Source organism: Urocitellus parryii, chromosome 8 (assembly GCF_045843805.1).
Source record: "Urocitellus parryii isolate mUroPar1 chromosome 8, mUroPar1.hap1, whole genome shotgun sequence".
Lineage (NCBI taxonomy): Eukaryota > Metazoa > Chordata > Mammalia > Rodentia > Sciuridae > Urocitellus > Urocitellus parryii.
This window is the reverse complement of record NC_135538.1, coordinates 86,921,628-87,043,523: the sequence shown is the minus strand read 5'-3', so window position 1 is coordinate 87,043,523 and position 121,896 is coordinate 86,921,628. Positions and strand designations below refer to the sequence as shown.

The 121,896-nt window shown below is 33.4% G+C and overlaps 1 protein-coding gene and 1 pseudogene across 1 annotated transcript; both read right to left on the bottom strand.

Moving 5' to 3' along the window:
• Positions 1-638: 638 nt before the first annotated feature.
• On the bottom strand, positions 639-98,725 carry Lmbrd1 (LMBR1 domain containing 1). The gene is made up of 17 exons (XM_026391346.2): positions 98,472-98,725; positions 90,218-90,394; positions 81,647-81,707; positions 61,144-61,241; positions 58,603-58,670; positions 53,124-53,212; positions 46,492-46,565; positions 39,003-39,128; positions 34,522-34,674; positions 30,703-30,767; positions 29,799-29,901; positions 29,168-29,272; positions 27,486-27,635; positions 26,056-26,134; positions 6,341-6,432; positions 6,037-6,168; positions 639-1,300 (listed from the first exon to the last, which is right to left on the bottom strand). The coding sequence occupies exons 1-16, from the start codon at positions 98,544-98,546 to the stop codon at positions 6,055-6,057; spliced, it is 1,629 nt and encodes a 542-aa protein (XP_026247131.1). The 5' UTR covers positions 98,547-98,725; the 3' UTR covers positions 639-1,300; positions 6,037-6,054.
• Positions 98,726-116,797: 18,072 nt separating this feature from the next.
• Positions 116,798-118,568, bottom strand: LOC113184607 (polyadenylate-binding protein 4 pseudogene; annotated as a pseudogene).
• Positions 118,569-121,896: the final 3,328 nt, after the last annotated feature.

Genomic DNA, 121,896 nt, shown 5'->3' with positions numbered 1-121,896 from the left:
ATATGTGAGAATCCCACTTTTACTTAGCTGAAGCAGATGAGAGTCTAGGGGACTACATAGAGAAAACACTGAATCATATTAGCTTAAGTCTCCAGAAAAATGTCATCCCTAAGTTGTGGTTTAATATTTGTTTAATGACTTTATTCTAGAAGAAAGTTTTTACATCCTCTGTGCAATCCTAGTTGAAGATTAGGGGTTGCTTCCTGACAACTTGCTAATGAGGGAAATAAGGCAACCTCCAAAATTCATTAAGGCAATGTGTGGGGGCAGGGAGGGAGAGAGAGACCTTCCTAGCAACAGGGTGTAGCTTAATCCATATGTGCAAATCTAATGAAATGTGTCAGTTGAGATTTAGTTAAATGCTGCTGGTATGCTTCTAGGTCTGTCCAGGGAAACAACTCAATATCAGGAACTTGGGCAATTTGGTAAACTTGGAGTTGATTCTTCTGATAATGGTGGATATTTATGAAGCATCACTCTAAAAAGCCAGAAATGTCCCTCCCAAGGACCTATCTTGCATCACTCTAACTCCAAACTAATTAAGAAACCTTCTGATACAGTGCGAGGAGAGGATGTGTTGTGCTTTGGAGAAGACAGCATTCCAACACTAGAAAAATTTTTATTATAACTCAAAATATGATAATTTGTTTCATGTATATTTATTCACATCAGACATACAAATCTTGGTGATATTGATAAAAGTCCAGTTACTGCCATGGGGCCACTTGCCTACACATTCTGACAGGGGCTATTTTCTTCCATCCTAGAAATTCAGTAGTCATCATCCAGTGCCTGGAATTTGCAGGAACTTGGGTATTAGTTGACTGGAATAAACGAATGATGTACATAAAAGCTAATCCATCTGGAGAGTTCTTGAGAGCCAACCAGATTTCCTCTGGAGATCCCAAATTCTCTTTGCACATGACTTTCTAGTTAAACTTTAACATAAATACATTTGCTCATTAACTTTCTTTACATAAGGAGTCAAAATGTAACTTCCAACTAAATTTCAGTGCCCAAAACATTATCTTCACACAAACTCAGTGTTTTCCTCTATCAAGTGTAAAAATGTCATCATCCATCGTCTTCCTTTTGTCTTGGCTGCCAGGATTCAAAGATATATTTACATATAATTGCAAACTATTTTATCTTCTGATGAAATTCCTCATTTTAACAATGTTTAACAACATTGCTAAACTACCATTTCAGATGGTCCACCAGTTACATTTATTTTTACAACTTTAATGAACTGTAGTGAAATAATCTTTTCTTGATCCATTTTAGGAGTCCAGCTGGGGCTCTGTAACAAAAAAAAACAGATTAATAGGAGAAATACGTGCAAAATTTAAGTTTTACATGACACAGGAGCCCTCATGAGAAAAGGAAGACTCAAAGAAGTAGAGTTGAATGCTTACATGCTGAATTAGATAAAGAGAAGTAAATTATGGAAATGGAACAAGACAAAGAATCTTGGGCTAGGAACAGTTAATGGTAGAAAAGTTACTAGGAAGACAAAAGTTAGTTTCACAAGATTTGTTGATAAAGGTATTGTGGTCCCAGTGATAAGAATGGTGCTTTACTTTTGATATAGAAAGGATATCTTCTAGCATGGTTTTATCTTCTGCTTTTAGGAAGAAAAGGGGAAGGTTAGATGTTCTTGCACCTGCTGTTTTTAAAGTAGCTTGTAAAGGAACACCTGTATGGGGAGACTTGTAGAAGAGGCACACAAAGGACAGACACAGACACACAGGGAAGGTGCAGACAGACAGAAGGATGGCAGAAAAAAGGGGGTACCTACCCCTCTGCCATCATCTTTAATAACCCAAAGTTACATATTACCCACCACCAATGACTACACTTTAGCCAGTATTTCTTTTAATCCTGAGTGCTAGCCAACTGAGATAAGGTCCAGGTTAATGCAACAAAGCCTCTCTCCTTTAAAGGATGTCATTATGTAAACCAGGGAGTGCATCTGCATAGTTAACTTCATAGCCTCAGCAGGGAATTGTTGGGGATTCCAATCCTGGGAATCAGGGCGCCAGTTACCCCCAGGAGTTTGCTCACCAGGGGAATGCTTCCCTGTCTATTTCCACGGCCAGAATATCTACAGTAGATTTATGCCAAAATGTCTACTTTGTGGCAGCAAATTCTGCCACCCTTCAATACTCCCTCTAACAGAGATAGTATCTTTTCATTTTTCTTCTCCTTACTCACTGTATAATGCGGGTATTAACACCCATTTCCCCTTAGGTCTCTTTGTACCTCTCTTGTTCAACCTTCCAATCTTCATCAACAATCTTTTTATATTGTTAGGGTTTGGATCTTAAATATCTGTTAAGCTCACATGCTATACTAGGTTGGTCTCCAGCCAATGACACTATTGGATAGTGCTGGAAACTTTTAGGAGGTGGGGTCTAATGGAAGGAAGTTAGGTCACTGGGGGGGCCTGCCCTTGGCAGAGAAGTTAAGACACCAGTCCCTTCCTCCTCCTTCTCTCCTTCCTAGCCACCATAAAGTGAGCAGCTTTGTTCTGCTACACAATCCCTGCCATGATGCTCTGCCCAAAACCTGGAGCCAGCTGACCATAGACTGAAACCTCTGAAACCAGAAGCCAAAATAAATCTTTCCTCATTTTAAATTGATTTTCTCAGGTATTTTTTTCACAGTGACAAAACTCATAAACAGTGATCAAAGTTGATACTTAAATTCAGTGCTATAATCAATGTCTACTACTGTGTTTGTCTATGGATTGATTCTAAAACAGCATATCACTGCTCAGTAGTATACTTTGAAAACATTTTTTCTTATATCTTTTGTATTGTTTTGCTTTGTTTTCCTGGAGTTCCTAATTTCTTTTCTTCACTCACACACACACACACACACACACACACACAAACAAACATATATTTTCCCACCCTCCTCACCATATCCTGGTATAGTAGCTCTGAATTGGAAGTCAGTTCCAGGTTCCTCATATTGCCAGTACCTTCTACACAACTGAAATACTCACTTTGAGATTTGCATGGAACATGAGGGTCTCAGTATTTTGGAAAGTTATTACTCTAGAAGACCTCTAATTTAGGCATTTTCAGAAGAATTTCAAAGGACATATGTTGTTCATTAGTGGTAATTCTAACACTTAAATTAGTTTCAAGAAATCATAAAGTTAAAGGCATTCCATATCACTAGGAGGGGGGAAAACACCTTAGTGTTAGAATCAAAGTAGACTTCTAAATATGTATGCAACAAAATTTGAGAAACTAATAAGAAAAATCACATTGTAAAAATATAACAAAATAAAAAGCTAAGATGTTGGTCTGACAAAAAGAAATTATTCCTTGAAATAATGATGTGTGAGTGTATGGGTTATTTAAGACATGCATGATACAATCTCTAAACTTTAAACTTCTAGGTAGCAAAATAAATCTCAAGTCTCTAAATAAAATATAAAATAGGACTGGGGATGTGGCTCCGTGGTCAAGTGCCCTTGAGTTCAATCTCTGGTACAAAAAACAAAAAACAAAAACAGACTGACTATACATTTCCACTCTAATCAAAATACAGTTTATAGGCTTAAAACTTCTAATTAGCAAATTTACATGTCAACTGAATATGTTCCAAGTACAAGGAGCTACTGCAGGCACCAGGACAAAGTTACAAAACCAGATGTTGTGTTCCAAAATCTGCAGTCAGGAGGAGGCAGACATAAAGGCAATTAGTTACAATGACACTGCAAAGGGTGCCACTGAGTACTAGAATCAGCAAGGAACCAAGCCTGAGGGACTTAAGGAAGGGGGAACCTAAAGTGCTAAGACTGACACTTGAAGAATAAGGATTTTCTTGGAAGGTTAAAAAAAAAAGGGGGGCATTACATATAGAAGGAATAGTTCACAGAGTGCAGATGTGAGGTACCCTAGCCAAGTAGATAGTTTGTCAGTCTGGCTCATATAAATGGTGTGGGGATGGCAGAGAAAGATGAAGTCAGAAAAGCCTTAAATATCACATAAGGGCCTATGGATTTTATTCTAAAATAACTGAAAGCTTTTCACAGCAAAGAAATGAAAGAAACTGATTTGTATTTTAAATGCCATGGAAAGACTGAAAAGAGTCAGGACTTGGCAGAAAACCCATTGAGGAAGTTCAAGAACCATTATGTGCATTAGTCTGCCATAACGAAATGTCACAGACTTGGGTGGCTTATGTAATAGATTCCTGCTTCCCCCAATCCCCCACAGATATGGAGTCAGGAAGTCCAAGTATAGGGTACTGGCAGGGTTAGATTCTCTTGAAATCTCTTTCTTTAGCTTGCAGACCATTGCCTTCAAAATTGTGTCCTCACATGGCCTCTTCTTTATGCACATACATTCCAGATGTCTCTTACAAGGACACCAGTCATATTGCCTTAGTGCTCTTTTTATCTTAATTATCTTTTTAAAAGACCTATCTCTAAATATAGTCATATTATAAGGTATAGGAGTTCAGGGCTTCAACATAGGAAGTTTGGAGAAACACTCACTATTCAGTCCTTAACAGAATGGCAGTAAAAGTGGAAAGGAGATAAGCTGAAGGACAGATATAAAGTAGAAATCAATATGACTTACTGTTTGATGAGTCAGTTATACCTGAGACATAAAGTCTGCCTGATATTTGGTTTAGACAATCAGGTGGGCCTAATTTGAAAAATTAGGCCATTTGTCAAAAAAAAAAATACTGAGAGAGGCTTAGTTATATTTTCAACATGATACAATTGAAACAGTAATTTCTAGTTGACAGTGAAGTAAAACTTCAGAACGTAAGAAAAAATAATATGTATGGAAACTAAGGATACAGTAAGATTATCCACAGAGAAAATGTAAAACAAGAACAGAAGAGAATGAAATCCTGATGAATAACACTAAAGATTAGATAAAGAATCTTAAGTCAAACATGAAGTCTTTAAACGTATGTCAAGAGAATTAAAGAATGAAAACAGAAAAAAGTGGTACAAAAATTAAGTGACAGAAGAATTCAGTTGAACAATTATTCAGATTTAAGAATAATTCTTAATTCTTAAATCTTTCAGAAACTAAAATTTTACTTCAAGGATCATATTGTATACTTTTTATGAATTGTAATTTGTTTGTGTTAGTAAGTTAGAATAACCGTTTGTGGTTATTTTTAACTATTCAGAATGTGTTCAAAATACTGATATGTATATATAACTTTCACTATATTCTTGTGCAAATTTCAAATCCTTAAAATGAAAACATGTTTTTAAATATGATGTCAAGATCAGTAAATTGATCTTTTTTCAGAATTATTCTAGTCAATTCCATTTATGTTGGAAGACAAATTCTAAGGTCATCTATAAAACACATGCCACCCATAGGGATAGATAGATGGATAGATTGATTGATCCATATATATCTGTATATATATATATATATATATATATATATATATATGCATAAATGTCTTAAATACTCTTGTAGAAGTGGTAACATACTTAATGGTTAATATTTGAATAATATAACAAACATCTTAGAATGCCATTGTCTTACGCAGTTAGAATTTTTTTCATGAAATCTACCTGAGTGGCCCTAATGATTTTAAGTAGAAAATTACAAACAAATTCCATATGGGAGTAATGTTTATTATGTTACACTATGAGTATTATTTTTAGACAATCAGAGACAGATATACTATTCTGGAGACTCTAAGGCACAGATATCAGTGATTTATTATTGTTTTTAAAAAGCAGCAAAAGGGAATATTAATTCTGGAAGATTTTTAATCAATTTAACACTATTATACATTAAAGATTTTTTTCCACAAACATTCCCTCACAAAGCTGGTAGTTTCATATTTACACAGTATTAATTTTAGCAATTTTAAGTGTTAATCTATGATACAATAATGTTACTTCAGAAACATAAAAAATATAGTCCTTTTTAACAGCCATGCTCCCATTTTTGATGAAAGCTAGTTAGTTTATCCTAATGTATAACTTTAAAACTTTAAAAATGCATAACAGATATTCAGTCAGCTTTATAAAACCTTTAAGACAGAAGGCTGTCAAACAGAATAGACAGAGGGCTCGTCATCACTTATGTCTGAATCTTCATCTACTCCTTCAATGACTGATTTTTTCCCTTTACAACAGGATACAATTAATCCAATCAAGAATACCTGTAAATTTAAAAAAGCTGGGTGTTATTTTTCAAACATAAAATCACTTAAAAGTAATGCATTTAAAATTCAATGGCAGTACTGTGATACAAAAGGACTACTGATATATAAACAAGGAGTTTATACACTGAACTTTATAAAGGAAAATCATGCCTGGGATATCTGTACTTACCCCAAGAAAAGCCCAGTTACCAAAATAGTATGCGGCACTAAAGAACCAGAATTTGTGAAGAAATAGGTATGTCCGGGTAACGGTACACTGATCTATAAAATAGAAAAAAAAAAAAAAAAAAAAAAAAGAACTACGGTGAGATAGTTTTTTCTTAAAATGGATTCATTCTATATCTAAAATGTGATTAGCCAAAGCTAATGGCCAAGATCATACAATCAGTAAATGTTTAGAGATAGACAGAACTGAAATCTAAGTTTCTCTCCCAAGCCCACTCTTAACCACCTTAATACAGTGTTAAACTGCCAACTATTATGACATATTTAAAAAAAAATTAATGCCACCACTGTAATCTGGATTTTAAGTGTAAAAACATTATCTTGACTAATTTATTTGAAACAAAAATACTTTTAAGCTAGAGTGTCAGACATCCTAAAATAAAAGGATAAACTTTTCCAATGAAAAGCAGGAAAAAATGAGCAAAGGAATCAGATATAATTGGAATTAACTTGCACTTTTCTAAGAAATGAATTCTCAGAACAGATCAAACATAGGAAGGTTCTTTTGAATCTTTTTCTTTTTAATAATGCTGTTGAAAAAATACAAAAATCATTATTCATTGCTATTCTTCCTGTTTAAACTTTAGAGATCATTTATAGCTACAATTAAAAATAAATCATATTTTTCTTCTACAAATAAAATGTAACTCATAAGGTAGTAGACTGGGTTTTTGAAATTTGTGTCAGATTCTATTAGTATTATCTAAATATATTACTGCCATTAGGTTACAAATACATGTATACATATTCACATATATCTAGTAAATGATGTTTAAGGAAATACTTGCTCACCCCAGCTATTCAGAATGGCCAGGCTTGAACAATATTGCATAACTGTGTGAAAAATTTTATTTGCTACAGCTAATAGAGGAAAACAACCTCATATATTTTAAATGGCCTTTATTCTTTACAAAATAAAATTTTCATCTTACAAGGCAACTTCTTTCAGTCTATTAATTACAAGAGATTTTGATTTCTGAATTACTTTTATCCAAAATGGACAATAGCAAAACATCCTGCATTCAATTAGAAGACCAATATAACATCTTTCTGGTGATTAAGGAAATACACCTTTTATTTTTATGAACTGTCTTCTCAGCTTCAATAAGTGAGTGCTATTTTTTCATAAAACAAAATTGAGCTGGGAACTTTGCAGCCCAGCTTTTATATAAAGGATCTAATATACTGTAAAAATTTTTTTGGTTGATACATGATTGTTTGAAAAGTAGAAATCAGGTTATATTTTACCAAAGTACAAGAACTATCATATAGATATGTAAAGTTTTGAGCCTGTGAATCTTACATACCTTCCACTTCGACATTGTACTCCAATATTTACTTCTGAATTGCTCAATATGAAACTGGACAAACCTGTCTCTTTTTCTTGCAAAACATGCAGTTTAATAGAGAAGCAACCTGTTCCTTCCACAGTGACCAATCTAATTCCTCTCTATTGATCCCTAAAGGGCTACTTCCATATCCCTTCTACTCTATCAACAGAAGAGCCTAGAAGGAATATTCACAGTTCTCTAAGAAACCCAAAAAGCCTTCAAGCAGTAGTGACTGAACAAATGTTTACCTGCCTTCCTGTAATAAGGAGGCAAGATTACAGTTTTACACCAAGTGCTGGGAGTTCAGTATACCAGAGGAGACTCCTAGATAAGAATCCTATTGTCACTTACTCTCTGCTCCTACCACATTTTATTCTCACTTCAATTACAGAATTTACTCCATAGTAATATATTTAATTTGCCATTTTTCCTATTCAATAAGCCTGAGTATTCTCAAGTACCCATCAGAGCATACCTGTTCATTCATATTCAACATGACTGGTGAAGCAAAATTAAATTTAAGAGAGGGAATATCTTATTTAAACTATATATTGTTGCCGGGCGTGGTGGCATATTCCTGTAATCCCAGCAGCTTGGGAGGCTGAAACAGGAGGATTGAGAGTTCAAAGCTAGCTTCAACAAGGACAAGGTGCTAAGCAACTCAGTGAGACCCTGTTTCTAAATAAAATACATAACAGGGCTGGGGATGTGTCTCAGTGGTTGAGTGCCTCTGAGCTCAATTCCTGGTACCCGCCAAAAAATAAAAATAAAAAATAAAATAAAATGTATATTGTTAAATAGTATACTTTCTAGTCATTAAAAACTGATATGATTCCAAGGCTATTAAAACAAGACACTTGAATTTCATATCTTAAAAATGGAAGTATAAATGAAATGTCCAGCATGATGAAAGAAAAGCCATGGCTCTATGCTCCAACCCACTGGAGGTGGCTACCACTTGGTCTCTTTGCCATGTGAATGGGCAAATTAGAAGTGTGGTGCCTGTGTACTTGTAAGATGAGAATCTCATCATTTTTGTGTAAAGACCAAATAAGTTATTATCAAAAACCCTGTGCAAAGTGCCATTTAATATCAGCTCAACTGAACAAGTATAAGCTTGGTTGTAAAAAGTCAGTCTTCTCAATACTGATAATACTCCAAACTTAAATCATACCCTATTTGAGTCAAATATATGATATGTCAAGATCATTGTACTGTCTTGAGCAACTAATAAAAAAATATAAAAATTCTATTACATATTTTCATACTTAAAGATGTTCTGAGAATAAGAATTTGAATTAAAAACTTCAGATCTACAACAGGAATTTTAAGTCAGAGATTGAGCTGGCAGAAGCAAGTAAAATCGTTATTCTTTAGTAGTCTAATAATTCATCCAGTGACATTTTAAATTGGCATATACTCAGATTCTTTGGATTACCATCAAAATCATACCTTAAATATTTTTCCTATCATATTATTTACATGCTCACTATTTTTAAAGGTTGTGATTGATCTTTGACACAGCTTTCCAACATTGTTAGTAGTCTTTTTTGTTGAAATACAACACGACTAAAAGTACATACATAAGAATATGTAGCAGCTTTTATAGTTATCTTTATACGTCTATTATATTGAGTTCTATTTATAGTAAATGGCATACACCCACAGAATTATTTGTTAATAAGTTCAATGCACATATTTCAAATTTAAGGGATGATTCCACACTGAGTAAATGGAGGGGAGCTTCTTCTGTACAATCTGTCAACTTGTTGCTGCTCACCTGAATCACAAATATCTAGATTTATGAATTTCATTTGACATTATCTGATAAAGTTAGAAAAAACATTCTGAACTTGGTTTTACCTCAAAGGAAATTTTCAAGTTGGTGAATGTTCCAGTTAGGGATTGTGTTTTAAAATCAGAGGTGTTCAAAGGACTTCTGACTGTTGTAGTTCAAAAAAACATAGAAGTTCCAATTAAACTGACAACTAAATGTTGACAATAAAATCTAAAATGCAATATTTTTCTTTCTGATGACAGTGGCCACACAAAAAGAAAAAAATCAAAATTTATAAAGTCAAGAAAGTCATGTGAAGCATATGAATACAATCAAAAATGTTTAACTCTTGTTACTTCTACCCTTCTTCCATCTCTTCTCTTCTATCATCACAGAAATAATAGAAAAATGTAATGAAACCACTGTTTGGCATATAATTAGAAACTTTTCCTGATACCTTATATATATATAATTCCTGTTTCCTCTTAGAGTACTTACTATGTCCTTTTTTAAAAATGTGTGTTGACTGCTACTAAGGTAACTATAGCTGTTGATTATAATAAATAGCACCTTTTCCTTTAAATGTATTTTAAAAAATTACTGTTGATTTAAGTCACAATTAAGTTAAACCTTCACTAGAAATCATTTATAAATAATTATTGTACTTACTAATCAAATCCTTATGTGATTAGAAATAGAAAACATTTAAGAAAACTCATGTCTCATGGTTGCCCATGACTATAATAACTTTGGTTTCTGATTAGGGTCTTACTACTATTGAAGTATAAGGGACATATAAATATTAACTATACACAGGACAAGAAACTTTGGACTTTATTTTGATATGATTAGGAGTTACTCATCAAGTGGTGTTAAGAGGGGATATAACATGAAATACAGATTGGAGGAGGGAACTCACAGTAGAGAGAGGTTCACTAAGAAGACAATTCAAGTGAAAAAATTAGCTGTAGGGATGGAAAAGGTTGAATCTGAAAAGATTTTTAGGACGTAAAGTCCCAGTTTATCAGTTTTATAGTCAAATAAATTTACAGCATATGAAATACATACACATAAAGCATTTGAGAGAGTAGCAATATGCAACCAAATAAGTGGGAAGACAGAAAAAAATGAAAATATATAATAAAAGCTAAAGTTATATATTTAGCTTAAAATTAACAAAATTGTTGGTATGGCTTAGTGGTTTGATCCCCAGTGCCAGAGAAAAAATTTAGCAAACTGCATAGCTACATAAGTGTTTTGTTAAATCTCACTGGGATTGCTCCATAAAGGGGTAAAAGAACTGATGAACATCAATAATCAAAGAAATTCTAAGGAAAATAAATATTTTTATTATATCTTAAAAACAAACTGCATTGGGCTAATAAAGATAGAATTTGTCAGCCGGGCATGGTGGCGCACACCTGTAATCCCAGCAGCTTGGGAAGCTGAGGCAGGAGGATCGAAAGCTAAAAGCCAGCCTCAGCAAAAGCAAGGTGCTAAGCAACTTAGTGAGACCCTGTCTCAAAATATACAAAATAGAGCTAGGGATATGGCTCTGTGGTTTTGTGCCCCTGAGTTCAATCCTTGGCACCTCCTCCCAAAAAAGATAGGATTTGTTACATATTTTGCAGTAACAAATGAATTAGTTTTACAGTAATCTTTTTTTTTTTTTTTTTTTTGAGACAGAATATTGCTTTGTCACCCAGGCTGGGCTCACTGAGGATCCTTCAGTTTCATTCTCCCCTCCAAGCAATTGGTAATTGTTTTTTATTACTTTATCTTTCTCATAAAACAAAAGCATTTTAAGGGGTATACTTGAAAAAATTAGAGGCAGAAAATTGAAATTTAGTTCTTGAATCAACCACTAATATACTGTGAGATTCTGGGATGAGCCATTTAACTTCTGAGTATCAATTTCTTTATAAGTGACATAAAGTTAATGTCTCTTATATTATGTGGTGATTGGCTAGATCGACCTTTTGAGAATTAAATTTAGAGATCTATATTTGATTAAAAAAAAGGAAAAGTGATGTTTTCTGAGCTAGCAATCTTAAGCAATAATCTGTAAGTAGCTGAGAAGCTTCACAAAATTAGTTAAGCTGGCTCTATTATGGACTCTGAAGAATTTAGAAAGTTTATAACTAATTAACTTCATTATATTGTCTTAGTTGAACTTTATCAGGACAATCAAAATGTCACCTAGAAAAAGAACCTCCACATTAGGAAACTTTCTCAATCTCCAGCAAAATCCAGGAAAAATGATGTCATGATCAATACTCAATTTTCTGGTCTACATGGCAACCTTGCCTGAAAATGGACATAATATATCAGGCTATCTCAGCTAGATGATCCCAGCCAATAAGATCAATGAGGCCTTCTTTGTGCCTTCATGCTTACCTAAACTGTATGACTATAAATTTGGTTTTCCATGTAGACTCTTTTTCCCTGGTTGGAATTCACTAATCCTGAGCCTTTAGTTTCTTTGATACTTAACATTTACTATAGTAAATTGATAAACAGTCATCTGACGAATATATTAGTCTCCTCTCGGGTTATATGTAGCTAAATATAGATGTTAGAGACAAAGATAGGGTAGTTTGTAATCCTTAGATCTCCATCTTATTATTCTAATATTGTACTACCCATTTTACGGGTTTACTAGATTTCAATCAAATGAGGTTATCCATCCAAATGTATTATGTGCCAAATGAAAGATTATATGTAAATATAAAGTACATAACTATGAAGATCTTTTTTAATCTGTTGAAAACAAAGCTTTCTGGTTTTAAAATGACAGTCATTTGTTTCTTATCTTTCCCAAGACCTTATTAAAGTTACAGTACAGGAATAAAGCCAGAAGCAATCCTTTAACTGTGAAGAGAATAGAAGTTGGACCATCAGCTGATGAGAGGCTTCAACAATAATTTGGAAGATGAAAAGCCACATTTAAGGTCTCCAGTAAAACAGATGATTTTCCTCCCATTTATTTTAAAATATAATTTGAAGATCAAGAAGTCTCAACCATATCCACAGAGTTCCCAGCAGTGAGAAATCATAGTTTCTGACACTTAATATGAATTGACATGAATATGAATAGATCGTCAGATATATAGAAATCTATCAGCATGAGGGGAAAAGAACAGGATAAACAGAATTGTTCCAAGATAAACAGAACTGTAATTTTATTTAAAGAAAACCATTTAGGAAAATGTTTAGTGTCTTCAGATACTGAAGATGATGTTACATCCATTAAGACTAAGGATGACTGGAAAAGAACATCAGAAGAATAAAGTATCGGTAAGAATGCATTACATGAAATAAAAATTCAAAATATAGTTCATAAAGATGAATACATATTTAAGAATTTAGAACAAAGTGGTAGGCAGAATACATGAAGTATGAGATGAGACAGATGATCAACTGAAGGTGCCCTGCAACTAAAGAACAGGAACTCCCAAAAAGGAAAGCAGGAAATAGAAACCATGATGTTAGCTTAAAAAAAAAAAAATGACTGGTATTAGCTATCTCCTCAGTTAAAATCAAAGACAAAGATGATGCCTTGCCCTTAAGATATAAGAGAAAAATTATTTCTCATGTAGAATTCTAAGCCCAAAGTACCCATCAAGCGTGACATAAAAATACTTTTCAGATACACAAAATACTTTTCAAATATGAATTTCACACACACACTTTTTTTTTTTACTATAGCAAAACTAGGGACATAGAAGAGAAAATCAAGAAGAGATTGTTTCCAATACATCAAAAGTTTAATGATCAGAAATTATAGCATTATAAGTTTGTAATTAAAATTTGTAAGATAGAATCAGAGCAATTAAACCAAATAAGAGAGAAAGTCAGTAGGTTCCAAGATGAAAGCCTTTAAGTCTATACAATGAATTTCATCTAACATAAAGAAGCTAGAAGATATTAGGCATATTAATGTCTTAGGCTATTTTAATTACACTATTCAAAGAGTGGAAAAAGAAAAAATAAAAAGGGTGGTTTACAAATGTTGTTTGAACGAGACAAAGCAACAGAGAGAGCAAGAGAGGGAGATGGCTGAATGTGTGTATTTCATTGTCAAGGGGCTTACTTACATTCATATAAGAGACTGGGACAGGTATCAATTAAGAGAAAGTTGATGTTTTAAAAAATATAAATGTTTTAGGAAATCAAAGAAAAAAGGAGAATGCACACATTTTGAGATTTAATAAAGGTCTCCTTTGAAATAAACCTTATAAGATGATTAGAACTCTGACTAATGAAAATGGGAAGGATAGAGTAAAGAACAGTTGTGACATTCTAAGAATGTAATTGAAAAGCAATGATGGTAAAGATGTCCATGTCCAGAAAGTATATTCTAAAAAGCTAGAAACTTGTATGACAGGGTAAATAGTGACAGTCCTTAAAACCCAGAGAATTTATTAGATAAGGAGACGGGGAAGGTCTTATGTTTATTATTGATGAAATGACATTATCAGAACACTTTGGAACAGTGGTTTCTATGATGGGTCCTCAAACTAGAACCATGAGAAAATTAGGAGGTAGGGTTCTAGTTCAGAACCACTAAATCAAAAACTTTGCAATCTGTGTCTAAAAAGCCTTACAAGTGATTCAGATGTATACAAAAGTTTGATAACTAGTTTTCCAGAACAATTAAGCCAATATCAGTATGTAGTGCAAATCAGAGTTTAATAATACAATTATTATTACAATATAGCAATTATTATTACAATATAGCAATTAATATGTTTTATCCCTCATACAGAATTGTTTTCTAGTTAAGGTTATTAAAATTATCTCTATTACTAGAGTTAACTTGTCTTCATATTATAGATCATCCCAACTTTTGGACTTGCATCCCCAAATTTGTTGACTATAAAACAAAAGGACAAATATAGATTTTTTGTTTTGTTTTGTTTTGTAACAAGGATTGAACCTAGGGGCGTGTAAGCACTGAACTACATCCCCAGCCCATTTTTATATTTTTATTTAGAAATAGGGTTTTGCCAAGTTCCTTACGGCCTCCCTATGTTGCTGAGGCTGATCCTCCTATCTCAGCCTCCTGAGCTACTCAGATTATAGGAATGAGCCACCACACACAATCCAAATATAGCTTTTTGAAAGGTCACTATCCCATGTTCTTGATTCTGAGGGACTTAGTGACTTTTATTCTCCTAAAGAAAGTCATCTTGTTAATTATAAAATTTCAGAAAGCTTCACTTAATATGGACTAGGAAGTGTTAAGTCGATAGTTCACATTCAAACCTGCCTTTTGAATAAAGACAGTAACAGTCTTCCATTGCTTTCATTTCAAATTGTATTTATGAACCACCACTGGGCAGAGCACCACATCCCAAACACCATCATCCCAAAGCACTAGCATCATTTTTCTACTGAATCACTTAAGGCTTAGTTTCTAGAGAAATCTCTCAACCAGCTTCATTCTCAGCCTATTAAAACTAGTCTTTGTTAAAATGAACATTTTATCTGTAACTGTAAATATCAAATGCCAAGCATCATCTACTATAGTAACTCTTTTAGTAACATTGGTTTTAAACACAAGTAAAATGCATAAAACATATTTTTCTTTTCTTCCAGGCCAAAGTTTGGGGAGGGAGGTTAAAAAAAAAATCACCTGAATCCATTATAAGTGACAATGTAAATGTAAACAGTATGGCTTAGATACAAACTTGAAAATAAAATTTCAAAGGACCACAAAAGTTCAAGGAGAAAAAAATATTCCATGTTCTGAGAAAAGATGGTATAAAGAATGAACTAATCTTTGAAAAGTAACTATCTTCCACACTCCCATTTTTAACAAACTGGAAAGAACAAACATCTTCCTAAAATCAATATTTACTTGGCAAATGCATATCACTATATTGTCTCTCACTGATTTTGCCTTTAAAGATGTTTAATTGTGCTTTTTTCCATTAGAGAATATAAAGTATTTATTTTAAAGAACAGAGTAAATATCTACTTCTTGCCTGCCTTAGGCAAAACCAGAATTTTAGTCTTCATTTATGCATAAAAGCATCAAAAAATGAGATTATATATATATATATATATATATATATATTCTTCCACTTACCATTGATGTTTACTTTTCTATTAAAACATATAAAGTTGTACCAATATATTTTATTTATTGTTATTTAAAGTAGTATCATTAATGGGTAAATACACAGTTGTATCTTTTGATTTTGCTATTTCTTTTCTAACCTTGGTAGGGCTTGGAAACTGGTTAGCTATTGGAAGAGAGAATATACATATATAACTTCAAGACTTCCATCTGAATAAATAGTTTAGGAGACAGAAAAGGAATAGGATCACTCCTCACTACCCCATGACCAGGGAAGGTGGTAAGAAAGTGGAAAAGAAAAGGAAAGGAGCTCAATATTGGACTTTATGTTTCAGGGGTTGACAGGACATGCTTGTCCCTACAGATGAACTAGAAGATAGTTAGAAAATAAGAGCACAAATTTAATATTCTGAATTCTTGATTTCACCCCTTTGAATTACTAAGCATGAATAACCTCTATATGTCAACTGCCAATTCTCCAAACATCACTAATAAACATCATTGACCTAGCAAAGCTAAATTTATTAGAGGAACTGCAATGGGAGAGAATATGAAGAAGAAATACTGAGAAGAATATTTATAAGGTTTTAGGGGATGGAGTTGGCTGGACCACTTAACATCTTGCAGGGTGGGGAACTAGCTAGAACTAGACAAAGTTTATGATGAAATAGTTTTGGATTAGTAGGTACAGTGAAAGGGAAAATCTTGAAGCAAGCCTTACTGAGCAATTAATCTTGCTAAATGAGCTATTTTAGTGGTTTCAATCAGGAGTATTTCCTAGAGCAAGTAACTAAACCAATTAAAAAAAAATATTACTGAACATAAGGACAGGGAAACACGCCTACATTCAGCATGGCTTAGTGTAGTGACACTATGTTGGTGTCACCAGCTACACACATTTCAGAGGTTAAAGCTTTCAAAATTTATTAATTGGCACTTGGGAATGGCTTGGATTTTATTATAAATTGTTGAAATTAAATATGATACTCTGTGATGGACAATATGCTGGAGCTGACCAAGTATATTTGGAAAATAACCAGTAAGAAGGCTAAATTCCTGATACAATTTATGAAACTATTCTGACTAGAAAATCTGCTTGCTTATGTTCATAGCTTTCAAAGCAAAATCTTCACATAAGAAAATGTTAAAAATAGCTCCATTATTTCATGTATTTGTTGATTGATTGTACATCATATTCTGAGAAGTATCTCTTCAGGTCCTTGGACCATTTATTGATTGGTTTATTTGTTTGTTTGTTTGTTTGTTTGTTTGTTTTTTGGTGTTTAGCTTTTTGAGTTCTTTATATACCCTAGAGATTAGTGCTTTATCTGATATGTGAGGGGTAAAAATTTGCTCCCAAAATGTAAGCTCTCTATTCACCTCACAGATTGTTTCTTTTGCTGAGAAGAAACATTTTAGTTTGAGTCTATCTCATTTATTGATTCTTGATTTTAATTCTTGTGCCACAGGAGTTTTACTAAGGAAGTTGGGGCGTAATCCCACATGATAGAGATTAGGGCCTACTTTTTCTTCTATTAGACACAGGGTCTTTGGTTTTATTCCTAAGTCCTGATCCATTCTGAGTTTGGTTTTGTGCATGGTGAGAGATAGGGGTTTAATTTCATTTTGTTGCATATGGATTTCCAGTTTTCCCAACATCATTTGTTGAAGAGGCTATCTTTTCTCCAATACATGTTTTTGGCACCTTTGTCTAATATAAGCAATTAGAGAAATGCAAATCAAAATCACTGTAAGATCTCACCTCACTCCAGTGAGAATGGCAGCTATTATGCATACAAACAACAATAAGTGTTGGTGAGGATGTGGGGAAAAAAGGTACACTCATACACTGCTGGTGGGACTGAAAATTGGTACAGACAATATGGAACACAGTATGGAGATTTCTTGGAAAAATAGGAATGGAACCACCATTTGACTCAGCTATCCTTCTCCTAGGTCTATACCCAAAGGACTTAAAAACAGCATACTACAAAGATATAGGCACATCAATGTTTATAATAGCACAATTCACAATAGGTAAACTGTGGAGCCAACCTAGATGCCCTTTAATAGATGAATGGATAAAAAAAATGTAGCATATATACACAATGGAATATTACTCAAGCAATAAAAGAGAATAAAATCATGTCATCTGCAGGCAAATGGATGGAGTTAGAGAAGATAATCCAAATGTCCAATGTTTTCTTTGATATAAGGAGGTTGATTCATAATGGGATAGGGATAGGCAGCATGGGATGAAAAGACGAACTCTAGATAGGGCAAAGTTGTTGGAAAGGAAGGGGGGCCATGGGTTTATAAATGATGGTGGAATGTGATGAACATTATTATCCAAAGTACATGTATAAAGACATGAATTGGTGTGAATATACTTTGTATACAACTAGAGATATGAAAAATTTTGCACTATATGTATAATAACAATTATAATGCATTCTGCTGTCATATGTAAATTAAAAAATAGTTCTATTATTAAAAAATAGAAAGGAAATTCATAGAAAAATCCTAAATTGTTTAAGGAAGCTGGGTTACATAATCAAATATAGAACACCAACTTTCCATTTTAATTGGTAAATTATTTAAAACTAAATGAAAAAAAATCTTCAATAGGTTTTAAAGTACTATGTGCCTTTAGAGAAGATTTTAATTTCTGAAGAGTTTTAAATATGTTTTTTTGTGGATTTAAATTGCCCTTTTCCATTCAGTCTCAAAAGAAATATATCATGTAAACTTAGTCAATGACTCACTTTACATGATTGGTTATGTCTATAATTAAGTCAAAATTTATTTGATACTAAAAATATATACCAGAAATGATAGAAAGATATAAGGAATGAATTATTTTGTAGCAAATTCAAAATTAAAAGTAAACATGAAAGATTAGCTTACTTTCATAAGTTTTACTTTTCATCTAAATTGCTTAGGGAATCAGCAAATAGCATTATACTAACTTTTACAATCAAAATAAATCCTGTCATTTTGTGGGACAAAATACATCACGTTAAATCACTGGAGATTCAAACTTAAACTTACAGAAATAAGAAAAATAATGCATATAATGTAAATATTTGTAATACACATAATACATAATTATGCAAATGACATTGTATAATATCTCTAAAATGGTATTCATAAATGTTTTCTTCAACAGTTTCACATTTTGGTCTATATTTGATTATTGTAATTTTTTTTTAAAGAACAGCTATTCAGATGGTATACAGTGATTCTCATTGTAGGTTTTTTCCTCCTAAAATCATTCTCTAAACATATGCACAACATTTTTTGAACGATGTTTCATGGTCCTTGACCTCTTAATGTTTCCGCATTTTTTAATCAGAAGGATACTTTCTGACATGTAACTACAGTACAGGTATTAAGTTCAGGACATTTAATATTGGTATTATATTTTTATTTATCCTGCCATTCATTTTCCAACACCATCATGTATCTTTTTAATTTCTATTTTTATTTTTAATTTTTTCTCTGTTTGTTTTGGTATTGGGTATTGAACTTACAGGCTCTTTACCACTGAGCTAAATCCCTAGCCCATTTTTTTTTTTTTAAAGATAAAGTGAGAGAGAGAGAGAAAGAGAGAGGGAGAGAGAGAGAATTTTAATATTTTTTTTTTTTTAGTTTTTGGTGGACACAACATCTTTGTTTGTATGTGGTGCTGAGGGTCGAACCCGGGCCGCACGCATGCCAGGCGAGTGCACTACTGCTTGAGCCACATCCCCAGCCCCCATTTTTTATATTTTATTTTGAGACAGGGTCTCTCTAATTTGCTGAGGTTGGCCTCAAATTACAATCCTCCCACCTCAGCCTACAAAGTTGCTGGGATTACAGGTATATACCCTTGCTAATATTCTTTATAGTACTTTTATCCTCAAGTACAAAATCCAATCCAGATTTATGTATTATATTTTATCACGTCTCCTTAATATTCTTTCATCTGTAGCGAAGTTCCTCAGCCTCTTTGTCTTTTATGACATTGACATTATTGAAGCACACAGGACAATTACTTTATGGCATGTTCCCCAATTTGGGTTTGTCTGCTCTTTCGTTTTTAAATCATTAAACATGATTTAATTCATGTTATCCATTCTTCTCAGGGTGTCATTTAATGAAACACAAAAAGCAAATTTATTCCTCAGTGATTCTAATTTTGATCACCTGATGCAGATATTGTCCAATTTCTCTAATATATAGCTACTATTTTCCCTCTTTATACAAATAAATAATCCATGGACAGATCTCTTTGTGATTTTAATCCATAGTTCCCTACATTGAATTTACTTTCAATAACTAGTATTACATCTATCTGTAAATGTTTTGTTTGGGCCATTTATAAGTCAGGATTTCATTGGTACATTCATTCATTTTAAAACAGTTTTTTGTTACTGGCCAATATTTTGAGTTGTCCTTACTCAAAATCTTTTCTTTGGTTAACTATTCTATAATCTGTGTCAGTAATCACACAGATTATAGAATAGTTGCAAGTCTCCATTTATACTCTTTCTCTTAGTGATCCTTCACAGTCTCTTCCCATCCATTCCTGACTAGCCCAGCATAAACTTTTTCCTCCAAAATTCTAGATCCGATTCAACTGCCAACTCAATATGTCTACTTGAATGTTTAATGAATAATTCAAACAAAAAAATGTTCAAAACTAAATGATGTTCTCTTTCAATGCATGAAGTAGGAAAACTGACATACAGAATACATAAAAGCATTCATTTGGGGAAAAAATCAAGAGGAATTACCCAAATAGTAAGCTCTTGAATGCTTTGGTATGATTCTGTATTAAAAATCAGTTGTTGGGGCTGGAGCTGGGGCTATGGCTCAGCGGTAGAGTGCTTGCCTCACACATGTGAGGCCACTGGGTTTGATCCTTAGCACCACATAAGAATAAATAAAGATATTGTGTCCATCTACAACTAAAAAATAAATTTTAAAAAACTATATTAAAAAATCAGTTGTATATACTATTTGTAATATTTACATGCTTTTAGTTCATATAACATCCAATATGTGGGATTTTAAAATACTATTTAATCAATACTATTTAATCAATACTATTTCAATCTCAAATTGAAAACACATTAAGGAATTTTCTCATTGAAAAATGTACTCACTTTACTTTTTTAATGTTAATTATTTTTGAGTTGCAGAATAATTCTCTATTACTTCAGCCCATTCAAACCATTCTCAATGGTTTAAAGATTTGCCATTAACTAAATCTCTTTGTACAGCATCAACACTATTGACCACTAGACATGGCATTTTCTTGGGTATTAATATGCTGTAGTTTCTGGTTCATCTCTTATTTTCCAAAATTGTATGTCTTTTCCAACATCTAGATTTAGCCTTTTGATTTCTGGCTTTCTGTATACTGTCTGTGCCTTTCATTCTCTTGTGGCTTCAAATAACCACTTCCATTTTATTTAAAAAGCAACAACAACTTATTTTTAAACTTAAAGCGCAAATGATGAAATAGTTTTACATTTTATTTTTCTCAAACAAAACACAAAATATGTTACATGTAGGAAAAAGAGACTTGGAATGAGACTTGGAAAAAGACACTTGGCATTAAAGTCTCAGTCTGATACTATTTGTGCAACTTTTAACTCTTAACTCTTGGAGCTCTAGTTTCTTCATCTGCAAAATTAAATTATTTAGATAATCTTTCTAGGATTTTTTAGTTCACCAGAAATGATGGATTTTTAAAACTGGTCATTTGGGAACGTATTGTTTGATCACTCTCCATATTCTTCAAATGAATCTATGCTCCTGCCACAATTTTAACATGCCAAATATATTTATGTCGTTATGCCTTGTTAATGCACATTTTTTTCCTTTTCTTGGAATATCTTCAGGTTGTTTTGTTTGTTCATTCAGATTTAACTATTCTTTTGAGTCCAACTAAAACGTTATACTGCCCCCTGGGCAGAATAAATCATTATTCCTTCCACCTTTACATACTTTCATTATAGTTTGCCATTTATTTTCTTCCCGTTACAATTATTACAATTATTTATTTTTAGATTCAGTTCTATTAGCCTATATGCTTTTTGAAGGGAAGAATTCTATATGTGTTTCCTCTGACATTTTCCCTTTCTCCAAAATCTAATCCAGTACTTATACTGCCTATTGTATTTGTCCTTTAGAGCACCCTAATCTTTCATTTTCCTATATTCACTCAAATATTCATAATTATGAATATATGTTCCTTTCAATAACTGTTGGCTTTAAAGTATTTTCCTCAGATCTACATATAAATCAATTATTGTTATTATTATTATTATTAATCCTTATTATTATTATTAATCCTTATTAAATTAAGTAGCAATCAAAGAATATAAAAATAGAAACCTAAAAGTCCCCTTGCATAAGAAATATAAAACTTATCTTCGAATCTGCTCAACTGGCTCACTTTGAACATAAAAACTATGCAGAATACCTGTCAGGATAAATTAAGTATTCCTGTCGCCTTAAGAGAACTTTATAAACATAGTAAAACAGATTACTGCTAAATCACTCTATTTAATAGATTATTTTAAACACAGTGTAAATTATTCTTTGATAAATGACTTTGTCATTCTAAACATAATGCTCAAAATTTTAGTAGTATTTTCTATATGTTTAATAAATGTCAGACCAACTCACACATGAATAAAATATTACTGTAAAAAGTCTCTAAAATGTGGTTGATATGAAGAAGAAATAAATGTGCATATTTTTAGAATTTGTTGCCAAAAATTTTTTCAGGGAAACTAGCAATCTTGGAAATAACCTATATTATCATGCTGTTATTTCATTTCCAAATCTAAAAATCATTCTCTAAGATTGTTACTTGCTGGGGCAAGGGGTGGGGTGGCAGCTCAGTGGTAGAGCACTTGCCTGGCACGTACAAGGTCCTGATTTTGATCCCCAGCACCACAGAACAAAAACAACAAAAATTCTATTACTTACAAAAGATCACATTAAATATCTTATGCATTATATATACTACTCTAGTCAAATGTTCTCACCAAAATGTCATAAATAACAGTACTGAATTTTTTCCCTACCTGTTAAATTTCTTAGTTTCCATTTAAATGGATACAAATGTACCAGTCTCTCACCATATATGCCACTTCCAGACTATTCTTATATATCTAATATCATGTCCTTTTCATCTTACCCTATCAATATTTAAACTACAGCCTCTTGGGAGAAAAAAAAACTACCCTGCTACCCCAAATTCAATTACCTTATTTCTACCATCTTCTTTCAAGCATGCACAAGCAAGTTAAATGTTTAGATATGTGATATAGAAAAAAAAAAGGATTAGGAAAAGTAAATGTAATCCATAAACCTAAAGGGTAAATTTTTGTACTGTAAAGTAACATTTCAAAAGATGAGACAACTGAAATGTTTAAGAAAAATGGTAGTTCAAAGAGTCATTTTAACCACAGTAAATTAGATCAGACTAAAGAACAAAAATACTGAATGTGATTCATAAAAAAGTTATAGACAAATGTCTCATTTGACAAAAGGTCTATAATATACTAATTAATGCAGTTCAGCAACACAGGGACATTTTAAAATCCCCTTTATCAGTAAAATATATTCTTGAAACCTCACTATGTTTTTATTTGTTTTTCTAAGGTTTCAAGACCACTATAACAATTTGGGAAATAGATCTTCAAGGTAACTACCCCCTTAGTTTAAAAAAAAAAAAAACTAAACCAACACTAATTTTTCCTTCTATGTTCATTTAGCTAAAGATGATAACCAGAAGCACTTTAACTACTGACCCTCATTTGTGATGTATATATCATTTTATAATAAAACATCTAGGAATAAAGTCACCAATAAAGTAGATTCAAACATTAAGTAGCATTTATTCATACTAGTAAGATTTAAACTATTATTTCTTCATACAAGGTAAAATAATCTCTATTTTTCTATCTCATCTCTTGACTTTGCTCCTTTCTCTAGTTTTGATCTCATTCCTTATTTCCTATGCCTCTGGACTCTGGTTGGTCAGCTGATGCTCTAACCCTCAGTGTGTACTTTGCTTCCCATACTTATATCCCCAATCCCACTTCAATTCCTCAAGTCATGCCTTCTCCAAACTGGTATGAATAACAATCATAATAGTTGTTCAGATTTGTTCAACAAAAATAGAAGTTGATAATTTCATCTCTGTCCCTTCACATATTTACCTATCATTACCTTATCTTCAGTCAGAACCCATACATTTTCCTTCACAGACTATCAAAAATTTTTGCCACTTTCTTCAATAGTCTATTCTCAGTAGATGATATGAACTTATATTTCATAGCTAATCAAGAAATACCACTTCCTGCCACCCTCAGAGTGTAAAAACTTACTATCCAAGACTTATTATCCTGTTTCCTTCTTAGTGATCTAGAGAAAGAGGTGTGCCTCATTCTTTCTAGCATATTATGCCTTTTTAATCATATTCTCCCGAATTGGATAATATTGGTCTATCAATCAGCCTTGCTCTCATTTTTCTTTAACCTCTTCTGCTCCGCTACCTCCAATCTATCATCAACCCTAAAGTCTTTCCTAATTTTAAAAAACAAAACAATAATTCAACTTGGCATGCATACCTTCTCTAAGTATCTATTAATAATTTCAACAAAGTAATATAAATTGTGACTACTATTCTTTCTATTCAATGAAATTAGTTTTACCTCCATTAGTTTTTTTCTTCTTTTCTGTCTTCCCTGTACCTTCTCTATCTGCTTGCCCTTAGAAAATGATTTCCTGAGTTTTAGTCTCCATTCTCTTCTTACTCTCTGTCCTCTGAATCCCTTACATTTATATCTGGTTGCCTGTGAAATCTCCAACAGAATGTCCCCATGACATTTCAAGTCAATTGAACATGTCTTACATCTCTCTCTAATCTTAGTAACTTTTAACTTGTGTAGTAATATCAAAATTTATAAAACTAATTAGAAACTGGAGGGTCATTCTAGAATCTGTTTTCTTCATCACTACTTTGGATCTAAGCAATCAGAAATTCTTTAAATTTATTTCACAAATTTCTTTCATCATTTTCTATCATCATGAATTATATTTAATTCAAGTTTTTACAATCTTATTGGATTACTATAGATAGGTCCCCTACCCTTAACTTATTTCCATGCTCTGGTCTCAATTTCTTAAATCCCTTCTTTATATAACTATTATAAATAACCTACTGAAAATAAATCAGATGATAACTTCTATTTTCTTACTTAAAAAACTCTTTATTAGCTCTTCAGTCATTTTCTAAGATCTTTTATGATCTGGTTTCTAATTCTGTAATTTCATTCCTCCATCACATACTTACTCCCATAACTGAAAAATGATATGATAGTATATATAACGCATTAAAAAATAATGTTTTGTGTCCTTCTTGAACATAAATCTGTATAATTTAATTTTGTTCATGCAATTTTCTTCTTGGCATAGAACAGCCTTACCTTGACACAAGCCAGATAAATTCTTCTTTCATCTTGAAATACAGCTCTAGTATCTGTTGAAAACTTTATTCTTAACTATTACTCTACAATAATCTCCAACAGGTAAAGCTACTCACTTCTTCCTTTAGGCTATCCCTGTTCTCTATAATTGCTCCTATTACTCTCTATCACATTATATAGTTTACCCATCTAAAATAAAACCTCAGAAGTTATGTTTTTGATAATGGTAATGCATGAATGAGAAATATACTATATTTGACACATGGAGTAATAAATATACCATATTTGACACCAGTAAATAAAAGCATTTTGAAGACAAACAGAAAAAGTTTTTATAAATTTTGAAAAAAATCAATTGGTATTCTTTAATCAGAATTGAATACTATAATATTCAAAGAAAAAAAATCACTTTTACAACTCATGGAAAATAGAAAAAAAATCATTCTCTAAAATATACAGTAGTTAAGAGCAAAGTCAGAGATTTTGTCAAAACAGTGAAATACTGTGTTCAAACACAACTGTATGTGCTTACAAGTTAACTGCTATTATAACTAATACTATTACTATAAACTAGAGTGATAAGGATGGATTAAAAATTGTTCCATATCATAGGTACTTTTGGTCTCAGAATTTACAGATTCCAAAAAACTTTCTTGGAATTTTCTAAAAAAAAAAAAAACAAAAAAACCCATTTAATAGTAATTGCTTATTATATTAGTAAATGTAAAAAATAATAACTACCTTTTGTTACTTCCTAAGTAACTAATTGATAATGGTTGATTCCTTAATGGAAATCCTTCCATCACCAAGAAATTCTGTTAAAGACACTTACCATCTTCTACTAGCTGAAAGTTCCTTTGTTACCACACATTAAAATAGATGCATCAAATGTTTAACACAGCAAAACACAAGATATGTCTTCTCTAAAAAAATGATAAAGTACAAGATTGTTAAAAAAAAAATCTGCTTTACCTTCAGGGGCATCTGCATCACATCTCTTTGGCACAGAAATGGTTGTATTGCCTTTAGTATCATTAGAAGTTACATTACTCTGAAAGATGAATATATAGTTAAAGTGAAAATATTATATTATTAACTATACCTGGATTTTAAAAAGTAATCGTAGTTTGAACTTTATACTCTTTTCCATTAATTACATCTATTTGATATTCTAAATGGCAAATTTAATGCAAATTTCAATTGGAAGAAAGAGAATTATGGTAAATTTAATATCTGATCTTTTTGCAGTAATTTTTTTAGGTCCTGTATTAAACAACAGAGCTGCTTCCCAGAACAAACATAAAGTCATTAATAAACTTCTAGTTTAAATAGGGCATCTAAAAAGAAACAGAGTACTTAATTTTAGACTTATGAAGCAGGCAAAGAATGTCTTGTGTCCTCACAAAACATAACTTTCCTTCCTTCTTTCCTAGAGAAATGCTTACTAAGCATGACTTAGTAGACTACATACAGGGGAAAAGGCAGAAAGAGAATAAAATGTGAAGTAAAAAAAAAAAATGGTTCAGTGATCTAACACAGTGGATGTCAAACAAAGGTGGTTCATGTACTTCCATTATGATCTAAGCCTTTTCTGATTCACCTAGATTATTACTTAAAAATTTTCAATGAACTAACTAGCTTTTTATTATTTAGCAATATTATAGATGGTATCAACTGAGGGTTTGATGTGCTATGATTTTTTTCATTTCTAATTACATGTTAAACTAAAGAAAGAATGTAGGAAGTACAGTATAAAAAAAGGAGTAATCTGGGCAATACAGGTTAGCAATGCAAGATTCCATTAAAGCAATGCTTGAAATAGGCTCTGAAAACAAATATGATTTGAACTGTTAGGAAATAGAGCAAGAAAGTAATTTAGGACAAAGAAACAAACTAAACAAAGGTTGAATCAGTTATTGTAAAAATATTTAAATGTCAAAAAATCTAAACTTGCTGTCTAATTAAAACAAAAAACACAACTGGCTTTTAGGAGATCAACATCATCAAGAAGTCAGATATCACGATACCCATCATTTTGAAAGAAAGTCAAGTAATTTACAAATAAAATATTCAGACAGCCTTTCCTGTGGGATTCATAGAATCAATAAACAGAAATCCTGTGCTCACCAAACTTTTGAGGGGAAGTGATATAATTAAAATTACTTAAAAGTGCTAAGATAATGCTCAGGAACTTAGTACCTAACAAGATCCATTTAAGAAAGAATGAAAATGAAATTCTGTGGGTTATTAAAAAGAAAGTATAAAACAAATCAAAATTGACTGAAAAACCAGCTTTAGCAATATTAAATTTAATCTGGTGAGTTAATATGCTAGCCCTCAAAACTAAAATTTGCCTTAAAGATCACTGTCTATAAAATATAAAAATAATCAAGTTCACTTACCTCTATTAAGTAATTTTGGCTTCCATACATAACATACTGGGGAGCAAGACTATAAATCATGTAGCTAGTATGAAGAACAATTAGCAGAAGTATCATACACAGAAATAAAAGTGCTTGAGGCCTGGTTCTACCTCTTCTGATTTTATATAACTGGAAAGAAAAAAAGACAGTGACAAAATTTCAGCTATATATTTTACTTGTAAAGCATTAAGTACTGCTCTTACATTATGGAGAATAATTTACACAGTTCAGTCAACCATTTCTTTGTTCCAAAATAAATACTGAAAAGTCTTAGCCATTGCAAATAATTAGAAGAATGAAAAAGATAATTCAATAACTGCAGAGCATTTATATCCAAAGGATCCTATAAATAATCCATTAAAAACTAAAGACCTACAGAATTTATCAGTGTTCATGTGACTAGCTTGCAGACAAACCTTCTTCACTTACCATACAATAGCATCTGTTAGAAGTACATAAACCTAAGAATTGTGAACTACCTCCCTTTCTATCTAAAGATCAAAAGTATGAATTAAAATTCTAGGTATTAGTAAATTTTTATGGTTTTATATATGTATTATTTTACATACTACTGTAGAAAAACATGTCTCATTTCTAAGTATTCATTTCTATGAAATACTCATGACATCCTCATATCATATTCTGCTACAAAATGTAGTCTATGATAATTTATGACAATCTGATTACATTTTCACATGTATCCAAACTAAAGGGAAATTAAATATATGATAACCTTCATAATAAGAAGTCTTGCATTAGTTAAAATCACTAATGAACTGGGTTTTCTTTTACTCACAGCTGCAAGTATTATCTACCTGAATCAGCTTCATTTTAAAATTCTCAAATTATTTCAAAATGAGTGTAAGAAGAAATAACAAATCACGTACAGTTGTCCCTATGGGGGACTGGTTCTAAGACAAACTATGATATCAAAATCTACAGATGCTCAAAAATATTTGCACATAACTTCTGTATATCTTCCCATATACTTTAAATCACTTCTAGATTACTTATAATAACTAATATAATGCACACATTGCAAAAATAGTTGTTATGCTATATTATTTAGGGAAAAATAACATTAAAAAGCCTGCAAATATTGTATAGATGCAATTTTTTTAAATTTTTTTTAACATTTTCTGCCCATAGTTGATTAAATCCACAAGGGCTTTTATACAGAGGGCTGACAGTAATAATCTATAACTCCTAACAGGAAAGGCAATCTTTTGAGCATCCGTATGTTTCAATGCAACAAAACACCAAGGAAAACAATGTATCTTCTAGACAAAGTTTTCTTAACCTTGGCACTGTTAACATTTGGGCAGGATTAGTCTGTGCGCTATTTACTACAAGATGTTTAGCAGCATGTCTGGGCCATATCCAAAGATGACGGTAAAACTCCCTAGCTTCTAACAACTAAAAACATTTCTAGATATTGTCAAATATCTCCAGGAGAAGGGGGACAAAATGGCTTGTGTTTAAGAAGTACTGCTCTAGACACAAAAACACTTATATGTTAACATGAAGTGAGAAAGTTTAATATTACCATTACTCTTAGTATCAAGATACAACTCATATATTTTAAATGTAATTTGTAAAAATGGAGACCATGTATAAAATAATGAGAAAAACATCAAAATAATAATACAATATATACTTACTCTAATCCAAAAGAACCATATGCCAATATTTCTAATTCCTGCCATTGAAGTAAAAATAAAGTACATAATGATAATTGTTATAAGAATATAATCAAGAGGGAAAACCTAGAAAAAGATAAAATCAAATTTAATATACAAACTATGAAATCTCTAGAAGTCATAACATTAAGTAAAAACTTAATTATTTTATTTGAGAAATATTTAAAATGTCAACTCTTGATTTAGATTAGGTTACTACAATACCATTAAAGCATAAAAATTCTCAAAGATACAAAGTATTACTAAGTTATTTAGTATGATTATCCTAAGAAAAGTACTAAAAAAATTAAGCATCAAATTACATTTATATACTTAAAAGAATTATTAAAAATTAAAAACAAAAATTATTTGGAAAAGTTCACCTTACATAATGTACCCCAAATCAAATTATGTTCAACTAAAACTTTAGCAATATATTGATAAATAGTCTTTAAAACAACACTCTAATGTTGAAATTATATGCAAATAAAAAGTCAAGTTAGCAGAGAACATAAGTATGTTAAAGTATTAACAAATTTTCAGAATACTAACTTTAAATTTAACAGTATCAGAATGTTTGCTGGAACATAAAATGACTTGATGCTATACTTACTGTTTGTAGTAAAGGCAAAAGCATATTCAGTGGATTACTCAGGTTAGCTCCAAAGATTATGAAACCAGAATCTATTCCAGCTGAATGAAGAGCTTTATCTAAACTAAAACAAAGAAAAAAAATCATAAAGAAGATAATTGTGTTTTACTATCACATTTTTAACTGATCTAGAAAGAATATCTTATAATTTAAACATGAAAATTCAGCTGAGTCAAAGAAAAACATGGAAAACAAATTAAGCTTCACTTAAATATCTCACAGATATTGTTCAACTGATACAGAATAAAGAAATAATGTCTATTATTGAAACTTTCAGTTATTCTTTGAGTTATTACTGTAGAATATTTCATGTCAAAATAGCTATTTTAGATGAACAGGCTACACTAATGGAGTTTAATACCAAAAATCTAAATCACAGAATTTGTATAAGTGCTTTAAAAAATGTGTGTACCTGATGAAATATTACTCAGCCATAAAAGAAGAATCAAATGATGGCATTTCCAGGTAAATGAATGGAACTGGAGACTACCATGCTCAGTAAAAAAAATAAATAAATAAATAAAAAGACAGTCCCCCAAAACTAAAGGCTGAATATTCTTTCTGATATGCAGATGATAACATACAATTAGTGGGGGGAAGGAAGAACAAAAGTTCACTGGATTAGACAAAGGAGAATAAAGGGAAGGGAGGGGTGAGAGAATAAGGAAGACAGTAGAATGAATTGAATATAACTTTCCTATGTTCATAAATGAATAAATGATAAGTGTAACTACACATCATGTTCAACCAAAAGAATGGGATCCTTATTAGAATAAGTTATACTCCATGTATATATGTCAAAATACATTCTACTGTCATGTATATCTAAAAAGAACAAATAAAAAAATGTGTGTATTGTACTTACTTTGACAGGAAAAGAGAAATTACAAACAGCAATGCAACTAAGATGAAAAATATTCCCCACATGATCTAAAAGCAAAAATATATTCATTACAATATAGTTTACTAGTTACACATTTTTTTTCTATCAGATTCCAGCTCCTATATTTGACACCTAGGTGAAAACTAAAGATCAATATATAAAATGTTACTTCCTAATTTTCTGTTAATAAGAAATAGCTAGTGACACAAGGCAGTATATCTGCCAGACTCTGTAGTAAAGAAACATGACATAGAAGTATATCAAGTTAAAATTCCCTTCCCTTGATTTCCATTTTGGCAAAAAAGTAAAAAATACAATATATCCTTAGCTATCTTCCCAATCTTATAGGAACCAGAGTTAAATTGTTTAATTGGTTACTTAAAAGAACACAGAATAAATGTTAAAAAAAATGTGATCCTGCAATCTGTACACGAGGAAAAATAAGAATTCATACCCCATTAGAATCAAATGTATGATATGTCAAGATCATTGTAATGTTTTGAGCAACTAATAAAAAAAGTTAAAAAAAGATAAATACTTTATAAAGACCAAGGAAACTATGTATAATTAAATATAAGAACTCAAGTTAGTACTTATGGAATCATTTCAGAGATGATCATGTTGGGTTAACCTTGAACACATATTAATGTATATTCTAGCAATCTTGTCAATTTTGAAATAAAAACTAAGTTACAAAGATGACACAGTAAAAACAGAAGAGTAAGAACCTCTGAAAATTTCCTCCTCCATAAAAGCACTAAGAAAACTGGCATAAATAATCAGAATCAACATTTTCAACATTCTGGAAATTAACCAAAGGTTTGCAGCAATATAGGAACATTTATTCAAGAAAAATGGCTGAATCTCAGAATCTAGAGCATTATGACATTCTAACTTGCTCTAGTCCCAATTCTGTTACTCTATCGCCACGGCAGCCTTGAAAAATAGCCATAAAATTCAGCATCCTAGAAATCAAATAAGGAAGCAAAAAGGGCTGACACTTTTTACCGTCTCACTCCCAAAGAACTGTCATTATTTGGCCTGTCTGTGTTTCTCTAGAAGCCCCCACTTGCAAGACTGTTTGTATTTGACCTAAACTGGTGTTCACATGAGGCTAAAAGCCTTTTCAAAGGAGTGTTGGCCAAAAAAATTTGCAAGCAATCTATGAACTTCATGACCTCAAAGCCAGTGGACAATGGAAAAATTAAATTAACCAAAAAGATTAAAACAAAAGCCTAGGAAATGAGATATCAATAAGGGTTTTAAAAAGTTCTGATGTATCTCTAAGAATCTAGAAGGTCTTGTGTATGCTCAGGGCTCTGTGCATGACCAGGAAAGATCTGAGGACTAAAATCTACCTCTGACAAGCACTGAGTACAAGGAGGAAGTGAAGGCTAAGGTTGAGTTGGAAAGTGTCTCCCTGGGTGTTGAAGTAGTGTACTAACACACATGAAAATCTCTGTTAAAGACTGAGAGACTTATTGATTGCAGGTGTTTACGAAATTCTATATCTAATCATTAACAAACCAACTGAGGAGGGACTATAGTGGTCACATAAAAAAAATAGAGACTGTACACAGTCCAGAGAAGTCACTAAACAAATAATGATAGAAAGGATAGTAACAATAAACCCTTGGGAACAAGGAGAAATCTGATTTCTAGAGTTATCATATTATTTAACACTTTCTAAGTGTTAACAACAAAAACAATGAAGTATTGGTAACCAAAAGTGCATGGATTCGGGGACAACTGACAGACATTTTTTAGGAAACCCAGACATTAGATTTACGAGGCAAAAACTTTAAGTATGCTTTAAAATAATATATTCAGAAAACTCTAAAAAGCCGTCTTAAAATGAAGTGTCAGCAATAAAGAATACCAATAAAGATATTTTTAAAAACACTAACAAAGAGAGTGAACTGAAATTTTGGAAATGAAAAATGATAACTGAATAAAAAGTTCTTTAGAAGAACTGACCAGCTGATTTGAGCATCAGAAGAGTTAGCAATTTGAAGAGAAATCAACTGAGAGTACATATGGAAGGAACAATGAAGTGAACAGAGTCTTGGAGAGATGTTGAACATCATCAGCAAACCAACACAAACATGGGATTCAAAGAAAGAGGAAAGGAAACAAATGGAAAAAAACTTTGAATATTGTAGACAACCAAAATATCCACTAACAGATTAATGGATAAACAAATTGTGATACAGACACATATCAGAATACCACTCTGCAACACAATGGAATGACCACCAAAAGAAAAGAAGTACTGTGAATGAATCTAAAAACTACTGTGCTGTGCCAAAGATACTAGACAAAAAGTTTTATATCCCATGATTCCATTTATATGAAATTCTAAAATGCATAAAACTAAACTCTAATGACAGAAAGGGCATCAGTGATTACCTGGAGTCTGAGCTCAAGAAGCAAGAGAAGGTAGAATTTGGGGGTGATGTGAATGTTCTACATATCTATACATTTATATTTGGCAAAATCAATCTGTATACTTAATAAAGTTGATTTTAAAATCCTTCTAAACATATGCTCAGTGAAATGAAACAGAAGTTTAAAAGAAGGCAGCTGATGACAGAGATCAGGATATGAATATTTATAAGACATTATAAAGAATCTAGAATTAAAATAAGGGTTGGGGAGGCTTTTGTACACCTTTGTTGCTATGAAGACAAATTATCTTAGGAAAAAGGATTGGAGTGAGTCCTTAAACAATTTATTTTGGATTGGAGGTATAGCTCAGTAGTAGAGCACTTGCCTAGCATGCATTAGGTCCTGGGTTAGATTCTCAGCAAAACACACACACACACACACACACACACACACACACACATACACTTCTAACAAAAGGTTTAAAAAGAGGTTACATAGAATTACATGATTATAGTATATTTTTGAAAAACTCTTTCAAAAAAGGAGGTTTTAAAAAGGGTAAGCAGTTAATGCATTTTTTTAAAGTTTTTAAAGAGTGAACAGTAGCAACAAAGTTAAACAAGACTCACTTGTCTTTGATAGAAATACTCTGAAACATTTCTTTCAAATTTTAACCAAAATGGACCTTCTAGCTTCATCTTGCATTCTTCATCTGAGTCTTTTCATTGTACTTTCTGAATTACAACTTACATACTATGGTATAAAATTCTGGTCTCTGAAATGCCCCCATATATATATAACATGCAAATTTGGAAGTCGGTGGACAGCAGTTTTAGTTTCTTTATAGTCCAAGTCATATTATAATGTTTTAATTCAATCTAGGTACTTAAATTTAGGCACTAACATCCCAAGAATTCAAGGCTGGCAAACAATGGCTCCCCCCGCCCCTGAAAAACAAAAAAGGAAAATAAAAAGGTTTTCTATCTCAATAACATCTTTTTGCATACTTTCAGAAATATCATCTAAAATCTAATAATGAGGCAAATTCTATTATTTTTCAGTTAGGGTTCTTCTGTTCTAATGTGGTTCTCAGGTCTCCTACTGATAGATAACTACAAACTTGAAAATATGCTAACAGCTTATTTCTTATTTACCTTTATTTTTATTTAAATTTCCTAATAACTCGATTATAATACTTATATTACACATGAAATAAATGAAGCTCTGAGAGGTTCATATCTTGTCTGACCTAAGCAAGGAACCTGTGATTAAAAACCAGATTATCTGAACACCAAAATCCACACTCTGAAATATCATGCTATAGTGCCTCAATAGAAGAACTCAATCTCTAAGAGGCACTACAAAAACTTGAGAGAAGAGTGACAGCATCATTTTTTTAAAAACTCCATTTACCTTCAGGGGACGCAGAGCACCACAAAATTTTGTCCACCAGCTGTTTTCAATGAATTCTAAGTGCCTCTCTCTTTTCCTAAGTGTTCGTAACCTTTCTTCAAATTGCTTTAAGGCACGTTTATCCCTTGCTGGCAAAGGTCGACCATCTTTACTCTGCAAATAACAGAACAAAATTAAAGGTTTGGGGGTGGGTTTTTTCTCCCCACCATTAAGGTCTTAATAAAGCATCCACCAGATCTAGCAAATCAGGCAATAAAATACTTTTAGCTTGGACACTACTTAGGCAAATTGACAAAAATAATAAAATTGACAAATGCAATGTAACAATAAATGTCTCTGAACCAAGATTAGCATGAAAATGGAGATGTGTGTACATTTAATACTGACCTTTTCCTTGTTCCTTTATTCCAAATGTATTTGTAAAAACAAAAGATATGTATTTGTAAAAATACCCTATTAAAAAGGTGTTTGTTTAAAAGAACTGTTAACCACTATGTACTGTAATTATTCTTCCTCACCTCCAAACTCCTCCATCCCTTATTTTAATATATTTGGTCCTGCCCCTTCCCATCCTTTAGTTTAGCGGTTGTGTTCCCTGAACTGATGATTCTCAGCCCAACTCAAATATCAGTAGAGTGATGCAATATCAAGCATAGGTCACATGCAGGAGTTTTTATAACAACTGCTAAGAGTTGGCACTTCCTTGTTGTCCAAGTACACTTGCAAATGAGTAACGCTTTCTTTGGTCAATCTATCTGACAGATAATTTCCATCTGTTTTTACATGATGCTTTGGGTAACCATGAGTAGTGCCTTTTCCATGATGTCTCACAGATATACTTTCCCACTTTAACTCTCCTACCCCGAAATGTCTTAAATTGACCACAATAATAAACCAGAATAATAACTGCTAAATGAAAAAAGGATGAAATGCAGATTTGTTTGCTTTTATTAGAAGGAACAAGAAAAAGAAAGGACTACATTTTAAGAATGCAAAGTCTAAATTAGAGAATATAATGTCTTTAATATACCTATTAAGGTTTAAAAGGGTTCGAGCAGACAAAAACATTTCTCTCCAGTATAGCTTCAATTTGAAATCGTATAATGAAGATAATGCCCAAACCTTTAATAAAAGATTCTCACAGTTATAAAAAGCTCTTTACATATTTGCATTACCAGGCTCTTTTGAAGCTAACTATCCTCTTCCATACCTTATCTTAATGCTTCTCAAACTTTAGCATGCATAAGACATACCTAAAAAGTTCAATAAAATCAGAATTCTAGGCCCAATGCCCCAAAGAATATAATTTAGATCGAGTGGGCCTAGAATTTATATTTCTCCCAATAAATATGGTGCAAAGACCATATTTTATATTTATAAGGTTATATTTTACTATCTTCATTCCTTTAAGTCAACTTTTAAGTTGAGTACAATGGTATTATCAAATTGGATCCTCAAAAAGGGAATTTACAGAAAGATATTTTCTGAAGGTCAGAGGAATAAAATGAACACTCCCTTCTTAAAGAAATACCCAGATAATAATACTTCAAGTATGTGATTTGAGAAGGGATCAGTACTTTTACATTACCCATAATAAATTTTCTAAAAAACTTCCATCATGATGTCAAAATGATACAAACAATGAGGTATTTTTTTAACTGATGGATTTAACCATTTCAGGAAAAAATTAGTAAATCAATTTGAGGGTCAACTTAAAACAGTTATGTGTCTATTTGGTGAATGAACGTATCAGTACAGTGAGGGATGAATATCCACTCTGCATTACTCACTAAATTAATGTAAGAATAATTTTGGTAAGAGAAAAAATGCTAGGACAGAAATTCTGCAGCAATCCATCTCATTTGAAAAATAACATGGCTATAATGTACATAAATACGTATACCATCTTTAAAAAAAAAAAAGTAAAAGCTTTCCTTCACACTGTGACCAATTACCATATTATCGCTCCCTTTCCTGTGGTTATCATTGTTAAGCAAATCAAACAGACACATATACACATGTACCAATGTATTTATATATTTTTTGTATGTACTCGCTAACATAACTTGAGCACCTTTCTTATGCCTAAAACTGGTCTTTTCGTTATGTATTTATTCTAATTAAATTTTCAGAATAATAGAAATATGTTCATTTACTACCTAAAAAAATAAGACTGCAGATGTAGTGTGCATAATCGAAAAAGTCAGAATTTGAACTGAGATAGTCTGGTTTTATAAGACATATTTTTCAAGCTATATAAATCTCCCTCATTCCTTTCTATCACTACATAGCACTTTACACCATGGTGTCTTAATTTAATAAGTACCTTATTTTTTAATACTAAGGTTGTTTCCTATATATCTACATACCAATGTGTACATATAGCACACATAGATTCCTATAGATAAACTGTTAGGTTAAATTTTTAAAAGTTGTATGTTTGATTACACAGGTAGGCATCACAACATTTCATTTTCTTTAAAAAGCTGTATGTCTCATATTCCCACAAACAGTATTATTACCTCCCCAAATATCATCAATTCCTGACACAGGTAACCATTTAAAAGACTTTCGAATGATTAAAAAATACATATTAAGTCATTCTAATGTCTATACTTTTGATTACTAGGGTTACCAACTCTCCTGGTTTTAGCACTGAGAGTCCCATATTTTGGAAAAGTCCTCGGGTCCCAGGTAACTGGGACACCTGATCAACCTCCTATTTACTATTTACCTAAAACATCATTTTATAATTTTACTAAACAGTTTAATTTCTCCTTCAGTGAACTACCTTTGGGTCTTTCATTATTTCTGTATAGTGCTTGTCCTTTTATTTACTATCGTTATCATCTGTGTTGAGAGTTTCTCCCCTACAATTGTTGGTCTTTAACGTCCATTTAGGTGCCCTTTTCAGGTTCATAACAAAAATTGAAGACTCACCAATTTTCTCTTAATTAGCAACTTGGATTTGTGTCTTTTTTAGAAAGGATTTCTCCACACCAAGATAAATTCATACTTTCTAAAGTGTTTTATAAGTTTTATACTTGATTTAGATTTAGAATACAGTTTTAGATGGTATGAAATTTTATGAAAATTTAATTTTTGTATTATATGGATTATTGAATTTATACCAAAATTACTGAAAAACAATTTTCAGGTAATATATCTATAATATTGAATTAACCAATTACAAACCGATGAAGTTCTCTATTTATTTGAATCTCCTATTATGTACTTCAGGAAATTTTATGATTTCCATCAGGTAGGTGTTGACATTTCTTAATATTTTATAGTTTGTGCTATTATGGATAATTCTCTATAACAACATTTAACTGGTTAATGATTTTTTATGTTTGTATCTAGACAATTTGAAGAATTCTTATTAGTTCTAGTAGTTTGTAGTTAATTCTTTCACTTGTCTTGGTAAACGATATCTGCAAACAACACAGATTGAATTCCCTTTTTTCCTCTCCTTCTTTCAATGTTCTTATCTAAATTTCCTTTAATTTGACTAGAATCTCCAGGAATATGCTAAAGAGTGGCAATCATACTGACATTACTGCCCTGTATATAACTTTATTGGGAATGTTTCTTTCACTTTAAAGTATGAGGCTCATAAGAGGATTCCTTGATTTAGTATTTTCTTCTCTTAATTTGGTAAGATATTTTTTTTGCTTTCTAAAAATCATAACTACAAATTGACTGTTATGAATTTATTCTTTGAAATCTGTTAAGATGTTTATTTCTTATTTTTAATCTCAATATATTAAACTACTTTAATGTATTTTCTAATGTATCATCTTTGTATTTCTAAGATAAATATAGCCTGATCATTATGATAAGCTTTTATTACAGCACAGGTTTTGCATTGCTTATATTTATATTTCTATTAAAATACTTGCCTCTACCTTCATATGAAAGAGAGTACGTGGTTTTCCTTTTTGGGTGCTATTACTGTCTGCTTTTTTTTTTTTTTTTTTTAAAAGCAGGATCATGCTAGGTTAGTAGACCAATTCAGAAAGCTCAACATGTTTCCTAAACTCTTTAAAATTAATGTGTTATTTGATGGTAAAAAAGGAAGAAAAATTTATTATATTTTTAGAAGTCCATTTGGTTGGCAAGTGATTACATGTACTCTTTAGCTTGTTCAACTAAGTACACAAAACTTGAACATAAGTAACACAGTAAAATATGATGTTACATATGGAATAAGGGTAACTGAGAACTGGAAAGGTCTTGATCATAAATATGTAGTTTTGTTTCTTCATTGTTAGAGTATTGATAGAAATTCTAAAACTGCCAGTGTCCCACCTTACACAGGATGTCAATTTTCAAAATAGAGGCATAGTTCTTGAAGAATGTTACAAAGCTATCAAACAATATAAAAATATATGTGTTTCCCAATATTAAAGTCACATCAGAAAGCAGCTCAAAGGTAAAGTAAGTTTATGCTTCCCAGTAACAACAAAACACTAACTCACTTTTGATTTAATCGTCTGAATATGTTGCTCCACTTCTTCAATGTCTTCAGTGTTTTCTAAACGTTCATAAGCAGCACTTCTAGTGCCTTTTATTAGATTTAAAGGTAATGCTGACATACCATAGGCCTAAAATAAACAAAAATTCAAATGCTTTAATAAATTCATTTCAATCAGATTAACACAATTTTCAAGTAAAAACATGTCCTTTAATAACTTGAAAGTGAGCAGTAGTAGCAGTGTACAGTCACTGAAGAATATGCTTTAAGGAAGTGAATCATGATCATATTATAATTCTCTTGTTTATTTTACACTTACATTTATGCAGTTATGATAACATGTTACTCCTTCCTCAAAGGACAAGTTGCACATTTAATGTCAATATAATACTTTATCAAAGTAATAAGTTATAACTTTAGGCTAATCAAATTATGATAGGATGAATTAATGAGAACAATTTATAAAATTATTTTCTATGAAAACAAGAGTAATTTTCTCCAAGCACATACAATGTATCTTTAGAAAAACATATGTATAGTAATATATACACAGTACTTCATTAGTATACCAATTATCTATATGGACAATTTGTTTAAAAGTTTTACCTATTTATAACCAATCTTTTTACTAAGTATTTTAAATATTTTCCAACAAGTAATCTTTAACTTTTAGTCACGCATTAAAAATAAACATATTATTGTATATACTACTCAATTCCAAAAAGTCTCAATAACTTTTTATTATAATCATTAACTTAACAGTCAATGTCATCTGCCATATAGCCATGGTTCAGAATCTATTGACTATAAATTCTTAGAAGAAACACTGAGAAACACCTGCTGGTTGCAACGACAGGCTCTAAAGCAGATACATGAATGTAATTTTAAATTTGTTCCATTTTTTTCTGCTGAGCACACAAACTCAGGATAAATGCTACTTCTTAGGCTTAACCCAACTCTATGCTGAATGGATTTGAATCCTATATGTACTAACTTCAGTACTCAATACTGTTTCTGTAGAATCTTTTGGTCTACTAATATTAACAACACGGCCCTTATTTATAATCTACTGTCAAATAAAAGGTCATCTAAATACAAGGTCATCTACTATTTTCTCTGCTGCTCTTACTCTCTACATATACATCTTCTATACTGTTTCCAAATGATCTTACTCTGAACACCCAATTCAGAATATGTCATTCTTCTAATTAGTATCCTTTAAGATTTTCCAGGAAAAGGAAGGGTATTTTTCAAAGTGCTCTAGTAGAAGCACCTTTTGGGAAGGTGACCCCATGGCCAGTATGAAAGACAAGAAAGTGGTGAGCCACAGAGTGATCCACTGCTACTTTGTCAGAGAAATTTTTACCTTATGCCTCACAATTGTCCATAGTTCTTAAAACACTCTAATTTTAAAATACTTCAGGCCTTCATACTTTAATACATGCAGCACCCTCTTCTATGCCTACCTTCTTAACTTACTTCATTAGTAAATCTGAATGCACTCAGGTTTCAGCTTACTTATACTCTGTCTGAGAAAAGTTCCTCAATTTGTAAATGTCACTTGCTTACAATACATAACACATATTTAACAATTATCAGTCTGCTTACTTGGTTTTTCACTAGATCTGCCAAACTTGACTAATCAAATTTCTGACCCAAAATAGTTAGCAACCAGAGAATGAATATTGGGTTTGTTAAGACTAGGTAGGTCCCAATTCTTTGTCCTTCTACTGTTATTCAAAGAACAAATGTTTATTAATAAAATAATTATTGTAAGAAGATAATATCTGACTAAAACTATTTTAAGAAGAGAGAACTGTTAATTCTTCATGAAGTTATTTCCTTGCATGAAACTGATATATTTACTAAAAGAGCTGAACTAAATTCCTAAATGGCTTAATGTAAAAGATTAGAAAACGAAAATACATCCTTGGTAACAACTTGTAGTAACATGAGACCAGACTATACCATAATTCTTTGAATATAGCAAATAAAAGTAAATAATCTTTTGGTTTTTCATCAAGTGTTTAGTTTGTTTTTAGATTGCATGTTTAAGTTTCAATGATTATCAGGAAATTTATACTATTTAGATTTTAATAAGCTTGAAATAAACATAGAAAAAAATTAACATATTTAAATAACAACCATTCGAATGTAACCTCAAACTTCTGTGGGGAAAAAAATGTACTTAAAACACTTTTTCAAAAACCAAATTTTTATTACTTACTACTGCCCTCTAGTGAATTTCTGGAAAATCAACGAAGGCTAAAAAGATTGTACAGTTTAAAAGGTTAGGTTGGCCATTATTGCTTCCTATCTTGTTTTGACTTCCAAAAATAAACTGCCAACAGAAATATTTTAAAATAACATATACAAACTACAAACATTTCTTATACCTTCTTGCACTGTTCAGTTAAGAAGAACATCATAACCAATTCAAAAAATGATTCACAATTTCTTAGAAAATGTGCAGTTTTAGAAATACCTTTCCAATTTCCTTCACTCGTATTTTCCTTGTTATATTGCAAAGACTGATGTGATTTTTATAAAAAGTATCTACACAAGACAAAGAAGCTTCTCTTACTGAACATAGAAAAATATTAATAATGAAATTATTTTCAAGGATTTTTCCTTTAATGGTAAAAATGCACTTAAAACAATGGTGCATCTTGCAATAAGTATCACAGACTAAAAGACATACGATGTCACATGAAAGGTGACAAATTTGATTTTTAAAGGGGATTTCTATCTCCAGATTACTGAGAACCACTGCACCAGTTCATAGGGTGCTAGGGACTGAATGTTTGTTCCCTACCCTCACCCCTACCCCCACGCCCAAATTCATGTTGAAGCTAATTTCTAATGTGATGGTATTTGAAGCCTTTTGGAGGTAATTAAATCATGATGTTGGATCCCTTATGAATGAGATTAGTGACACAAAACAGATACAAGAGAGCTTGCGATATTTCTCTCTGCTCTCTACTATACGGGGAATAATGAGAAGACAGCCAACTGCAAGCTAGGAAGTGAACCCTCACCAGATAACCAATTTGTTGGTTTCTTGATGATAGGCTTCCCAGCTCCCAGAACTGTCAGAAATAAATGTTTATTGTTTAAGCCACCCAGTCTATAGTACATTTACAGCAGACCAAACTAAGACAAATTTTCATGAGCATAAGAAGAAAACATTTTATTTCTATATTTGAGTCTTTAATTATCACTTCAATTAGTTTGTTTTACATTAAATATACATTGATTAGGATAATAATATTTACTTGTAATTCACAAACATCTTGGAGAGTATATTAAAAGCTTTACTAACATGAATATATAATAAAAAGTTTAGCTGTCTCTGCTAAACTCTCATAGGGGCCTTTCTCTGGACCATGTAATTCATTTTGCATGAAAACATCATTATTCAACATTTCCCCACTTGGTGGCACCAAAAAAAAAAAATTAAAATACCTCCAAAGATATTTGTTCCTAGAGGTGTCTTTTTTTTTTTTTTTTTTTTAAGTTTAGGCAGTATCAGGTTTCTTTTTGGTTTAAGCTTAAAATAATAAGCAAGCTAATATATTGTTGGATATTCTTATCCTAAAACTGAATGCCCAATTACCTGACTATCCTTTAGGACACTATACAGAGGTTAGAAACTAAATATAATTTAAATAATCAAGTAGCTTCCAAACTAAACAATAATATAGATCTCTGAGAAATCCATACTTGACTAACATAACGTAAAAAATCTCTCTAGTCCCAATGCAAAAAAATAACAAATTCCATCACACACATGATTTTAGGTTTAAGTAAGTCTTTGTATATAGGGCCAAAATATTCTATGTATTAACTTCCCACTTTGGGTACATTAGTTAAAATGTACCTCATGAACATATACTATATACCCTCCTTCTTGCCATATGAAATGCCAAATTCTCAAGCTTTTCCATAACAAATTAGGAGATAACTTTGCATCTGAACTTCAGATAAATATAAAAATTAGTAATACTAATGAGTTATTCATAATAAAACCACCTATTTATAAATTATTGATTTTTAATTAATTTATAAAAGTTTGTATGAGTTTTTAAAAAATATTTTTAGTTGTAGTTGGACACAATACCTTTATTTATTTATTTATTTATGTGGTGCTGAGGATCAGACCCAGTGCCTTGCATGTGCTTGGTGACCACTCTACTGCTGAGCCACAACCCCAGCCCCTGTATAAGTTTTTCAATTAAGTATAACTAAAGTTTAAGTAGCAAAACATTCTCTTACTGAGCTTTAAGCATCCTTGAAGTGCTATTTAAATGAAATTCATCTGTCTATCCACACCTTACCAATTCCAACTATCATTCAATTATGGATGCCTCTTTGACTTACTCATCTTTGAATAATTCACAATTTTCACTAATCATGATATAATTGTTTTTAGCATCTGGTTGACTTTCACTGAGAGAGAAAAGAAGTAGAAACTATAGTTTGATCCAAATAAAACCAAATATTTAGATTCTAATCCTTGATGGGTTGTTTAATAAATCCCAATAATATTATTACTTAAATATTAGTTCTATTTTAAAGACAACAAAAATTGGTAGGTAAAATAGGTCAAGGAACCCATGAACTTGAGATCCACATTTAAGTCTCTCCACTAAGTACATGATTCTGTTGCTACGCCACATACAACAAAACATAATTTCTAGGTTGTCTGATCTTGTTCTATTCCATTGCAATCTCTTCCTTAACATCAGGCTTTAAGCAGTCTTTTCTACTTAGTCAGCAACTCTTCCTTATCTTGCAGGTTCTTAGCCTCAGTACCATCATAATGTCCTCTGATCATTTTATCAATGTCCTTAAGCTCAGCCCTCTATATTATAGAAAAGCCAAAACTTTTAGACAGATAACTAATTCAGCATGATTATTATATGTGGTTTACTTGATTAAATGATAATTTTTAAAGTTTTAATTTTAACAATACAAAACATTATGTTAGTTTAAAATATTTATCTCTACAGTAATATTGTTCCTACAGGAAAAGTTCTCTCTCAAATAGTTTTGATAATTTCAATCATTTTTTCCACTTCTACTCCCCATTAAGATAGCTTCTTTAATTCAAAGCCAGCAGATTAATACCTTTAAAATGTTTGAGAAGGGCTGTGGCTGTGGCTCAGTGACACAGTGCTCACTTAGCAAGTGCGAGGTGCTGGGTTCAATCCTCAGCACCACATAAAAATAAATAAAATAAAGATATTATCTAACTACAAAAAAAATTAAAACAAAAAGTTTGACAAATCCCCTTATTTTGCATTAAAAGTTTTCAAATGGCTTTCTAATCTCAATCCGGATAAAATTTGAAATCCTAACCACAGTCTATACTACGACTACTCAACTTCTCACAACATCTAATCTACACCTTTTCCTCTTTCCTTTGTTAATTGAGCTCCAGCCACAAGGGCTTTGCCTCCTTGCTACTCTAACAGCACACATGTACAAACCTCAGGATCTTTGCACTTATTCTTCTGTCATGGCTTGCTTTCATTTTATTTAGCTCTTTTGTTCAAATGTTAGAAAAGGCACTCCTGACCTTTACAGTAACATTAGCCTCTATTATTATCTAATCCCTTAGGCTGCTTATTATTCTTCGTAGCATCTATTCCTTGACCCTTGGGAGAATTCTCAATGGGTCTTTAATTGTTGCACATTTTGCAACCAGGTATTGTACTACCTTTTCAATAATGTCTGTATAGGACATAATATCCTCCTCTGGGAAAAAAAGGGATGGGGGCAGGCATGGTTACTGTCCATACAAAAGCTTTAGTTTCCCTAAGCTCAGAGCTCCTCTTTTGTAATGCACCCCACTATATATAGGTTTCCTATGGTTCTACTCACAATTCTCATGGGAATTGGGACTCAGGAAAACAGAATAAGAAAATTCCAATTCTAAAGCTAGTGTTATTACTGTGAATAAGAAAAGTCTTTGTTTCTGACTCAGAAAGAAGTCTTGCATCTTTGATCACAATCCATAAAACTTTGGCAGGCTACAAATAAAATAAAATTCTAGATCCTTAATAGTTTTTTTTACCTCTTTGGTTGGGGTACTGGGAATAGAACCCAGGGTGCTTTACCACTGATCCACATCCCCAGCCCATTTTTATATTTTATTTAGAAACAAGGTCTCACTAAGTTGCTTAAGGCCTTGCTACGGCTGGCTGTGAACTTGCAAATACTCCTGCCTCAGTCTCCTAAGTCTCTAGATTATAGGCTTATGAGATCATACTTGGTTCCTTATAGTTACTGACAGTATAATTACATGTTGTTTTTCTCCTTTTCCATTTGGTTTTCCTGGCTAATCTTCCATAACTGCTATCAAATTTCCCTATTGACATCAAAGTGCTTTATAAACAGTATTTATCATTTGACCTTCAAAAAATCCCTTTGAAATATTTCCTATTCCAATAGAATAGATAAAACACTGACCAAGGAAAGGTAAAAGACAAACCAAGATCAGCATAACAAACCAGAGAATAGCAATTTGTGTTCCAGGTCTAACCTCTAACTTGTGCCTGCTTCTTAAATGACAACTAACATCCTCTACATACATTTGTGAGATGGGAGGATAATCATCCACTAAAAGAAATGGCAAATTCCTGTGTACCAACAAATAAAAACAGAAAAGTGCTAATAAATAATAAAACTTAATACCTATATAAGCACTGGGAAGATATTAAAATGCATGTCTTTTAGACTTCTTTTATTATACAAAATGACATATGAATGGGCATGTAACCAAATTAGATTGTTATTATACTAATAGCCTATTTCTTTTATGTCTAAAGGAAGACATATTGGAAAAATATCCAAAAGTATTTATAAACAGTATTTTCCATCTTTGTAGGAACCAAAAATGCTCTAAACAAAAAGTTCATTAATCTAAAAAGGTCCAAGATAATTTTAATGCTGCTTCTACAACTTTGGAAGGTAAGAAAGGAGCACTTCTTATTAAATTTTCCTCTATAATTTGAGCAAAAGACTCAAAGAGCAGTCCATATATAAATTTAGAAATCGTTTATAATTCACACCTTGTCACTTCTAGAAATACAAAAAATAAAGTGTTGGATAATATTAGATTTTCTATACTAGAAAAGTATCATTCTGTAAAATAGCCTACTTTAAAAGCTCTGCATCCCTAAATAAGACAGTTTATCAGTAATAGATCTTGATCTATAGGTCAGAGTTATAGTATTGTAAAATATATAACCATCTTCAAGGTTCACAATAATAAAATTTGTTTCTGAATATTAAAGTTTATAAATACAGATAAAATTATTGTGACCAAGTGGTTCAAACTTTATCATCCTCTCAAGAAAACTGAAGAAAAAATGAAGAACTAAAACATTAAAGAAAAAAAATTAAGTTAAATAGATTACTAAGTTGAAAAAAAGCTGTTTTATAGGGTGAATCTTTAATTTTAACTCAATTAACACCATTACACTTACTGTATAAGTTATAGCTGCCAACATTCCGATCAAGGTCAGAGAACTAATGGAAAATGACAATGCAGCTAAGCCATCTGTGGAGAGAAAAAGACTGTTGAAACACACATATGTACTACTCACACATTTATATTCAGCAAATCAATGTAAATATATGAAATTAGACTTCTTATACATTCAGATGTAATAAAACAAATATATATTACCATGTCTTTGCAGTGCTAATTTCAAATGGGAAAAAGGGGTTTTTTTTAAAGGCCTCTTCACAAACTGATTTTAAAAAGATCTTTCAGACTAATTAAAATTTTTTTCCTTCATCTCTTAAAATTAAGAGAAAAATTACTGTTTAATTATAGGTCTATTGGGTCTAAAAAAGAGATTGAAAAAATGGTTAGATGTTCAAAAGGTAATGAAAAGACTGCCTGGCCTTTCTCAATGGCAGACACTAATAAATAAAATACATAAGAAAGCCACTGACCTTGACTCTCCCTTCTCTCCTCAATCTTGATACTTCCAGGTTTTTTTTTTTTAAATTAAGTTTTTAATATATAGCCTAAACCCAAAATCTTTTATTTCCCCCTATACAGAGGATTGAGCCCAGAGGTATTATACTGAACTACATTCCCAACCATTTCACACTTTATTTTTGGGACAGGGTCTCCCTCAGTTACCTAGACTGGCCTTGAACTTATAGTCCTTCTGCTTTAGTCTTCTGAGTAGTTGGGATTTCAGGTGTGTGCCACCACACCCAGATTAAAAGTAAGATCTTAAAAAGAGTTTACTTCACTTTTTAACTTGAAAAGATTACTTGCCCACTTGGCAGAAAAACAAAAAAAGAAAATAGATTCAAATTTAACAACAAAAAGAGTAATACTGTTAACAAGTTGGACTTAAAACTTTATTTTTAAAAAAGACCATGAGTGAGAAGCTGGGGTAGCACATAAATATATCTAATACATAAGGAAATACTATGAAAATTTGATTATTGTTAAAGGATGTAACAATTTTTCTAGCTTTAATACAGGTTCTAATGGGCTTGTACTAATCTACTTTAAATACAGATCCAGTAAAGTCAAATATAATATTTCAATTTAACATATTCCTAATATTTCCATATCTATAAATAAGATGATAAAATCTTCTTAAAAGTCAAATATCAGTTTTTTTAAAAATAAAAAGAAAACATTAACAAATTCACAAATTATGCAAGGCAAATTTTTTCAGTCTTTTTTTTAAACTACTTATTATCAAATCAAAGTCATTTTGATGTTGTTACTTTCTTATAACAGAAGTATCAATACAAGGTGTTCATACCACTAAGGTCTACCACCTGGCTGATAGTAATTTTAAGGCACTATAACTTATATTTACGAACACCAGAGATATAAAAATGTTAAAACAAAATATGTCTTAGAATTGATAGAGTATTATGTTCACTTATTAGAGAATCAATTGAGCCAAGGAGTTCAAAATTAATCATTTAGAAGGATTCCCATTTCGGTAAAAGATAATAAACTTGTCAAAGACACTAAACATAGATTCTCTTGATAAGATAAGGTCTATGATCTGAGTATATACATAAGGAGATCCTACCAATAAAGAAGTTATAGTATACTCATAAAATGCATTAACTGCTCTGATACAAAGAACCAACTACTTACACAAATTTAAATCATTACTATGTGAAATAAGTCAGACATACAAAAGAAGAATCATAATGTATAATTCCACTTATAGTATTAAAAAAAGAAAAAAGAAAAACTAATACATAGTAGCTGAAATTATAACAGTGGTATTTCTTATCAGAGATGATACTAAATAGGCACACTGAAGAAACTTCTGTAATGATGGACATGTTCTATATCTTGATTGCAATCAGTTACACTGATTATATACATGTATGTATAAGCCATATGCATTTCTCTACAGGTAAAGTACAGTTTTTAAAAAGTTAAAATGCCTAAAGAAAGAGGTCTAAAGTTTATGTCATAAAGTTTTAAGCATAAAGTTGATGCCTAAAAAAATAAGGAGGTGTGGTGAGGGACAACAAAACTAAAAATTAAGAATAGCTGGGTGACTATTTTGAACCTAAAAAGATGGCAGACCTAAAATTAAATATTAAATTTGAGGAAAAAAATTGAGACTAAAGAGAATGAGATTACAAAAATCAGAACAATATTGTATGTCTAATCATTAATTCAAGTTATATCAATACTCAAGTACTAGTATAATTTATGAAATAATATTTAGGCAGAAGGAGTAAAAAACCTGAAGGAGTTAACTGCAAGAAAAGAAGCTATTTATTTCTGAGAAAAAGGATCAAGGTGCATAAATCCTTAACAATTCATTATTAGTAGATGCCAGTCCTGCTATCCTTATTCTTGCTGGTTTTAGAATTACATTAATGGACTACAATTTACAAGAAAAAATCTTTAAGTGGAAAGCAAGACATTTAAGAAGTTATAGTGTAGCTAACAAGTCACAATTTAATCATTATTTTAATATTGTATCTGGAAAAAAACAAGAAATACTAACCAAAGAATATATGGTACCCAATAGAAAGAATACTCACAAAAGTAAACAAATTTTTCAGTATAGTATCTATAAAAATAAGTATTCTACATTTCATAGAAAATAAAAATATTGTTCACCATCTCTAGTAATTAGAGAAATGCAAATCAAAACTACTCTAAGATATCATCTCACTCCAGTCAGAATGGCAGCTATTATGAAGACAAACAACAATAAGTGTTGGCGAGGATGTGGGGAAAAAGGTACACTGATATATTACTATTGGGATTGCAAATTGGTGCAGCCAATATGGAAAGCAGTATGGAGATTCCTTGGAAAACTTGGAATGGAACCACCATTTGACCCAGCTATCCCCCACTCCTAGGACTTAAAATCAACACACTATAGTGATGCAGCCACTTCAATGTTTATAGCAGCTCAATTCATAATAGCTAATCTGTGGAAGCAACCTTCAATGGATGAATGGATAAAGAAACTATGGTATATATACACAATAGAATATTAATCAGCATTAAAAGAAAATAAAATTATGGCATTTTCAGGTAAATGGATGGAACTGGAGAATATCATGAAGTAAATCAATCTCCCCAAACCAAAGTCCGAATGTTTTCTCTGATAAGTGGATGCTGATCCACAGCGGGGGGGCGCGGGGGGCATGAGAAAAATGGAGGAACTTTGGGTAAAGGGGAGGATGGGGTGGGGTGTGGGGTATGGTGCAAGAAAGATGGTGTAATGAGATGGACATTATTACCCTAGATACATGAATGACTGCACATATGAGAAATGACTGCACATGTATAGAGAAATGAAAAGTTGTGCTACATTTGTGTACAATGAATCAAAATGCATTCTGCTGTCCAAGATACCTAATTATAATTAATTAATTAATTGCCATTCTATCTGAAGTGACATGAAATCTCAGTGCACTTTTAATTTGCATTGCTAAGACTTTTGGAACTTTTTTCATATATTTGTTGGCTATTTGTATTTCTTTGTTCTTTAAATATTTATTTTTCAGTTTTAGGTGGACACAATACCTTTATTTTACATTTATGTGGTGCTGAAGATCGAACCCAGTGCCTCATGCATGCTAGGTGAGCACTCTACCACTGAGCTACAATCCCAGCCCTGTATTTCTTCTTTTTTAAGAAATATCTATTTAGTTCATATGCACATCTTCTATTTAATTTTTTGGTTACTTTTTGACTTCTTAATATTTTCTGGATATTAATTCCCTATTGGAATAATAGCCTATCAAAGATTTTCTTCCTTTCTGTAAGCTTGCTCTTCATTTTTTTGTTTTCTTTGCTGTGCAGAAGCTTTTTAATTTGATGTCATTAATTAATTAATTAATTAAAGAAAATAAAGTAGCTATGTCCAAAAGCACATGAAATATTGAGTAATATTATACATATTTTTATCTATATGACTTTGTAATGGCAAAGCTATTTTTAACTACTAAGCAACTTCCTTAACCTAACCACTTGAACTTATTTTTTTCCTTTAAAAAACTAAGTTTCAGGGCTGGGGATGTGGCTCAGTGGTAGCGCGCTCGCCTCGCATGCGTGCGGCCCGGGTTCGATCCTCAGCACCACATACCAACAAAGATGTTGTGTCCGCCGAGAACTAAAAAATAAATATTAAAAAAAATTAAAAAAAAAAAAAAACTAAGTTTCATGGATTAATTTTAGAACTTCTGAAAAAGTAATGCCAAAATGTTTTATATACAAGATATGAAAAATTGTGCTCTATATGTGTAATAAGAATTGTAATGCATTCTGCTGTCATGTATTTTAAAAAAATAAAATCAATAAAAAAGAAAAAAAAATTGTTGAGATAAATTTATGATAAAACATTGCTTAAAGTATATGAAGTCTCAGTAATTTATAACCTACATAAAAGATTACTTCATTTCAAATAATAATTTAGTGCTCTTTAAAAATTATTCTATATTATTTTAAGTGAGTCGAAGATTATATAGAAAGCTGAGCACGGTGGCACACACCTGTAACCCAGCATCTGAGGCAGGAGGATCATGAATTCAAAGCCAGCCTCAGCAAAAGTAAGGTGCTTAGCAACTCAGTGAGACCCTGTCTCTATATAAATGACAAAGTAGGGCTGGGGATGTGGCTCAGTGGTATAGTGCTGCCCCTGATTTCAATCCCTGTTAACCTTCCACCTCCAAAAAAAAAGATCACATAGAAACTTTCAGGAATTTTACTGCTAAAATATTGCTATGAATTGCTTGTACACTATTAGTATGATTTCAGTTCTTCTAGATAAACAAAAAAGAGTAGGATAGCTGGGTCATATGGTGGTTCCATACCTAATCCTTGGAAGAATCACCACAATGCTTTCCAAAGTTGGATTAATTTATAGTCTTACTAACAGTGTATGAGTGTATCTTTTTCACCACATCCTCACCAGAACTTACTGTTAATTCTTTTCCTGATTATTGCCATTTTATCTGGAGTGAGATGAAATCTCAGTGCACTTTTAATTTGCATTGCTAATACTGTTGGAACATTTTTTCATATATTTGTTGGCCATTTGCATTTCTTTTTTTAAGAAATTTCTGTTTAGTTTATATGCACATTTTTATTTGATTTTTTGGTGTTACTTTTTGACTTCTTAATATTTTCTGAATATTAATTCCTTGTTGGAATAGTAACCTATCAAAGATTTTTTTTCCTTTCTGTAAGCACTCTCTTCATTTTCTTATTTGAATCCTTTGCTGTACAGAAGCTTTTTAATTTGATATCATCCCGCATACTGATTCTTGATTTTATTTCTTGACCTTTAGCAGTCTTATTAAGGAAATTGGTACCTGCTGATATGTTGGAGTATGACCCTATATATTCTTTTATCAGTTTCAGTGTTTCTGATCTAATTCTTAGGTCTTTAATCCACTTTGAGTTGATTTTTGTGCAGGGTGAGAGACAGCAATCTAGTTTCTTTCTCCTACATTTGAATACCCAGTTTTCCCAGCACCATTTGTTAAAAACACTATCTTTTCTACAACATATGTTTTTGGTATCTTTGTTAAGTATCAAATGTCTCTGGGTCTTCCAATCTATATTCCACTGGTCCTCTTGTCTGTTTTGGTGCCCTTACCATGATGTTTTTGTTACTATACCACTGTAGTATAAATTGAGATGAGGTCACTCTTATTGCTTAGTACTACTTTTGCTATTCTGGATCTTTTATTCTTCCATATGAATTTTAAGACTTTTTTTTTTCTTTTTTTAGTTCTCTGTTCTGTTTTCTTTTTCTTTTCTTTTTTTTAAGTGAGAGAGAGAGAAAAGAGAGAGAGAGAGAATTTTTTAATATTTATTTTTCAGTTTTCGGGGGACACAACATCTTTTTATTTTATGTGGTGCTGAGGATCGAACCCAGCGCCCCATGCATGCCAGGCGAGTGTGTTACCGCTTGAGCCACATCCCCAGCCCCTCTGTTCTGTTTTCTATCATCAGTATTTGATAGGGATTGAATACTTTTGGTAGCATGGCCATTTTGACAATATTAAGTCTGCCTATCCAAGACCATGGGAGATCTTTCCACCTTCTAAAGTCTTCTTAATTTTTCTTTTTTTTTTTGTTTTTGTTCTTGGTATTAGAGATTGAACTCATGGGTATTCAGCCCCTGAGCCATATCTCCAGCCCTATTTTGTATTTTATTTAGAGACAGGGTCTCAATGAGTTGCTTAGTGCCTCACTTTTTCTGAGGCTGGCTTTGAATTCATGATCCTATGGCCTTAGCCTTCCAAGCAGGTGGGATAACAGGCTTACATCATAGACTTCATTTTCTTTCTTAATTGTTCAATTATTTTCACTGCACAGGTCTTTACCTCTTTAGCTAGATTTACCCCCAGGATTGTTTGTTTGTTTGTTTGTTGAGGCTAGAGAGAATGCAATTGTTTTCTTGATTTCTTAAAAATGCGATTGTTTTCCTGATTTCTTTCTCAGCAGCTTCACTGTGAGAGAATAGAAAATGTAAGAATGGGCTACTTGTCAAAGAAAAGTCCTAAGGATCAGGATATATAAATTACAATGGGTAGATTTTAAAAAGTAGAAGAAAAAAAAGAAAATAAAAAGAATACTTACGACTACTTCCAAGTTCTTCAAATAGGAACTTCACTTTTTCCCACTCTGTAGAATTTTTATTATGGGGAACATTCAATGGAACAAAAGCACTAAAACAGAAAATAACTCTATTAAATAGCTTTAAAAATAAAAATGTTGAATAAAAGAAATGGTCTGAAACTCAATTTTAGTAATTTTTTGAAACAAATATCAACTTTTCCTCTGAATAACTAATAAATCTGCACCATTTATACAGAGGTATGAAAATTTTCTTATCTATGTATATATTTTACCATAATTTGTTTTAATAACTTTATTACAGTATTCAGTAAAATTACCTTCCTTTGTAACACCATATATTTTATTTTTATACTTAAAACTATTTTGGCTTATTTTTCAATTATACTTTCATAAAGGTGAGTAAAATAAAACAATAATAAATAAAATTTTTTAAAAATATTTTTTAGTGTTGATGGATCTTTATTTTATTCATTTATTTATATGCAGTACTGAGAATTGAACCCAGTGACTCACACAAGCAAGCACTCTACCACTGAGCCACAACTCCAGCCCCATGAAATATTTTTTAAAATCCTATAAATTTAAGATGGACAAAATAGTGCATCGCACAAAAAAAGTTGAAGATCTTCTGCATTAAATTAGTAGAACAAACTATAGGCATGCAATTAATTCAGTATATTTATATGCATTGAAAATAATAGACAAGAAATACATCATAATAAATAGTAAATTTAACACTGTAGGATTGGGGGGTTTCATTTTGTTCTCTTTATATCTTTCAATATTGTGATTAATAAAAATAACAAAATCAGTTTCTGTTTATTTTTCGGTCCACAGGTAAGGGGGAACCATTGAAATAACAGAGAGAGCTAGTGTCCTAGGAATTGTTCTAAGAGCTTAGACTGAGAAAATGGAAAATAAAATAAATAAATGGTCACTTTATTATAGAGCTCAGATCATGAACCAAAAGGTAATCAAGAGATTAAAGGGCTGGGTATCCCTTAGATAGTATATGTTGAAATTCAAACAGAAAGGTAAAAAGTGACTCTAATTCTTCCTTCTTCTTAGCCCAGTTTTAATTATAAGCAAGATGTAAATTCTATCCACTTTTACAAAAAAGAAAATACTGGATGAGTTTACGAATATATAAAGGTATCTTGTTCTGATTAAAATTTCAAGTAGAACAATGTCATTATTCTAAAATTTTACTTTTAATTTTAAAAACCTTTATTCTTTGGAACTACTAACAATTCTATAAAAAGATGAATAGGAAGAACATATTAGGATGTTAGTTAAATTTCTAACTATTCATGTTGACTGTAGTTTATTACACTTGTCTTAATCTTAGAGACTTAAACCTCACCACTTTAAGGGGGAAAAAAGTGACCACTCAAATATATAGAGCAAAAAATAAATGTAAAAGCAGTTCATTATTTGTTGCCCAGTTATAAAATCAAATAAAGAGAGGAATAATTGTACTGAGATAGAACAAACTTTTAAATAACTTTTACATTTTATATGTCTATAATGTTTACTTATTTGGTATTAATATTTCATTAACAGAAATACAAACTAAGCAAGAAAAACTACTTATATTCTTCTATATAGACAGTTTTTTCTAAATATCCCGGAAAGTATGTTTGAAATTTGTTGGTTGGAAATAACCAATGTGTGAATGTGGGGAAAAAAATTACATTGTATAAAACATCATCTAAAATATTATTAAAATAAAAATCTCGCAAATATCTAAAACTAGCATTCATAATCAGAAAGTTCAGTCTGAATATGCAATTTTAGGTAATCAAAGGTATTGTACAGTGGTGGGAAAAAAATAAAGTAATCCTACTAGCAAACACACTTTCGTGTTCACACTCCTGAGCAAGGCTATTCAGCAGTTCAAGTCTTTAATGAAGAGTAGAAGAATCCTCATATGATCAAGCAATCTTTTAAAAAAAATTATATGGTCCAAAAAATTTTCAGAATGACTTCAGGAAAATACTTACTTAAAAAAATCCTTCAGAGAATTAACATTTGAGCACCAGTTATTATTTTAGGCAGAAACCAAAGCACAAATTTGAAACAGATTTTTCAATTACCTTAACACTAGATTTTATAACCTAAGAAACAAACCAAAACTATTCTCATTGTACATTAAGAGAAACATCCATAAGGAGAATTCAAAATGATTACAACTAAATAGATGTAAATTCTGAGCAATAATATTCATAGCATTTAACAACTGATAGGCAAAGACACTATGCAATGAGCACATATGCTGGCCTTAATTCTACAGGACCTTCACAAATCAAGCTTTATCCTTTAAGTGGGGTTAGAGTGAAGTAACGAGACTCAGGAATATAGGACAGCAGCTAACTGGTAGGGAAGCGTTTCAACATTTTAACCATCAGGAAGAACAAACCACTGCTCATTAGCCAAATATCAGCCCTGCATACAAGATCTATAAAGAAAAAGGAATATTTACTAATGGATAAAAAGGCAATTGAGGGCTGGGGATATATCTCAGTTGGTAGAGTGCTTGCCTCGCATGCACAAGGCCCTGGGTTCAATCCCCAACATGACAAAAAAAAAAAAAAAAAAAAAAAAAAAAGGCAACTGAAGTCAAATGAAGATGTAATACAGACACACCTGTTTTAAGGAGGGAAGAAGCAGTTAATAAGATTATCATGTATTTACTAAGTGGTGTTGACACCACAGTAATCAAGAGTTATAGTAGGATTTTATGCAGGGAAAGCAAAGATAATTTCTTAATCTCAATTCTTCTCAAAAAGTAAATAAAAAGCATATCAGTTTCTGAAGACACAAAACTAGATCAAAATAAGAACTTGGAACCTAGTAAGATTATAATTTCTCCTTATGTCATTGAAAATAATAAAAATGAAAAATTGCTTACTAAAAATATTTTACACCCAATCTGACTCACTGAATTAGCTTAATACAGATTATTTCTTCAGGAAAAAAAAACAAAGAAAAGGCTAATGGATTTCAGTAGATATGAAACTGAAATGATGAATTTCAGCAGAATTGAAAATGAGAATTTTACCTCCTACATTCAATCACCAAGTCAAGTCATATTTATCTTCCAAATGGCTTATCTGTTTCTGCTTTCTTTGTAACTATACTAGCTCTGATCCTCATCTCTCACCAGAATTATTACAATGGCCAGGTAGTTAATCTGCCTACCTACCATTTAATGTATCATTTCTCCAGTCCGACCTCCAAATAACCCCTTTACAGTATCTTAAATTTTAAAGCAAGGTCACACATATTTACTTTCTTACAGTCACATAAACAAACATGTACATCTTCATTGTCTTTCAACTGATTAGGCAGGATAAAAATCAAAATTTCTTAAACATTACATATTAGATTCATAGCCTACCTACCTGGCTAATGTCATGTCCTGCCACTGGTTCACAGGAATACTTGGAACATCACATCATACTTTATGTTTTGTTTGGGGAGGTGTGTGTTTTTTTTCTTAGAAGGATTAAATTCACATCATATTTTTAAAAAACTTTTTTACATGTTTTTATTTGTGCACTATAATTATACAAAATAGTGGGATTCATTGTTATAGTCATACATGCACATATATAATCTGTTCAATATCATTCCCCAGTATTTCCCTTCATATCATACTTTTTATGCCATTCTTCAAACACTCCCACCAATTTACACTCCTTCAAATCTCAATTGAAGTATTACTTCCTCTCTTAGGTCTTCCGAGTCTACAAGGTAGAGTAAGAACTTGTTCCTCCATCATCATACCTGATATATATATTATCGGAGTACTTAAACAGTATAATTTAAATAATTTATTTGCATGTTTTCCCAGGGTAAACCTTGAGAATAGAGACCAGGACTTTTGTTTTTGGCCCTACTACTTAGCACAGCGTCTATTACACAAGTGCTCCAAAAGTGTATGAGCTATAGGAATAGTATATCTAGGCTATATCTTTGTAATAAAATTATCTCAAATTTTACCAGCTAAAATAAACAAATAAACACCAATTCAAAGAAACAATAGCATGTCCCCTTCAAGGAAATTTCAAGAAATTTAATCAGTCACTTTACCTAAATGTATGTTCATTCAAATATGGTAATGAAAAGAATACTACACTGGGTAACCAAAACACTACTAGTCTTTATTTTACTACTCTTTTACTCTGGCTGCTATAAAGATGTGTATTTTTATTGATGGCTCTCAGTCACGTTCTAAGTCAGGAATTTCCAAACTACTGGCTGCCTGTGTTTATATAAATAGAGTTTTATTGGAATACCTTGTGTTTATGTATTGTCTATGATTACTTCAGAGTTACGAGAGCACAGTTAAGCCACACTGATCAAACAGACTGCAAACCCAAAATGCTTATCATCTGTACCTCATGAAGAGTTTGCTGATCCCTGTTCTAGATAATTTAAGTTTACAGACAAGGGACTTCCACATTATCAAAGCGAACTAACTTAAGTAGAGCTGGCTTTCTTTAAAAGCCAAAAAAGATTTTAAAAGGAATATTTGGTAGCTAAAATAAATAGCAAAACCGCTAAAAAAATCCATTCAATAAGTTCTCTTTTTCATGACACATAAAGGCAGGCACAGGGAATTGGAAACATGACTAGACTATAAAACACTTGCATTCTAACAACTCCTGGAGCTATAAAAAGTTACAGACCAATTTCATTCTCAGCACAAATTACCTTTAATAAATGAAATTTTTTTATTTATTGAAAGTTATTTATTGAAATTTGTAACACCAAATTATAAAATTTTAAAGGCTTATTAGCACCTAATGTATCTCTAACATTAAAAAAAGAACCTAGACCTATTTTAACAAAGATAAATGTGTGCCATTAACAAGAACAAATTTTAAATGTCTAAACAAACATGTAAAATATATTGATATTAGTATGAAGCTTAAGGAAGAACAACGAAAGAATGAACTTATTGACAAAGATTTGACTGTTGGGTCAAATCTATAAAGATGTAGAGACAAGGATTTTTACCACAGTGTTGTTTATAATAAAAAGAAACTGCAAACATCATAAATGTCTACATAGTCATACCTTAGAAGATCATTCAAATAAACTGCTTTACTAAGAAAGGACTGCAATATAGACAAAATTGATGGACCCACACTTACTTTCCTAAATAGGTACCCACTATAGTGTAACAAATAGATTATCAAGAAATGAATAAAATATAATCACATTTTTGGAAAACTGAAATATGGAGGGTACATGCAAGGTGGGGACAGGCACCCTGCAATCATCTAAGCATTAAATATGTGTATGTGGGACAATATAGAGAAAAATGTTGATTTTGGCTATGTTGTTCAGTGGTGATTTGTTCTTTCTTCACATTTTGTTTTGCTTTCCTAGATTTCTCTGAATGAACATTTTGTTATTATTATTCAACTAATTATATTTCCATTGTCAGGATAAAAAAATTAAGACTTACCCAACTAACAGAAGAAGTGCACAAATCACAGCAAATCCCAAAGTGTACTTGAGTGCTGTTTTAATTTGCTAGATGCCGGGGGGGAAAATATATCATTTAGTAAGCTGTTATATAAAAATTTTTTGCAACAGTATAATTATACTTTCAAGTCAAATATGCATTTAGAATCAACAATATAAAATTTTGCCAGTTGGGTAAAAGACTTAACATTTAAAGAAAAATGATCATTATATCTTTACAAAATATACAAGATTTTAAAATCATTTCAATGGTTAGGCCCTTGTAAAAGCAAAATACTGAAAGCAGTTTATTATCTAGTGAGCATCTTCAGTAAAATTATCAGAATATTTAATAAAATATTCCCCCAAACAAGCAGCAATCAGAACCTACAATGCCCCTTCCCAAATCATCAAAATGGATTAAAATAATAAAAAATAATGTACACATATGCGCACAGGCATATGTACACATAAAATGTAAATATTATATATAGTTATATATTTATATTCTTTAAATATATATGTAACATATATCCTGCCAAGCACTATTATAAGAACTTTACATATGTTAACTCATTTAATTCTAAGGTACTCTCATTCCTACTTTAGAGAAATGAAAGCCGAGGCACAGAGAAGTTAAATAATCTACCCTAAGCAATATAGGTCATATAGGATTAAACAAGAACATAAAATCAGAAGTGGAAATTTAAAGGTTTTAATTTGCCTGCTATCCAAAACATAATCCAGACATTAAACAACTGAACAAGAACAAAAAATACCCCAGAAAGCCAGACATTATGAACATGAATAGAAAAGTTAATTTTCTCAAAGTTAAATCACTGAGAATGAACATTATTTTTCATGTCAGACTAATGAAGTCTCTAAAAATCACCTTTAAAAAATTAAATTCATGTTTCATATGGTAAGTTCTCATTGCTATTTCTAAGATAGTCCTGAGGGGAGAGGGAATTAAGGAAAAAACTAAGGAGAATCCTCAGATCAAACAAAGGTTGGGGAAAATGACAACATTTATCTCACTGAGATTTATTTAATTTGTAATTAGCCACCTTACCTTACACACATTTTAAATATGAAGTTATATAGTATCTGCAAATAATCATTTGACCCTCTTTAAATAAACATCTAATATGCCACATTCTTTGTAACTCTAGAAGTCATTTAAAATGTTGATTTATAGGCTGGGGTTTGGCTCAGTGGTAGAATGCTCACGTAGCATGTGCAACCATGAGTTTAATCCCCAGTCCATGCAAAATATAAATAACATGTTGATTTACTTGCTCCCAATCTTAACACTAAATGCTATTAAGGTTTTAAGCATGATTAAGCATGATGCTGGTTTTTGAGTTAATATATTTTTGTGTTTAAAGAAAACAAAGTACAAAACAAATTTCTGTAACTCGATATTTATTCCTATTATACTGTTTTCCCTGCCTTAAATTTTAAAAAAGTGTTTTATTTTGATAAATTCCTTTCAAAATACAATTTCTTCCTTGACCTATTAACTAATACATAATAGTAGATTTTTTATTCTAAACCATCCATGCAATCTAGAGATGGAACTAAGTTGGTTATACAACATCAATGTGTGTGTGGGGGGGTGGTGGGGGCGGTACCAGGGATTGAACTCAGAAGCACTCAACCTCTGAGCCATATCTTCTCCAGCCTTATTTTGTATTTTTATTTAGAGACAGCGGCCAAGTTGCTTAGTACCTTGTTTTTGCTGAGGCTGGCTTTGAACTTGCAATCCTCCTGCCTCAGCCTCCTGAGCTACTGGGATTACAGGCATGCACTAACGCACCCAGCATCATCAATATATTTCTAAGGCATCTCGCAATTATATTTATAGCTAGGGATTTTTATGCTAATACTTAAGTGATACTAGTCTGCTCTTTTAGAAACGTCTGGGTGCTATATTTATCAGGTTTCTGTTTTCAGTGTCATTTAGTCTGAACTACCTGCAAGTGTTCCTTCCTTATAACCCAGAACAAGGGTCAGCAAACCATGTCCTGACTCCTTTTTTAATGCATCACAAAATGTTCATTAAGTATCGTCTCTGGATACTTAACACTATAATGACAGAGTTGAATAGTGGAGACACAAAGCCTAAAATATTTACTACACAGTTTTCACAGGAAAGTTTACTTTCGAATTTCTCTGTCTAAAACAACAGACACAAGCCATTATGTGGCTACTGAACAATGTGGCTTGTTAAATTGCTGTAATCTAAATTTCAAAGACTTGGTGTGAAAAAAAAATTAGTATCTTATTAATAATATAATTTGACTATTTTGAAATTATAATAAGGGAAACATTAACTACCATGTTTAATTAAAATTAATTTTCTTTTTATTTATTTTAATGTTGCTACTAGAAAATTTCAAATTTCACATGGGATTAATATTATATTTCTACTAGACAACACTGATCTAGATAGAATAAACTAAAATGGAGTCATATCATCTTTGTAAAACAAGAAAATATTTTTAACTAAAATTAGACCTCTAAAGTAGAGATAACTTACAGTACATTTACTAGTATCATCATCATCCTTTTCTTCATAGTAGAAGTAGACAAAAGGAATCCAGAAGAACACACAGAACAATATAACAGAATATAAAGCTGTGGAAACAAATAATAAACTGAGTTCTACTTAATACATACACATTCAGTTATCTAACTATATGTCTGCATGTATATATATCAACTTACCAAAATTTACTTCCCTATCTGATTTCCTGTATTCATAACTTTGTACATGTGATTTTCAAGTAGCCTTTGCTGTCCTCCATCTCAAGAAATCAATACCACTATTAGAATAATATATTATAATTCAAGTTAACTATGGGACAATTTATAACAAAAAATTAAAATAATTGTACCAACAACAAATATGGTAGGTAACCACTGAGCTCTTGCTATGTGCTAACCACAGTGCTATGAACTTCCTGTAAACTATCTCATTTAAACTAATTTTTGCATTCATTCCAACTTAAAATTGATCACAGGGACCCAACATTTGCCACTCTGGCAAGTTAAAAAACAACAGCTATAAATATTGCTGTCTTTTTGATATAAATAATTTCTCCATGCTAAGTTTAAAATATGCAGTATTATAAAATTGATCTTACACAAAGCAAGAAGAAAAGCAGTACAACAGTAAAATTAGATTCAAAGTTAACTGACAAGAATTATTGTTTTTCCACCTTAAAATGTTAGATTTGAGATACTTTTATAGACACTAATCAAATTAATTCAATAGTGATCTAAATTAAAACTGGAATAATGAAAGATATATTGTTTAATATTAAAACCAGCATAAATGTCAGGTGTGGTGGCACAACACTGTAATTCCAGTGACTAGAATTTGAGGTAGAAGGATTGTGAATTTGAGGCCAGCATGGGCAACTTAGCAAGACCCTGTTTCAAATTTTCAAACAATAAAAAAATGGGTCGGGGATGTAAGCCCAGTGGTAAAGCAACCCTGGGTTCAATCCTCAATACCACACATAAAGACAAGAAATACAACCAAAACAACTTTTTTGGGATATAATAAGTGTAAAAAAGTTGTTTTTCAGAAGTCTAGGTATTAACATTTCCTTGCATATAAAGTTCATGAAAAACAATAGTACCAGTATAATTATATTAACCAATTACAGAATGGTAAATATTGTATTCCTTTGTTAAAAAAAAAACATTTGTCATCATTTCACATCTATTAGGATGGCTACTATTAAAAATATAAAATAACAAATGTTGGCAACGGTGCAGAGAAACTGGAACACTGTGTAGTATTGGTGGGAACATAAAATGGCAAACAGTATAATGTTTTCTTTAAAAAAAAAAAAGGCAGGGGGGGAGGGGTTACTGCATGATCCAGCAATTCCACTTCTGAGTATAAAGCCAAAAGAACAAAAAACAGGGTTTCAGATTTTCCTATATAACCATGTTCATAGCTGCATTATTCACAATACCTTTGGAAAATTAAGCATCCTTTTATGGATAAACAGAGAAGCAAAATGTAGCATACACATAAAAGGAATATTATTCAGCCTTAAAAAGCAACGAAATTGTAACACAAACTACAGCACAGATGAACTTTGAAAACTTTATGATCAGTAAAATAATCCAATCACAAAAGACAAATACTATATGGTTACACTTATATGAGATACTTAGGTCAAAATTATAAAGCCAGAAAGCAGAATGGTACTTGTCAGAAATTGAGGGGAAGAAAAGAATGGAGAGTTACTGTTTTTATGGGTATAGAGTTTCAGTTCTACAAGATAAAAATATTTATAAAAATGTGGTGTTGATGGCTGAACAACATTATAAATGTATTTAACACCACTGAAGTATATACATAAAATGGTTGACGACACATTTTTGTTGTGCTTAATTTGTCACAATAAAAAGAAAAAATAGAAAGCATTTGTTACTAATACATGATAAAATCTCAAGTTACTTATTCCATTGGAAGGAAGAACTGCAGGAGTTATAGAAGTTTTAAATATGATCTCAATAATTGCTCACACTATCTCATTTATCTGGAGGCCATTTATAAAACACAATTATCTTCTAATTGCATAAGTTACCATCATATTCAATTAACATGACAGGGATAAAACAAATTCTTATAGTTATAAAGCAACTCTTTTTGTCATATAGTAGCTGCTGTCCTGAAATATGATTCTTTGGCTTAAGACTATGTTATGAAGCACCTTGCATACCAATAAATATGCACCTTCATCCAAAAACAAAACAAAACAAAAAAAAAGAAAATCCATTTTTAAAAGTAAAGACTTAAAACGATGCTTCACAATAGAAGATACATACAATGGCCAATAACCACTTAAGATGATGTTCATTACCATTAATTATCAGAAAAGCATAAAAACCTATAATTAGATAATACAGACTTACTAAAATGGTTAAAATTAACTGACAGTACCAAGAATTAACAAGAAACAAAACAGCCAACATTCTCATACTTTCCTGTGGAAATGTAAAAAGTTACAACACGGAAGAAAACTGTTTAGTGGTTTCTTATCAAGATCAATAAACACCTACTCTATGACCCAATAATTCTATTACTCTAGTGATAAGTGCAATAATATATGCAAAGTGTTTCCACTCAGGGAAGCCTGCTTGAGTTCTGGAATCTAGGACTTTTATTGGAGGCTTATAATATCTGTTTTGAGTACAATTACCAAAACTACAGACTCAGAAAGAAAAAAAAGAGTTCACCAAAAATCATGGTTTTCAAAAACAATTTAAACAAGGTGGTACCACATGTTTTCTTATCCCATTGTAAAAAACCACCTTACCAATTAGTGGCACACGAAACATAGCAAGGTCTAGGCTCCTAAGAGTTGGTCAAGGATCAGTAACACAAGCTAATCCTCCTGAAGATAGACAAGAGCTGAGCAATAGCACATTTACCGCATTAACTCTCAGCAGGAATGTTCCAGCAATGATCAAAACCTAAAAAGGACCCAATGTCCATCAACAGGTGAGTGGATAAACAAACTGAATGTATTCATACAAAAGATTACCACACAGCAATACCCCCCCCCAAAAAAATGAGATACAGATAAATTTCACAACCTTAAACTTGAATAAAACAAGTCCAGGCACAAGAATACATTTCCTATGACTAAAGAAAATTCTAGCATTAGACAAACTATTATAGGAATTAAAAAGTGGTTGGGGAAAGCTTCTGAGGCTAATGAGAAGCTGCTGATAGCAGTGCTCAAAAAGAGACAATTTCTAGTACTCAACACCCATGGAAGGAAGTGAGGAACAGATAAAATTAAGAAGACTCTCTAATATCTCTCCAGTAGTTTATGATTCAGATTTATTTAGAAGACCCTAAATCTTTATGTCCCTGACATCCCATTCTAAGCTGTCTTCTGGTAATCTGACTGCTCTTTCCAGTGTGCTTCATAAAGATTTCCTCCTTTAGCCCATAAATGTTGAAATGTAAAGAAAGAATTAAATTAACTAAATTAACTAAAGTATATAAAACTATAAAGCAAAGCAAAGGATGAACACAAGCTAAATTTAAAATACCGGTTACTTCTAAAGGAGGGGACAGACTGATACAGACACTTGATAGAGGCTGGACCTAGTGATTGATTGCTAATGAAGAAAATGTAACAAAACTATTACTCTTGAGATATTTTAAAAACTGGCTTCCCTCTTGATCACTTTATCCCTGACTTGTTCTGAGAGAACACAGTTGCCATGTTATAAAATGCCCTATGGGAAAGTTCATATGACACAAAACTGATGTTGCTGGCCAAACAGGGTAATACCTGAAAGCCTGCTCATACCCTGGTGAGGGACATTGGGAGCCAATTTTCCCCTAGAGGAGCACACACATTCACTCCAGTCTTACAAGAGAACCTGAGAGAGAAGACCCAGCTAAGATGCATCTGGATTCCTTTCCAACAGAAATTGCAATATAATGTTTGTTGTTTTAAACTGCTAAATTTTGTGACAATTTGTTACATGACAATAAATAACTAGCACAACTTCTGATAGTACAGCAAAGTCATTCAAACATTCTATTGCATATATACTGAGTATATACTGAGAATACATACCTTGGAGGATAACATCATTTCTAGGCTTTGACTCAGAATTTTTACTCTGAAGAATGGGTCAACACTCATTTAACTTATGCCTTTTTTAAAAAAAATTATTTCCCTTCTTTACAGTCTTTATTCCAAGATTTAAACTTCAATGCCAGTTTTATAACAATAAATTGTTAAATAACCAAAAAAAAGATTAATTCATAGTGTAACTCCTAATTGAATGGCAACTGATGACTATAATGTTGACTTCAAAGCTACACAGAAATACAGAAACAACAGTATGTGGAAAACACATGAAATAAATTAGCATTATGTAATGGCTAATTTAAATTGCCAACTTGATTGGATTAAGAGATGCCTATGATTAAGAGGCTTCTAGGTGTGTTGATGAGAGTGTGTCTAGAAATGATTGGCATGGGGATAGGGAACTGAAGTGGAGACCCTCCCTAAGAATGGGCAGCACTGCCCTATAGGATGGTGGCTTGGATGGAATAAAAGAAGAACAAGGAAGCAGCAGCAGATGCAAGCTCCATTCTTCTTGGTGCTGTGATCATCTGAGGATATTGGACTCTCATTTCTTCACTCTTCCAAAGCAGACTCTGTCAGTGATACTCTGGGGAGTTTCCAGAAGCCTTCAGTCTCAGACCAGGGTAGTACCATTGATCCCTCACATTCTGGGGCTTCAAGCCTTTTGGACTGTGCAGCTACTGATTCTTTCAGCTCTCCAGCCTGCAACAGCTATTATGGACTATCCAGCTTCTGACTGAGTAAGCCAATCCAAAAGGATATTAAATAAATATCCTTTTAAAAAATATTAATTAATTTATAAATTCTAATTAGGAATATATGACAGCAGAATGCATTTTGATTCATTGTACACAAATGCAGCACAACTTTTCATTTCTCTGGTTATACATGATGTATGTGCAGTCATACATGTACCTAGAGTAATGATGGCCATCTTATTCCACCATCTTTCATGTCCCCATGCTCCTTCTCCTCCCCTCTCCTCCAGTTTGCCCAATCAAACTTCTTCCATTTTTCTCATGCCTTCCCCCCATGATCAACATCCACTTATCAGAGAAAACATTCTGCCTTTGGTTCTGGGGGATTGACTTACTTAGCTTAGCATGATATTCTCCAACTCCATCCATTTATCTGCAAATGCTACAATTTTATTCTCTTTTAATGCTGAGTAATTTTATTTTTATTTAATTTTTATTTAATTTTAATTTTTTAATCTATTCTCTTTTAATGCTGAGTATTTCATTGTGTATATATACCATAATTTCTTTATCCATTCATCCATTGAAGGGTATAGAGGTTGCTTCCACAGTTTAGCTATTGTGAACTGAGATGCTATAAACATTGATGTGGCTGTATCACTATAGTATGCTGATTTTAAGTCCTTTGGGTATAGACCTAGGAGTGGGATAGCTGGGTCAAATTGTAGTACCATTCTAACTTTTCTAAGGAATCTCCTTACTGCTTTCCATATTGGCTGCACCAATTTGCAGTCCCACCAGCAATGTATGAGTGTGCCTTTTCCCCCATATGCTTGCTAATACTTACTGTTATTTGTATTCTTGATAACTGCCATTCTGACTGCTGTCAGATGAACTCTTAGATAGTTTTGAATTGCATTTCTCTAATTACTGGAGATGTTGAACATTTTTTCATATATTTGTTGACCAAATGTATATCTTCTGAGAAGTGTCTGTTCAGCTTCTTAGCCCATTTATTGATTGGGTTGTTTGTTGTTTTGGTGTTAAATTTTTTGAGTTCTTTAAATATCCTGGAGATTAGTGCTCTCATAATCTGACATCTGTGTGGCAAAAATTTGCTCCCAAGATATAGGCTCTCTCTTTACCTCACTGATTGTTTCTTTTGCTGAAAGAAGCTTTTTAGTTTGAATCCATCTCATTTATTAATTTATTATTTTATTTCTTGTGCTTTAGGAGTCTTGTAAGGAATTTGGGGCCTAATCTGACATGATGAAAATTTGGGCCTATTTTTTCCTCTATTAGGCACAAGAATCTCTAGTCTAATTTCTAGATCCTTGATCCACTTTGAGTTGAGCTCTGTGCATGCTGAGAGAAAGGGGTTATTTTTATTTTGCTGCATATGGATTTTAGTTTTCCCAGCACCATTTGTTGAAGAGGCTATCTTTTCTCCAATATGTGTTTTTGGCAACTTTGTCTAGTATAAGATAACTGTGCTTATGTGGGTTTTGTCTCTGTGTCTTCTATTCTGTACCACTGGTCTACCTGTCTAGTTTGGTGCCAATACCATGCTGTCTTATTACTATAGCTTTGTAGTATAGTTTAAGATCTGGTATTGTGATGCTTCTTGCTTCACTATTCTTGCTAAGGATTGCTTTGGCTTTTCTGGGTCTCTTATTTTTCCAAATGAATTTCATGATTGCTTTTTCTATTTCTATAAGGAACGACATTGGGATTTTAATTGGAATTACATTGAATCTGTATAGCGCTTTGGGTAGTTTGGCCATTTTGACAATATTAATTTTGCCTATCCAAGAGCATGGGAGATATTTTCATCTTCTAAGGTCTTCTTCAATTTCTTTCTTTAGTGTTCTGTAGTTTTCATTGTAGAGATCGTCCACCTCTTTTGTTAAATTGATTCCCAAGAATTTTTTTTAAGGCTAATCCTAATTTCTCTTTCAGAGGATTCATCACTGATGTATAGAAATGCATTTGAGTAAATAAATCTCCTTTTGATAATCATACTTCCTATTGATTCTGTTCCTCTAGAGAAGCCTGACTAATACACATTACAGACAGATTACTCTTGGAGATCATGCGGAATCTTACAAAGAACCACATTTCAATTGATAAGCCTGTCTTCTTAACTTCTTAACCTCAATGTTTTTATCTGTAAATTAAAGATTCCAATGCTGGACAGAATGAAATTATAGAATCAGTTTTGGGCTCATAGTTTTTGTGATTCCAATCCAAGATCAATGGACCCATAGCTTTGGGGCTCTGTTGGGAATGGTGGATGGCAATGGCAAATAGTACATGATGGAGTGAACTGCTTACTGCACGGCCAGGAAGCAAAGAAAAGGAAGAAAAAGGAGCCAGGGTTCCACAAATCCCTTCAAGGGCACACCTCCAGTGACCTAAGGACCTCCCACTAGAACCCTTCACCTAAAGGGACCACAATACCTCTCAATAACACCCATCAGGGATCAAGTCTTTTAACATCTAAATCTTTGTGGGACACTTATCCAAAGCATAGCACAAGTCCTCTAAAATTGTAAGCTATAACAATAGCAACTTTAAGAGGATAAATAGATGAGGATGGTGGAAACACAAGATTAAGAGAATAATTTTATAAAATGAGCCCACTGTACTGACTCACCACATGCTTTCTTTGCCAAAAAGCATCTGCCTGCAGCCCTGCCTGGTCTGGGGGCAGGAAATGTCACATTCCTCAACAAACCGAGACAGTGGGGAGAACACCTGGCAGTCAGTGTACATAATGAACGATGGGGATCCAGAGAGGATAATTGCTGCTTAACACTGGGTTCCTAACAGCTAACCTCTGGGATCACACATTCCAGCTCAAGGGGTTGCTAACACCTCCAGGGATCTCACTTCCCAACACAAAGGATTATACCCTGTGCTCTTGCCCTTTCTTGACCTTAGGCACATACACAGAGTAGATAGGGAGGCAGGGATTAAAAGGGGCATTCTGTGGTCTAAAAAAGAGCAAGACACACCCCCTCCTGCAAGCACCTAGCTCTGAGTACTCTTTTTCAGGAGAAGTCTGCTACTTCTGTCCCTCTCTTAAATAAAACTGTGCTTTCCATATTTGCCTTGGCATTTATCAGGTATTTAATCTTTAACATATTGGGAATGAGAACCCATTCCTGACTGGTATTACAACTATCCTTTACTGTCTACAAAACACAAAACTGTTGTTATGCTCTATTTACATTATCTCATTAAATATTTTTACCAACAACTTTGACAAGTAATTTACTATCACAAAACTTATACAATGTAGGTGTATGAATTGAATTTAATAAATTTACAGTTTTAGAATATTTCCATAACCCCCAAAAGGTTGTCTTGTAAGTCTGTAAATAATAGCCACACCCGCCCCAAATTTGAGGCAAACTTTGACTTCTTTTTTGTCTCTAGAAATTTTTATTTTTCTGGATATTTTATGTATAGATAATTATATATACAGTTTTTTTTTCATCTGGGCCCAGGAGTTTGGAATTTTTTTTCTGTAAAGAATCAGATAGTGAATATTTTCTGCTTTGCAGCCTATACATCTGTTACAACTATTCAACTGTGCTATTCTAGCATGAAAGTTGCCACAGACAACATGTAAACAAATAGGTATGGCCAGATTTAGATTTGACTCAGAGGCTTTACCATAGTTTACTGATCTCTAACTTTGACTGCAGAATATATTCCATTGTATGGACATAGGTTTTACTTGAACATTCTTCAGTTGTTGAGCTCTGGTACTCATTCCAGTTTGAGGCTATTACAAAAAATGCTTCTATGAAAGTTAGCATACATATCTTTGTGTGACATTGCACTTATTTCCTCTTGGTAGATTTCTAAAAGTGAAAATCCATATCATATAATAAGTTTATTTTTTTTAGAAATTTTCCAAAGCAACTGTACCATTTGATGTTCCCAAATAGTGGCACTTGACTATTCAATTTTCTCTATGTACTTGTCAACAGCTGGATATTGTCCATGTTCCTTACAGTAACCTCTGGTGTAATAAAGTACACCAGAGATAAATTTGCTTATCAAATATTTTTAATCTGTTGGTGTGCCCCCAACAGATTAAAAATATTTGATAAGCAAATTAGTATAGATATGAACCATGGATATAATCAGCTAGAATCATGGATATAATCAGCTACTCCAGCAGAAACACTGTCTCAACCAAAGGGGATTGAGGTAAGATAACATAAAGAGAGGAGGATGGATCTCTCAAATTCTTCTACCAGACCATAGAGCTATTTGGTGACAAAAGTTTACTACTCCACAACACAAGGGAATAATGACCCCAGAAGCTATTTAATCATCAAGATTGCCACCTAGGTTTCAAAGAGTGGTGGGAGGTAGCAAAGCCCAGATTTCAAAGGCCAAATGGAAAATTCTTGGGAGCATAAACCCTACAAAGTAGAACCTGGAAGCTCAAACTTGGCCAGCGTCCAAGTGCCAGTGAGTCCAAAGGGCAGAACATCCAACCTAGCCTTTGTAAGTTCTACACTTGATTGAGATCCTATCTTCCTTCTGATTTTTCCCTTTTGGAAAGAAATGTCTATCTTATGATTGTACCACTAAAAATATTTTAGAAATAGATCACTTATATGGTTTTAGAGTTCATAGAGAAAATTTTTGCCTCAGGATAGACAAGTACTTAAGGGTGTCACAGATAGATGATACTTAAATAAGACTCTTAATTTTAGATTTTTGAGTTCATATTGGAATAAGTTAAGGCTTTAGGGAATGCTGAAATGGAATGAATGTATTCTGCATAGGAGAAGGACTTGAATTTTCATGTCCTTCTCCTATGCAAAGGTGGAATATTATAGAAGGAATTAAGCCCCACAAAATAGTATGTTGATGTTCTAACTCCAATTGTGATGGTATTTCAAGATGGGGCCTTTGGGAAGTTATAAAGTATAGATTAGGGCACTAAAAAGGGCCCTATGATGGGATTATCAAACAAAGAGGAAAGAACAGAGTGTGTATTACTTTGAGAACCCAGCAAGAAGATGGCTATCTGCAAACCTTCATCAGGGAACCAAATCTATTGGCAGCCTCCAGAAGTATGAGGAATAAATATTAGTTGTTTTAGTCACCCAGTCTATATTATTTTGTTAAACAGTCTCTGCTTCTAATTTATGTGTTATATATCTCATTGGAAATGCAATTTGTTTTTTTTTTCATTATTTAAATGTTTATTTTCACCTCTGATCATATTTTACCAATATTATTATAAAATGAGATTTATAAATTTATGTTTATTTGTTTATACTATATTTGGTTATTATGTTATTGTTATATACATATTGCTAGTTAATACATTCTTAAAAAGAAAATGTTATGTAATAACTGTAGCAATGGTACATTAATTTTAAAGAGCTTTTTTTTTATTGGTTGTTCAAAACATTACAAAGCTCTTGACATATCATATTTCATACATTAGATTCAAGTGGGTTATGAACTCCCATTTTTACCCCATATACAGATTGCAGAATCACATCGGTTACACATCCACATTTTTACATAATGCCATATTAGTAACTGTTGTATTCTGCTACCTTTCCTATCCTCTACTATCCCCTCTCCCCTCCCCTCCCATCTTCTCTCTCTACCCCATCTACTGTAATTCATTTCTCTCCTTGTTTTTTTTCCCATTCCCCTCACAACCTCTTATATGTAATTTTGTATAACAATGAGGGTATCCTTCCATTTCCATGCATTGTTATTTCCCTAATGATTAAAAACATAGGATATCTTTTTATGTGCTTATAAACTGTTTTAGTCAGCTTTTTCACTGCTGTGACTAAAAGACCTGACAAAAACAACTCTAGAGGAGGAAAAGTTTATTTGGGAGCTCATGGTTTCAGAGGTCTCAGTCCAAAGAAGGCTAGATCCATTTCTTGGGGCTCAAGATGATGCAGCTCATCTTTGTGGAAGTACATAGTGGAGGGAAGCTGCTCACCTCAAGGCAGCCAGAAAGCAGAGAGTGGGGGAAGGGGCCACAAAGAAGACAACCTTCCAGGGCACACCTCCAGTGACCCACCTCCAGCCACCCCCCACCTGCCTACAAACTCAATGCTGATTAGGTTACACCTCTCACAATCCAATCATTTCAACTTGTAACATTCCTGCATTAATACAGGAACTTCTGGTTTCTGATTGGAATTACATTCTTATTTCTTTTTAACCATGTTTCTAGCTTTCATGTCAAAACTGCATCCTGTGACCCTGTGAACCTTTTTTATTGGTTTTATTTGTCTTTACATGGGTACCTTGAGATTTTCTACCTACAGAATTTTGTCATATATGAAAACAAATCTTAATTCTTTTCTAGTTTAGATATATTTATTTAAACAACTATTTTGGTTCCTTCATGGGCTAGAATCCTCAGTACAATGCTAAGTATCAGTGATGAGAGATGTTTGTACTCTGTTCTTAATCTTAGGGGAAAACACTCAGATATTCACCATTAAATATAATGTTAATTGTAAGTTTTTCATAGCTGTCCTATGTCAGGTTGAGGAAGTTCCCTTCTATAACTCCTTTGTTGAGAGTTGTTATCAACAATGGATACGCAAATTCTGTTATATGTCTACTGAGACAATCATGAATTTTTTTGCCCTATGTTCTTTTAATATGTATGTTACATGAATTGATTTTTTAATATTAAACCAGCCTTCCATTTTTGGAATTAATTCCCAAGAATGGAAATATGATGTCCAATTCAGGTTTTTAAAAATTTTGTGTAATATTTTTGTGTCTGCATCATGAAGAATATTATTCCAAAGTTTCCTTTTGTCGTGTTTTTGTTTGATTTTGGTGTCAAGGTAAAAGTTGGAAGGTATTCCATCCTCTATCCCTAAAAGGGTTTGTGAAAAACTAGTATAATTTCTCTTTTAAACATATGAAAGAATTCACCAGTGATGAAATCTATGTATCAAGTTTTCTTTGTGGAAATATAGTAAATAATTAATTCAATTTCTTTATGTGTTATAGAGCGATTTCTTCTTGAATCAGTTTTGGTAATCTGCATCTTTCTAAGAATTTTTCTAATTCATCTTACTTATTTGCTGCTATAAAGTCATTCTTTAGAGTCTTTTTTAATCCTTTTAATTTCTGCAAAATTAGTAGTAACGCACCTCTTTTATTCTTCATTTTGATAATTTCTTTCTCTCTCTCTCTCTCTCTCTCTCATTTCTCCTTGCTCCATGCCCTCAATCTGGCTAAAGATTTGTCAAATGTATAGATTTTCACTCAAAGAACCTACTTTGGTTTGACTAATTTTTCTCTAATGTTTTTCTGTTTTCTACTTCTCTGATTTTGCTTCTTCTACTAGCTTAAAATTTAGTTTCCTCTTCTTTTTCTATTATCTTAAGGTAATAGGTTTAGGCACCTAAGAATTATTTTCTAATATAGAAGTTTAAAATTTCAAATTTCTCTAAGCACCATTAGAGTAGCATCCTATAAATTTTGATAAGTCCCACTTTTTATTTTCATGTAAAAATACTTTCCAGTTGCCTATGATTTATAATGACCCAAGGGTTATTCAGAAGTGCATTATTTAATTTCCAAATATTTATGGATTTCCAAGATTTCTTTCTTCTGAATGTTCCATCATACATGAATAGGTAAGCCTAAAGCTGACACACAGGTCTCTGAGGCTTTGTTGATTTTTCTTCAATCTTTTTTCCACTCTGATCTTTTGATTAGATAATCTATCTTCAAGTTCACTGAGTTTTTTTCATCAGCCACATCAGATCCCATTGCTGATGGGACTATCTAATGAATTTTTCATTTCAGTTACCATACTCTTTAACTTCAGAATTTTTGTATGGTTCTTTAAAAAATCATTTCTATCTCCTTACTAAAAGTCTCAATTTGTCACACTTTCATTTAATTAAATAGTTTACTTTCTGCTTTTAACTGATAACAAGTATTTTAAAGCCTCTGTTTTTAAATCTAGAAATATTATTTCTGCTGTTTTCTTTATCATGGGTCACATTTTCCTATTTCTTTACATACTTAATAATTTTTGAAACTCAACATTTTAGACAATATATTTTATCAACTCTGGACTGTGTCATTATGCCTGAAGGTTGTCATTCCTGTTTTACAGTTTGTATCTGTATTCACTTACTTGTCAGAATTATATCTGTAAACTACAGCATTAAGTTGCTGCTGGTCTACCCAGTTGATTTTTGTTTATGGGTTTTTTTTTTAAATTCTTCTTTTTATCTTCAAGCCTCAGTTTCTAGGGACTTCCAGTGTCTACACAGCTTAATGATCAACCAGTGACCAGAAAGAAATTTTACTCAAATGCCTTGAGCCAGTAAGTCCTCTATCCCTTGCCAATTACTCTGTAGTTGACAAGAGAGTGCATTAAAAGTTCAGGTCAAGTTTAAGTTGGCCCTGGGTTTTATTTTCTGCTGGGCTCTTTCTGGTCTTCTATATATGTGTATACAGCCCCTAGACAGGAGTGTATGACTAACTTGCATCCTCCCCATTCTCTGATATACAAGTGTACAGAAACAGTTGGATATGAGATTGTCTGTCATGACCACAACCCTATGCAGGTAGAACTGCTGGCCTTTTCCAATTAACTGACTCCAAGATTGTCAGTTATACTAATAATACTGCTAGAAATAAGCACCACCCATCTGAATAAGTCCCTTCCACCAGAACAGGACCGTTTCTGGTCTTAATGGCTTGCCCTGCCCTAGAGATCCACCAGCAATAAACAACCTGGGAGTAGGATACAGCATCCCTAGATTAAAACATTGAACTACAACATTCTTGCAGCATTTATCAAACACCTGTCAGACTGTTTTATGTCTTTGTCTGATTTCCAAAGCACTAGATTTTGGGGTTTTGTTCAATTTTTGTCCAGCTTTATGATTTTTTTTGGGGGGGTAGAAGAAAATCTGCCAACCTTCTTATCTAGCCATGGATAAAATTCCACCCCCAGCTCAATCTTAACTACATGGAAGCACATATAATCCCTCTCATTAACAAAAATGGTAAAATTTACGTGAGTTCTCCAAGTTACACAGCAAATAAAGGATCCATTCATTTCACAAATATTTGAGCAACTACATACATGCCAATAACTCTTCTAAATGCATCAAGGACCAAAAGAAACAAAAAAGATATTTTTGTTAGTGTAGTATGAATTCTAGCAGGACAATAAATTAAACTAAAATACATAGTGCATGAAAAGGTGATTAAGGCCTACAAGAAAAAAATACAATAAAATGGACCAAGATAAAAGGGCCCATTAATTGAAGATGGAAAGACCTTTTCACACTCAATAACATTTGAGCAAAGACTTGAGGGTTAAAGGAGTTAAAGAAACTAATCAAGCAGATAACTGGAAGAAAAGCATTCCAGGCAAAGGGAACATAAAGTGGAGAATGGAAGGGAACAGTGAACCTGGAATGTTAAAGAACATTAACAGCAACATTAATATAATCAGTGGGGTAGAGATATATTAGGTATCCACTGTTGTGAAAAAGATTACCCAAACTTTGTAATTTAAAGAACATTTATTATGACAGATTCTGTGGGTCATGAATATGAGCCCAGTTTAGCTAAGTCCTTCAGCTCAGGATTTCTCCCAAATCTGAAATCAAGATATTGGTCATCTAGAAGTTCTCTCAAGGCTCAAATGAGAGAGACCTTACTTCCCAACTCACTCACAGTTGTTGGCAGAATTCCATTCTATACTGGCTATTAGCCGGAGGATACTTTTAGTCCCTCCATGGATTTGTCAATAAGGCAGTGTACTACAGGGAAGTTGCTTAATCAAAGAAAGGAAGAGAAAAGAGCCAGAGAGTACAAGCAAAAGTCATCATCTTTTATAACTTAATCTCAGAAGTGACATTCCATCCTTTTTGCCAATCCTCTTGTTAGAAGCCGATTACTAGGTCCACAACATACTGAAAAAGAGAGGATTATATATGGGGCATGAGTATTAGGAAGTAGAAGGCACTATGAGCCATCTTAAGAGGCAGCCAACCACAAGAGAGTAGTGGGAAATGAGGTCAGAGAGGTTTGTGAGGTGGGAAAGAATGCCAGATCACACAAAGCTCCATAGGTTCTAGTAATGACTTTGTCTTTTACTGTGAGTGAAATGGGAAAGTATTACAGGATTTTGAGCAGACTTGGCATAGGATATGTCATGTTTTTAAAAGATCACTATGATTTCTGCATTATGAATAAAAATCGATAGGTAAGAGATGTGTTAGGAGGTTCCTATAATAACCTAAAAAGAGACAACAGTGTGTTAAACAGTATAGTAGCCAGAAGGTAGTAAGAAGTAAATTCTAAAAGAATTCTTAAGATCAAATACAAGAGAATTTCCTGCCATATTTGATACAAAACATGAAAAAAATAGTTTCAAGGACAGTCTTCAAGATTTTTGGCCTGAGGAATTCTATCCTTCTGGTTGCTACATATACAACAAGGAAAATAATAGTATAGAAGATTGAGCTGCTCTGAACATGTGAAATTTGAGGTTTTCTGGTAGAAATTCCTGTAACAGCTGCACAGAAGAATATGAAGTTCAAAAGAGGTTTGCACAAAGATTTGAATTTGGAAGTTTGGCATATAAATGATATTTAGAATCAAGCAACAGTATAAAATCAATAAAGGACTGAGATAAAGAACAGATCCAAAGATTAAACCCTGGGCATTTCAACATTAAAGAGGTCAAGAAGAAGAGAAAGAAGCTGCAAAGAAAACTTACAAGGCATAACCAAGGACGTAAAATGAAAAACCAAGAGTATATGTTTCTTCACAATCTGGCATATAGAGAAAGGTTTATGATACCAATGTGACAAACTCACACAAGTCACTCTAGCTATAAATCCAAGAGATTACTTATTTTTCTGATATTTCCACTTGGAAATGAGGAAAGAAATCCTTAGGCATTTAGGTCTCAAGAAGTTTTTATCTAGATAATCTCTTGAGCAGACTTAACCAGAAACTACTTAGGAAACATCCCCTAAGATTAACAATGTTTTCTTTTAAAAGGAGGAAAAGGGAACATGAAACAGGACACAAAATTAGACAGAACTGAGACTATAAAGTCATACAAGAGCAGTTTTATGAAAGAAAATAGCAAAACACTTGAAGACATAATGAATAAATAAAATTAATAAAAAGGAAAAAAGAAATTGAAAGCTTAACCCATTAAGTTTTCAATTTTTCAAGTCTCAACTTTTCAATTCTAGGAACATTTCAACAAAATTGGCACAGATATAGTAAACTAGGTTGGAAATCATAATCTAGAGTTTACATATAATTATACTAATATTAATATTATACCAATTAGTATGCCATAATATAATTATATGCCTATTATGTAATATATAATTACATATTACATACTAGTATATAATTATATATTACATACTAGTTTGTAAGTTTTTTTTAAACATTTGAGAATATATGACAAAATGGGTTTATGTTTCTGGGGTAGACAGAACATCTCCAGCCAAGGGAGTCTCCTGATTAGAAGATCACTACTAGCATAGTGGAAATGGGCAGAAATAAGCAACTTCACATTTCATCTTCAACAAGCTCCAGGAAACTGTATCTCCTTTTCAGGTAGCTTCAGTTAACAGGATTGCTAATAACCAACAGACGGGGAATATCTGCAGGCAGACACAGCAATCATCCTGACTTCTATAAACTTGCCAGGAAAAAAACACCTGAATTCCATTAATAAAACACAAGATCCCCTCCAAATGGAGCTTCCAGACCTTCGGATTTACAGAGATCATTAAAGGCCGTCTACAAATGAAAATTCTTTTTATAATGATACTAAGTTTTTATTTGCATTTCTTCTATGCTTAACTTGAACTGATTGATGAAATAGAAACAACAGTGGATAAAACTGCTGGCCTTTTAAAAGGAGAGAGAACAGTGGACTCATGCTATACTGTCAGTCATTTTGTATCCTTCAGGGGAAGAAGTAGTTTGGACTTTTATTCATGAAAGTAAACTGTCTATTAAATGTCCACCCTTACGTATGTATCTTTTAATATTCTGTGGCAAGAGAAGTATACATAAAGCATACTTACTTGTTTCTTACAAATGTCTCAATATAATGCTATTCCAGTTATGAGATACACTACTGCATTTTTAAAAAACCCTCTTTTTTTGCTTGAAAGAACAACTGCCAAATGAGTAATGGTTATTCAGACTTATGTATAAGGCAGTCTTTGTCAAAAATGAGCAGTGAACATTGAGCATGGTGGCATGCAACCACAGTCCCAGCTACTCAGGTGGTGGTGTGGCAGGAGGTTGCTTGAGTCCAGGACTTCAAGGCCATCCTGAGCAACATAGCAAGATCTCAAAATACAAGCAAGCAAATAAAACAACAACAAAAAAGAAACTGCAAAGAAAATAAGTAAATAACAGTATTTGTTACCACCAATAAAACTCAAGCTTTCAAGAGAAAAATCAGAATTTAGGAATACTTGAATTTATCACCTTTAGAACTTGAGTTTCACAGCTTCCCAATACAAAAGGGCTTTTCTAATAAAAATAGTGGTGACAATATTGAATGTTTTTTCTAATGTATAATGATACATGTCAACATTTGAAAAACCTATATTATTCATTGAACCAATATTTTCCAAATGAATAAGGCAATAAAATGTCAAAAAAACATGTATAGGTAAAAGATTGATTCAAAGTGCAAATGGAATTTCAAGGCAATGAAGAATTAAAAGGCAGTGAACACATAAATTTAAATCAATAATTTGAAGGTAGTTAGCACTCTTAAATATTTTCATGGAGGAAGACAACTAAAACTACTTTAAGAGAATTTTAATAAGAGTTTAAACCTTTGTGACCAGTTTTGTTTTGTTTTTGTTTGGTTTTTCATAGAAACTGTCATCTTAGTTAGAACCTACACTGGCATTAAAAAAAAACCTGACAAAGGTAGGGGAGCCCTGAAACAGCAGCTCTCCAAAACTATATGTCTATAAGCTACTGTAAATTATCACTAATTAACATATGAAAATTAACCTTTGTCTAGAAAAGTGACTGCCAAATGATTTGTTACCAGATAGCTTTTCTTTTAAAAGCACTCAAGAAAGAAGACAACACAGAAGACAATTACAAGCCTGATTATTTTCCCTATTCCTCAAACCTCTCTAAATACATGCACAAAAAACACATTATGAAAGCCATCATTTCTTCCTAGACCTGCCTGTGTTAAAATCAGAATCAGCATCATAAGCATTTCAGTAATGGATTACCAAGCTCCCTATCATGCCAAGTAAAACAGAACTTCTGGACATGATCTAGCATTCCACATTATTAAAATGTCTCCAGAAAAATTCTGAAGCTTTCCTGGAGGTTCAATGCTGGTAGCTACTCCCATAGGAAACATCCTCAGAATCATTTGCTTAAAGGCAAATAGCTCCATCTTGGGAAATAAGATCTACTTTGGGCTCTGCCACTCACTAATAAGGTGATCTTTAACATCGATTTCTTCCTCTAGAAAAGGTAGAAAATACAAAAAAAAAAAAAAAAAAAAAAAGCAGGGTGGCGAGGAGACAAACATTTATGAAAATTTTAAAAAATGCTGAATATGAAAGTCTTGTACATTGCCTACAAGGTTAGACTGAAAATGTGCTGATGTATTGAGAGAGATTAGATAACTGTAGAATTTGATGGAGGCAACAGATAAATACAGTGCTTTGTATTTTTTTAGTTCTCAGAATCCAGAAGAAGATGTCTATGTAATAAGTAACTAGATAGTATCCAGCATTTCAGAAGAAAAAGCTGGGTTTGAGAATAATAATTATTTTAGAAACCACACAATTCTTTCCTTTCAGGTTCTTTGCTGTAGGTAGGTCATCATTGAGTTGAAGCCAAAGGCCTTGGTGGATAGTAAAAGGATGTGACTAACTTTATAATAATAACCATTAATAATATCCAATTAAATTTTGTTTTGACTCATGGTCAACAAAAAATTCTATTCATCATTTGGCTTTTCATGCAAATTTCTTCCCTAGACCAGTGTGTCTCAACTATCCTAACCCAAGGAAGTTATATTTTCCAGCATAGCCTAAGTTCTGCAAAGAATTAGCCGTAAGGCCCTAAAGCACCTATTATTTGTAAGGACTGACTCATTTCCTAATGTTTTAAATTCTATTACAGACACTTTATCCTTGTGAGGACTGAAGACATACTATCCTTGGGAGAACTGAGAAAAATACTAAAAGCCTTTTCTGTAGGTTTAATTTCCTACATGATTCTAACTGCAAAGAGCTGATGAAGTAATATTCTGGCTTACAAGTCTCTGTGACCTTGGTTTTAATAGATAGTTCAGTAGCCTCTGGGTTCAATGATAAGATATGGTTCCTGGACTTGGACTTCCCTAACATGTAAATTGGCTTATCCTGTTACATGTCTACAGGATAATCTTATTTTATTGTTACACAAGTGACAGGCTCCTCCACCAAAATTGTTTTTGAAGAAGTAAGCCATATCCTTCCAATAAATTTGTACTGAAAAGGCAACATTCTACTTAATAAGAACCATATCAACAGTTTTAACATTACATTTATAAAATATTTAATGTATAAATAGGAAATATTAAATTCTTTTCTTTGTCCTTTTGGTTTTTTATTTAGAAATAATTTTAGACATGTAGAATAGTTGCAAAAGTAATACCAAGAGTTGCCATATACCCTTCAGCCAGCATCCTTTAATGTAACATCTTACATAATTATACAAAATTTATCAAAATAAGAAAATTAAAGCTGGTATAATACTAGTAACTAACTACAGAAGTTACCCAAATGTCACCACTTTCCCTATTAATGCCATTTTTAGAAATATTATTCAATATTAAAATACTATAAAGACTTTTCCAAACCTATACCAAAAGGATAGAATTTCACAATGGGTCCTTTATATTTTAGATCAGGAGAAAAGACAAAGGTTAGAACCAAAACAGCTAAATTAAAAAATCAATGAAACACTTGAAAAAAATTCCCATTAACAGAAATTTCTGTGTTTTCTAAAGTTTCCCACTGAAATCTTATACATCTTATTTACTGATGAACAAAATGGCATCTCTTTTCTAAATAAGAAATTTTACATTTTTAAATAGCACAAGTCTCATGATTATTTGAAAAGAAAGAAAAATGTAGGTGGTTATTATAAATTTGTAAGATCTAATACTAGAAAAAGGGGAGGGGAATGGGAAGGGAGAGAGGCTACCTATCAACCATAGCCTCTGAATTAAATACCTCTGTATAGTACAATAAAGGTAATGGTGAAAATTCCCCTTCCAAGAGAGCTTTCTACTATTGTCAACACTTACCAAAAAAATTCTGGAAAACAGATTTTTAAATAAAGAGCACAATTAAGTATGGGAAATCAGCAATATTAACATAAGGGACATGAAAATAAAGTAATCAGATCGAACTACCACAAAGAAGTGTTATAAGCTAACCTAAAAGATGCAAAATAGGCACTAATGGTTTTAGAATATTGAGAATGAAGACATATTATTTATTCATTCCTGGTATAAAAGAAAACAATAATCTCATATTTGATATCAAAATTAAAAGTTTATATGTAGCTTTATTCTACATTCTGATAGCAGCCCAAATAGGAAATATAACAAAAAGATACTTACTATAATATCCATATAATACAGTGTCCTCAATCTGTTTGCTGACATTAGCATTAGCCCAGACCTAGGACAGTAAGGAAACAATAGCAATATTAATTTTAACATCCACCTGCCCAACAGTTAAGATTTAATTTGACAGAATTTCACTTCTAAAGTTTATCATTAATTCAAATAAGGTATGGTCTATATCTTCAAAAAATGAGAGGCAGACAAGTAAACAGACAAATTTCGATATGGAAATGCTTAGATAACACAGTTCTGGGGAAGCACCAAGGCACCTAACTGAACTGAAGATCAGGAATAGCTTTCCCAAAATTATCTAAAATGAGAGACCAAAGGTAAAAGAAGATGTTTTTAGGGAAAAGGAAAGAAAATAGAAAGAAAATGATGAAAGAGGAAAGAGGAATATGCATGGAGAGTTAGAAAAACTGAAAGAAGCTAAGTACAGATTCACTAGAAAAACAAAAACAAAAACCAGAAAACAGGTGGAGTAAGGGAAAGGAAGGGCATATGTTGAAGAGATTTGTGAGTCATAGAAAGTATTTTGGACTTTGTCCTAAAGGTAATGGAAAATGGTGATGAATTTATGCAGACATTAACAAATGTAATTTGTATTTTATAAAATAAGATTTGAACAGATTATCACTTTTGAAATATATAAAAGTTCATCTAAACTCCTTTGCATTCATCCCCATAAATGTTCTTTCAACCAATAAACTTATATTTCAAATTAATCTTGTCAATAGAAAAAAATCTATACACTACTGAGTCAGAATGGAGGTATAATAATTTTAAATATTTTTGTCTAATACCCTAAATTCTGTGCATGCAAAAAATTAAACCTGGAGAGTCTATGGAACTGATCATTGATATTAAGTTGCAAGGTTCAAATTCGAATGCAGGTCATTTTTTTTTAATAAACATTTCAGGAATTCAAGTTAGTGTCAACATTCACTATAAGTGCTGTTAAGGAAATTATCAACACTTAATTTTCTTAAACTAACTTAGGATTTTTCTTTTCTCCTCCTTTTTGCCTACAAATACATCTAGCAATGAACATCTATGAATTTCTTGCTGATAAATAACTAAAATAAAAATGTGGACGATCCAAACTTGCAAGTGCAAAACCTATATACAAAATGAACAATAATACTTCCAAACAGCTATAAAAATATAGCTTAATAAATCAAATTTTAAAAATGAACTATATAAAGAAAACTAACCTAACTGTAGATTATTAAAGTTCTAGATAAGTGGAAAATCACCTGTGCAACATGAAAGATTATAAATACTAATTCACTCCAAATTAATCTATAAAAATAATATATATGCCAATCAAAACCCCAGTGTACTGAGTGAGCCAGGCATGATATCATGTGCCTATAGTCCAAATTACTTGGCAGGCTAAGGTGAGAAAATTGCTTGAACTCAGAAGTTCAGTGATAGCATGGACAACATAGCAAGACCTTTTCTCTTAAAAGAAAGAAAAAGTGGAGAGAGAGAGAGAGGGGAGAAAACAGGAAGAAAGAACGAAGGGAAGGGCAAGGGAGGGAGGGAGGAAAGAAGAAATCCCAATGTACCAAGTATGTTAATATGTTAAAAAAGACCAACAATAAGTAATTTCCTAATTACTATATTTTACTAGTAAAACATGAAAATGTTTTATTTTAATAATGTTTAATTTAACTAACTGGCATAATAGAAAACATTAATAATATGAAGTAGTGGCAAAATGTGGAGTTGAAAGCATTTCCTTCACATTAATAGGAGACTCTATGATCTAGATATCCTTTGTTGAATCCATCCTAAAAATATTCACAAGTTAAGATAGATATCAGTACAGGGACATTTTTAACAGTAGTACTGGCCAATGAATGACTTTGAGATTCTTACTGATTTCCCTGGCAACAAGATAGCCTGAACAGGGCGGCCTCCCTTTCACACACAAGAGGAATACACTTAATTTCAACTACTCCTGGGACAAAGGAGCCCACAGTCTTCATCAGTTATTCAGCAATGAGAATGTCCTAACACCCTCTGAACAGCTTGTACCTACTCAGCTCAGACTACTTGACACTGAAGTCCCAAGTGTTTATCTATCTACAAGACCACTCTTCTGCCTCCCCTATAAGATAGAAGAAAGGAGGTTGAAGTACTGAAGTATCTGCACTTGGGAGAGCTTATTCTTGCATATATTTCAACTTATACATGAACATAAGTACTTGTTGATTTTTATTCCAGTAAATGACAGTCTACACCAAGCAACAATAACGGTTTTTGCTTAAAAGCTCTTTGCCCAACCATATTCAGTATAGTGTTGTTTAAAACTGAAGAAAATCTAAATACCCCAGGAAAAATGGTAAAACATATTATTGTGTATTCATAACAGAGAATATCACACAGACATTAAAAACAAACCTATTTAAAAAACAGCCATAGAAACATACACATGAAGTACTTTTTAATAGCCACCATTAGTTTTAAAACATGCAACCAACTCTTTAGGGGAAAGAAAAGGGGGAGGAACAAAAGAAACACCTAAAATACTTTTAAAAAGTCAAAGAAAGCATACATAGTGCTTACTAACTAGAATGGAAAGCCCTGAGGAAAATTCTATATAATGATTAGAAACTTTTTCCTCAATGATTTAAATATCCAAATGTATATATACATATTCCCCCAAAGCTTCACCTCTTAAGAGATGTACTTCCTTAGTGATTGCTTATGCATCAAATTGGAAGTGTAAAAAGATTTCTGATGAAGATGATCAAATTAAGAATAATTTATGGATGGACTAGAGGATAATTATAGCTTTTTTACTTATAACATTTCATGCAAAGTCCCTAGGAGTTTCCAAGACAGCCCCAAGAAGTAGCAATGTCCTCAACAGAACTCTGGATAGGGCAAAAGGGTGGGAGGGGAAAGGAGGAGTCATGGGGGTAAAAAAGATGGTGGAATGAGATGGATATCATTACTCTGAATACATGTATGAAGACAAGAATGGTGTGAATATACTTTATATACAACCAGAGATATGAAAAATTGTGCTCTATATGTGTAACATGAATTGTAATGCATTCTTCTGTCATATATAACAAATTAGAATTTTAAAAAATTCAAACTTAAAAATTGGACAAGAGCCCAAACCCAGGGGGAAGTGGGGGGGGGAGTTGAAAGTAGAAATTTTGAAAGTAATTTATAGCCAAATAATCATTCAAATTTAACATCTTTTACTCTACAAGTTTCTTGTGTTTAACCAATCATTGAGGCAATAGAGAGTAAAACTGTTACTATTTTAAAGCTACAAATATGTGTAAAATACACAACATCACTCAAGTACCATTAGTGTATTTGGCTTTTATGCACTCCTCTGCCTCCAAAATATTTGATATATTGTCAAGAAAGCTTACTTTATTAAATCTTCTTTCTTTTACGTTTTGAAAACCACTATACCCTTGATATGTTTTATAAACTATTGCCTCCCAGAGTAGAAACAAAAAGAAACTTCAATCACTTAAGACTCAAAGGAATGTAAAGACACTCAAAAACTAATACTAAATAGAGACTACTACAGAAGATTATTTCAGAAGAAAAGAAAACGATATGAATTCCATAGAACAAAAATGTAGTGGGGTCACATAGGTAAATTCCTTTTCCTATCCTTCAAGATGACTTTCTAAAACCTGGTGTCCAACCTAAAATTCCAACATGACTCTCCATACTTTTACCTGATAACCTCACCTTAGATCAGTAATTCTCATTCAGAAGCCATTTTGTTCCCATGGGCATTTGGAAATGTCTAGAAACACCAGGCAGAGGGAGGAATAGGCATCTGTTAAGTAGACATCTGCAAAACTTAGGAGAGTCCCTCACCACAAAGAATTATCCAGCACAAAATGTCAATGGTGGGGAACCACTGACTTAGAGGTCTAGCCTACCTCAGCATCTGTCAAGCATCTTACATCTGCAATGACACACTATCTCCACTCTCAAAAATTCTTCCTACTCTAATGAAGTTTAAAGTATACAAACTCAACTAATTCCCATTAACCTCAAAGAGATAAAGACATTACCACAACAAATAAAAACACAGATGCCCACCTAGAGAACAAAATTTCTTGAAAAGTTGACAGTATTCCTTATCACTACATCCTCACCTCACTGTCCATATTTAACCCAATCCAACCTGTCTGTCCTACTGCTATGCTAAAATTATTCTTCATAGTTACCAATGACCAAATCCAGTTGTCATTTCTCTACCCCTTTCACTTAACCTTCCAACAACACTCAAAAAAGCAATCATTCTCTATTCCTGAAATATTCTTCTCCTACTTTCCTTATCTACTTTTCTTCTTACTTCTCGGGTTCCAGCTTCTTCCCTTTGACTGGCCTCTACATATTGAAGCACTCCAATGTCAAGTCTTCTCTCACTACTCAGTCTGCCCAGTTACCAGTATACAGCTCTGACATTCATATGTTTACTCCCAAATATTTCTCTCCAGTCCTACCTCTCTTCAGAGCTTCAACTTCCTACTTGATACCTACACTTGCAAATATATAATGGTTACTTTGAAGGTGACTTATTTAAAACACATTTTTTTCCCTCTACACTCCCTCATATACCCATGTGCATGCTTATGCTCTGTCATTCCTTATATCTTCCCTACATCTCTAAGCTGTATAAAAACGTAGGCACTCCAATTTTCTTTTACCTTCATCCTGTCATATCCAATCCATGAACAAATTCTTGAGTTCTACCTCCAAAATATATATTATTTTTAATCATTTTTGTCCACTAGCACCACTCCAATTCAACTTACCTGCACCTTTTACCTTCATTAATTTTCTATTAAGAGAAAAATCCAAATTCACTAACATGAAAAAAATTATAAGCCATTTGGCCCTTGCCTTCCACTGGATCTTAGCTTATACAAAAGCAAAACCTCAATACCACACTTTAGTCAAAAAAGCCAATTCATCCTGCCTAAAGTCTTTTGTATTTGCTGAGAATTCTCTCTTTTTGCTCTTAGCTGGCTGTCATCTAACCCACTAGTTTGGTTTACCTCAGCAGTCTGGCCTCCCTATCACCATTTCTGCGTTAACCACACCTAAATAGACTTTTGTGTCAATATATTATATATCCTTGTAGAATTTATCACTAATACAGTACCTTGTTGCATTTATTTGTTGACCATTTGTCTGGCTTTACATACTCTTAAGCTCCATGTGAATTGCAATCTCATTTATTTTCATCATAATCTCCAGAAACTACCTTGTCTACCACATACTATGTACTTAATAAATAGTAAATAAATGTATTTAAGGTTCAGAGAACAAGACAAAGTTCTAAGATACAATACCCACTGTTTGAAAATAGGAATAAGGAAGCAACAGAGTTCAACCCAGATACGTTGTAATAGCAGGCCGAAAAGAGATTAATCACTAGGGGATAAGAGTAAATAAATACTAAGTGTTTTGATGCCATATCTTAACTACTAGCTTTGAATTTTTTTTACATGTTGTATAAAATAAAGAATATTTATTCATATTAGTGTCAACTTATCATTTTTAATGGTATAGGTCACTATCCAAAGTCACTGGCCAACTATACAAGACTGTTTAATAGAGCACTTATAGCTAAGCTTTAAGGTCTTTTTTTAATATAAAAAGTTGATTACTTCACAAGAAGTTAGAAACAAAGCAGTTATTTAGTTACAATTATCTACAATGCTTTATGTTAAAAGAAATGTCAACAGAAACAACTTGGGCATTGTAATGTACAGCTTCCATAAAAAGGCAGAGAAAGCAGGAATTTAGGAATAAGAAGTGTATGTTAGAAGCCAGGCATGGGTGCCGCTTGCCTGTAATCCCACCTACTCTGGAGAATGAGGCAGGAGGATCTAAAGTTAGAGGCCAGACAATGAAATTTAATGAGACTCTACCTCAAATAAAATAAAAAGAGCTGGAAATGTAGCTCATTTAGTAGAGCCCTGGGTTAATCTCCAGTACCAAAAAAGAGATTGGAATGGAAAGGAGAGTGGAGGGGAGGAGAGACAAAAGCACATTAAAATGCAAGTATCACTCTCTATGGAAAGCAATACCAGAACTTCATATTGCTAACCAACATACATTTATAGCAACAAATAAACCTCAAATAGATCTAAAGCCATTGTGGCATATTTACATTAACATGACTATATTTATAGTTATAGCATAACATCTGAAGAACTAATTGTTAAATACTTTACACTTTCCTTAGTTGTTGAGTACGTGAAAAGAATTCAGCAGTAGCTTTCTAGAGAAGAGTTTATCAGTGAAAAGTTTTAAAAATGTTTTTGGTTCTACTTTTGAGAGTTAGCAAACAGGCTGACTCCAAATGAAAACTGAATTTTATTCAACAAAAGAGATGATAAGAAGAGAGAGCCAAAGAGAGAGAGAAAGAGGAAGAAAGTGGAAGGGAGACATACAAAGAATGTTTCAAGGTATCAAAAAAGTGTCAATGTACAGAGAAAAAAAAATGATACATTGTCTAAATTGAAGAGGCTAAACCAAACAAAACTAGAGATAAATAAAGAAAATAGATGGGTGTGGTGGCACAGGCCTGTAATCTCAGCAGCTCTGGAGGCTGAGACAGGAGGATTGTGAATTCAAAGCCAGCCTCAGCAAAGGAAAGGCACTAAGCAACTCAGTGAGGCCCTGTCTCTAAGTAAAATACAAAATAGGGCTGGAGATGTGGCTCAGTGGTCAAGTGCCCCTGAGTTCAATTCCTGGTACTCCCCAAACCACCCCACCACCCCCAAAAAGTAAAAGTACAACCTACAGTTTTATTATCCTAATAATAATTTTTAAAAGCTTTGTATTAAGTATGAGAAATTCATCATGAATTTTGTTCCCTTCTAGTCATTTATATCACATTTATATTTAATAACTATAAAGTAAGCACATAAATTACCACTGTGTATTTTCTTCTTTTAGGAGAAATTTAATAAGCAGTCTAAATTTTAACACGTAATATTTTTGCTCTTTAGGAAGATAAATCCTTAAAATTTTGCTCAAATGAATATAATGCAATTTCACCAAAAACAAACAAACAAACAATAATTAAAATCATCACCCAGGCAATGACTGCTAAAAATATGGGCACAAAACAACTATTACTTAATCTAGGAGAGAGTTCACAATTTCATGAAAATATTTACTTGAGAAATTTCAAGATGAAAATATTTCCCCACAAAATCTAAAATCAAATATTCTAAATTCACAACTAAAAACTCCTATTCAAACAATAGTTGTACAGGAATAATTACACTGTTTCTATTATATCTGCAAAAAATTATGTATATATCATATATAATATATATATATGTATATATACATATATATATATACACACACATAGCATATGTGTATATATGTATGTTATTTAACTTCACAGAGAATAGTCTAGAAGTTTATAATTATGTCTTATCCATCTGGAATTATCATACACATACACACACACACACACACACACACACACACACAGGTGTATATTTAGCAGAAGCGGGGATTGAACCTAGGACCTTCCAATATGCTAAGCAGCAGTCTACCCTACATAACACCCGCCTCGACACCTTAACTACAGTTTCTAAATAAAAAGAATATTCAGACATTCTTAAAATGTCTAAATGATTTACGCAAGAAACAACCATTTACATAGTTATAGGAAATCAAACATTTCTATGGAATTTAGATCTAAAATGAAATATTTCTCAGATAATAACCTTATAATGTTAATATCAATCATTTAAGTACTGTGTACACAATTATTAAAGGTATATTACTTCTTGCCCAATAAAAAAAGCAGAAATTTTAAGTATACCACACACATACACACACAAACACACACACACAAAATGGTCATTTTTCTTAAAATAATGTTTCAGCCCAAAATATGGGCTGAAATAATGTTTTGCTTTATTATGACAGTTCAATACACAATATGAATTGCTTAAATGAAAACAACAACAACAACAGACTCCTTAGCAGAAATCCCATTTACTGAGCTACTTGAAAGTATCTTTTACTTAAGAGGCCGTCTTCTCAAGAAACCTCATGAAACAAGAGCTCTGAAACCAGATTGCAGAACTTCAAATTCCAGTTACAATACTGACAAGCTGAACCTTGGTTTTTCATCCATAAAACTATGGATAATCTTATCTACACTCTAGGGTTGTTTAGGAGATTAAACAAAGTTAATATATGTAAAATGCTTAAAATAGAGACTGACACATAGTAAATATTCAACAAATGTTAGCTTCAAAAGACTTGTGAGAGGCACAAGAATAAATCTATTATGCTTAAAATATTTTCAGATCAACAAAAGGCATTTCTCACATTTGCAAGGTTATTGAATTCATGGTTCTTATGTCAATTAATAGTTTTCTTCTAGTTTACCATGTTGCATTCTTAGCCTTTATACTTCATTTCTATTCTTATTTCAACCCAGATACAAAAAAAGGAAATACAAAATACACTGGACTTAATTGCTCAGAACTTGAAAGAAAAAAAATTACATAGTATGATAATACATACCTTAAATGTGCCATTTTGATTTTTCATGTAAGAAACCAAAAATATATCCACTGGAAGAAGTGCTGATGTGATAAGTGCAATTGCTAGAGAAAAAATCGCTGTTATGGTGGAGACAACTTCACTTTCTCTCTGACTTTGGTATTTACGAACATATATCCAGCAAAACGCTAAAATAGCCTGAAATAGAACAAAAAGAATATTTATTACTCCCCTATGTATTTTCCAACCCTGAATTTGTATGTGTTTAAAGGTTTCCAGTAAAAAAACTTTATGTAATGTGAAGGTTCTTCTACATGTAAAATTAAAAAATTGTAAAATTTAGCATTTTCAAAGTCTGTTTCATGAATGTAGTACAACTTTGCTTCAATGCTAACACATACATTACTGATAACAGTGCTCAGTTACATATACCCTCACAAAATACAGTGTTATCATTAGTAGTTACATACAATGTCATAATTATAACCAGTTTTGAATACCTTTTTCCCGTGGATCTCTCCATCCAAAGGAAATATAACTAGATGTTGTCCTAACCTAGGCTTATTACTGAAGCGACATGGAATATAACTTAGACTGAAATTAACTTTTGCCTTATTATGACAGTTCAAAAGATTAACTGGCAATAATTATTATGCAATTACTATAATTCAAATTTTAAAGGGCTTTAAATAAAGAAAAATCAATAAGGAAAATGGATTCGTGTGCAGAGCAAATGAGAAAAAGTACACCCAGAGATACTTCAGTGAACCTCTCTTGTCAATCAGGTACTCTTGATAACTTTATCAAGACCTTTCTAACTACTGAATTACCAAAGTGATTCTCTAACTTTAGGGAGTATCAGAATCAAGTAGAGAGTTTATTAAAGCACAGAATGCTGGCCCCCAACCCCAGATTCTGAGATTCAAGAGGTCTGAAGTGAGCTTAAAAATTTGCATTAGTAATGGATTCTCAGATGCTGCTGCTATTGGTCCAGGGAATATATTTCAAGAGTATCCACTCTACTCAATTATAGGGGGTTGCAGACATATGAAATCAAATGTTTTTCAGCCTTGACTATGAGTTAGAATCACCTGTGTAGGTTTAAAATATCTTTTGGAACCAAACAGGCATTTCTTTAAAAAGAAACACAAAAGGCCAACAAATATATGAAAAATGTTCAATGTCTTTAGCAATCAGAGAAATGCAAATCAAAACTATATTAAGATTTCATCTCCTGCCAATAAAAATGACAATTATAAAGAACACAAATAATAATAAATGCCGGTGCAAGTACGGGGATAAAGGTATACTTGTTCATTGCTGGTGGGACTACAAATAAGTACAACTACTCTGGAAAGCAACATGCAAAGTCCTCAAAAAACTAGACATGGAACCACGATATGACAGTTATCCCACCCCTTGGTAGTTATGTGAAAGAACTGAAATCAGCATACTATAGTGATATAGTCACTTCAGTGTTTATAGCAGCACACTTCAAGGTAGCCAAATTATGGAATCAGCCTCAATGCCCATCAATAGATGAATGAATTAAGAAACTGTGGTTATATATATTCAATACAATTTTACTCAGCCATAAAGAATGAAATTATGGCATTTACTGGTAAATGGATGGAAATCAAGAACAGCATGCCAAATAAAATAAGCCAGTCTCAAAAATTCAAGGATCAAATGTTTTCCTTCCTATGTGGAAGCTACAGCAAAATAGAAGGGAAAAAAAAAGAGGAGGATTGGATATCATAAACCTATGCAAAAAATTAGTAAAGGAGGAGACAGAGAGGGAAAGAGGAGGGATGAGAAAGGAAAGGGAAATGTGGAATGAATTTGTTTTTTAAATTATGCTATGGGCATATACAAATATACAATAGTGAATTTCACCTTTATGTATAAATAGAAAGAACCAAACAAAAATAAATAAATACACAGCAAAAGGAGGAACAGTAGAGAGGAGGAAGGAAAATGGGCAGAGGCAGGAGGAGAAGGAATGCAGGGGGGTTGGGGGGTACATGAACTGACATAGAATTCCATGCATGTACAAATTTGCCAAGATGAACCCAACTACTATTTATAACTGTAAGGCTCTAATAAAAATAAACAATATATAAAGCTAAATAAAATACATAGTTTTTGCTTCCCCCACAACTCCCTATCAAGTCAATTAGGGTCCTCTAGGCATCAGTATTTTAAATGCCTGAGGATTCAATCAGCCAAACTTGAAAACCATTATTCTAAATAAAGTAAGAGTTCTGGGACAAAAGCCTTGTTTTGTCCTTTCACTTTCAAGAACCATCTGTTACTTCCTTTCTAGGCATCCCAGTTCAGATGTCTGAATGGAATTAATAAAACCATCTAATCAGTTTTACAGTTTTCAATTTCTCCTACCACAATCAAGATATAAGAACAGTTTCACCACCCCAGAAAATTTCCCTTTATCCCTTTGTAATTAATCACGCTCTTTACCCTCACAACTACTATCTATTATCTGCCTCTATAATTTCTGTCTTCTCTAGAATGTCATTAGGTACTCATATAGTAGTATTCTGTCATTTGAGTTTGGCTTTTCACATGACACAATGCATTTGAAATCCAAGTTGTGACTCATTCCTTCACATTGCTGTCATTTCAACTGGTGACAGATCAACAGGAAGAAAAAAAAAAAACAGGTGAGAAAAGATTTAGACTTTAGAACCTTGATGTTGGTATAAAACAAAACAACAAAAAAAGGACTTGGAGCAGGCACAGTGGTGCAAGCCTATAATCTAAGAAACTCAGGAGGCTGAGACAGGAGGATCCCAAGTTCAAAGGCAGTGTTAGCAACTTAACAAGGCCCTAAGCAATTTAGCAAGACCCTGCCTCAAAATAAAATATATATTAAAAAAAAAATATATATATATATATAAAGGGCTGGGGATGGCTCAGTGATTGAGCTTTGAGTGTAATCACTAGTACAAAAAAAAAAAAGGACCTAGACTTAAATTCTGGTTTAACTGTTTAATAATATTTTTTTGTTTTGAGTTTGATTTAAAATTTTAAAATAAATAAATATTTTAAATGTTCCTTAAATTTGTTTTGAATTCATTGGCATCTGAGACTTATCTTACTATTCTTACAGAGTACTCAACACAAAGTGCTCAACAAAATTTGTTAGATTTTGAGACATATCTGCACATTTATAAATTTCAAAGTGGTTGGTATAATCAAAAGGAAGGAGTATGCCAGCATCAAGAAGACAAATTAAAAAGAGGCAACCAGGCAAATAGGTAAGGCATGGGTTTTGACTTTTGGGTTTCAGAATCCCTTTACATTTTAAAAGAACCAAAAAAATTTTGTTTATGTAGGTTTGTTGTAGCAATATAATTGTACCATAAATAAACCAATGTCTTATAAAATAAGCATAAGAATACTTTCACAGAAGATTATAAGAATTAAATGAGATGTTTTACAAAGTGGTTAGCTACAGTAACTGCTTAAAAAATAGGAAGTATGGGCTGGGGATGTGGCTCAAGTGTTAGCGCGCTCGCCTGGCATGTGTGTGGCCCGAGTTCGATCCTCAGCACTACATACAAACAAAGATGTTGTGTCCACTGAAAACTAAAAAATAAATATTAAAATTCTCTCTCTTTAAAAAAAAAGTATGATTGTCCATTGTACTTTTAAAAAAATTAGGAATTATTATGAAGTGTCATTCAAAATAATATTTTAGATCATTTTATAAAGTAAACTAATATATAACTTTATTAAAAATTCAGAAAAGATTTAAAAATAGTTCCCCAACTCCTCCCAAGAGATGCTGACTTAACTAGCCTGGGTACTGGGATTTTAAAAATTCCCTAGGTGGTTTTAATGAGTGGCTAAGGTTGAAAACCAATGGAGCAGAGGAAGGAATGAGAATAAAGGAGCAGTTACTAAACTAATAAGCATACATACTTCTGGGATCCTGTTAAACAGCAATTCTGATCCAGTGAAATTGGGACAATATATTTTCTATTTCTAACCAGTTCTCAGATTATACACTTTAAGAAACAAGGTAAACTTGCTTTACAGAAATGAAGATCATCTCTATAGTACTGGAAAAAACAATTGAAAGATGGATTGAATCAAATTATTGAGGACATTGGGAATTAAGTAGAAAGTTTATAACTGCTATAGTAAACACAGTGTATAAGCATGAAAGACCAAATTTAATCATTTTTATGTGGTAGAAGAAATTGAAATCCACTCTGTTTGGCCAAGATCACAAAAGTAGGAACATGTGTGTCACAATTCTTCAGTAGATGTCTGGCAGCAGTTCTAAAAGCCTGAAGTCCCCAGACCCTGCTTGTCCCCAAATCTCAATTCAAACTTTCAACTCAAAATTGAAAACTATTCTCATAATAATACTAAGATGTCATATGCCTTTTCACTCATGGTTAAAGTGAAAAGCCACAGTAGATTAAACTGTTGGTGCATTACCACAAATCAAGACAATGGCATCAGACTGTCAGTTGTCACTGCCTTCTTTACTATCACACACACACACACACACACACACACACACACACAGGCAATTTAACTTAAGACTGTGCTTGAAAAAGCAGTAAAAATTTTATTAAATTTTGACCCATGATATTTTTATAAATACTTAGGGTTAAAATATAAAGCATGAATAAAGTCTTCCCACTGCATACCAAGGTATGATGGCTGTTGACCAAGAAAACATGTGAAAACTTAAGAGTCAGAAGTAGAACCAGCTACTCTTTTCAAGCAAAATTATTTTTACTTGAAAGAAAAACTGAAACTGATAATTCAGTTTTGGATATTTAGCAAATTTTATCAAATGAACAAAGAAAACAATCTCTTCAAGAAAAACTAACAATATTTTTTTAACCAGTGTTAAAATTCAAGCTTTCAAATGAAAATAAGAATTTTGGCTTCATAATAGCTGCCATTCTCACTGGAGTGAGCTGATATCTTAGAGTAATTTTAATTTGCATTTCTCTAATTGCTAGAGATGATGAACATTTTTTCATATATTTGTTGATTGATTGTATATCCTCTTCTGAGAATTGTCTGTTCATGTCCTTGGCCCACTTATTGATTGGGTTATTTGCTTTTTTGGTGCTTAGCTTTTTGAGTTCTTTATATACCCCCTAGGGATTAGTGATCTATCTGATATGTGAGGGGTAAAAATTTGCTCCCAAGATGTAGACTTTCTATTCACCTCACAGATTAGTGTTGGCGAGGATGTGGGGGGAAAGGCACACTTATACATTGCTGGTGGAACTTCAAATTGGGCAGCCAATATGGAAAGCAGTATGGAGATTCCTTGGAAAACTGGGAATGGAACCACCATTTCAACCAGCTACTCCTCTCCTCGGTCTAACCCAAAAGACTTAAAATCAGCATACTACAGGGACACAGCCTTATCAATGTTTATAACAACACAATTCACAATAGTTAAACTGTGGAACCAACCTAGATGCCCTTCAGTAGATGAATGGGTTAAAAAAAAATGTGGCATATACACACAGTGGGATATTACTCAGCAATAAAAGAGAATAAAATCATGGCATTTGCAGGTAAATGGATGGAGTTGGAAAAGATAATGCTAAGTGAAGTTAGCCAATCCCAAAAAAAACAAATGCTAAATATTTCCTCTGATATAAGGTGACTGACTCATAATGGGGTAGGGATGAGGAGCATGGGAGGAATAGACGAACCCTACATAGGGCAGAGGGGCGGGATGGGAAGGGAGGGGTCAGGGGGTTAGCAATGATGGTAGAATGTGATGGACATCATCATCCAAAGTACATGTATGAAGACATAAATTGGTGTGAGCATACTTTACATACAAAAAGAGATATGAAAAATTGTGCTGTATATGTGTAATAAGAATTGTAATGCATTCCACTGTCATGTATTTAAAAAATAAAATCAATTAAAAAATAAAAATTTTTTAAAAAAGAAAGAATTTTGGAAAAGTTGTGAGCTTGACAACTTCTCAATACTCGGAAGTTTGAGACATTTCTGATAAGATCAGTAGTGATTTAATGAATGTGACATTTGGATATGTTATAATGAAATGTATCCATATTTGGCCAGGTGGGATGGTGCAGGCCTGTAATCCCAACTACTCAGGACACTGTGGGAGGGAGATTATAAATTCAAGGCTGGCCTAGGCAATTTAGTGAGATTGCCCCCATCTCAAAAAAAAATGGTTGGGTAGTGAAAGTACTCAGTAGTAAAGTATCACCGGGCTCAATCCCCAGTACTGCAAAAAGAAAAAAAAAAATGCATTCATATTTGGAAAATGTGCATGACTCAGTTAACCAGTATCTTCTAAATGGTCAACATACTGTCTTGTAAAACTATGCATGGGTAAAAGATCCATTCAAAGTCCATGTTGGACTAATGAATTTTAATATAACAAGGAAAAGTCATTGACAGGGTTTCAGATTGCATATTGCAACTAAACATAAGAAGCTTCTAACTGTTGAGCTTTGGTGTAATAGCAAATACCATCTGCAACTATACATAAAATACTTCTCTGCTTCTAACCACGTATTGTTGAAACTGGATTTTCTTCATATACTTCAACCAAAATAACTCAAAAGACTGAATGAAAAAGTAGATATAAGAATCCAGTTCTCTTCTAAAACCAGAAATTAAATGTATCTACAGAAATTTAAACAATGATCCGTATTACTAATTTTTTTCCCCACTCCAATATCCAGGTTACTGGTTTATTAACTGTCTTCTCATTTCATTTGTTCCTGCTGTGCTTTTACTAATTAAAGTGGGCTTTCCTCTTCTATCTAAAATCTATCTCAATACTCACTTTCAAAGTTGTTCTCTATTCCCAGAAACACTGTTTCTTTTTTAAACTCCTGCTTTCATTGCTTAAAATACATGTTTCAAGAATTTTCTTTTTCCCACCTATCTCCAAGCCTTGCTAAAGGCCATGTTTTGTTTCATTTGCATCCTTCTACAAATTACAGAAAACCTATTGTAGTTTAAATGCTTATTCACCAACCACTGACACGATAATCCCGCTAGACTTCAATACTAGTTACATACTTGTTTATTTTCTTCTAAATAAACTAAATATGATGGGTTGGGAAACCAGGGAATTCTCCAAGCACAGGAGTGGATGGCTCTGAAGGCCACAGGCAACCCTTAGTGTTTCCAGTTTCTTCATGAGGGGGTAAAGCATATTCTGATGCAAAGGCATCTGTGAAAGTGAGGGCAGCAAGAGAAGCTTTTCCTTACATTTTCAATAGTTTTTCTTTCTTTTTTTCTTTTTGTAGTTTCTGCTAAAAAATTTACTAATAGAACATATAGGAGACACTTCTAGGGAATCTCATAAATTCAAATAAGTGGGATTTCTAGAAGTGAAAAGTTTTGTTTTGTTTCGCTTGTAATGCAGGAAGTCAAAATACATTGGAACAGAAAACAACAGGGCAGGATGAAGGCAAAGGATGAAAGAACTCTGATAATGTAGAGGGATATAAAGAAGAACAAATTGGGGGAAAAAGAATTGTCTTTTGGGGTAGAGAAGTAAAAACAAGGCCATTAGGGGCCATTACAGTCCCATAGAATAATCAAAAACAAGAAGCTTGGGGACAGAAGGCCCTTGAGGTAAAATGGGAGTAACATACTCTGGCATTGGCCTTAGAAAGAGGTTACCGCTCTACCTTACAATTGTTCTACAATTGGCAATAAAAGATTGAAAAGAATGTGACACCTCAAAGTCAGAACGAGTAGCTCACGTCATCAAGGTGGAATCGCACAATGGGCACTGAAGGCTGCCAATGATAGGGAACATGGAGGAAAAAAACATTTAGAAAATCTGACTAGTCAACAACGCCAGCGCCTACAAAACTGGAAAAGACCTGGCGCTGCCGCTGCACACCTGTACTAGAGGTACAGCCTTTTGGGGATCAAAGGCCACCACACCCTCCTCAACCCGAGGGTCTCTTCCGCCCACAGACCTCCGGCCCCAGGCCTCAATCAAGGCTTGGGGCAAGAGTTTCGGTAAATGACACCAGCTCTTCAGACGTCATCGGTGAAATGGAAGCAAAAGAGGCCGGAAATCAGCTTCCCCTCCTCGACTTCCCGGAGCCGCCCCCGCCCCCCCATGGAAAGCAGCCCAGAGTCCCAGCTAAAAGCAGGGCGGGGCAAGGAGGGTCTCCAGGGCCTGGAGAGGCCAGCGGGAGGACCGGCCCCTCCCTCCTCCCACCAGTGCAAACACTGGGAAAACTCCAAGCGCCTCCCCTACCAGTAGTAAGAGGCCGAATATGCACCAGCCGATCACCAGCTCGGCTGAAGCCGCGCCAGCAGTCACCGCCGCCATCTTCGCTTCCGGTCCGGACAGGCCTGAGCGAAGGGGATAGGGAAGGGGGAGGGGGAAAGGGGAGAGGGCGAGGGACGCGGAACCGCTCACCCTAAAGGTTAAAGGGGCGGAGGGGGCGGAGCAACTGGTTGCCTAGGAGACCCGACCCACGAGCGTCCCCTGGCGTCGAGCCGGGCGGGACGGGAAGAACGGGCTAGAGGCGGGGCACGCCCGGACGCAGTGACATCATCGAGCTGGTTTGCCTCACACCGGCTGAGTTCCAAAGGACGAGGTCGTCTCACAGCAGCACAGCATTTTTGGAGAATGTTTAACCTAGCCTAAGCGGATGGACTGAGAGAGCCAAGAAATTCTGGAAAGGATGGACTATATACATGTGGAGATTCAAACGAATTTTACGGATTTCCACTTCCCGAAAATGTAGAATGGGTGATATGATTATCAAAACTCACCAGAATGCAGGAAGAGAATATCTTGACTCAGACTAAGTTTACCCACTGCCCCCAAAGACTTTCTAATTTGCTGGCGGTGATGCCAGGCAGGGCAACTGCTTGGCTGGACGTTTCCTTATCATATTATGGCCTTTTTGTTTAGATCTGTGCATACTTGTGAATTCAGTTTGTGAACATTCAAAATGAGATGATAGGCTTTTATAATATTCAGAAGTAAACAAGACAGACACTGCCATAGGTCATAGTGAAACAGAAGAAGAGAACTCCTGGGATGCCTTGGCTGGGTCCACTGGTGTGTTTAGTGTGAGTTTTACCACTGAGTTTAACAAGCATAGTCTGTGATGTAGGCCAAACACAACTTTGTGAATGAACATCATCGTCTGTTTACAATCTCTTATATTATCCGTTACCTAGGACCCACTTCTGGCAGGAAACTTGCAGTAGTTAAGGGATGGCCTGGTAATTCTACCAGGACAGAATAAGGAGGGAAGAAGAGAATAGGAGAGAGTGTAATTGTAATGTGAACCGGTATCATAAACGAATAAGTTCTCTGTGCTTGCAGATGTTTGAACTTGACTCTACTGTGGTACATTCACAACTCTGGAGACCTCTTTCTTATAGTTTCCTTGAAGAGACACTTCTTCCAAATAGTCACTTAGAGTTCTTCTAACATCCCCAAGGCATACTGGAGGACAGTTTTGATTATTCCTGTTAATGTCTTCTAATCCTCTCCTAGGATCTCTCTTGGTTGGAGAACAACCCAGTCCAGTTCTCCCCCATTCACCTCAACATAGCTCAAATCTCCTCTATTGGAAATGATCATACATACTTTGTTGCAATAATTTTTCTTCCAGCATAAACATAGCCCAATTTAACTGCATTACTCTAGTTCCATCATGATAAAAATCAACCCTTTTTGGATGTGGCCACTGGAGTCAGTCCCACTCCATGGTCAGCTATCATTCTTTCAGAACTAAATCATACACCAACCCTCTGTCTCTCACTTTCAGGGGCCATATTTCAAAATTTCCAAATAGGTCCCTTGAAACTTCATATCTTAGCTCTCTGTCATTGAGACAACGACTTACAAGAAAGGAAATTTTATTTTGGTTCATGGTTTCAAAGGTTCCCAACCATGATCACCTGGCCCTGATGCTTTGGCCTGTGATGGCACATCATATCATGGTAGGAGTGTGACTGTTGACTTTTTGGCAACTGGAAAGCAATAGAAAGAGACTATTGCCCAATATCCCTTCCAAGGATATACCCCAATGACCTCACTTACTTCCACTCAGCCCCACCTCCTAAAGATTCTCCCATCTCTCAATAACACCATTGGCCTGGGATCAAGCCTTTAATACATAGTCTTTGGTGGTGATTCCATAGGCAAGCTGTAGACTTCCCTTATTAGTCTAGGGATTGGAGTAACACTATTCCCCCAATACTCACTTAGGTTTAAAGGCAGGGTTCCACAAATAAGCAACAGTCCCCATTAAAGAAATTATTTCATTAATTTCTCTTCTACCCTCTCTAATTCATTTATCAAAATTTTGTTTAGATGAGTGTTCCAAGAGACAGAATAAATCCTTACATTCATTTTTATTTCTGCACATACAATAGAAATCATGATTAGAAGGGAAACAAGGAATTTAAGCCAGTACTCTTCCCCATGGTTTACAATTATATATAAAATAGGAGTTTTGCTGAATCTGGACTGAACATTGTTAATATCTTTTGTACCCTCTACTGAATTAAGCCCATTTATTAAATTGTATTAATCCTTATGCTGCCTCTAACCATCTAAGAATTGGAGTACTATTTAGAAGTTGATTGATTTTCATGTTAGAAAAACTTTATATCACTGTGTTACTGACAAGAATTTCTAGTTACATAGGGGTTTCTAGGAACATAGGGGTTTGAATCAGCAAAATTGGGGGAGAAATGAGAAAGTGAGGCATCTGGGAAGGCGAAGATATGCATTTTAGCCCTCTTGCCATTCTTCAGATTAGTCAGTATGTTCTAATCATTTAATATCATAGACTAGACCAATAAAGACTACTAAACACAGTATCCTGATTATGCTCTTCAATGTAAGAATGCTTTGAATTGGGCCAGAGTTCTTTGGTCATCCTCAGCAACTGTAAGATACTTAGCAACTCAGTGAGACCCTGTCTTTAAATAAAATACAAAATAGGGCTGGGGATGTGGCTCAGTGGTCGAGTGCCCCTGAGTTCAATGCCCGGTACCAAAATAAATAAATAAACAAACAAAAATATCTTTATTGGTTGAAAATTACCAGCATTTCTATGTGTTCTGCTTCATTTTATGTTCAATGAAATGGTCATTAAAAGTCAAATAACCCCAAGAGGTTTAATAAGAAGAAGCATTCCAGAAGACCTGTCAAAATCTAAACTCCCTTGACTATATTAAGAGTGCTAGAAGTCTTTGAAGGAAAAAAGTTTTGTAAGACAGCAAAGATATCTCCCCTCACTCCTCATCTGTTTCTCGGCTTTGGAATAGTTCCTGTACCTTAAACCAGTTGAGGGAGAATATACAAAAAAAAATCACATATAGTTTTGGAGGATATGGTCTAAATTTGGGAAGAGGTTCTACATCTTATTGCAGCTGCTAAGGGAGGCTGAGTCACAGAAATGCCTGGTGCTGTGCTGCCGTAAAGATCTATATTGAGGGAGTACCATAGCGTAGAAGGGGTATGGATTAGCTCCTACCAATATTTTTCCTCCTCAAAAAACACACTCTACTCCCTTGAACTCACACCGAAGGCTTGGATGAGTTTGAACTCACTGCTCCTGAAAATCACCTTATTTATGCGCTGTTTTCCTGTGGAAGACTAAGGAGAGATATAGCAACCTCTACTGTAGGAGTCCTTCCTGAGAATTTTCTTTGCCTGGGCCAGGAACACATGCACAGTAAAAAGTTAGGAGCAGTACTAAGAAGACCAGGTAGTGATGGCCTATAGAAAGTTTACTTTATTGCAAAATCAGAAATGTTACATAAACAGAGATGTCAAAACCCGCAACACAAGTATTCATAAAGCAAGGACAATCACTCCTCTTGCCCCTATCTGCATAGCACTCAAAAGAGTTTCCCTCCCCTGGGAGCTTGTGGATGGCTTTATGGACCCACAAGCATGAGAATGGTTACTCATTCCTTCCATGAGGTCTTTCTGGTAAATCAAATGTAGGATTATGATTAAATGACATAAAATGGGAAATAAAATTTATAACATTAATTCACACAGGAATTGATAGAACAAAAATAATACTGAGGAAAGATGAAAAGCCTGCAAGAAATACTTATGTTAATGGAACACAGGGTAGGTAATGAGAACAAAGAAAGGGAAAGTCCTCAAAACCCCCAAAGCAAGAAGTAAGGCATAAAGAGTTACCTAGACCAGGAACTGGAGAAGGGTGCAATGTAAAAGGGTGGATGACTCAAGCCTACTGGAGGGGTCAAAAAACAATGGACTGTCCAAGTCCAAATAAGACACTTAGAAAGCTCAATATTTGTCTTTCCAACTCTCATTCTGACTGTACTTTTGTGGCTCTCAGGGAACTCTTTTTCTGATGGACTTCTCTCTTCTGCTATTTCAATTCCTTCAGTCAGGCTACAGTTAAGTCTTGCTGCCTAGTGACTTTGCACATGTCTGCCCTGGTCCATAATATGTTGATTTAATATTTAGTTCTCTGTTGTGTCCTGTAGGTACTCTTCTGTCAAGAGGATTTAACAATGGTCTGGAGTGAACATTCACGTGGACTTAAGGAAGCATGACCATGCCTGCCTTTTCTTCCTAGTACTGTATTACCTCTATGCCTTCTCAGTCTTTCCACTATCATCCAACTAAATTAGTATCATGACCCTAAGTTTCTTATTTTCTTTGTGAAAGAACTTACACTGTGTTTCTAAGGTCATTGGCACATATGGTTGAGAGGCCCATTGGGTTCTGCCAGAACATTTTCTCACTTCTATATGAGAAATGAGAAATGAGAAATTTCTCCCCAGTAGGAAGAAAGACATTTTTTTCACAAGAGCCAATTCATGAAAAATAACTTTATGGTCTATATTGTTTAAATCATTGAGCCTAAATGGAATATATATATATATATATATATATATATATATATATATATATACACTTTGTTTTGAGTGCAAATAAATAAGGTATATGTTAAAAAGCATAGGTCATTAAATAGAAAAAATACCAAGAAGAAAGTGCTATGAACTGTTAATATCTGGGTGTTTTTGATTTGTGGACACATCAGCAATTTTCCAATTTGTCATCCTAAAATTAGATTGCACAAAGTTTCATAATATGAACTGTGAAATTCACATTTTCTTATTTCTACAAGCATAAACTCTTAATGGATACAGTTTATAAACTTCTCCTAATGAGATAAGCATTCCCACATGAACTGGTAATATATGTTAGTTTTCTTCCTAAGACTCTTTTTCTTCTGGCTATGAAAGAAATGATTTATTCATAGTTTAGACATGTTGAAATGTCACTTAAAACCTCCAAGTGTTTTTCATTGTGTTGCTTCTTAAACCTTTTATATCTTAAAACTTTTAAGATATAAAAAGTAAACTTGCAAATACAGTTTGCAAATATGAGTAAATATTGTGATAAAAACTGCTTTTAAAAATTATCCAGAGTGCATTCAAATTTTAACAAAGGACGTTTTGTTAAAGGTATGGAGATTGGAGGTGGGTAACATCTTATTTTTTTCCCCTAAAAATAGGGTTCTTCTCCTGACTCAAAATCTATTCTTCTTTCATAGTGTGGTTTTGTTTGTTTTATTTATGGACAGACTTCTCTACTTATATTTGAATTCAAAGTGAAACCTTGGTATTCGATTCTCATGTTAATGATTTATAGATCATAAATTTTATAAATCCTTTTGGTCTTTTTAGAACTTATGGAACTTAAGTGGCTTTTGTGTACATAATTGTAACTGTAGAACAATGTTAAGTAATTTGAAGTTCATCTTTAGGTTTTTAAACAATTGACAGACTAAAGATATTTATCTATTTATTTATTTGTTTGTTTGTTTTTGTGATGGTGGGAGATTGAACCCAGGGCCTTGTGCAAGCATTCTACCAACTAAACTATATTCCCAGCCCCAAACATTTATTCTTAGTTGTTGTTGAATGTCAGGTATGTTCTTCAAAATTTTCTATTGTTTTGTAATTATATAGAGATATAAAGATGGGGTTTTCAAGCATTGTATCTGAATTTTGATTAAAAAATATTTTAAGTAAAAATATGAAATAAATTCATCAGAGTTAGGAAAAGCTTTTATGAGTAGGTAACATTGGGATAGATTTTAAAAGATGAAAATGATTTTATCCAACAGAGCAGGAGAGTGAGCAAACTCCATCAAGGCAACAGCATGCACACAAAGGCAAAGAGAAGCCTGAGCTACCATTGTCAGTCTGGAGCAACCAGTATGAGAATGGCAGGAATTAAGCCAATCCCAGACTAGATTATAAATTGTTGTATGTATCCACCAAGAAACTTAGGCTTCATCTTGTAGGTAATAAGAAACAGTGAAGTACTGTAAGCAGGAGACAGATATAATCAGTCTTTTATTTAAGAAAGATACCTTTAGGGTAATCTGAGTGCTTGGTTTGAAGTGGGAAGACTAGAAGCAGGGATTAATTTCAGTTAAGATTCTGTTGCTAAAGTCAATGCAAGAAATGATGACACTAACCCAAGGCTATTAATATGAAAGGAGAAGATAAATTTATGAGATAGTAATAAAAATTAATTTGCAATATATGGTATCCAGGTGTGAAAGATGAAGGAATGAGAGGAAGAAGGTAAGATGTTGTATTAGGGTTCCAGAGAAACTGAACTAATAGGATAGTGATAGATAGGCAGGTAGATAAGTATATAGGAAGTTAGGTAGAGAAGACAGAGAGAGAGAGAGAGAGAGAGAGAGAGAGAGAGAGAGAGAGAGAGAGGGAGAGGGAGAGGAAAAAAGAGAGAAGGAGGAAGGGAGGGAGGGAAGAAGAGAAGGAGGAAGGGAAAAACAGGATATATGTTTATTGTAGGAAACTGGGTTGTGCAATTATACATTGGCTGACTATGTAAGTTTGAACTCTACAGAGCAGGCCTTCAAGAAAAGCAGGCTGGAAACTCTCAGGCAGGAAATGACACAGATAGTACACAGGTAGTATTTCTTCTTTCTAAGAGAAACTTGAGTACTGTTTTTAAGGCCTTTCAATTGATTGAATAGTTCTTATCCATTTACTTGGTCAACTCAATATTTTTTTTTTTTTTAGAGAGAGAGAGAGAGAGAGAGAGAGAGAGAGAATTTTTTAATATTTATTTTTTTTTAGTTTTTGGCAGACACAACATCTTTGTTTGTACGTGGTGCTGAGGATCAAACCCGGGCCGCACGCGTGCCAGGCGAGTGCGCTACTGCTTGAGCCACATCCCCAGCCCCAACTCAATATTTTTGTGCTGTTTGTCACATCTACAGAATACCTTCACAGCAATACTGCGTTATGATCTGAATTATTGAGTACTACAACTACCAGGCTGACACATTAAGCTGACTACTAGAGATGCCTTTCAGGATTCTGAACTGAGAGGAGTGGAAAACATTGGTAACCTAATTAAGACAAGGAATACATGAGGAAGAACAGATGGGGGTAAGGAATGACTAAAATGTATTCTGCACTTCATAGCTGCTAAGATATAGTCTTCCTTTACAGTTTAATTTCTCTGGTGTTAGGATGCATCTTAAAACTGATGGCATCTTATCACTATAATTGGCATCATTTTTTCTTAGTAATTTATTTACCAAATGATGGTACACTATTGGATTGCAGGAAACAAAGTAGTGGGTATAATTTGGTATCCTGAATTTAACATATCTCAGGGATATTGTTATGGTTTGGATCTTTAATATCTCCCCAAAAGCTCGTGTTTTGAAAGCATGGTCCTCAACACAACAAAGTTCAGAGGTGGGGCTTTTAGGCAATGATGAGAGCTGTTACCTCATCGTGGATTGATCCATTTGATGGATTACTAATTTGAATGGACTTCTATGTGGTAACTGTAGGCAGGTAGGGAGTGGGCTGGAGGAAACAGGTCACTGGGGGTGTTCCCACTAAACCATGAGCCAAAAATAAACTTCTTTTCTAAATTGTTATTGTTAGATATTTAGGTCACAGCAATGAAAAGCTGACTAACACAGACATGGATAGCTCCTGTTCATAAAATGTATAGGTAGGAAACAGAGACCAGCTACAGAGGTAAGATTGGGCATATATCTTTAATAAAATGAAAATTGAAGCAGTGGAAATGGATGGAATTCTCAGGGAAAACAGCTATAAGTGAGAATAATAATAGTTAAATAAATAAGCCTAAAAATAAAACAGATAACTTTAGAAGGGAACAAAAGAAAGGGAGTATTTAAAAAAAAAACAGAATATTTCTTATAAGTAAAGAGAGATGAGAAGTTTGGAAAACAATGAGCAATTGTCACTTTTAAATGCAGCACAACTATATGGAAGTCATTAATGACCTTTCCAGAATGATTTCAGGGTAGTGGTTAGGAAGAAAGCAGGTTTCACTGAATTGAGAAATGAAGGAGAATCAAGACAGCAGAGGTCATGAACACAAACCATAAGTAAGTTTGGTAAAGAGAGATGGAATAACAAAAAAGCTAGAGGGAATGAAGCCAAAGTTTTGTTAGAAATGACTCACCTTGCACTTATGTCTAAGATAAAGAGAAATGTGCCACTCTTAGTAAATCAACCTAAATATGGTTATCAGATCATCTTTTTGACAACTTGAACTCTGAAGGATTGAGGTAGTGAGGTAGAAGGGAGGAGACAAATCAATCAGCCAGGATTCCAGGAAAAAACCAAGAGTACATTCAAGAGAGGTGATTCAAGAGAATTTAATGCCCAGACTATCTGCAAAGATATGAGCAGGATAAAAGGAAACTGACCCTAGGGTTAGTAATGTTCTCAAGAATATGCCACTATCCCTGAGAGGATATTCCTTCTCCATCAAAAGGAAGTTGTTATAGTCTGGCAAGACTGATAACTTTAAGAAACAACTTAGTTGTTAACCTAAGGACTCACAAGAAGAGAGCCAGGGGATAAGTACCCTGACCTCTCTCTTCTTCCATTTGATGTTCAAGCTTTTGAGTGAACTAACAGGAAGTCAGAGGGTAGACAAGGCAGCCCATTTAATGCAAAGCATAATGATTAGCCTCCTGTGATACAGAGCTGAGCAAAGAAGGATGGAAAATGCATCTAAGGGAGCAGGTGGAAGATAGCCAACAAAGGATAGGGAATAGGACCCTGATCAAGGGAACTCCTGGTGAAGACAATGAAGGCATTTTTAACAGATCCGATGATATGCTCTAGCAGTAGTATGAAAAAAAAATGCTATTCTAATTTGTGCATAGTTAATGAGAAACTGATATTTCCAAATAAGAAAAGACCCAATAACCTTGTTTAACTTAAACTCCATTGTTCATTTTGTATTGTGTATAATGAAGACAGTCAGTAATATCTATGGTTTAAAAAGATTCTAATACTCTGCAGAATAACTAAACTGCTCACATGTTTCAGTCTTTATATTCAAATACAGCTTTCGTATTAAAAAGATGCTTCTTATTTCAGAAATATGAATAAGTTAATAGTTTAAAAAATAACTACTAATGGTTAGATTTAGCCCTGAAAACAAAAAAAGAAGGAAAGAAAAAGAAAAACTGTTAAAACTTTTGTAGGACTTTAATATTTCCACTTAATTTTGAAGTTAAAGGCTTATTCATTTAAATTTAGGTTATTTTGGTGGAAGGGGAGCTCTCTGCTGTAATTAAAATCTTAATAGATCAAGTGATGTGAGTAATGATGATTCTATTTCTATTTCATTTTTACCACCATTTTAGTAATCTTATAGCTAGCAGACAAGTTAAGGAGCTAATGTTGTTTCTAACATTAAAGGAGACTTTATGGGGAAAAAACCCCTATAACCAATGAAATATCAAATTTTGATTTTTAAAGTTAATTTCTTTAATATGTAAACATATATCCATATGCACACTTTCTGGATTGATTGTCATTTTAGAGGATTCCTTTCTCATATTGATGTGAAATATAGTGTTTTAGTCAACTTTTTCACTGCTGTGACTAAAAGGACCCAACTGCACAACTGTAGAGGAGAAAAGGTTTATTTGTAGGCTCATAGTTCCTGAGGTCTTAGTCCCTAGAAGGCCAGCTCTATTTCACAGGGCTCAAGATGAGGCTGAGATCATGACGGAGTGGGCAGAGGGAAGCAGCTCACATTATGGTGATTAAGAAGCAGAGAGACTCCACTCACCAGATACAAATATATAGACCAAAGCCACGCCTTGATTTCTACCTCCTTCAGCCACACCCTACCACTTCATTACTACTTGGTAATCCCTATCAGGGGATTAATTCACTTATCAGGTTAAGACTCTTACATCCCAATCATTTCTTCTTGCATTGTCATACATGTGAGCTTTGGGGGGAACTCTTCACATCCAAACCGTAACAGATAGCGTTGGTAGTTAAATTTTATAGAAAACCCCCAAGATACTTTCTTCTTTTATCTTTTAAACAAGCCAAAAAATAAATCTTCTTTTTCTTTTCCTTTGCTAAGCTAGTTATGCAGTTGGGTCCTTTTAGTCACAGCAGTGAAAAAGCTGACTAAAACACCACATTTCACATCAATATGAGAAAGGAATCCTCTAAAATGACAATCAATCCAGAAAGTGTTCATATGGATATATGTTTACATATTGAAGAAATTAACTTTAAAAATCAAAATTTGATATTTCATTGGTTATAGGTCTTTTTCCCCCCCATAAATTCTCCTTTGTAGAAATAACATTAACTTTTTATTTGGTATAGTCCAATTAATGTCTGAACAGTGCTAGAATGTACTGAATATTAAAGGAAAGATGGAACTTTGTACAAGATAGAAAATTGTCCCACTTCTAATTATTATAATCATTTTTTCTCAGGTTAGATTTATTTTCTGATAACCATATGAAAATTCAAGCTTGCAAGAGTTTTTGAGTATCATTCAATTTTTATTTTCACTATTTACCCAAATTGACCATCTGTTTATGACTATCTAATTGTTTTATAACCTATAGGATTCTGTGGGGTTACTCATAATCCAGTCTTATGGACTCATATTCAAAGAAACACCTGTTGGGTATAAAAACATATTATAAGCAAGTGAAATCTTTATTCAGTCTCTTGAGAAATTGTCAAAGGGTAATTAGGGTAATTACACTGCCTTAAAGTCCCCTTGAGACCTTACTGTCATTTACTCTAACATATCTATGGGTGTGGGTTTACTGTGATGGAAATAAAGCTTAAATTCAATGATCCACTTATACAGGCATTTCCATGGCTGTCAGAGTCCCTACCAACGTATTCTCATAGTTCTAATTTTCTGTAACACTTTGTAAATAATGTATTTTTACTTAAGTCTGTTAAGACCATTATCTCTTTCTACCTAACTATCCCATCATCATAATTGTCTCTCATATGAATGTCACTTGAGTGGCCACAGCCATTCTGAGGATCCTGCTCGGGGTTAGGTAGGCCTAGGGTACTTCTAGTTTAGGTTTAGTGAGAAATGTTCATATGGCTCATAGATACTTTCAGGTTTACTTAAATTATTGCTAGGCTTCCAGATGTAGGAATGGCTTCAAGGAATATTCTTATTGCCTACTATTCCAATTTATTGAGCACCATGATACAAAGGGCAAAACCAGCAGTTTGTATTATGTGAGGAATATATTTCATGGTGCCTAAAACCAAAAATTTGTGGGTGATGGAGGAGATCCAGATTTTGAAAGTCTGGCACCAAAATCAAATCCAGCTATTTTCTGGATTTTGTGACATCTGTGGTATTTGTCAGCTAATTTTTGTTTTCTAGATAAAAATTTACCGTTTAATTTAACTTTGTATTCATAACTTTTATTCTTTTTGTTTTTATAAACAGGACCTGCTCATGAGTTTAGAAATTTTGGTCTCCTGGATCTGCCTTACAGGTGAGAAAAATATTCTTGCCTCCCTCTCTTTGGCTCCTTCCTAGAAACCTTTCCTGGCAGCCTGGCAGACTTTTCACTCTAAGCATCATCTCCTACTTAAAGTATGTTTTTCCTGCTCATGATTCTCCTGCTAAGTGTCTTTTTCCCCTTTTCTGTTTCTTTTTTTCTTTAGAGGTACCTCTCTGTTTTGAAATTAAATGTAAATAATTTCCTCCATCTTATACATGATTAGCCAGTGTTTCTCAACCTTGAGTTAAATATGGATGGATCCCTTTGAAGGAGGGCAATATCTTGGGAGAATCCAATATTTGTTGAAATTATTTTTATGAATCTATTTATATAAATAAAAGTTTAAAACTACAAACAAATATCCAAAGCTTATTATAGACTTTGTATGCCTTTAAAACAACTAAAAATTTAAACAAAACTTAAAGAGATCAAATCCATGTGAATACCATTATTTTAATGTGATATGTGATGGTATTTTGCTGAAATAAAATCATCCAGTTCTGGATTTAATGGTAGAAAAATGGAAACTCATGTCTGGTTTTATAACTAATCTGTTGGTGAATTTTTAAAAATTATTTTTCTAAATTTATATATGACAGCTGAATGCATTACAATTCTTATTACATATATAGAGCACAATTTTTCATATCTCTGGTTGTATGCAAAGTATATTCACACCAATTCGTGTCTTCATACATGTACTTTGGATAATAATGTCCATCACATTCCACCATCATTAATTACCCCATGCCCCCTCCCTTCCCCTCCCACTCCTCTGCTCTATCTAGAGTGTTTGTGGATTTTTATTTCAATAGCACATATCTAGAAAATGTATTTTCCCATATGTACATGGTATGAATAACTTTGTTTGCTAATTGAGTAAAATCAGACTTTATGTCTAACTAAATCTCCTCTAGTGAATAATCCTTGAGTGCCAGTTTTAAAGTGGAGTCATGAGATAATTGTGTGTTTTCCTTCACTTGGAGATAATGTAAGTATTGACACTCATTATTGAAGTATGCATTAAGTCGGTATGTGACCCAATTACTATGGGAACTAAAACTAGAACCTTTGTCTTTGCATACGTCGTGCTCATGAAGTAATACCAAGTGGAACATTCAAGTAGGATTTTTAAAACTATTTCTTCAACAATGTGAATATAACAATGACCAACCAAAGAGGTTTGAGAGAGATTGGCAAGTCTGCATGACCATGTATCATGGAATCAATCCATTCTACTATCAGGTTTTTCTTTTCCAGGTATGGAATCACTTTGATATATTTGATTTGATTGGCATCCGACCTTTACTCAGTGCAAATATGACAGGAAATATAAATTTGAGGTACCTGATTCAGATAATTCAATATATAGTTATATTAATTTTGTAAAACTTTTATGAAAATAGAAATGAAAAAAATGTTATCTTAGAGAACTAACAATTAATGTTATTTCTTTTACTAAATAAGATAATTATAAAAATGTTTTTGATAAATTTACTCCTAAAGTTATGACTATCAGTTTTTCCTGTCATAATAGTTATGTTTAAATGTCATAGACTCCTGAAACAACTATTTACCTATTTATTTATGTGTAGTATCTGTATAAACCTGGACAGTGGAAGTGAGTACCTGAAAAAAACAAAAACTTCAACGCTATGACTCACATAAAATCATTCACACAAACCCATTCATCTGTGGCTTCATGTCAATAGTTTGGAATCTTAGTTTAGAAACATAAAACTTTGGGGCTTCACTTTATAAAGATATCTTGGCATCCTTTGAACAACTACTGTATTTCCAATGAAGTTTTGTTATTGATAATTGAAGGTTCTGTAAGTATTTCATAAAATATCATAAATATTGACATTCATCTTTGTCTTGGTCAGACCTAGTCTCTAAGTCCTCTCATGTCCACAGGCCCTTTGAATCTGGTCATAACATTTTATTGCAGGGAACAGAACACATTGGTGTACTTATTATGCCCTGTGTGATTCTGGTTTGTTAACCAGATAATGTGGCTGGGGAAGAGGAGGGCAACCAATATGTAGACTAGACAGTGGGAAATGAAGAAGGCTGTCCCCAAAAGTTTGCTAAATAATGAAAATGGGGGACAAATTAATGTCAACTCAGGAATTTTTGGATACAGGAGAGAGAGAGAGAAGAGATTTGGCTAGTTAGTAAACAGCAGGAGAAACACAAAAAGAAGGCAATAGCTAATATCTGGCAGTAGAAGTCATAAGGCAGAAGTAATGAACAATCAAAACCTAGGAGAAAGGAGCAAGAAACACAAGCATGAATCAGAAAGAAGGAGGTAAGTCAAAATTGAATCAGCAGTAGCAGATAAGATAAAGGATGAAAAAAATTATGTGGTGGAAGATTTGAAGACAAAAGGATTGAATCTTGAATGACTTCTACAGTCCTAAAGCCCATAAAATCCAGCCATGGATTCCAGTTCTTTTTGTGGGTCCTGGTTTGGGGCTATGTCCTGGATTCACAAGAGTCCAGGATGAGTGATCACAATTTCTGTTTTACTTATTTCTACATGGAACCCTTTAATAAAACTCACATGACTTAAGACATTCTCAGGGAACCCTGTCTTTATAACAGCAAAAAGATGTAGTTAATACTGCTTTTTTATAACTGCACAGCACTGTACTCATTAGACAGCATATGTACTTACTATATTGTAATAAAATGGTCTATTTACTTATCAGCTTCTTCGACTTCCACCTCTAGGCCTGGGTTTATCTGTTGTCTATATCCTCAGGGTTGTCCCATAGGAAGTTGTCATAAATTCTTGTTAAATAAATGAGTAAAACGCCACTCTAAAAAGCTACAAACACACAGTTATATTTAATCACCCATAAGTGTAGTGTTATATTTGTGCAAAATAGGATGCCTGGTATGGCAGATAAATTAGTTATACACATTTTTGAACTTTAATAAGAGAAGTTGCTGCTACTTCGGGCAACTTCAGAAAGGCAAGTTAAAGTAAATCTCAAGCAGTTGTTTTTCCTATGAAGAATCACTGAAGGTCTCCCTTTTTTATAAAAGAGCAGGGAAAATTGACTTTCTTGGTGGTGAGCTTGGAAAATGTGCAACAGAACCTTCTATCTTTAACAAACTCCTCCCCTTCCTAGAGGTTCTGGCATGCAAAAGATGGTTATAGGGGAGGAAAATCCAAGATTTTCTGGGGAAAAAGTGAATGAATCCCCAAAGGCTGTTCCTTAAGATACAAAGTTGGGAAACTCATTTCAGTGGTTTCAGTTGGGCCTTAGGATTCCAGGAAAGGAGAGAAACCTTGGAAATAAAATTGTCTTGGGAAAATGATGTCTCTGAAACAATATGCCTAAGTTCATCCTCATGCTTCATGGTGAGGATTTACTCTGACTTGGTCTAGAAGGTGACTCTTAACCCTGCCAGGCTTTAGAGATAAATGCCAAGCAGGAAGAAATCGATTTATAAATTAATTTAGAAAGAGACACCACCTTACCTTCCCAGGTAGGGCACCATTGTGACTTTGTATGTGACTCTGACCTGGCAAGAGCATCCCTGTAGCAATGGGCAAGACTCTGGAATTATACTAAATCAGTCTCAGGTGACACTAAACAACAGGTAAAAGCAACAGAGCTGTATATCATATCCACTTTCTGGCCCTAGCTCTGTATGGTTAGAAGAAATATTGAATGCATTCAGAGTTGGAGTTACTGGATGATAGGTATTAGGGCAGATGGGTAAGGTCTCAAGAGGGTGAGACTAAACTTTCTGATAGAAGACACATTATACTTTTAACAATTCCTTTTAATTCTAAATGATACATGACTATTGTATGCTGCAGTTTAATGGAGCAGTTTAATGAAATGCAATTTATTTCTTTGTATAATTTTTGCCTCCTTATTAACATATTTGGTCTTTTCTTTCCCCTATAGACTCTTCTGCTCTCCTCTCTTCTTTCTAAAGCTGTTTGTAAAAGGGAATGTTATCTTTCTTGCTGTGATATGCTATCCAGCTTGTTACTCCCACATATCCTGGGCCCAAGCCAGCCAGCAGCCTCACTGCCCATTTCCCAATGCACCCTCCTACTATTATCACATGCCCATCTGCTCTGTTTGCCTTTTCTGGGGGGACCCCAGCTGCCAACTTTTTAAAAAAACTCTCTGAGCTATATACTATCTTCCATGCACACATGCCTGACCTCTCCAGCCTTATTCAGTGGCCACAAAGGACAGGTTAGAAGTCTCCAAATTCCAAATTCAAAGGCATTTAAATGATCTGATTTTTATCTGGAGCTATCCTGTCATTCTGCCGCAGAGTATGAGGTGCCATGATTATACTCTTCAAAGTTAGTGCTCAACATCAAATATCTCGTTTTTTCTTAATAATATACCATAGGTCCATTATCATAGACATATTATTTATAATGTGTTTTTATGCTGTAGTTCAATCCTGTGAACAAACCATTTTTGCTAAATTAAATCACTACTTCACAACAGCTGTTGCTTTTACTATTGACTACTAACTATTGATTTTTATTTTAATACATAATATCTATTAATTTTTGAAAGGGCTGGTTTTACATTATCTGTGTACTCCAAACTGAATAATTTGATTTAATAACAGGGCAAAAAAACATTAAAGGTACTAAATTATAACCTTTTTGTTTCTACCATGTATCTCCTCTGTTCATTCATAGACTCCATTTCCCCATTGGAATTCATTTAAAGAAATTCATATTCAAAATTTAGAAAAAGTTCAAAACTACAGTTAGGAAGAATTTCAACATAGCAGCAGCAGAGCATTAAATTAAATATGAGGCCCTTCTGAATGTGGAACCCCATATGACTATACAGGCTGCACTCCCAAGAAGCTAACCCTGACTCTACACTTAGCATTTTGTCTGTTCATTTATCTATTTTGCAAAAACATTTGTTTCCAAAACAGTAACAAGTGTCTTTGCAGCAAAGTAAATTCACAGTTAAAACACATCGTTGTTGTCTGCCTCTACCCAAGAACAAAGTAGGTGGCTTAATAAATGGCTTCCTTGTGCCAACAATTCTTGGGTATCATTTCATTACACACCTCAATCTTGTTTCAAAATAGTGGCTTCAGTAACAAAGAACAAAGACAGAACCAGGTTTCTTGCCTGTGAGAGCAGTAGTGGACTCCCCAGCATTCTCTCCATCAGTATTTCTAACAATGTATCTTATCTGTTTTGATAAATATCTGTCTGCAAAAATGGTATTCTACATATTATACTATGTATATGTATGTTTGTACACAAAAAGCACTTTGTTTACAGGTCTTGTTTTCCTGCTTTTTCATCTGGGAATATTACCTTTTTCGTTGCTATATAACATCTACAATACAATGCACACATTTTAAGTTCACATCTCAATGAATTTTTACTTAAATGAACATCTGGTAGACATCACCCACATCATATATGGCTTCACAAATCTTCATTAGGACCAACTGCTCATCTCCTCACTACATGGTAATTAGTATTATGACCCCTATCACTATAATTTCGCCTATTTTTTACTTCAGTACAACTATTTGAACCCACATAGTTTCTGTGGTCAATAAAATATTTTAAAAATGTTCAACTTTATTATAAAGGAAATAAAAATTAAATAAGCAATTGAATTACTACTCACATCTACTTAAAGGAGAAAAGTTTTAAGTATAAATATATTTCAAGTGTTGGCAAATATGTGTAGCAATGAAAACTGTCCTAGAACATGGAAAATATGACCATCTTGGAAAACATATGCCATTATGATGACATGAAGTTGAACATGGGCATACACCATGCAACCCAACATTTTCACTTGCAGATTTGCACCTAAGAGAAATTCCTGCATGTGTTCACCAGAAGGCATTTGCATCATTGTTTTAGAGCCCATTTTTACAGAGATTTTTTCTTTATTGAGAAACTTAAGACTTGGATACTGCTGCACAACATGCCACTGAATCAGTCAGGGTCCTCCAGGTGAATTGGGTAACTACTAAATACCATACCGACACAGAAAATACCTTTTTTGGGGGGTGCAGTGACAGCTCCTCAGCCTCAGCTCCCAAAAGGGAGGCAAAAAAAAGGTAGGCAAGAGAGCGAGCATGCCCTGAACCCTGTTTTTTTATTGGGGAGGGCTGTTCAATAGAACATTTCATTCATGTAAGGCAGAGGGGTAATATTACAAGAAAACAAGGAGTCAAGTTTTGAAGGGTGGAGTATTGCTTGCTGATGTCTTGGTCAGCAGTTTGACTACATCTTGGAAAGTTACACCCATCTCAGGTGCAGTGTAGGGATCATAGGCAGAGTGAGCGAAAAGGACACATATGCCCAGTCAGAGCAGCAACGTCAGTCCAGTCCCCTCATACACTTAAATGCACATAGCTCACACACACAGCCCATGGCTGACTCGAGACAGGGTACATCAAATTAACCCAATTTCTGGCAGTTGAGGTGAAGGGGACCATATCCCACAATAGGAAAAAAAAAAAAACCTAACACTGGGCTATAGCAGAATAATATTCTTATAATTGAAAAACTCTAGGCCTTTCATAACTGACCTTTTCATACAAAATGACCCAATAGGTTTACAACTTGTTGTTCTTGATATTGAGGTTTATAGGACAAGCTAGGAAGTCTTCAAATCTTGAACTGATTTCCACCAGGGGTTATTAGGCTTTTGAACCAGTTTTTCCTTGTCTAAGAGGTAGCACCAGCAATGGTGCCCACTTTCTGGGTAGCTTCTTTCTTGGCATGATGAGCCTGTAGAACCACCACAGTTTCCTGTACCTTAGAGCAAAGAGTCTAGAAGGACTCCAGCACATGTAGCACCTCAGGGGCTCTGGCTACTGCACATGGACTGCGGGCTGGGATGCCTGCAGAAGCTGCATGGAAGGTTGAGGGCTGCAGATGCTGGAGGCATACTTGTATGGTGCCACAGCCAGAGGAGCATCAACAATGACAGCACAAGGTGCAAGGTTAGGCTCAGCTCCAGACTGACAGCTGTCAGCCCTTGCTGGGCAGCCCCAGCCCCACTGAAGTCCATAGCAAAGCAGTCTATGCACTCAGACCCAGTTGGAGCCAGATGGTGAAGAGTTGGACAAGGTCCAGATTGGTGTATAGCATTTGGCATTCCTTGGAAGCCTTGAGGTCTCCCACCTTGCTGCCAGTGTGAATTAGTCCTTATCTGTGCTAACTGGTTAGGTGTATAATATGGAGGTCTTCCCTTAGCCTGAGGAACTGTTGGCTCAAATTAGCTACCAGCTGCAGGCTAGAACTGATTTAAGATAGCATTGGCAGGGAGTGCTCTCATCCCAGCCACCCCTGCATATACTGGTTGGTCAGATGAGCCTTTCTCTCTTCCTCCCCCAGAGCCCATAATGCATTCATTCATTTCAGTAACTGCTTTGGTTGCCTCTTCAGGAGATAAGAAGTAGACAAAGCCAAACACTTTGCTTCCTCCATCCTCCAGCATTACCTTAGCACTGGTGATTGATCCCAAAGGAGAAGACTTTTTCCTTAATTTCTCATCATCAATGGTCTCCAAGTTCTCAAGGTAGATTCACCCCCTAGTATCCACTAGTTCTCTTCTGTTTCAGCATCTCAATTCCATTTTAATTCAGCCTTCCATTCTACTTTCTTCTGTGCACAGCCTACAGATGTGGCTTTCCCACTGATTTCTTTTCCATTCATGTCTTCCACTGCTTCATTGGCATCCTTGTGTTTTTCATAACTCACAAAGCCAAAGCCTTTGGATTTCCTACTGGGATCTCTCATCACCTTGACACTCAGGTTCTTACCAAACTGGCTGAATATCTCTTTCAGACTCTCATTATCTACCTCTTCCCCAAAGTTTTTGATGTAAACATAAGTGAATTCCTTAGCTTTGGCTCCAAGCTCAGCTTCCCACTCTTTGTGAGACTTGAATTTGCCCACAGACAACTTTGGGGTCATTGAGGAGCATAACATTCATCCTCTCTATGGCCTTGTCACAGTCTCTTGGGTCTTGAAGTGGACAAAGGCATAACCCTTAAAGCTCTTTTCATTATATTTTACCTTGCAGGACAGAATGTTCCCAAAGCAGAAAAAGTATTATAAAGTGCCTTGTTATCTACAGATTTGAACAGGTTCTTGATGAAGACACTTCCCACACCAGATTTTGTCAAAGAGGGATCCCTCTGACACCACACAATACAGATTGACTCTCCCTTAATCACATCAAAGTTTATGTTGGGGGCTGGGGATGTGGCTTAGGCAGTAGCGCGCTCGCCTGGCATGTGTGCGGCCCGGGTTCCATCCTCAGCACCACATACAAACAAAGATGTTGTATCCGCCGAAAACTAAAAAAATAAATATTAAAAAATTCTCTCTCTTTCTCTCCCTCTCTCTTAAAAAAAAAAAGAGTTTATGTTGTCCAAGCCCACTTAGCATTGGCTGGCTGCTAGAAATGGATGTAGGCAATTAACTGCATTTTTTGAAAATAATTACTAAATGATGGAAATAACCCAAATGTCTATCAAATGCTTCCCCGCCTTACATAGATAAATTGTAGAGCATTCATATAATGTAATAGGACACACGATGATAAACTACTGTATTCATAACTGTGAAAACATTTCAGAAATTGATATCGAACAAAAATGGAAGGTACTAAAGAATATATATGGCATAACTCTTATCAATTTGATATTTTAAAATGAACAAATTATGCAATGTATTGTTTATGAACATATATGTGGTAAAGCTATCAGGAAAGCAAAGTCATGATAAACATGAAATTTGGGATTGCTCTGTTGTGAAAAAATGAAGCTGATATAGGAAGTGACACACAGAAAACTTTGAAAGATTTTTAAAGTTTATTTTGTAAGCTCAGAGAGATTTGAGTATTAATCTTGTTCCCATTCCTTAAAAAGTAATTATTGTTACAGATGTAGAATTACAAAATAATGTTTTTTAACTACAACCTGCCCATTGAATCAATGGGAACTATGTGAACATATGTGAACATACAGATATTATCAACTATGCTAGAGAAAGGATTAAATATAGATAAATGGAATTAACATGTAAGATCTTAGCATTATTTTCAGATAATAAAAATCTGCATTAATTTAAGACTTTGAGAAGTAATAAGTATGTCAGACTATATTTTTAAATTCTAATTGCATACTTTTTACAATAGACATATAAAAACTAAAGATACAGATAAGTTTAAAATGAAAAATGAATAAACAAACTTAGAACAGGTAGACTCTAGATGAAAGAAAACTAGTTATATATTTAGCATGTATAATGTTTATTGCGTACAGTCATTCACTGCATGTTTTGCTACAGGTACTAACATGCACTACATGTTTTGTTACATGTTACTAACATTTTGGTCAACAGCAGACCATATGTACAATGGTAGTATCTTAAAATTATGCCACCTAGTGATATTTTAGCAATCCTAGTTTGCACACTATAGAATGTTGTCACAATGATGAAATCATCTAATGGCACATTCGTCAGAATATATCCCCATTGTTAAGTGATGAATGCCTTCATATATTTAATGTGATTAATAATAATATATTAATAAAAATAGGTGTTAAGAATAACTTCATAAATCAAAAATTCACAGAGCCACAAGGAGATATAGAGAACATTTACAATTACTGAATCTCACTCACAAATTGTTGTAAAATGCAGGCAAAACTATCAATAAAGATATAGAAGCTTAGAGCTGGGACTGTAGCTCAGTGGTAGAGCACTTGCCTAGAATGCATGAGGCACTGGGTTCAATCCTCAGCACCACATAAAAATAAAAATGAATAAAGGTATTGTGTCCATCTACAACTAAAAATACTTTTTAAAAAATATTCAAACAATTTCTTTAAAAATACAGAAGTTTTAAGGATGCAGTTAACATACTTGACCTAACAGGCATATGTAGTACATGACAATCAATAAACATAGTCTACATACCTTCTTTCTAAGCAAAGAGCATTCACAAAATTATATCTTCCCAGACGGTCTAGTTTTCCATTAATTTCAAGAGGGTTTAGCTTTACCTCAAGGAGGATGGCTATAGCTGCTCCTGTAAAATTTTGTCTGACAATTCTATTATCTGAATCATATTGGAGTTTTATCATCTTAATCATATTACTGAATTTTTCCCTTGAAAATTCATTATATTTTTGTATGTTAAGTAACTTTACATTATATCCTGGATAATTTAAACATTATTTGGGTAACATTAAAGTTGTTAACTTTTTAATGTTAACTTTTAAAAAATTTGTTTGTTTTCATAAAGTTCTGGTTCATTTTGTATGCAATGCTGATTTAGTAGCAAGGCTTTTTCATCATTTTCCTGATTTTTCTATCCAAATATTCGGGGGTTTAGTTGCCTGCACCATCACCACATACATAAGTTCTTCACTGTAGATTTCAAACTGTTTACAGTTCAGTTCTGCAACTAGCACTGACCTTTCAAGGGCTAGAGGAAAAAAAGAGAAGAGAGGAAATAAGAATCCTCCCTGCCACCTCACTGGCACAGACACACGTTTTTCTCAGCCTCTGGTTAGAATGAGGGATTCTCTTAGAGTTTTTAGTATCTACTGACTCAGCCCAGTTGGATCAAAAATAGAAAAGAAAGAAAGGGAAGAAAGGAAAAAGGGAGGGAGGGAGGGAGGAAACTCATCTGCAACATACTAGTCATTCTTCAAATTTTGGTTTTCTTCCCTAATCTGTGTGTTATTTACAATAAATGCTGTTCATAGTTATTATAATAAATGCTGTTCATAGTTTATTTAATATTTTGCCCAGAGTTTCTGTGATAGAGATAAGTGTAGTGGGCTCCTTCCTTCATCATGGCTGGCACTTCTGTCTGAAAGCATCTGAAATGATGCTTTCCTCCTGCAGAAACGCCTCACTCCAAGAACAATGTGGAAAACATTACTTGCTGGAGTCATTTGAACTGATGGAAACACTTAGATTTAATGCATCCCTAAACTCAAGAGGACTAATGAAAGACACAATTGAATGGTTTTAGAAAAGTATTTTCTCTTCCTTCCTTGGCTTCTCAGAGAGCAGGTTCTGCAGGTTAGAGTTAGTGAGCTGAAGAGTTGGCTGATAACAGGTAAAGGGTTCCAAAAGTTACTCCTTTGTTACATGTTACATGTCACAGCCACTTATTCAAACAGGACTTCATTGTTATGTGATCATATAGATGCTTCCTCAGCTTCTACACTCTATAAATATGTACATTGTTGAGGAGAGGAGTTTTGGTTGGACTTGGTACATGCAAACTATTTTTGCATAAGCCATGGGACAATGAGAGTTCAATGGTTTGTGTGGCCTCTACTACTTCTTTTTGTAAGTTTTCCCTAATAAATTCTACTTTAGATCTGTACACCTGGCATAACTGGATTGTGTTTGTGATCTATTTAATGCAGAGAGAAAGATAATAATCTTTTCATCTTCTATAAAGAGCCTAAATACTTTCCTCTTCAAACATTATTTCTAACATTTTTATTTCTGACTTTATAGATAGTATGTTGATGTTCTTTCTGTTATTGAACTACCATGCTTCCAACTACAGATAATTTAATTCTTTCTTGAATTAATCTAATGAAAATCTTTACTCATTATCAGAGAATATGCCCACATTTTTTTCTAGAAATATTCAACTCCATGGATGGGCTATTATTGTCCTGTCACACAACTAAGTCATTCAGGCTCACTCCAGATGAACTGGGCTGACATGAAATAATCACCCTAAGACAGAGAAAATACCTTTTTCTAGGGATTCTTCAATG

Bases quoted from the DNA above. Each gene is read 5' to 3' on its own strand.
- Lmbrd1 (XM_026391346.2), bottom strand. From the start codon at position 98,546: ATGGCGGCGGTGACTGCTGGCGCGGCTTCAGCCGAGCTGGTGATCGGC. The intron at 81,708-90,217 runs GTATGTATTATC...TTACTGTCCTAG, and splicing joins ATCAAAATGGCACATTTAAG to GTCTGGGCTAATGCTAATGT. The intron at 6,433-26,055 runs GTAAAGCAGATT...TCTATTTTATAG, and splicing joins TGATGCAGATGCCCCTGAAG to ATCAGTGTACCGTTACCCGG.